This window comes from Ranitomeya variabilis, chromosome 1 (genome assembly GCF_051348905.1).
Source record: "Ranitomeya variabilis isolate aRanVar5 chromosome 1, aRanVar5.hap1, whole genome shotgun sequence".
NCBI classification, from domain to species: domain Eukaryota; kingdom Metazoa; phylum Chordata; class Amphibia; order Anura; family Dendrobatidae; genus Ranitomeya; species Ranitomeya variabilis.
In genome coordinates, this window is record NC_135232.1 from 616,472,985 (window position 1) to 616,594,560 (window position 121,576).

A 121,576-nucleotide genomic window follows, 5' to 3' on the forward strand; every position below is an offset into this window, starting at 1 on the left:
AATCAGGTGGCCTTTATATAAGGGTGAAGCCAGGACATGTTGTACATGCATTTCCACTGGAAAGCCTGAGAAATATGGGTCGTTTGAGACTTTGTTCAGAAGAACAGCGTACTTTGATTAAAAAGTTGATTGGAGAGGATAAAACTTATAAAGAAGTGAAGACAATGATGGGCTGTTCAGCTTAATGATCTCCATTGCTTTATAATGGAAAGCCAGAGAGACGTGGAAGAAAACGGAAGACTACCATTCAAATGGTGGAAGAATAGCCAGAATGGCAAAGGCTCAGCCAATGATCAGCTCCAGGATGATTAAAGACAGTCTCAAGTGACCTGTGAGGACTGTGACAGAAGACAACTGGAGAAACATTTTGTTGACTGATGAAAGTAAACTCGTTCTTTCTGAGTCCAATGGCCACAAACAGTTTGTCAGATGACCCCCAAACTCTGCATTCAAGCCACAGTAGTGGTATGATCTGGTGGCCTAAGAGCAGCATGAGACGTACTCTGGAGAAGGTGGTACCTGTACTGACCGCAGACCCTGAACTTAACACCGCAACTAGAAGTAGCCGTGGAATGTACCTAGCACTCCCTGGACATCTCGACACAGCCGGAGGACTAATTACCCCTAAAGATAGAAAGGGAAAACTATCTTGCCTCAGAGAAAATTCCCAAAGGATAGGCAGCCCCCCACAAATATTGACTGTGAGAGGAGAGGGAAAAAACATACACAGACTGAAATCAGAATTTAGCAAAGGAGGCCACTTCTAGCTAAATAGAAAGGATAGGACAGAGTACTATGCGGTCAGTATTAAAACACTAGAAAATATCCACCACAGAAAATACAAAAACTCCACAGCTAACTAAAGATATGGAGGGTATATCTGCATCTCCAGAGATACCAGCTTGGCTAAACAAATCCTGATACAGACCAAGCTGGACAAGACAAAAAACATGGAAAAGAACTGAACAATAAGGCCAAAACATGTGGACAGCAAAAAATCAAGGCCAGAACTTATCTTTGTTGAAAAGAACTGCAAAGCAGGAGAGACCAGGCAGAGATGTGAATCCTCCAGGAACAATGGACAACTGGCACTGACTAAAGGGTGAAGCAAGACTAAATAGCCCAGTCAGATTTGCAAAAAGTGAACACACCTGATAAATGCTGCGATTCAGAGACAGCAGCGCTACCACTTACAACCACCGGAGGGAGCCCGAGAGAAGAATTCACAACAGTACCCCCCCCCTTGAGGAGGGGTCACCGAACCCTCACCAGAGCCCCCAGGCTGATCCGGACGAGCCAAATGAAAGGCACGAACCAAATCATCAGCATGAACATCGGAGGCAACAACCCAAGAATTATCCTCCTGGCCATAACCCTCCCATTTGACAAGATACTGAAGCTTCCGCCTCGAAAAACGAGAATCCAAAATCTTCTCAACCACATACTCCAACTCCCCATCAATCAACACCGGGGCAGGAGGATCAACAGAGGGAACAACGGGCACCACATATTTCCGCAACAAAGATCTATGAAAAACATTATGGATGGAAAAAGAGGCTGGAAGGGCCAAACGAAAAGACACTGGATTGATAATCTCAGAAATCCTATAAGGGCCAATAAAGCGAGGCTTAAACTTAGGGGAAGAAACCTTCATAGGGACATGACGGGAAGACAACCAGACCAAATCCCCAACCCGAAGCCAGGAACCAACACACTGACGACTGTTAGCAAAACGCTGAGCCCCTTCCTGAGACAACACCAAATTGTCAACAACTTGAGCCCAAATTTGCTGCAACCTGTCAACCACAGAGTCCACCCCAGGACAATCAGAAGGCTCAACCTGCCCCGAAGAAAAACGAGGATGAAAACCAGAGTTACAAAAGAAGGGTGAAACCAAGGTAGCAGAACTAGCCCGATTATTAAGGGCGAACTCGGCCAATGGCAAGAAAGCCACCCAATCATCCTGATCAGCAGACACAAAGCATCTCAAATAAGTTTCCAAAGTCTGATTAGTTCGCTCGGTTTGGCCATTTGTCTGAGGATGAAATGCGGAAGAAAAAGACAAATCAATGCCCAGCCTAGCACAAAAGGCCCGCCAAAACCTAGAAACAAACTGGGAACCTCTATCGGACACAATATTCTCCGGAATGCCATGCAAACGAACCACATGCTGAAAAAACAACGGAACCAAATCAGAAGAGGAAGGCAACTTAGGCAAAGGTACCAAATGAACCATCTTAGAAAACCGGTCACAAACCACCCAGATAACTGACATCCTCTGGGAAACCGGAAGATCCGAAATAAAATCCATAGAAATATGCGTCCAAGGCCTCTCAGGGACCAGTAAAGGCAAAAGCAACCCACTAGCGCGGGAACAGCAAGGCTTGGCCCGCGCACAAGTCCCACAGGACTGCACAAAAGAACGCACATCCCGTGACAAAGAAGGCCACCAAAAGGACCTACCAACCAAATCTCTGGTACCAAAAATCCCCGGATGACCAGCTAACACAGAACAATGAACCTCCGAAATCACTTTACTAGTCCATCTGTCAGGAACAAACAATGTCCCCACTGGACAGCGGTCAGGTTTATCAGCCTGAAATTCCTGAAGAACCCATCGTAAATCAGGGGAGATGGCAGAAAGAATCACCCCTTCCTTCAGAATACCGACCAGCTCAAGGACCCCAGGAGAATCAGGCAAAAAGCTCCTAGAGAGGGCATCAGCCTTAACATTCTTAGAACCCGGAAGATACAAGACCACAAAATCAAAACGGGAGAAAAACAGGGACCATCGGGCCTGTCTAGGATTCAGCCGTTTGGCAGACTCGAGATAAATCAGATTCTTATGATCGGTCAAGACCACAATACGGTGCTTGGCCCCCTCAAGCCAATGTCACCACTCCTCAAATGCCCACTTCATAGCCAACAACTCAGGATTGCCGACATCATAATTGCGTTCCGCAGGCGAAAACTTTCAGAATTCAGAACCATCAGAATTCCTCTGAGACAAAACGGCCCCTGCCCCAATCTCAGAAGCGTCAACCTCAACCTGAAAAGGAAGAGAAACATCCGGCTGACGCAACACAGGGGCAGAAGTAAATCGGCGTTTAAGCTCCTGAAAGGCAGAAACAGCCGCAGAGGACCAATTCATCACATCAGCGCCTTTCTTCGTCAAATCGGTCAGGGGTTTAACCACACTGGAGAAGTTGGCAATGAAACGGCGATAAAAATTAGCAAAGCCCAAAAATTTCTGAAGGCTCTTCACGGACGTGGGCTGGATCCAATCATGAATGGCCTGAACCTTAACCGGATCCATTTCTATAGATGAGGGAGAAAAAATGAAGCCCAAAAAAGAAATCTTCTGTACTCCAAAGAGGCACTTAGACCCCTTCACAAACAAGGCATTATCACGAAGGATCTGAAATACCATCCTGACTTGTTTCACATGAGACTCCCAATCATCTGAAAAAATAAAAATATCATCCAAATATACAATCATGAATTTATCAAGATAATTCCGAAATATATCATGCATGAAGGACTGAAACACAGATGGAGCATTAGAGAGTCCGAATGGCATCACAAGGTATTCAAAATGGTCTTCAGGCGTATTAAATGCAGTTTTCCATTCGTCACCCTGCTTTATACGAACAAGATTATATGCCCCTCGAAGGTCAATCTTAGTAAACCAACTAGCCCCCTTAATCCTAGCAAACAGATCAGAAAGCAAAGGCAAAGGGTATTGGAATTTGACCGTGGTCTTATTCAAGAGGCGATAATCAATACAGGGTCTCAAGGAGCCATCTTTTTTGGCAACAAAAAAAAAACCTGCTCCCAATGGTGAAGAAGATGGCCGAATATGCCCCTTCTCCAAGGACTCCTTAACATAGCTCCGCATGGTGGTATGTTCTGGCACAGACAGGTTGAAAAGTCAGCCCTTAGGGAACTTACAGCCTGGAATCAAGTCAATAGCACAATCACAGTCCCTATGCGGTGGAAGGAAACTGGACTTGGGCTCATTGAATACATCCTGGAAATCTGACAAAAACTCAGGAATTTCAGAAGAGGGGGAGGAGGCAATTGACATCAAAGGAACGTCACCATGAACCCCCTGACAACCCCAACTAGTCACAGACATAGATTTCCAATCTAATACCGGATTATGCACCTGTAACCATGGGAAACCCAGCACAATAGCATCATGCAAATTATGCAACACCAGAAAACGACAATCTTCCTGATGGGCTGGCGCCATGCACATGGTCAGCTGTGTCCAAAACTGAGGTTTATTTTTAGCCAACGGTGTAGCATCAATGCCCCTCAAAGGAATAGGACTCTGCAAAGGCTGCAAGGGGAAACCACAACGTCTGGCAAATTCTAAGTCCATTAAGTTTAGAGCGGCGCCTGAATCCACAAATGCCATGACAGAAAATGACGATAATGAGCAGATCAGGGTCACAGATAACAGAAATTTAGGTTGTACAGTACCAGTAACAGAACTAGCGATTCTCTTGGTACGCTTAGGGCAATCAGAAATAACATGAGCAGAATCGCCGCAGTAAAAACACAACCTATTCTGACGTCTGAATCCTTGTCGTTCAGCTCTAAACACAATCCTATCACACTGCATAGGCTCAGGACTCCGCTCGGAAGACAATGCCATAGTGTGCACAACTCTGCGCTCGCGCAAGCGCCGATCAATCTGAATGGCCAGAGACATAGAATCACTCAGACCAGCAGGCATGGGGAACCCCACCATAACATCTTTAACGGATTCAGAAAGACCCTTTCTGAAGATTGCCGCCAAGGCATCCTCATTCCATTTAGTCAGTACAGACCATTTTCTAAACTTCTGGCAATATGATTCTGCCGCTTCTTGACCCTGAGACAGGGCCAACAAGGTCTTCTCAGCATGATCCACTGAATTAGGTTCGTCATACAATAACCCAAGCGCCTGAAAAAAGGTGTCTACATTAAGCAACGCCGGATTCCCAGGTTCCAGGGCAAATGCCCAATCCTGGGGGTCACCACGCAGCAGAGATATAACAATTTTAACCTGCTGGATGGGATCACCAGAGGAACGGGGTTTCAGAGCAAAAAACAGTTTACAGTTATTTTTAAAGCTCAGAAATTTGGACCTATCCCCAAAAAACAAATCAGGAGTTGGAATTCTAGGCTCTAAAACCGGAGTCTGAACGATATAATCGGAAATACCCTGTACTCTAGCAGCAAGTTGATCCACACGAGAAGCCAATCCCTGAACATCCATACCAGCGCCGAACTCCTGAGCCACCCAGAGGTAAAGAGGGAAGAAAAAAAACCACAACAGAATACAGAAAAGAAAATGGCTCAGAACTTTCCTTCCCTTCTTCTGAGATGCGGTTAACTCATTGTTGGCCAGTTGTACAGTTATGATCTGGTGGCCTAAGAGCAGCATGAGACGTACTCTGGAGAAGGTGGTACCTGTACTGACCGCAGACCCTGAACTTAACACCGCAAGTAGAAGTAGCCGTGGAATGTACCTAGCACTCCCTGGACATCTCAACACAGCCGGAGGACTAATTACCCCTAAAGATAGAAAAGGGAAAACTATCTTGCCTCAGAGAAAATTCCGAAAGGATAGGCAGCCCCCCACAAATATTGACTGTGAGAGGAGAGAGAAAAAACATACACAGACTGAAATCAGAATTTAGCAAAGGAGGCCACTTCTAGCTAAATAGAAAGGATAGGACAGAGTACTATGCGGTCAGTATTAAAACACTAGAAAATATCCACCACAGAAAATACAAAAACTCCACAGCTAACTAAAGATATGGAGGGTATATCTGCATCTCCAGAAATACCAGCTTGGCTAAACAAATCCTTATACAGACCAAGCTGGACAAGACAAAAACATGGAAAAGAACTGAACAATAAGGCCACAACATGTGGACAGCAAAAAATCAAGGCCAGAACTTATCTTTGTTGAAAAGAACTGCAAAGCAGGAGAGACCAGGCAGAGATGTGAATCCTCCAGGAACAATGGACAACTGGGACTGACTAAAGGGTGAAGCAAGATTAAATAGCCCAGTCAGATTTGCAAAAAGTGAACACACCTGATAAATGCTGCGATTCAGAGACAGCAGCGCTACCACTTACAACCACCGGAGGGAGCCCAAGAGCAGAATTCACAACACAGTACACTCTGAAGACAGTGAAGCATGGTGGCACAAGCATCATGATATGGGCATGTTTCTCTTACTATGGTGCCGGAACTGTTCACCACATACCAGGGATCATGAACAGTTTGCATATATTAAAATACTTGAAGAGGTCATGTTGCCTTACACTGAAGAGGATGTGCCCTTGAAATAGGTTTCAACAAGACAACGACCCTAAAAACACCAGTAAACAAGCAAAGTCTTGGTTCCAGTCCAACCAAATTGAGGTTATGGAGTGGCCAGTACAATCCCCGGACCTGAATCAGGTAGAACACAGGCAAAGCCAACAAATGCCAAATAATTGTGGGATGTAGTTGTAATGACACTGACGGTGTCACTGGTGCAGCCTAGGGGGCGCTATTAGGGGGCACGGGAAAGAGCGCAGGAAGTAGAGGAACAAGGCACACAGTGCTCAAGGACCTGAGACTAAGCAGTAAGTGCAGGACCTGGAACTAAGTAGTCACGTGATAATAGTGGGCGGAGTCACCGTGCGTGCGGCCGAGGAAGGCAGCTGGGAGCGCAGAGTACAGGGCACAGAATGTAAACATAGTCAAAGGATAGCCGAGGGTCAAAAGCCAGATGAGAGTGTAGTACTTAGGGATAAGACAAAGAGTAAACAGAGACAAGCCAACAAAAACATATTGTGAGTTTGTAAAGACAAATGAAGACACTGCTATTTTTCAGAAATGACAGAAAAACGACTGGCACATCCAAACTAGTGTGAATAGGTGCATACCAGGAGCAGCTACCTCCATACACAAATATACAAAAAAGGTTGCACTCTATCGTGCCAAAGCATGTCTAATATGAAATACATGAAATATGAATAGCAAAATGGATTTTTGAATATTAGGAAAAATATTTGTGAGACGCTTTGCACAGAATTTGGCCAAATAGTGTGAGCCCATCAACCATCGTCAAGGTGGTCTCATTAACCTGATGGGTCCCTGACCTCCCTGTCCAAATGTGAACACTTACCGAAGGCTAATGTCTGTATGCTTGTGTAGCGCCCCCACTGCCGCAGGGCCGAGGGGTACCCGGTACCGGGCCTCTGAGTCTCTGCTCTGGGGTTGTCACGGTGGCTAGACCCGGTCCGTGACCCTGCTGAGGGGCGTACAATAATAGATGTGGATGGTGGTGGAGGTGCGGTGCAGTAAATAACGAAGACACCAGGTTGCAGTCTCTTTACCTCTTTACTGAAGGCTTCTGAGTCCTCAATCCGGAATACGGTTAACAGGGCTGCGCAAGTCCGGCCGGTCCGATGGCACCTCCAGAGTTCCCTTTGCAGGTGGAAATCTGTGCCTACCTTCCTGCGCTTGTGTTGTGGTCCTCCCCTGCTGTGCTTACGGGATAGTACCCCACAACTGTTGTGTCTGTTTCTCGTGTTCCCTCACAACCCGATTCTGATGTTCTCCCTCTACGTCCCCCTGATCTTACGGTTAGGACGCACCCGTATGACGGGAGACTCGGAGCTCTTCCGGGACTCTTGCGTCGCCCCACTCCTGTTGTTACCCCCCTGTGTCTTCCTGGGTCTGGGTGAGACAGCCCGCCTGTAACTGACTGTCCTGCCATGGGTTTGAAGTTTGGCTTGGAGCACTATACTTCCTCGGCGTTCCGGCCACCGGTTATGCGCCTCAATAGGATGTTGCCTCGTCTTACAGCATGACTCCTACTGGTATTCTCCTTGTTGCGTTGATCTCGTTTCTCACTCAGCACAATAAATCTCGCTTCTTATCCTTTCTTGGGGTACCGCCGCTATATCGTGCAGGCGCGGTCCCGTAACGTTCTCTCTGTTCGCTAGGCCTCTGTCAGGATCCCACCCCTGACAGGGACCCCTCTGAATCTTCCCCTACAACACCCTCTGCCACAAGGTGTTGCCTGGTTCCAACCCAGCCAGCTTTCTGTCTAACTTCCTGCCTAACCCCCAGTTTTACCAGACTGTGAGGAGTGGCCTAATAAATAGAACCCTTAGCTCCCCCTGGAGGCCAGACTGTGAAATGTATTGGTGTCTGTGATACCTGGTCAGATGAACTCCTTCAGTGCCATCAGACGTACCATAGCCCCCCTTAGCGGCGGAGCCACAGTACTGCAATGACCAGGACTCTGGGGCGCTGCACTCCCCCCCGGTTAAATCCAGTACTCCTGGACTGGGAAGAAAACAACAATACATGTCAGCAAAAAGACATCCAATTTTGAAAATGCAAGTACAAGTAAACTTTTTAACAGAGCTTCCCTTTATGGGAGGTGAGGACACTTGAACGTTACAAACATGGTTAAATACTTTAAATAACTTTTCTTACCCAACCGGGTATTCTACTAAGTGCAAAATCTATGAACAATAATTTAACATTGCCTTTAAGGACGTACTCGCTAAATCCACTAAAGACCTTCTTATATCACATATAAGGCTAATTAACTTTTATGCATTCTCCTTCTTTAAATCTGCAGGACCGCCTGTCCTAACTGCTCCAGACCTACTGCCTCTCCTTTCTATACAGGACCGCCCCTTTCCGCCCGGGCCTACTGTCCTTCCACTACTATACACAGTATAGAACATATCATTTTTCTTTCAGTTCAAGATCACTGAGCCATCTCTATATGGCTCCTAAGAGGACTCACCACTAACCCCTACGGGTTCACTTCCTGTCCTCATTCTTCTATTAACATTATTAAACATTTCTTACAATCAACCAGTTAGCTACATATAACTTTTGCATATCAGCATTATCAGTACTTTCTTTCAAAACATCATCATTCTTTAAGTGCTTTTGATGAACATCCCCTTTAAGAGGGGACCAAGTCTCTATGAGGTAGTGCAACTTCTCAAGCTGCAAGTCTGTTTGCAGTAAGGACTCCGATGCTGGTTCTGCGACCAGTGTCTTTCGCTTATAAAACCAGTAGAGAGCACCTTTAAGAAGGTGCAAACTATTTACAAGATCAGTTTTTGAATCATTCACCGTCCATGATTCGGCAGTCTTTGATAACGGAGCAAAAATAGAAAACAAACAAAAGGCAATAGGGATCCCGGGTCAACAAAGGGATCCCTTTAAGAGTTAACCCTGGACGGGTTTTAGCAGCAAAACAGTGAAAACAATTAACTATGTACAATCAATAAAGCATTCTTGCTTACTTAGTCTTCTTGTAATGTAGGGGGTGGTCTCCGATCCACGGCCGATGCGGTGTCAGTACCAGTGGTTGATCTCTCAGGTGCTGTCAGATCACTCGGTGTCTGGATCTGAAGGCTAACCCTGTTTGCAAGTTCGGTAGCCGCCACAAGGCGGACGGTGGTGAGAGTAACAAGATCTGTCAAGCCCGGATCAGTCATGGTCGGGGCAACAGGTGACACCCCTTCTGGCTCACAGCGTCGGATATTCCGAGCGCACCACCCTTGCGCACTCCGGTGGCGGGTGTAGGTCACCTGATCCCCCTTCTGCAATGGGTCACCATATTGGTTACAGCAGGGAGTTTTCACGTCGTAACTAGTAACGAAGATGTCAGTCGGTAGTCCCGGTTCCTGTATGGAGCCCCAACGCCGCTTTGGGTGAAAGGCCAGCACAGTCCCCCGCTTTACCGCGTCTTTCCTGCCGTGCGCAGGCTTTGGGCGTCGTACCGCTATTGGATCAGTCTGTTCGGTCTCTTCTCGGTTTTTCCAATGTAGGATCAGACATTGTTTATACTGTTCCCAAGTGAGCACAGCGAGGGTGAGGCCCTCCTCCCGGGCTCCATCCGGCCCGGTCCAGGTGGTGTCCCACCGGAGGACCACCCCATCTGGGCCCACGTCCATGGGTTCTCCCATCTTGGTCGGTAGTGGAGGTACCAGCTTCCCCATCGCGTCGGGGGTGAGGATCACCCGTTCCACCGAGAGGAAACAGTTATTGCTGGGGCGAGGAGCGGTCACAGGAGCGGGATCGGTCAGGGGAGCCGGATCGGTCGGGGGAGCAGAATCGGCCGGGGGAGTAGGGGTGCCGTCCATACCTGCGCCTGATGTGATTCCACCGATGTCGATCTGTTCCGTTGACGAGGACACTGGAATCGGCTGCAGCCCGGACCGCGGCTCTTCCGGAGTGGCCTCTTGATGTGGCTCCGCCCTCCATGGTTCCGTGGCTGGGATAGGTAGGCTCAGCTCCTCCACTGGCGGCTCCAAGGAGTTCAGGTCCTTCACCGGCGGTGGATGCGAGTCCGCCTCTGATGGGTGTGGGTAAGCCGGGATCACTTCGCCGTTGCTCGGGAACTTGCTGCTCCTCATCGCTGTCTGGCATTCGGCGGCAACGCATGCACCTGGCTCCGCCATTTCTCCGAGGTCGAACTCCCTCTTCACCTTGTTCCCGCCGTTGCAAATCAGGGGGCGGTTCTCCTCTGCTGCTGGGCAAGTCGTCATCTCGCAGCAGAAGTCGGAGGGGGCGGTCGCTACTTCTTGCGCCGCTTTGGTAGTCTCCTCCCATGGCATGCCCTCCTTCTTCCTCTGCGCTCCCTGTGGCGCTGCAATGGCGGCGGGTTTTGGCAGGAACTTTTGGCGGCCAGTAGCACTACACAGTCTTTGCAATAAGTCACAGTCCAAGTACAATAAAGCACAGTTCCAAGGCACACATGACCTGATTCTTCAGGCTTAAGTAGATCCTGTTCGTGATGCCAAGTTGTAGCGCCCCCACTGCCGCAGGGCCGAGGGGTACCTGGTACCGGGCCTCTGAGTCTCTGCTCTGGGGTTGTCACGGTGGCTAGACCCGGTCCGTGACCCTGCTGAGGGGCGTACAATAATAGATGTGGATGGTGGTGGAGGTGCGGTGCAGTAAATAACGAAGACACCAGGTTGCAGTCTCTTTACCTCTTTACTGAAGGCTTCTGAGTCCTCAATCCGGAATACGGTTAACAGGGCTGCGCAAGTCCGGCCGGTCCGATGGCACCTCCAGAGTTCCCTTTGCAGGTGGAAATCTGTGCCTACCTTCCTGCGCTTGTGTTGTGGTCCTCCCCTGCTGTGCTTACGGGATAGTACCCCACAACTGTTGTGTCTGTTTCTCGTGTTCCCTCACAACTCGATTCTGATGTTCTCCCTCTACGTCCCCCTGATCTTACGGCTAGGACGCACCCGTATGACGGGAGGCTCGGAGCTCTTCCGGGACTCTTGCGTCGCCCCACTCCTGTTGTTACCCCCCTGTGTCTTCCTGGGTCTGGGTGAGACAGCCCGCCTGTAACTGACTGTCCTGCCGTTGGTTTGAAGTTTGGCTTGGAGCACTATACTTCCTCGGCGTTCCGGCCACCGGTTATGCGCCTCAATAGGATGTTGCCTCGTCTTACAGCACGACTCCTACTGGTATTCTCCTTGTTGCGTTGATCTCGTTTCTCACTCAGCACAATAAATCTCGCTTCTTATCCTTTCTTGGGGTACCGCCGCTATATCGTGCAGGCGCGGTCCCGTAACGTTCTCTCTGTTCGCTAGGCCTCTGTCAGGATCCCACCCCTGACAGGGACCCCTCTGAATCTTCCCCTACAACACCCTCTGCCACAAGGTGTTGCCTGGTTCCAACCCAGCCAGCTTTCTGTCTAACTTCCTGCCTAACCCCCAGTTTTACCAGACTGTGAGGAGTGGCCTAATAAATAGAACCCTTAGCTTCCCCTGGAGGCCAGACTGTGAAATGTATTGGTGTCTGTGATACCTGGTCAGATGAACTCCTTCAGTGCCATCAGACGTACCATAGCCCCCCTTAGCGGCGGAGCCACAGTACTGCAATGACCAGGACTCTGGGGCGCTGCACTTGGGTGAATGTGGACACCTCTCTCAGTAAAGCCTACATATGGGTTGGCCGGAACCACAAACAAAAAGAAAAAGAAAAGGCCATATATAATGGGGATCAACCAGACAGCATGGATTTGTGCAACAAACACAACTTTATTAAGGTGTAACACAGGACATAACCATTAAAAACATCTAAAAACAATTAGAAACAATGCCTGAAATGAGGCATATGCCTGTATACAAATAAGAGGGGAAATGGATGAAATAAAGGTACAGATAATCCTCAGACTCCTATATGGACAGTATATTAAACAGTACATATACCATATACACACACACATGGAACCTGTATAAGTCACATATTAAGAAAATAGTGGGTACTGAGGTACACAAGTAGGGGGTGCATGCAGTATAACAACTATAAATAGGTCACACAAAGGCCTGAATAAGGCCAAAGAGTATGGCAAACAGTAAATGCACATAGGTTGATAGTACTCATATATATTACATGAAAAATAACCCTGAATATTTCAATGCTAAAACAAGCAGATACAAACTTAAAGTACTGCACTCCAGGTGGACCAGCCATCTAGGTACAAAGCATGCACACCCATCATTTCCCCAAAGAAACAACAAAAGGGTATAATAACCCGGTATAAGTAACAGGCATAGAGCAAGAGCGAACACCCTACGCGTGTCGCCACTGCGGTGGCTTCATCAGGGGTGTAGTTTTCGCTACAAATGCCCATGTATAAATACCTTAAATTGCAGTGTGTAAGTTGACACAGCTGTGTTACTCCTCCTAAGCATGGCGGAGCGATAGTGGATAAACAGCATGAATCATTAGCCAGCATTACTCACTGCGCAGGCGCCAGCATGTCAGTGCCAGAGCCAATCGGCACTTAGTGTCAGAGAACACGTGCAGGCTGTGTCCGCACAATAGCATAAGTGGCATGCGATGGGATCCTACTCACAGCGGCGGGATATGCGCAGACGCCAATGTCCTAATACCCAACGACTTCCATTATTGACCGGCTATAGCCACTGCGCAGGCGCCGGCGTATTGATGCCGGAAAAGACCGGCGCATACCAACAATAGACGTATATAAGCCGCGTCCGCACATAGACATAGGCGGCAAATAGTAACGTCATATTCACAGCAGCTAGGTCTGCGCAGGCGCCGAGATGATAAAACCGGAAGTAACCGGTGCTAGGCAACAAAGAATCTATACAGACACATAAACGCAGCGCCTGCACAATAGCAACCAGAAGGTAGATGCCAGCAAAATGGTACATAAAGATACACACACATAGGACTATGTTGCGGTGCCAACATAGACGCACCTAGCAACATGTCTTGTACCCAATACAATACATAAAAATGCAGATGCCTGTGTATGGTAAAGGCTCTGGTGAACAGCAAACAAAGACGTTTTTAGAGATTAAAGCTATATAGTGATTTTAATGTAGTCACACAACTGTTATGTTACAGAATTCTCCAGCCATCCCAAAGTCACACAGAACCTGAGTGCCAAAGTATCAAACCCGCATGTATCCGTGTACTCCCCGAAGGTGGGCCAGACCCAGGGGAGACACATAATGTCAGAGTGGCAGCACTGATAGACGAGTGCAACATGCATAGCATTTTACTGATATAAAAACCTGCACCAGAATACATGTTAGCATGCACTGCGTGAGAATAGCTAGTACACATAGATTGCATGAGACACTCGCCCCCAAGTAGTTATAACATATTGATTAACGATTACAAAAAAAGGAACCATAGACCTGGGAGAGGGGAAGAACATATATCTCGCCATACCACTTAGCACACAAAAATCGCCAATGTATAGAAAGGCGAGTATATGTTACCGACGAGCATGGTTTCTAAAGAGCAAAATAACCTACCAGGGAGCTACATATGCTGTCCATATAGTTCAATTAAGTAATGAGGACCACAGGGTAGAAATGAAGGCACAATGTCTGAACATAACAGATATCAACTTTAAGCATTTAGATACCCCTAGGAAAGACTATATGGGGGCTTGACTGGAATAGCTGTACATAATCAAACCATCACACAGAATCATATGCATTTATAGAAGCCAGTGAACAGCAAGTCCTCATTTAGGCCCATCGGGGCCACACAGTTCAGGTCAAAAATCCACTTTGATTCACGTCTGAGTAATTCTGAGGTAATGTTACCACCTCTGATGTTTATGGGGACCTTATCCAGGCCCAAGATCCTAGTTCCATTCCAAAGCGAGTTGTGCTCCATCAGATAATGTGAAGCAACAGACGTAAGGGTCTTTCCTTTCGTTTTGTCTCTCTTTGCCATTGTGATATTCGAGAAATGTTGCTGGATTCTTTTCCTCAGTTCTTGCGTAGTTTGCTCCACGTAAACCTTTGGGCACGGACACACCAAGGCATAGACAATTTTTGGTCTTACAGTTAAAGTATGCTCTGGGGGCAATCTGCAAAGGTAAAGAGGGTAACAAAGCATTAGTGTCTCCAGCTGTGAAAGGGCAGATGTTACAATTACCGCACGGGAAGGTGCCACGAAAGCGAAATCCACTATTTGTGCTCACAGTGGGACGTTGAAAATGGCGAACCAAGTGTGATTAGATGTAATTAAAAACCACATGGTGAAGGGAGGAGTGCTCAGTCAGTAAGCTAACATAGAAATGACAGAAAACGACTGGCACATCCAAACTAGTGTGAATAGGTGCATACCAGGAGCAGCTATCTCCATATATAATATACAAAAAAAGGTTGCACTCTATCGTGCCAAAGCATGTCGAATATGAAATACATGAAATATGAATAGCAAAATGGATTTTTGAACATTAGGAAAAATATTTGTGAGACGCTTTGCACAGAATTTGGCCAAATAGTGTGAGCCCATCAACTATCATCAAGGTGGTCTCATTAACCTGATGGGTCCCTGACCTCCCTGTCCAAATGTGAACACTTACCGAAGGCTAATGTCTGTATGCTTGGGTGAATATGGACACCTCTCTCAGTAAAGCCTGCATATGGGTTGGCCGGAACCAAGTGTGATTAGATGTAATTAAAAACCACATGGTGAAGGGAGGAGTGCTCAGTCAGTAAGCGGCCAAATTCTGTGCAAAGCGTCTCAAATATTTTTCCTAATGTTCAAAAAGCCATTTTGCTATTCATATTTCATGTATTTCATATTCGACATGCTTTGGCACGATAGAGAGCAACCTTTTTTTGTATACTGCTATTTTTCAGACTAGCCCAATGGTCATTCTTTGTTATTTTCTGTAAAGTAGTTAAAAATGATCTACATTTCTCTTCATGTTTTGAATTAGAAAACAGTGTGCAATGTTCCCAATGCTGGAAATAAAAACTAGTAGAAAGATTTTGTGAATAACTCATGTTTTTGATCACACTGCTATTATTTTTACTGTATATGACTACTGGAGGCAGACATCCAGACGTAGTGGACTGTGTCTGAGTGTCCACCTCCAGAAGTCATATATGCCCGAAAATGATGCAAGACAGAGCACACATTTGCTCTACCGGCACCATTATAGTCAAAGGCGCATATGTCCAAATCCCGTTTTGCGTTGGGGTTCGGACACAATCCCCAACGGGACCCACGAACTTAAAGATAAGCTCAGTGTGGAAGCACCCTAAGGTAGAGCAGGGAGACATGGTCTGCGGCTTGCAGAACAACAGCTCCCGGGCGGAGTGATGTGATGACGACATTGCACCAGGGCTCTGATGTCCTATGTTTGTCCCGGCCCGATGATATTACAATGTCAGTCTACTTAGGACCTGCCGCTGAACTGGACCGGGTCACGTGGGTACATATATCATACAGAGTGGGGGCTGCTGTGGAGGCCATCATACAGTTTGAGGACTACTGTGGGGGTCATCATACAGTGAGGTGGCAATCTGTGTGGGGGCTAATGTAGGGCTACTAAGGGGCCATTGTACAGTGTGGGGGAAAATAAAGGGCTGTTAGACAGTGTGGAGGCTACTGTGGGGCCATCATACAGGTTGGGGGCATTATAATTTGTATAGGTGAGCTGTGGGGACACCATACTGTATATAGGAGAGCTTTGGAGACATCATATTGTATATAAGGTAGCTGTGAACTCATTATACTCTGTATAGGGGAGCTGTGATGACATCATTCTGTATAGAGGGGAGCTGAAAGTCAATCATACTATATATAAGGGAGCTGTCAGCAAACCATACTGTGTATAGGGGAGCTGTGCTGGCATTATACTGTGTATAGGGGAGCTATGGGGACATCATACTGTGCAGAGGAGAGCTGCGGGCTAACCATGCTGTGTATATGGGAGCTGTGAAGACATCATACTGTGTATACTGTGCACATATTGTTATAGGAACACTCAAGGTATGTGACTAGCAAACTGGCACACTGGGGACTTTATTAATTTCTAAAGGGCAAAATGTGGACATTTTTCTAGGGCACTAGCACAGGGCATTAACCCCTTTCTGTCATTGGACGTACTATTCCGTCCATGTGGGGTGGGCCCTACTTCCCAAGGACAGAATAGTACGTCCAGCGCGATCAGCCGCGCTCACGGGGGGAGCGCGGACATTCGCCGGGACTATCGCAGCTGACATCCGGCACTATGTGCCAGGAGCGGTCACGGACCGCCCCTGGCACATTAACCCCCGGCACACTCCGATCAAACATGATCGCAGTGTTCCGGCGGTATAGGGAAGCATCGCGCAAGGAGGGGGCTCCCTGCGGGCTTCCCTGAGACGATCGGTACAAGGCAATATGCTCACCTTGTACCGAGCGTCTCCTCCTTGCAGGCCCCGGATCCAAAATGGCCGCGGGGCTGCATCCGGGTCCTGCAGGGAGGTGGCTTCACAGCGCCTGCTCAGAGCAGGCGCCGGGAAGCCTGGAGCTGTGCACGTCAGATCGCTGATCTGACACAGTGCACAGCAAAGTGTCAGATCAGCGATCTGTCACTTTACTGTGATGCCCCCCTGGGGCAAAGTAAAAATGTAAAAAAAAAAAAAATTACATGTGTAAAAAAAAAAAATCCTAAATAAATAATAATAAAAAAAAAAATATTGTTCCAATAAATACATTCCTTTAGCTAAATAAAGAAACCAAAACAATAAAAGTACACATATTTAGTATCGCCGCGTCTGTAACGACCCAACCTATAAAACTGTTCCACGAGTTAACCCCTTCAGTGAACACCGTAAAAAAAACAAAAAAAAAAACGAGGCAAAAAACAACGCTTTATTATCATACCGCCGAACAAAAAGTGGAATAACACGTGATCAAAAAGACAGAAATAAATAACCATGGTACCGCTGAAAACGTCATCTTGTCCCGCAAAAGACGAGCTGCCATACAGCATCATCAGCAAAAAAATAAAAAAGTTATATTCCTCAGAATAAAGCGATGCAAAAATAATTATTTTTTCTATAAAATAGTTTATATTGTATAAAAGCGCCAAAACATAAAAAAAGATATAAATGAGGTATCGCTGTAATCGTACTGACCCGAACAATAAAACTGCTTTATCCATTTTACCAAACACGGAACGGTATAAACGCCCCCCAAAAAGAAATTCATGAATAGCTGGTTTTTGGTCATTCTGCCTCACAAAAATCGGAATAAAAAGCGATCAAAAAATGTCACGTGCCCGAAAATGTTACCAATAAAAATGTTAACTCGTCCCGCAAAAAACAAAACCTCACATGACTCTGTGGACCAAAATATGGAAAAATTATAGCACTCAAAAAGTGGTAACGCAAAAAAACATTTTTTGCAATAAAAAGCATCTGTTAGTGTGTGACGGCTGCCAATCAAAAATCCCCTAGAAAACGCGCTATAAATAGTAAATCATCACCCCCTTAGTTATGAAAAATTAAAAAAATGTATTTATTTCCATTTTCCCATTAGGGCTAGGGTTAGGGTTAGGGCTAGAGTTAGGGCTAGGGATAGGGTTAGGGCTAGGGTTAGGGCTAGGGTTAGGGCTACGGTTAGGGCTAGGGTTAGTGGATAGCCCCCAGAGTAGGGGCAATGGGTACTCGGTACCGGGTCCTTCTCAGTTCTGGGGATGTCGCGGTGGCCCGACCCGGTCCGTGGCCCCTTGAGGGGTGTCCAAAGATGTAAAGTTTGTCTGGTGTTCGTGACGCCACCTGTGGTATTCGGTCAGGGTGATCGATGCTGCTGAGGGGTCCACTGGGGTGATGTTATGGCAGCTAGATGGTATACCTTCCCACAGGTGAAGTGTATCCCCAGGGCTTCCCAGATGTGTAGGTGGTGATGGTGGACGATGTAAGGCGCAATGAATAATGAGGACACAAAGGTTGCAGTCTCTTTACCTTTTACTGAAGACTTCAGCGTCCACAGTCCAGAGTACCATTCACAGGGCAGGCAGAGTCCAGCTGGTCCGAAGGCATATCCAGAGTTCTCTTAACCAGGTGGAAATCAGTAGCCTTCCTACTAGCGCCTGTGTGTTGTAGTACTTCCCTGCTGAGCACCATGGGATAGTCCTCACAACTTTCGTGGATGTTTCTGATGTTCTCTCTCTCTCTGTCCCCCAGATGTTATGGATAGGACTGGGATAGCCTGGGGCTTGTTTGTAGGGACCCTAGAGATGCCCTGACCCCCACAATTTGCCACCGTGTCTTCTTAGGTATTAAGGTCGGGCAGCCAACTTGGAATTGACTGTCCTGCCGGTCTCTGAAGTAATGCGTAGAGTCAATTACTCCCTCGGTGTTCCAGCCACCGGCTATGCGCCTCAGATGGAGGCTGCCGATCTTGGGGCAGGACTCCTCCCGGTATTATCTCCTTGTGCTGTGACTTCGTTTCTCACTCTCCACAATACAATTCCTTTCTTGTCCTTTCTTAGAATGCTGCCGCACGTGGGGCAGGCGCAGCTCCGTAGCTTTCTATCCCGTGCTAGGCCTCTGTCAGGATCCCACCCCTGACAGGGACCCTCTGTCTGCAGCTCAGATGTTCCTCCTTTCCCCCCCCTGTCTGCCTGACAGGTCCTCTCTTGGTCAAACACAGGCAGCTTCTGACTCACTTTCTATCCAACCCACCAGTTTTACCCATATGTGAGGAGTGCCCTAATAGATAGAAGCAAGGCTCCCCCTGGTGGACTGGAGTGTGAAGTGTAGTGTGTGACTTGTGATACCTGGAAAGATGAACTCCTTTAGTACCATCAGACGTAATTCCTGGTGGAAGAGCAACATCACTGCAAAGACCAGGACTCTGGGGCGCTGCATTAGGGCTAGGGTTAGGGCTATGGCTAGGGTTAGGGTTGGGGCTAGGGCTAGGGCTACAGTTACGGTTAGGGTTGGGGCTAAAGTTAGGGTTGGGGCTAAAGTTAGGATTAGGGTTTGGATTACATTTACGGTTGGGAATAGGGTTGGGATTAGGGTTAGGGGTGTGTCAGGGTTAGGGGTGTTGTTAGGGTTACAGTTGAGATTAGGGTTAGGGGTGTGTTTGGATTAGGGTTTGTTATAATTGGGGGGTTTCCACTGTTTAGGCACAGCAGTGGCTCTCCAAACGCGACATTGCGTCCGATCTCAATTCCAGTCAATTTTGCATTGAAAAGTCAAACGGCGCTCCTTCCCTTCCGAGCTCTCCCTTGCGCCCAAACAGTGGTTTACCCCCACATATGGGGTATCAGCGTACTCAGGACAAATTGTACAACAACTTTTGGAGTCCAATTTCTTCTCTTACCCTTGGGAAAATAAAAAATTGGGGGCAAAAAATCATTTTTGTGAAAAAATATGATTTTTTATTTTTATGGCTCTGCATTATAGACTTCTGTGAATCACTTAATGGGTCAAAGTGCTCACCACACATCTAGATAAGTTCCTTAGGGGGGTCTAATTTCCAAAATGGTGTCACTTGTGGGGGGTTTCAATGTTTAGGCACATCAGGGGCTCTCCAAACGCAACATGGCGTCCCATCTGAATTCCAGTCAATTTTGCATTGAAAAGTCAAATGGCACTCCTTCGCTTCCGAGCTCTGCCATGCTCCCAAACAGTGATTTACCCCCACATATGGGGTATCGGCATACTCAAGACAAATTGTACAACAACTTTTGGGGTCCATTCTCTCCTATTACCCTTGGTAAAATAAAACAAATTGGAGCTGAAGTAAAATTTTTTTGCTTTTAAAAGTTAAATGTTCATTTTTATTTAAACATTCCAAAAATTCCTGTGAAACACCTGAAGGGTTAATAAACTTCTTGAATGTGGTTTTGAGCAACTTGAGGGGTGCAGTTTTTAGAATGGTGTCACACTTGGGTATTTTCCATCATATAGACCCCTCAAAATGACTTCAAATGAGATGTGGTCCCTAAAAAAAAATGGTTTTGTAAAAATGAGAAATTGCTGGTCAACTTTTAACCCTTATAAATCCCTAATAAAAAAAAAATTTTGGTTCCAAAATTGTGCTGATATAAAGTAGACATATGGGAAATGTTAATTATTAAGTATTTGTGTGACATATCTCTGTGATTTAATTGTATAAAAATTGAAAGTTGGAAAATTGCGAAATTTTCAAAATTTTCGCCAAATTTCCATTTTTTTCACAAATAAACGCAGGTAATATCAAAGAAATTTTACCACTATCATGAAGTACAATATGTCACGAGAAAACAATGTCAGAATCACCAGGATCCGTGGAAGCGTTCCAGAGTTATAACCTCATAAAGGGACAGTGGTCAGAATTGTAAAAATTGGCCCGGTCATTAACGTGTAAACCACGTAAAGGGGTAAAGGGGTTAATACATACTATGGGTCAGTTTTACCATCTAGAGGGCAAAAATGAGGCATTTCACTTTGTAACAGGCAAGGTACGGTATGTTCTGCAGGACTGATATTCACCACTATGTGGTCACCATATGGCAGTGATATCAGTCCTGGTCTTTGTATAGAGATATATTTTCAGTAACAGTGCGGTGATGTGCTGAGGTTCTCCTACATCCTCTATTAGGTTGCGCCAATGTAACATGATTACCTGGTTAGGGGCCCACTCAGAGGTTTTGTCTCCCCTGAGCTGGCTGAACCCGTCTACGCTCTGATTCACTGTCAGGATTCGGCTCAGCTTGTCGGTTCCAGCAGTCCCCACATAACCATTCATATATATTCATACTTACAGTCACAGGATAACTACTCAAACTACTTAACCTGTGTATATGATGGGCCGCTAAACAGGATTTTTGCAGGAAAACCTAGATTTGCTGCTAAATAGATAAATAGATGATCGATGATAGATAATAGATAGATATAGGGTAGAGTGATAATAGATAGATGATAGATAGATCTAAGAAAATAGATAGATAATAGTAAAAAAAAAAAAAGAGAAAGGTTGGTACAGCCGAAATGTTGCCACACCTTATGGGCTAATAAAGTCCACTTTTTTCATTATTTATTGGACTGCTGCCTCTTTTTTTCTTTTTTGTTATTTATATTTTTATTATATTTTTATTATTTATACAAATGGACATTTGTTTGGAGGGCCTAGCACCCCGAGTTCATCTATACCATGCTGTTCCATTTTTTCTTCTAGATAATAGATAGACAGAGATAGATAATAGATATATAATAGATAAATAGATAATAGATATATAATAGATAGATAGATAGATAGATAGATAGATAGATAGATAATAGATAGATTATTATTATTATTTATTATTATTGTGCCATTTATTCCATGGCGCTTTACATGTGAAGAGGGGTATAAATAATAAAAACAAGTACAATAATCTTGAACAATACAAGTCACAACTGGTACAGGAGGAGAGAGGACCCTGCCCGCGAGGGCTCACAATCTACAAGGGATGGGTGAGGACACAGTAGGTGAGGATAGAGCTGGTCATGCAGCGGTTTGGTCGATCGGTGGTTACTGCAGGTTGTAGGCTTGTCCGAAGAGGTGGGTCTCAGGCTCTTTTTGAAGATTTCGATGGTAGGCGAGAGTCTGATGTGTTGTGGTAGAGAGTTCCAGAGTAGGGGTGATACGCGAGAGAAATCTTGTATGTGATTGTGGGAAGAGGAGATGAGAGGGGAGTAGAGAAGGAGATCTTGTGAGGACCGGAGGTTGCGTGCAGGAAAGTACCGGGAGACGAGGTCACAGATGTATGGAGGAGACATTTTGTGGATGGCTTTGTACGTCATGGTTAGGCTTTTGTACTGGAGTCTCTGGGTAATGGGGAGCCAGTGAAGGGATTGACAGAGGGGAGAGGCCGAGGAATAGCGGGAGACAGGTGGATTAGTCGGGCAGCAGAGTTTAGAATAGATTGGAGGGGTGGGAGAGTGTTCGAGGGGAGGCCACAGAGCAGGAGGTTACAGTAGTTGAGGAGGGAGATGATGAGGGCATGGACTAGGGTTTTTGCAGATTCTTGGTTTAGGAATGTACGGATCCGTGAAATATTTTTGAGTTGAAGGCGGCAGGAAGTGGAAAGTGCTTGGATATGCTGTTTGAAGGCGAGATCAGTGTCAAGGATTACCCCGAGGCAGCGAGCTTGTGGGACTGGGGAGAGTGGGCAGCCATTTACTGTAATGGATAGGTTCATTGGGGGAGTCGCGTGAGATGGGGGAAAGACAATGAATTCTGTTTTGTCCATGTTAAGTTTCAGAAATCTAGCGGAGAAGAAGGATGAAATAGTGGACAGACATTGTGGGATTCTGGTTAGTAGGGTGGTGATATCTGGTCCAGAGATGTAGATCTGTGTGTCATCAGCATAGAGATGATACTGAAAAACGTGAGATTCTATGAGGTGTTCCAGGCCAAGAGTGTAAATGGAGAAGAGCAAGGGCCCAAGGACTGAACCTTGTGGGACTCGGACAGATAGGGGGCTAGGTGAGGAGGTGGTGTGTGAGTGGGAGACGCTAAATGTCCGGTCTGTTAGGTATGACGAGATCCTGCATAGGGCCAAGTCTGTGATGCCAAGGAATGAGAGGGTCTGTAGTAATAGGGAATGGTCCACTGTGTCAAAGGCAGAGGACAGGTCCAGGAGGAGGAGGACAGAGTAGTGTCGCTTGGCCTTGGCAGGTAATAGGTCATTGGTGACCCTAGTTTGGGCAATTTCAGTGGAGTGGTGTGACCGGAAGCCTGAGTGTAAGCGGTCAAAGAGGGAGCAAGAAGTAGATGGGAGGACAGTTCAAGATGGACGTGTTGCTCCAGTAGTTTTGAGGCATAAGGGAGAAGTGATATAGGGCGATAGCTAGATACAGAGAATGGATCAAGAGAAGGCTTTTTGAGGATAGGTGTGATTGAGGCATGTTTAAAGCTTGAGGGGAAAACACCATAGATAAATGATAGATAAATAATAGATAGATAATAGTTACAGACAGATAATAGATAGATAATAGTTATAGATAATAGATGATAGATAGATAATATATAGATAATAGTTATAGACAGATAATAGATGGATAATAGATATATAGATAGATATAGATAGATAATACTTATAGATAGATAATAGATGATAGATAATAGATAGATGATAGATTGATAGATGATAGATAGCTTGATAGATGATAGATAATAGATGATAGATAGATATATAATATATATAATAAATAGATATATAATAGATAGATAAATGATACATAGATAAATAATAGACAGATAATAGATAGATAGATATAGATAGATAATAGTTATAGATAGATAATAGATTGATAGATGCTAGATAGATAGATTGATAGATGATAGATAATAGATAGATAGATGGATGATAGATAGAATAGATGATAGATAGATAACTAGATAATAGATATATAATATATAATAGATACAGTTAGGTCCATATATATTTGGACAGAGACAACATTTTTCTAATTTTGGTTATAGACATTACCAGAATGAATTTTAAACAATTCAGATGCAGTTGAAGGTCAGACTTTCTGCTTTCATTTGAGGGTATCCACATTAAAATTGGATGAAGGGTTTAGGAGTTTCAGCTCCTTAACATGTGCCACCCTGTTTTTAAAGGGACCAGAAGTAATTGGACAATTGACTCCAAGGTTATTTCATGGACAGAGGTGGGCAATCCCTTCGTTATGTCATTCTCAATTAAGCAGATAAAAGGCCTGGAGTTGATTTGAGGTGTGGTGCTTGCATTTGGAAGGTTTTGCTGTGAAGTAAACATGCGGTCAAAGGAGCTCTCCATGCAGGTGAAACAAGCCATCCTTAAGCTGTGAAAACAGAAAAAACCCATCCGAGAAATTGCTACAATGTTAGGAGTGACAAAATCTACAGTTTTGGTACATCCTGAGAAAGAAAGAAAGCACTGGTGAACTCATCAATGCAAAAAAGACCTGGGTGCCCACGGAAGACAACAGTGGTGGATCATCGCAGAATAATCTCCATGGTGAAGAGAAACCCCTTCACAACAGCCAACCAAGTGAACAAAACTCTCCAGGAGGTCGGCGTATCAATATCCAAATCTACCATAAAGAGAAGACTGCATGAAAGTAACTACAGAGGGTTCACTGCACGGTGCAAGCCACTCATAAGCATCAAGAATAAAAAGGCTAGACTGGACTTTGCTAAAAAACATCTAAAAAAGCCAGTACAGTTCTGGAATAACATTCTTTGGACAGATGAAACCAAGATCAACCTCTACCAGAATGATGGAAAGAGAAAAGTATGGCGAAGGCGTGGTACAGCTCATGATCCAAAGCATACCACATCATCTGTAAAACACGGCGGAGGCAGTGTGGTGGCTTGGGCATGCATGGCTGCCAGTGGCACTGGGTCACTAGTGTTTATTGATGATGTGACACAGGACAGAAGCTGCCAAATGAATTCTGAGGTATTCAGAGCCATACTGTATGCTCAGATCCAGCCAAATGCAGCCAAACTGATTGGTCGTTGTTTCTTACTACAGATGGACAATGACCCAAAACAAAGCCAAAGCAACCCAGGAGTTTATTAAAGCAAAGAAGTGGGATATTCTTGAATTGGCAAGTCAGTCACCTGATCTCAACCCAATTGAGCATGCATTTCACTTGTTAAAGACTAAACTTCAGACAGAAAGGCCCACAAACAAACAGCAACTGAAAACCACCACAGTGAAGGCCTGGCAGAGAATCAAACAGGAGGAAACACAGCATCTGGTGATGTCCATGAGTTCAAGACTTCAGGCAGTCATTGCCAACAAAGGGTTTTCAACCAAGTACTAAAAATGAACATTTTATTTAAAATTATTTAATCTGTCCAATTACTTTTGGTCCCTTTAAAAACAGGGTGGCACAAGTTAAGGAGCTGAAACTCCTAAACCCTTCATCCAATTTTAATGTGGATACCCTCAAATAAAAGCTGAAAGTCTGAACTTCAACTGCATCTGAATCGTTTTGTTTACAATTCATTGTGGTAATGTCTATAACCAAAATTAGAAAAATGTTGTCTCTGTCCAAATATATATGGACCTAACTGTATATAATAGATAGATAAATGATAGATAGAAAAATAATAGATAGATAATAGTTATAGACAGATAATAGATAGATAATAGATACATAGATAGATAATAGATAGATATAGATAGATGATAGATAATACTTATAGATAGATAATAGATGATAGATAATAGATAGATGATAGATTGATGATAGATAATAAGAATTGAAAGACAGACAGACATGGGCCAATCCCATCCGGCTTTTCCTTAGTATATCCCTTTGCACCCTAGCACTTTGAGGCCAGGAGCTGCCTCTCTTTTCTATAGCCTCTCTCTAGCTGACTCCTGTGAGATGGCTCTCCTCTCCTCTCCGTGCAGGCGCACAGGTGTCTGATTAGCTATGATACCTACATGTGTCAGACTATGCTAGTAGGGTATAAGCATTGTTACCGCCATCCCCCCGCCAGAGCCTGCTGTGCCCACCTCCCTGCTCCCTGATCCTGGGGGTGACCTTGCTGAGCAGCACTCCCTCTGCCTGATAGGCTGGATCTGTCTGCTGCCCCCAGATGGCTTCTCCTCCTTCCCCCCGTCCATGTAGGAGCTGTGTGGAGGGCCTGCAGCACGCATGCACATGATAGGAGGCAGTACACACCATACTGGCCCGTGCAAGGCTGAGGAGCAGTTCAGCAGCGCGGATCCTGGACAGCAGCCTTTGGAAAGCAATCAGGATTATTCTAGGAGACGGCTGCTGATCCGCAGAAGCTCTGACATTCCCCTGTAGCCTGGGATTTGGGAACACTATGGACAGACGCCATTGCCAGGAGGAACATGCTGGTGGCAGCAGTGATGGCCAAAGGGAGGAACCCAGGTAGCAAGAGCCATATCCCCAGCATCATGCATGAGACCCCTGTCATCTCCCACCAACCATTCCTGCTTTCCTCTTCTCTCCATTTCCTGGGCTGTCACTGCTCAGTGATCTCTGCCATCACTATCTCTTTCCATAAGTCATAATTCATGTCATATGCTATTATTATTATTATTATTATTATTATTGCAGCTTATTCCCCATTTCTGCCCCTTCTTACATCACATCTGCTCCCCCCAGTGTATGAAATGCATCATTAGCGCTTTCCTCTCCATGATGTGACATCTGCTCCCATGTTACGTGTCAATTAATGTAGTTAGTATCTGTGTGCTGTGTGGTGACATTGCTGCTGTCCTGGGACTGATACAGATCATTGTTTTCGTAAATATTTACAGTTAATAAGTAAAACAACAAAACAAACTGTTTCCATGTGATAATGTTAGTTTTCTTAGTTTCAAGCCATGCACAGAAATAGATTTAATTTGCCTTTCTATTTCTGCACTGTTAAGAAAGCAATAGCTACAGATGTAGCAGAGCTGATGTTTCACACAACTGGGGCTTTGTGCTACAAAACCTTTACAAAGTCATAAGACAGATAAGAATTAGTGACGTTGTGCCACATTACAAATTCAGCTCTTCTAGGTTTGGGTTTAATAGTGTTGTCATGAAACCAAACATATATGTCTACAGTACTGTGCAGGTGTGGAAAAATGCTGCTACGGAAGAATGATCTCATAAATAGAAATGTGAAGCGTTTATTGTTATCAGCAAAATGCAAAGTGAATGAAGAAAAGAGAAATCTAAATCTCATCAATCTTTAGTGGCCGCCCTTTGCCTTCTTCTAGATTCACTTATACACAGTATTTGAAGGAAGTTGGCAGAAGGTTGTTCCAGACATCTTGGGGAACTGACCACAGATCTGTGGATGTCACTTGTACAAAACCTTGTGTCTCTCCATGTGATCCCAGATGCTGAGATCAGGGCTCTGTGGGGCCAGATCATCACTTCCAGGACTCCTTGTTCATCTTAATCTGTTATATACGGTAGATATTAAAAGGTTATTCCCTTGTAGACAAGCTATCCACTATTAATCATTTGCTGATCACTGGCGCGCCAAACGCTGGGACCCCCAGCAACCCTTAGTTGAAGATTTGGAACCTGTAGAACCGGGCTCTGTATCCTTGTCCTGAATAGAGGAAAGTGAATGTGCTGCCTAAGCTCCATTCATTGTCTATTGGACTACAAAGCACAGTACTTGGCTATGTTCTGCAGTACCATAGACTATGAATGTAATGGAGATCAAGCTCCTCCAATCCTTTCAGGACAAAGCTGCAGAGCCCCATTCTCAAGTTTCCAAAGGATAATCTCAGGATTGCTGGAAGACAGAACCCCAGTTATCAGCAAGTTGTCCACCAGAACCCCAGTTATCAGCAAGTTGTCCACTATTCTATGTTCTATGGATAGGGAATAATTTGCTTATTTGGAAACAACCCTCACATTATGAGGAAGATTGTACTTTCCCATGATATAAAAGGCCTGCCTATCTACTGTAGGAGCAGCTGTTACCTGTAATTAGTCAGTGTAATGAGTACTGCATGTACACCACACATGTCAAACTCTGGCCCACAGGGTGAGTATATTTGGCCTGTGACACAAGGCAGCTTCCCTGAGTATATTTGGTCTGCAACTTTCAATATCGTACTTTCACCTGTCATCGCACTTTCAACTATATTGGCAGCCTAGATGCCGATACAGGTGAAAGCAGGGAGCGTCAGCTGATGCTCCCCCTCCCATGTCTGATGTATCAGTGCAGTGGGTGCAATGATCATTACAGTATGCTTGCTGCTACAAGGTATGCAGAGGATCTGAAGACACCATGAGGAGACCGGAGTAGTGGGAGAACGAGCAAACGTGAGTATTTGTTTAAATGTGAGGCACATTATACTGTATGGAGCACTTTCTGGGGAGCATTATACTGTGTAGAGGACTGTGTGGGGCCCTTTATACTCCATGGAGCACTATGTGAGGCCATTATACTACATGGAGCAGTATATGGGGCCATTATACTGTATGGAACACTATGTGCGGCCATAATACTGTATGGAGGACTATGTGGAGCTATTATACTGTTAGGAGCACTATGTGGGGCATATGCAGTATAGAGCACTATGTTGGGCCATTACACTGTATGAAGCGCTATGTTGGGCCATTATACTATATGGAGTACTATGTGGGGCTATTATACTGTAAAGAGCACTCTGTGGAGCCTTTATACTGTATGGATGACAATGTGGGGCCTATTATACTGTATGAAGTACTATGTGGAGCCCATTATACTGTATGCAGCACTATGTGGGGCCCATTATACTGTATAGAGCACTATGTGAGGCCATTATAATGCATGGCGCAAAATGTGGGGCAATTATACTGTATGGAGTACGTGTTATTGGCTGTTGGGCACACATGAATTGGACAATTTATGAGCTCAGTATCTTAATTTTTAACTTATTTTCTACAGCGCTAATGCAATTCCAATTTCATATATTCAATGTTTGCATTCTGTAGGGTTACAGAGTGCAGATTTAATTTGTTACTTATATATGGAAGTGGCTCTCTCAGCTTGCTGTTCACACTTGTCTTTCTGTTTAGAAGTGACGGTCAGTCTTTTGACCTTTGTCAGTTGAGGCACAGGTTTGGGGAGCTGAGTTTCTTTAGGTTGCAGCCTGTCCTGACGGACTGTCTTTTGAATTATGCGATGGTTCATTTTCTTACATTGTTGGAGAATCTCTATAAAGGAGCTGTTTGGTGTAAACAAGTTGTCTCCCATTCACGAGAAAAGTGATAACGTATTGATTGGTGGGGTCTGACGACTGGGTCTTGCACCGATAACCAAATGGTGACATTTTTCCATGAAGGGGCACTCTTATCCCTGTTACAAAATGGGGCAACAGGGAAGATGTCTGAGCACTGCTCCAATCAATCTTTATGGGGCTGCCAGAAAAAGCAGAAATCAGCCCTGTAGGGAAGGAATGGAGCGGCGGTCGGGCATGTGAACTGCTGCTCCATTCTATAATGGGAATAGAAGTGTCTTATTCTGCCGATCAGTGCAGGTCCCAAGGTCGGACCCCCATTGATCAACATATTATCACCATGGATAATTAGTAATGACAAGATGCTAAAAAATGGCAAAAATATGGATCCTGTGCCACCTTTGTGCACATGCTCTCCTTGGCACTGCATCTCTGTTCCAACGCAGGTCTGTTAGCTTGAATAGGGACAAGATCCGGGAAATAATATTGATCTTCTCCTCTCGATTTATACAGAAGATGTCTATGCTGACCTGCACATATAGGGTATGTCACTGAGTGGAAGAATTTGGTTATTTGGGAATTAACCCATAACTGCATTAGAGCATGTGCCAATCAATGGTTGCAGGATTGCTGCGGGTTGCCATGTCAGCCAGGAGCCTGCTGAAGGTTCGGATGTCTGCCATGTTGATACACCTGTGAAGCCTAGCCATAGGCTTGGCTTCAAAGAAGACCATGATATGCCCTACATACTGAAATATGTAAAAAAAAAAAGCAACCAATCAGGTTCAAGTCCCCTAAGTGAAAACAAAGTTTTACAATTATTTTTAAAAAATAAAAACATACCGTAAATATTAATTCTTTCTCCCCACATTCCTGACCCATATTTAAAAATAAAGAAATTAAGGAAAAAAATATTTGAGATATCTGGTGCTATCCATAAGTCTTATCTATGAAAATATAGAATTGTTAAAACTGTATGTCAAATAGTATCTAAGATAAGAACACAATGAGCAAATACCCTGTAATAAGTAAATAAATAGTAATAGTGCATTTAAAAAACATAGGATCCATCCCGATTGGGTACACCTTGTCGCTGTGAGATGGCTTTTAGGCTTTTTTGATCACAATGGTGTCACATAAGTACCCTACATAATTTGCATGCACTATTACTATTTATTCTTTTACTACTGCAGGTTATTTGCTCATTTTGTTTTTATCTTAGGTTCTGTCTATTAAGTAGCCACAGTGTGAACGTGTACCTACATATTGCCCTTATATCAAGATACCGTATTGGGCGGTTTATAAGATGCACTCGAGTATAACACTCACCCCAAATTTTGAGGCGAAAAATAGGAAAACTTTTGTAATAAAATGGTGCTTCTCATAATCCATGCGTCTTATTGCTTACCGGGGGTGGTGGCTGTGGTGAAGTGGGGTCCCAGGGTTGCTGCTGGTGTTCAGTGGTGCAGGCCGCAGTGGAGCAGGGTCCCAGGTTCGCTGCTGGAGGAGGCAAGAGTGGCGCTGCGGGTGTCCGGAGGTGTGGGGGCTCCGCTGACATTTTGTGAAGGCCTAGAACCCCCGCACTGTTTACTATGCTGTGGTGGACGCCGGGAAAATGGCTGCTGGGCCGGCGCATGCGCAGATGGAGATCTTGGTGCCGAGACCTGCACCTGCGCCACATCTGTGGCAATTTTTCTGGAGACATCGCGTAGAAGGCAGGCACGGATGGAGATCTCGGCTTTCCTCCATCTACGCCTGTGCCAAGTTAGAAGCCAGACTCCGGAAGAAGAATGGTGGCCACCATATGCCACTGCTACAGGGCTACCGCTCGCCACCGTTCCACCACTGCACACCGTAGGACTACTGCATCACCACCGCAACACCCCAGCTCTAGGGCCGCAGCATTGACCCCTCGGTAAGAACAGTGTTTGATTTATAAGACGCACCCCTATTTTCCCCCTAATTTTGGGGATCATAAACGTGTGTCTTATAATCCGAAAAATATACGTATATTCTGGCTCATTCCTTTAGTTTTACCATATGGCAAATGTTGTCAAGAAAAAAAAACATCGAACAGCCAAAATTGGTATATTTTGGCAGGCACACCACCCCCAAAATGCAATAAATAGAGCTCTAAGGGTTGTATGTACCCCAAAATAGTACAATTAAAAATAACAGCTCGGCATGTAAAACTAGCAAGCTACCATATAGCTCCACTGATTAAAAAGTTATGTGTGACATAAACCAATTTTGTTAGCAGTTCAGGAATCAGGACCAGGATATTTTGCTTCCCCCAGACCATTGATATGTTCGGGTTTTATCATGCATGTGCTTTCAACTCTAAAAAATGATCATTAGGATAGTCATATAGTGTTTGACTAATTTCTTTCATGGTAGAAGAGGATTAATTTTTATGTTATTTTTATAAACAAGTTTTTTTTTTACAGATTTTATAGAAAAATGTAAAGAAAAATAGAAAATAACATAAGTGCCTATTTTTATTTGCTTATTTTTTTTACAACCATAAGGAACCATTTGAATAACATTTTAAATTATGTACTCATTTACATAGAGTTATATATATATATATATATATATATATATATATATACATACACTGCTCAAAAAAATAAAGGGAACACTAAAATCCCACATCCTAGATACCGCTGAATGAAATATTCCAGTTGTAAATCTTTATTCCTTACATAGTGGAATGTGTTGAGAACAAAACCTAAAAATGATCAACGTAAATCACAACTAATATCCCACGGAGGTCTGGAGTTGGAATGATGCTCAAAATCAAAGTGGAAAATGAAGTTACAGGCTGATCGAACTTCAGTGGAAATGCCTCAAGACAAGGAAATGATGCTCAGTAGTGTGTGCGGCCTCCACGTGCCTGTATGACCTCCCTATCACGCCTGGACACGCTCCTGATGAGGCGGCGGATGGTCTCCTGAGGGATCTCCTCCCAGACCTGGATTAAAGCATCCGCCAAGTCCTGGACAGTCTGTGGTGCAACGTGACGCTGGTGGATGGTGCGAGATATGATGTCCCAGATGTGTTCAATCGGATTCACGTCTGCGGAACGGGCAGGCCAGTCCATAGCTTAAATGCCTTCATCTTGCAGGAACTGCTGACACACTCCAGCCACATGAAGTCTGGCATTGTCCTACATTAGGAGGAACCCAGGGCCAACCACAACAGCATATGGTCTCACAAGGGGTCTGAAGATCTCATCTTGGTACCTAATGGCAGTCAGGCTACCTCTGGCGAGCACATGGAGGGCTGTGTGGCCCTCCAAAGAAATGCCAACCCACACCATTACTGACCCACTGCCAAACCGGTCATGCTGAAGGATGTTGCAGGCAGCAGATCACTCTCCACGGCGTCTCCAGACTCTGTCACATCTGTCACATGTGCTCAGTGTGAACCTGCTTTCATCTGTGAAGAGCACAGGGTGCCAGTGGCGAATTTGCCAATCCTGGTGTCCTGTGGCAAATGCCAAGCGTCCTGCACGGTGTTGGGCTGTGAGCACAACCCCCATCTGTGGAAGTCGGGCACTCAGTCCATCCTCATGGAGACAGTTTCTAACCATTTGTGCAGACGCATGCACATTTGTGGCCTGCTGGAGGTCATTTTGCAGGGCTCTGGCAGTGCTCCTCCTGTTCCTCCTTGCACAAAGGCTGAGGTAACGGTCCTGCTGCTGGGTTGTTGCCCTCCTACGGCCCCCTCCATGTCTCCTGATGTACTGACCTGTCTCCTGGTAGCACCTCCAGCCTCTGGACACTACGTTGACAGACACAGCAAACCTTCTAACCACAGCTCGCATTGATGTGCCATCCTGGATGAGCTGCACTACCTGAGCCACTTGTGTGGGTTGTAGAGTCCGTCTCATGATACCACGAGTGTGAAAGCACAAATGACATTCAAAAGTGACCAAAACATCAGCCAGAAAGCATTGGTACTGAGATGTGGTCCGCGGTCCCCACCTGCAGAACCACTCCTTTATTCAATGTGTCTTGATAATTGCCAATAATTTCCATCTGTTGTCTATTCCATTTGCACAACAACATGTGAAATTGATTGTCAAACAGTGTTGCTTCCTAAGTGGACAGTTTGATTTCACAGAAATTTTATTTACTTGGATTTATATTCTGTTGTTTAAGTGTTCCCTTTATTTTTTGAGCAGTGTATATAGCCAAGACCCCTGAGATTCTCCAGCGCTATAACTTTATTTCTCTGCGCCGTTAAAAAGTGACGCTGAGGAATAAGTACCCTTAACTGCCGTGGTTAAAAGGCGTATTGGCGGTCATTAAGGGGTTATTATATTAGCAAATTATTTTTATTGCTGATTTCCCCTGTTATTGGGGCTGATATATTGGTCCTAGTTACAGGGAACTTCAGCATAATAGCGCTGAATGAGTCTCCTGCTCCCTCTCTATACCCAGTGACCACATGACCGATGGTTCATCTGAGGAAAGACTGTAGGCGATTCCTATACTGAATACACAGAGCTTGTTCAGTGCTGTGAATACAGCAATCAGGAATGCAGAGATGGTAATAAACCATCGCTGCCTTCTCCAGCAGTTCACTCTGCACTTACAGCGCAAACCGCACGAATGTTTCAACCAAGCACAGGCACTGGGTGCACCCTTGGTATGTCTGAGCAGTTCATGGCACCTCTCCATCTACTTGTTTTCTATATGTCCACCCCCTCTTGTGCCTGTAAAAGCAGAGCTATCAATCAAAGTAAAGAAGTAGGCGAAATGGTAATCTAAACTGTTTGGGCACATCAAAAGTGCACCGAGCATCATTGCTTGGTTTGAACAGTCTTCTTGTGCTGACAGACTCCCTTTAAGATTAACTAATAGAAAAGAATTAATTTATTTAAAGAGAAACCTGAAGTCCCGATAAGATTTTTCATACAAATGATGTGATAAAACCTGAGCAATGGATTAAAGGGATATTCTCAAGTTTGGAAGTCTATTGGATAAAGAATAAAGCTGTGATCACTAGGGGTCCGAACACTAGGATCCTGATCGATTCTGAGAACTGATGCTCTGAACAGTCCTGTGTGAATGGAGCAGTGGTCAACCATGTGCATCTCCGCCATATTCATTTTTAAAAGAGTGCTGAAGACCAGCTGAACACTGTGCTGGATGGAGCGGTTGTGCGCCTCATTGACCACTGCTTCATTTGCACCTGCTCTCGGCATAGATGGGCATCCCAGGGGGTAGGACCCCCCCGGGATCAGGGAGGATGGGATAAGGAATACACAATAATACTAGTAGTCTGACTATAAAATAACTTTTCTCATCATGAAGTGTATAACTTACTAATGAAGTTACGTTAGACCAATGGATGGTTGTTTCTCCATCCCTGGTCCTTTGCTTCCATTTCTGCTCTCGTATAAGAAAAAAAAACAATGACAATTTTAACAAAATGTCTAAATCAGGTCCAAAGATCTTCCCTGAAATGTGGGTTATTTTTATCCTTGTACAGAGGAAGAATCACATCTTAATTACCGTTTTCAAGCACATCCAAGTAAATGAACCATGTCTGGATGTGGTTGCCAGGCACTTTAAATAAATATGGCTGTGCGGGTTCAGAATCTCATCCAGAGTGTTCAAAGCATCTTTGCTTAATACAACGCTGATGAAAAAAAATCTTTTTGGTGTTAGAAAAGATCAGATCTCTATGGCAGTGGTGTTTGGCTTCCAAACTTTGCAAATCACTTTGTTAGGGAAATTGTCTTCACTCCTCTAAATAAGTTGCATGTAAGTGACTTCCCTTGCTTTTTCACAGTTTATTTCCAGGTCTTCAGCTGAATTAATATTATTATTATTATTATTATTATTATTATTATTTATTGTTATAGCGCCATTTATTCCATGCGCTTTACATGTGAGGAGGGGTATACATAATAAAAACAAGTACAATAATCTTAAACAATACAAGTCATAACTGGTACAGGAGGAGAGAGGACCCTGCCAGCGAAGGCTCACAATCTACAAGGGATGGGTGAGAATACAGTAGGTGAGGGTAGAGCTGGTCATGCAGCGGTTTGGTTGATCGGTGGTTACTGCAGGTTATAGGCTTGTCGGAAGAGGTGGGTCTTCAGGCTCTTTTTGAAGATTTCGATGGTAGGCGAGAGTCTGATGTGTTGTGGTAGAGGGTTCCAGAGTAGGGGTGATACGCGAGAGAAATCTTGTATACGATTGTGGGAAGAGGAGATAAGAGGGGAGTAGAGAAGGAGATCTTGTGAGGATCGGAGGTTGCGTGTAGGTAAGTACCAGGAGACGAGGTCACAGATGTATGGAGGAGACAGGTTGTGGATGGCTTTGTATGTCATGGTTAGGCTTTTGTACTGGAGTCTCTGGGCAATGGGGAGCCAGTGGAGGGATTGACAGAGGGGAGAGGCCGGGGAATAGCGGGGGGACAGGTGGATTAGTCGGGCAGCAGAGTTTAGAATAGATTGGAGGGGTGCGAGAGTGTTCGAGGGGAGGCCACAGAGCAGGAGGTTGCAGTAGTCAAGGCAAGAGATGATGAGGGCATGGACTAGGGTTTTTGCAGATTCTTGGTTGAGGAATGAACGGATTCGTGAAATATTTTTGAGTTGAAGTCGGCAGGAAGTGGAAAGGGCTTGGATATGTGGTTTGAAGGAGAGATCAGCGTCAAGGATTACCCCGAGGCAGCGAGCTTGTGGGACTGGGGAGAGTGGGCAGCCATATCAGAATATCAGAATGTACTAATTTGGAGTACAGATGATGGCAGTGATGGGCCAGCTCAGTTCAGCACTGGGACTAACCCATCTCTGCCATCATCTGTACTTCAAATCAGTATGTTCTGATATTAACGCAGCTGAAGACTGGGAAAGAAGGGGAAGTCACTTACATGCAACTTATTTCCAGGATTGAAGACAAATCCCATAATAAAGTGATTTGTAAAATTTCATAACTTTCCATGCTGGACAATTTAATTACAAAAAAGAAACTTTAGTTACTCTTTACTACAAAAAGGGTAAAACCTAAGATTAAATCAAAATAAGCAAATACCCTGCAGTAAATAAATATCAATAGTGCATGAAAATAATATCAGGTGCTTAGTTAACATAAACCACATCCAATCACATCAAGGTGATCATATTCGGGATGGTCCTAACCTCTAGTATTAAAACCTTACCATGTGTCAAGTGACATAATGTGACTAATGGCTGAGAAGGCCCTAGGAACTAAAAAGAGTAACCCTGATGATTATTATTATTATTATTTATCATTATAGCGCCATTTATTTCATGGAGCTTTACATGTGAAGACGGTACTTTTGTTGAAACACGTTGTGGCTTAACCCCATTCTGCTGTCAGAGTTTCCTTTCGGCGCTCCTTAGACCGAGTTCTATCATTTTCCCTGTTTTTGTCCTCCATTGGAGGTGTTCGGCTGGAGCTGCGGGGGAACTCTGCACCTTTCCCTCACTGGGGCTACCCTCTCAGCGCTCCTAAGTAAACCGCATGCTACTGACTTTATAATGTGACTAATGGCTGAGAAGGCCCTAGGAACTAAAAACTAAAAAGAGTAACCCTGATGATTATTATTATTATAGCACCATTTATTCCATGGCACTTTACGTGTGAGGAGGGGTATACATAATAAAAACAAGTCACAACTGGTTCATGAGGAGAGAGGACCCTGCCCGCGAGGGCTCAAAATCTACAAGGGATGGATGAGAATACAGTAGGCGAAGGTAGAGCTGGTCATGCAGTGGTTTGGTCTGTAGGCTTGTCGGAAGAGGTAGGTCTTCAGGTTCTTTTTGAAGGTTTCGATGGTAGGCAAGAGTCTAATATGTTGTGGTAGAGAGTAGGGGTAATCCGCGGGAGAAATCTTGTATGCGATTGTGGGAAGAGATGAGAGGGGAGTATAGAAGAAGATCTTGTGAGGATCGGAGGTTGCGTGCAGGTAAGTACCAGGAGACGAGATCGGAGATGTATGGAGGAGACAGGTTGTGGATGGCTTTCTATGTCATGGTTAGGGTTTTGAACTGGAGTCTCTGGGTAATGGGGAGCCAGTGCAGGAATTGAGAGGGAAGAGGCTGTTAGGGCTAGCGGAACGCACCAAATGGATATAGAGACTTTATTATAATATATGCGTTCGCAGCCCAGGGTCCACCGTGCAGGAGAACCTGCTGCTAGCAAATGGCGGAACTAAATTGCGGTATGAGCTACCTCTGTTACTTCACAGAGTAGCCGTGAACTCAAAGCAATGCGCCCTGTTAACCTTCACAGTGGCACAGGCTAACTACCCAAACGAGAGCAGTCAGTGGTCATGCATGCACACAAAACTCCTCGCCGGAGATGCCAGCATGCTAGGGCCTATTTCAGCCAGGTCCCTGAATACTCAAACACACAAACTCCTCGCCGGAGGTGCCAGCATTCTAGGGGCTTATTTCAGCCGGGTCCTTAAACACAATCATACGTGACCACACTGGCGCAAAGTACAACATAGAACAATACTAGCGCATGGCCGTGCGGCCATGCGAGCCTTAAATAGTTGCAGCACGTACAGGACCTTCCTAGAAGGACCAATGAGAGGCTGCCACAGAGCGTGAGCACCTATAGGACCTTCCTGAAGGACCAATGGCCTTAGCTGCAGTGTCTGATCATGTGACCCTCGATCTCCACTGAGAGATCTTACTCTGGGCATGCTCAGAACGAGAAAAGCAGGACTTAGTCCCAGAAGTGTCTGCTCGCCGCTGCCCAGCACTGACTCCAATGGCAGAAGCAGGAAAAGCAGCAGTAACTCTCTGTACAGAGTCAGAGTTAGCGAGACGCTGGGACCGACGTCTCCGCTTAGCAGGCTCCACTGCGGCAGGAGAAGAATGGGAGACCGCAGCGGAGATGGCCCGAGATTCCCCCTGTGCAGAGGTGGGAACTCGACCCCTAACATTACCCCCCTCCCCAGGACCCCCCCTCCTTGGGCCTCGCTACGGTTCGAAGGCAGCAATGAGCTGCGGAGCCCGAATGTGCTCAGCAGGCTCTCAGGACCGCAACCCTTCCAGTCCACCAAAATTTTTTGCCACGAACCACCTTGCACCCCAAAATAGCGTTCACCTCGTAATCGTCCGTAGATGAACCCGATGTCCCGGCAGATGACTCAGAAAACCGGGACATGTATACGGGCTTAAGGAGGGACACATGAAAGGTGTCGGTGATACCTAGGCGTGGAGGAAGGGCTAGACGGTAGACCACAGGGTTAACCTGTTCGAGGACCTTGAAGGGACCTAAGTAGCGAGGTGCAAACTTAGTGGACTCAACACGCAGCCTGATGTTACGGGCGGAGAGCCACACTAAGTCGCCAGGAGCAAAGGTCGGGGCAGGGCGCCGATGTTCATCGGCAGAGGACCTCATTCTCTCCTTAGAGGCCTAGATAGCATAATGAGTGCGGTCCCAAATGTCTCGTGCCTCCACTGCCCAGTCTGCCACCCTGGAATCAGCAGAGGACATGAGCATAGGCACAGGAACCCGCGGATGTGGGCCGTAATTAAGGAGGAAAGGAGTCTGACCGGTGGAGTCGGCTACAGCGTTGTTAAGGGCAAACTCAGCCCACGGTAACAAGGATGCCCAGTCATCCTGCCTGGCAGAAACAAAATGTCACAAATAAGTGACCAGAGTCTGATTGGCCCTCTCAACCAACCCATTCGTCTCGGGATGATAAGCCGAGGAGAGATTTAACTCAATACTGAGTAGACGACAAAGCTCCCTCCAGAATCGAGACGCAAACTGGGGACCCCGGTCACTGACAATCTTGTCTGGCATACCGTGTAAACGAAAGATATGCTTGATGAACAAGGCTGCCAGAGCCCGTGCAGACGGTAGCCGTGGAAGAGGCACCAAATGAACCATTCTGGAAAATGGTTGGTGATCACCCAGATAATGGTGCAGTTACGAGACTTGGGTAAGCCCACCACAAAGTCCATCCCGACCATCTCCCAGGACCTGTCCGCCACCGGCAGAGGATAAAGCAACCCAGCTGGCCGTTGCCGAGGGGACTTGTTCTTGGCGCAAGAGACACACGCCCGAACATAGTCTGCGACATCACGAGCCATATGCGGCCACCAGTATGTCCTCACCAGTAACTCAGATGTCCTTTTGGAACCAAAATGTCCACCCACCCTGGACGAGTGTGCCCAAGAGAGAACCTCCGGTCACAAACTGGATGGTACAAAAGTCTTGCCCGGAGGCACAGACTAGCGAAACCGGGGCCACGGTTCTCAGGCTCTCAGTGGGGACAATAAGCCGAGGCTCCTCTTCCTCCTCCACAGATGACACAACGGAGCGAGAGAGAGCATCGGCACGAATGTTCTTCTCCCCAGAAAGAAAATGAAGGGTGAAATGAAAGCGGGAGAAGAAAAAGGACCATCTGGCCTGGCGAGAATTTAACCGCTGGGCTGTCTGCAGGTACACCAAATTTTTATGATCTGTGAAGACTTGGAATGGAAAACGAGCTCCCTCCAAGAGATGTCTCCACTCCGAGAAGACCAACTTCATGGCTAGCAACTTCCTGTCCCCGATGGAATAATTCCTCTCTGCTCGTGAGAAGGTCTTTGAAAAGAAGAAGCAAGGATGCTTCTGACCTTGAGCATCCTTTTGGAAGAGGACTGCTCCAGCACCAACAGATGAGGCATCCACCTCCATGATAAATGGCTTATCTACATCGGGGCGATGTAGGATGGGAGCACTAGCGAAGTGTGACTTTATGGAGTTAAAGGCCTTGGAGACCTCCTCAGACCACAATTTGGGATTTGCCCCCTTCTTGGTGAGGGCAACCAAGGGAGCTACCAAAGTTGAGAAGTGGGGAATGAACTGGCGATAATAATTAATGAACCCCATAAAGCGCTGCACCGCTTTAAGAGAATGGGGTTCCTGCCAGTCCATGACAGCCTGTAGTTTGGCAGGATCCATAGCCAATCCCTGGGCAGAGATGATATAGCCTAGGAAAGGTAAGGACTCCTGCTCAAACATACACTTCTCCAACTTGGCATAGAGGGAGTTTGCCCGTAGGAGGTCGAAGACTTTGCAAACATCTCTCCGGTGGGAGTCAATATCTGGAGAGTAGATGAGAATATCATCCAGATAGACTACGACCGAGGTGGTGAGCATATCCCGGAAGATGACGTTCACAAAGTCTTGGAAAACGGCTGGGGCATTACAGAGCCCGAAGGGCATCACCAGATATTCATAGTGCCCATCCCTGGTGTTAAAAGCCATCTTCCATTCGTCCTCCTCACGGATGCGAATCAGGTTGTAAGCACCCCGCTGTCACGGGGAGACTAGGTGGGCAAGAGCTAATAACCTGGGCCCCTGCAATTTCCCTCAGACTAGGGAAATCCTGACTGACCCTCTACCTAGAGTTTACACTGATGGTGTGCATGTCTAGGCCTCGACCCTCACCCTGTCTCCTGTTTCAACCCTAGGCTGAAATATAGGAAGGAGTAAATAAGACAAAGGGAAATACACCACCAGCGATGATGAGTGCATGGACTAGGGTTTTTGCAGATTCTTGGTTGAGGAATGTATGGATCTGGGAAATATTTTTGAGTTGAAGTCGGCAGAAAGTGGAAAGGGCTTGGATATGTTGTTTGAAGGAGAAATCCGTGTCAAGCCAAGTGCGCTTCAGCTTGAGGTCGTGAATAGATGGCCGGACATTCACCTTGAGGATTTTTTGGTAGACAGCAGAATTCATCTTTTCATTTACCACATCAAGTCTTCCAGGTTCTGAAGCAAAACAGCCCCAGACCATCACACTAACACCACCATATTATACTGTTGGTATGATGTTGCTTTTCTGAAATGTTGTGTTACTTCTACACCAGATGTAATGGGACATACACCTTCCAAAAATTTCATCTTTTGTGTTACCAGTCTACAGTGTATTCTTCCAAAATTCTTGGGGATCAATCAATATGTTTTCTGGAAAAACTGACATGAGCTTTTATGTTCTTAATGCTCTGCAATGATTTTTAAAGTGGAACTTTGCCAGGCAGGCCATTCTTTCCCAGTCACTTTCTTACGGTGGAGTCATGAACACTGACCTTAACTGAGGTAAACGAGGTCTTTAATTCTTTCGATATTGTTGTGGGGTCTTTTGTGACCTCTTGGATGAATCGTCGCTGCACTCTTGGGGTAATTTTGGTCGACCGAACACACCTGGGAAGTATTTAAAAATAATAATTAAAAAAACAGCACCTATTTCATATACAAAACATCCACTAATGGAAGATCCTGTAGACTTAAACTACTAATTGAAGAAAGAGGGCTAAGAAAATCGTAAATTTCATCTAATGCCAACTCTCCATTTTATATTGATGGTCTAAAACATCACATGGCAAATTTTAGTGCTATTGTTGTCCAAGGAAACTAGGAAGCCAAGAAAGCAAACAGTGGGGTCACTGAGCAGAAAAAAATTGACCATTTGATTCCAGATTTCTTTTGCCCCTTACTTATAGCAGGGTCATAACTTGAAGCATGCAAAATAAATTGATGTCAGCAGTTTAGGCTGATGGAGGTGGAGTAATGGTGGAGAATATGCTTCTTTTTTTAGCACACACTGGGTTCTCTGATATTTCCGGTTCAATTGGCAGCTGTGTTCCCCCTGACCACCTGCTTCCTTGCATGATAGCAACAGACATATCTGCTATGATGATTACCAAGAGACCATAGGGAGCAGATTACAGTTTTGAGATTGTTGATTTCCCTTAAAAATCCCCTTCATTCAGTTCATTATCTGACAGACATAGATTCCCCAGCACTGAGCTATCTCATTACATAATGCCAGGAAGGCAGCGGATTAGTAGTTAAAACAAGCTCTGTCCTGCCGAAAAACAATCATTTCCCTCTGGTGAAAGGTTTAATTACAAGGAGTACTTCAATTAATACAGATGATAATTAAAGCAGTGCAAAAACATGAAATGACGTATCCCAGAGCTGCAACAGCCTTGGCTTGGGTTAGTGAAGGAAGACACTTCTCTCCAAATCCTGCATTGTAAGAAACAGAGCAAACACTGTGTAATGATTGTGTGATCAAGCCTGAAATAGACACATTGTTATCATCTTTCCAAGCACGTGATGCTCGTTCAAACTCACCCGTGGCAAGTAACAGCTGTGGGCAATATGAAAATCACACCTGAAATCAGATAAAAAAGGGAGAATTTGCCTCAATCTTTGCATTGTGAGTCTGCGTGTGCCACACTAAGCATGAAGAATAGAAAGAGGAGAAGAAAACTGTCTGAGGACTTGAGAACCAAAATTGTTGAAAAGCATCAACAATGTAAAGGTTACAAGTCCATCTCCAAAGGTGTTAATGTCCACAGTGCGCAACATAATCAAGATGTTTACAACCCATGGCACTGTAGTGAATCTCCCTGGGTATGGACAGCAGAGAAAAGTTGATAAAAGGTTGCAAGGCAGGATAGTCTAAATGGTGGATAAGCAGCCCCAATCGAATCGAAGGTGAGCTAAGCCCACCAGCATCAGGGGCTTATCTACAGCATTCCGGAATGCTGTAGATAAGCCCCCGATGTAACCTGAAAGATGAGAAAAAGAGGTTAGATTATACTCACCTGGGTGGGCGGTCCGATCCGATTTGCGTCGCGGTCCGGTGCGGGGCCTCCCATCTTCTTACGATGACGTCCTCTTCTTGTCATCACGCTGCGGCTCCGGCGCAGGCGTACTTTGTCTGCCCTGTTGATTGCAGAGCAAAGTACTACAGTGCGCAGGCGCCGGGAAAGGACAAAGAGGCCTTCGCACTGCAGTACTTTGCTCTGCCCTCAACAGGGCAGACAAAGTACACTTGCGCCGGAGCCGCAGTGTGAAGACAAGAAGAGGACGTCATCGTAAGAAGATGGGAGGTGCTGGACTGGACCGCGACACCCATGGGACCGGACAGCAGCGGGAACGCCCCTGGATGAGTATAATCTAACCTCTTTTTCTCATCTTTCAGGATACATCAGGGGCTTATCTACAGCATTACAGAATGCTGAGTAGTACTGTACTGTTATCTCTCCACAGGGTCAGTGAATAATGTTGTTTGCTAATATGCTAATGATGTATTGAACTAGCTTGTTGAAACAATGAGCCCCTGCGACCCATCCCCCTAACCTGTGAATGAGGAGAGGGACTTGTAAAGATCAAGGAGGTGAGACACAGATCAGTCCTGTGTGGAATGATGGTGTGTTTAGGGCATCTCAGAGAGAAAGAAGAGTATATGGACTATGCTATCCTCTGTCTGCTGGATTGTTATCCTGTTACTGAACTGCATTCGTGTTCTGGTCTATTTTATCCTTGTGGTCGTATATGGACCTTTCATATTTTTGCCTAAATAAAGGTCTTGGAATTGTTTACTATTGTCAGGACTCTGAACATTTTTATTACCTTTTGTGCATTACTGCCCTTTTCCAAGATGGCGTCTTTGGTCTCATGTGCACTGTGTCTTCCTGCTATAAAACTCCACCCCGGCCTTCAGTCTGTGCTAGAGTATTTTGCCTTGCATCCAGCTCCTGACCTCTGAATACTCCATGGCTATATACCTGCTCCTCTGAACCTGTGTGGAGATCCTGCTACTCTGCTCTGAGTTTCTGCTGCATACACCAGTTCCTGTAATCCTCCTTCATCTGCTCCTCGTGTTTACTTCCATCTGCATTTGCTGGACATGTAAGCGTTTGCTGCTCTGCAAAAACCTGAGACTATTAACCAGGCCTCCCTGGTTGAGCTAAAATATTATTTGAACTGCCTTATAAGCATATCTATCTGTGTTTTGGACTAAGCAAGGACTTATTCGTGTCAAGTATCCTCAAGAATAATTGTGCTTCATAGACTTTCTGCTTGATTGCATTTTCCTCTGTAGTTTCCTATAGACTGCTGAGCTGCATTTGATATTTGCACCAAGTGTTGTGGACTTGAGTTTCTCTCTGCACCTGTTTGAATCACAGTGTGATAATATAGACTTTACCACTTATAAAACTGTCCTGTAGTTGTCTTGTTCCACGCAAAGAGCCTCCTGAGTTATCCCTATAATTATTACAACTATACTCTTGCTCTGTTGATTGTGTGGTACCGGAGAAGGACCCCCGTGACAACTGATGGCAAGCAGTGGGATCAACAGAGCGCAACCTAATGGAGAACCACCCACAGAGTGAGTACATATATTGGACTGTATCCAGTTTACAGGAGAGAGCCAGAGACCTGGGCCTGAACTACCAGGAACTGACTAAATAGGCCTTAATTGACCTACTGGTGGGTGTCAGCCCGGCCACCTCCTGCCACATGTCTGAAGGACGAGCACTGGAGACGAGGACCCCCACCCCAAAAAGCCAGTGGGTGGTGTGGTACAAAGAAGAGATGGCGGTTCTGGGCCCAGGCGTCTCTCAGGAGTACAAGGAGGAGGCTGCCCGCCGGGCACAGTGGAGACAAGAAGCAATGGAGCTTGAAAGAGGGAGTAACGCAATGTGGAATTTAAACCCAACAATCCTGGAGCCTGTACGGATCACCCGGACAGAGTTTAAGCCATTTGATGAGGCTTCTGGAGATGTGGAGGGGTTCTTCAAGGGCTTTGAGCAGCAGTGTGCTGTGATGGAGGTGCCCCACTCTGGCTGGATGCGTTTGTTGGTGGTACTCCTGAACGGTAGCCTGGCGGAGGCTTATCGAACCATTGACTCACAGCGGAATCAGGATTATAACATTGTAAAGCAGACAATCCTGGATTACCATGCTATCACCCCAGACTCATATAGGGCCAAGTTCCGAGACCTCCCATGCACTACGGGTGGATCGTTTAGAATGTATGCACATAAGATGTTCCAGGCATGTCGGAGATGGCTGGAAGCAGAAAACACCTTTACTGTGGAAGATGTTATACAGGCATTCCTTATAGAACAATTTCTTGCCAAGTGCCCCCCAGAGGTATGGGAATGGGTCCAGGAGCGCACGCCGTGCACCGTGGATAGAGCTGCAGCCCTGGCTGATGAAGCCCTTACTATCTGACCGCAATGGAGGAGGCTTCTGGACAATGAACCACAGCCTTCTCCTGCACCCCGTCCTCCTCCGATTATATCTGCCCTTCCACCTAGTCGCAAGCCGATGACAATCACTCCTCACAATCCTGGGCCCCAACAGTTACGATCATGACCTGGGGGTATCACAGAGAGGAGATGTTATGGCTGTGGGCAACCTGGACATTTGCAGGTTGGCTGTCCCTCAAGGATTCGGAGGGAGCCCCACGCAGCCCCACCTCGTCCAGTACATCTTGTGCACTCCATCCCGCCTGAGGAAGAGCTACCACCCCCCCCACCAGAGTGGACCACCGACCACGGCACCATAGATACCCCTCCTGGAGTGTACGGACTCCGGCCTTTGTCCATCAGAAATACAGAGCAACGGCATTGCCTCCTGCAGGATGTCTTAATTGATGGATACAAAGTGTCGGGATTTAGAGACACGGGGGCATTCCTGACTATCGCTGACTCCCTTGTGGTTTGACCCGAGGCAATTCACCAGGGCCCAGGAATTCCCATTGTCCTGGCGGAGGGTGTCCGCAAATATATACGAGCGAGCTTTGGTACGTTTGGATTATGGTTTTAGAGAAATACTGTGTTGGGTTGGAGTTGATCCCAACATGATCATGTGAGGGATGGATTTCAGCCGAACGAGTTGTTGTTTCAAACAACAACCATGTACCATGGGCTGGGAAAAAAATTACACTTGGGGTGAAATGGCAAAATATATCACAATTCTGCCATTGTTCTTTGGGTTTTGTTTTAGCAGCGTGGATTGTCCAGTAAAAATACCCTTGACACTTTTAAGGTTTTTTATTTTTAAAGGGTGAAAAAAAAATCTGAAATTTGTAAAATAAAAAATGCAAAAAACAAAATACATTTGGTTCTTGTTCCCATTTTCTGAGACTTATGGCTTTTTAATATTTAGATATATTTATTTAAAAATGTAAACTTGTTTATTGATAAAAACAACAACAACAATAAAAAGCAACTTTATTTATTTTGATTTTTTGGGAGCTGTATTTTTGTATGGTGAGCTGACGTTTTTATGATTCCAGTGTGAGGTACCTTTATTGGTGGAGGTGCGGTGGCCAAAAAAACCAATTCTGATTTCTGGCATTTCGTTTAGTTTTTGCTTTAGGCCGGGGTCACACTAGACCGTAATACGGACGAGTGCTATGCGATAAAAAATCGCATAGCACTCGGCCCAATGTTAATCTATGGTGCAGCTCCCATCATCCGATATTTTCTCCACCGTATTTCGGATCCGAGGGAACTCGCAGCAGGCTGCGATTGTCAGCGTATCTCGGCCGAGATTCGCCAATGCAAGTCTATGGGTGCGAGAAAAAAAATTGGATTATACACGGACCATGCGTGTGCATTGCGAGAAATACGCAGCGGTGTTCTATAGAAAAGCCGGTAATTCAATTGCCGGCTTTGCATTTCTCCTTCACAAACCCGACAGGATATGAGACATGGTTTTCACACAGTAAACCATCTCATATCCCCCTTTTTTTTGCATATTCCACACTGCTAATGTTAGTAGTGTTTATGTGCAAAATTTGGCCGCTGTAGCTGCTCAAATAAAGGGTTAAATGGCGGAAAAAATTGGCGTGGGCTCCCGCGCAATTTTCTCTGCCAGAATGGTAAAGCCAGTGACTGAGGGCAGATATTAATAGCCAGGAGAGGGTCCATGCTTATTGGCCCCCCCGTGGCTAAAAACATCTGCCCCCAGCCACCCCAGAAAAGGCACATCTGGAAGATGCGCCTATTCTGGCACTTGGCCACTCTCTTCCCACTCCCTGTAGTGGTGGGATATGGGGTAATGATGGGTTAATGCCACCTTGCTATTGTAAGGCGACATTAAGCCAGATTAATAATGGAGAGGCGTCAATTATGACACCTATCCATTATTAATCCAATTGTATGAAAGGGTTAAAAAACACACACACACATGATTTAAAAGTATTTTAATGAAATAAACACAGCGGTTGTTTTAATATTTTATTGCTCTCTCAATCCATTTGCAAACCCTCACTTGGCAAAATAATAAACACACAAGATACATACCCTCAGATGAACTGTCACGTCCAACGAGGTAATCCATCTGAAGGGGTTAATTATTTTACAGCCATGAGCTGTGCTAATGCACTCGCTCCGTGTCTGTAATCCCCGGGGAATGAAGGAAATCTGGGTGATCTGTACTTACATTGAGTTGCGGTGATGCGCCCCTGCTGGATGTTCTCATGAACTGCAGTCTGGGAACTTTTTCCCACGCTCCAGGTCATATGAGGACATCCACCAGGGGGCGCATCACCGCGACTGAAGGAAATGTATGTCAATGACCTACATTTCCTTCATTCGCCGGGGAATTACAAGCACGAGCACAGCTGCTTTTGCAGGGCTCCTGCTTGTGAATTATTTTAACCCCTTCAGATGGATTACCTCGTGGGACGTGACGGGTCAGCAGAAGGTATGTATCTTGTGCGTTTATTATTTTGCCAAGCGAGGGTCTGCAGCTGGATTGAGAGAACAATAAAATACTAAAACAACCTGTGTGTTTCTTTCATTAAAATAATTTTTAATAATGTGTGTGTGTGTGTTTTTTAACCCTTTCAGACAATTGGATTAATAATGGATAGGTGTCATCATTGACGCCTCTCCATTATTAATCTGGCTTAATGTCACCTTACAATAGCAAGGTGGCATTAACCCTTCATTACCCCATATCCCACCGCTACAGGGAGTGGGAAGAGAGTGGCCAAGTGCCAGAATAGGCGGATCTTCCAGATGTGCCTTTTCTGGGGTGGCTGGGGGCAGATGGTTTTAGCCACGGGGGGGCCAATAAGCATGGACCCTCTCCTGGCTATTAATATCTGCCCTCAGTCACTGGCTTTACCATTCTGGCGGAGAAAATTGCGCGGGAGCCCACGCCAATTTTTTCCGCCATTTAACCCTTTATTTGAGCAGCTACAGCGGCCAAATTTTGCACATAAACACTACTAACATTAGTAGTGTGGAATATGCAAAAAAAAGGGGGATATGAGATGGTTTACTGTATGTAAACCATGTCTCATATCCTGTCGGGTTTGTGAAGGAGAAATGCAAAGCCGGCAATTGAATTACCGGCTTTTCTATAGAACACCGCTGCGTATTTCTCGCAATGCACACGCATGGTCCGTGTGTAATCCGATTTTTTCTCGCACCCATAGACTTGCATTGGCGAGTCTCGGCCGAGATACGCTGACAATCGCAGCCTGCTGCGAGTTCCCTCGGATCCGAAATACGGTGGAGAAAATATCGGATGATGGGAGCTGCACCATAGATTAACATTGGGCCGAGTGCTATGCGATTTTTTATCGCATAGCACTCGTCCGTATTACGGTCTAGTGTGACCCCGGCCTTAAGCAGGGTAATTCTATATTTTGATAGATTGGAATTTTACATAAGCAGCAACACCAAATTTGCTCATATTTTAGGCGTTTTCTTTTTAAGGGTAAAAAAAAGCAATATCTGTCTCTAACAGCCGCAGCCATAACTGACTTCCGGATGCAGCTATTAACCATTTAAATAACCATGTCTGACAGCAGCATTAAATGGCCCACAACTCAAGCCCTCTCTCGGCAAAAAAAAATGTGCTTTATAATATTCAGAATAATTTTTTTTGTCACTTAAATACAAAAAAAATGGTTGCATATTTGGTATTACCATAATCGGACTGACGTGGCCAATCATATTTTTAGGTAATTTTTACCATACAGTGAACGCCGTAGACCCCACCCTCTAAAAAAGTTTTTAAACTATCTGATAATTCTTTAATCTCTTCCCAGAAATCTAAAAGATGTACAAAATTATGAAGGCAGTGGAAAAGAGAGAATAGGAGTGGATAACATCACCGCAAACACTTCAGGTCTACAGAAGGGCCACCATTGTTTTCTGAAGGAGTCACCAAACTGCACTAAAGACCGCCTGGCTACATCTAGCCACCACCTCCAACCTACAATGGGCAGATCCAATGGACAGTTGTCACCTCATGGAGATGATGCACATCAGCATCAAAAGTGCTGCCACTGCAGTCATCAAGAGCGCAAATTAAGTTACACCGTGCCCCAACTGCTGGGGCATGAGGATAGGAAAACGCTGTGCTCTCACCATTCCAGTGTTAATACCTCCACGGATGTCTTACATCAGACCACAGACTGTATCTGGAAGCAGTGGGCAAATGACCGGAGGGCAACACAGCCAGTGCAACATCATGTAGTAACTGTAAGGTAAATATTACCAATACGCCATATGTAATATGGAACAAAAAAATGGAACAGGGCGAGCAATGCATCATATGTAATATGGCCCCACAACTGCACGGGACGGGCAATGCATCATATGTAACACGACCCCACAACTGCACGGGACGGGCAATGCATCATATGTAATACGGCCCCACAACTGCGCGGGACAGGCAATGCATCATATGTAATACGGCCCCACAACTGCACGGGACGGGCAATGCATCATATGTAATACGGCCCCACAACTGCGCGGGACAGGCAATGCATCATATGTAATACGGCCCCACAACTGCACGGGACGGGCAATGCATCATATGTAATACGGCCCCACAACTGCACGGGACGGGCAATGCATCATATGTAATACGGCCCCACAACTGCGCGGGACGGGCAATGCATCATATGTAATATGGCCCCACAACTGCACACGACGGGCAATGTGTCATATGTAATACGGCCCTCCACAACTGCACGGGACGGGCAATGCATCATATGTAAGGTCGGTTTCACACGTCAGTGATTCCGGTACGTGAAGTGTCAGTTTTCTCACGTACCTGGAGACACTGACACACGTAGACACATTAAAATCAATTTGTCTCTGCACATGTCAGCATGTTTTCGTGGACCGTGTGTCCGCGTGCAAAACACGGAGACATATCAGTGTTCGTGGGAGCGCACGGATCACACGGACCCATTAAAGTCAATGGGTCCGTGTAAAACAGGTACCGCACATGGATGCTGTCCGTGTGCAGTCCGTGTGCCATGCAGGAGACAGCGCTACAGTAAGCGCTGCCCCCCCAGAAAATACTCACCGGCTCCCTCGAAGCGTCCTCTCCGCGCCACAGCTTCTCCTGTATGAGCGGTCACGTGGTGCCCCACATTACAGTCATGAATATGCGGCTCCACCCCTATGGGAGGTGGAGCCGCATATTCAACACTGTAATGGGGGGCACCATGTGACCGCTCATATAGGAGAAGCTGCGGCGCGGAGAGGATGCTTCGAGGGAGCCGGGTGAGTATTTTCTTTCCAGCGGTCGGGCGCACAGGGGGTGGGGGGGGAAACAAAGATCTTTATTTCTACCACAAAAAAAACCAAAATACAATGATTTTTCATTTCTGATCTCCAGCGAACGCTGCTGGAGAGAAGAAATGAATGGCGGCTTCAGCACCCAAAGCAGGGGACAGCGCTTACTGTAGCGCTGTCTCATACACGGTCCGTGTGGTACCCAGTCGGCACACGGGCGGCACACGGCTGCCGCACGTGTGCCACACTGATGTGCCACGTGAGCTCACGGACACACGGACACGTGTAACCGGTAACTCCGGTACCGATTTTTCCGGTACCGGAATTATCTGGACGTGTGGGACAGGCCTAATATGGCCCCACAACTGCACGGGACAGGCAATGCATCATATGTAATATGGCCCCACAACTGCACGGGACGGGCAATGCATCATATGTAATGCGGCCCCACAACTGCACGGGACGGGCAATGCATCATATGTAATATGGCCCCACAACTGCACGGTACGGACAATGCATCATATGTAATACGGCCCCACAACTGCACTGGACGGGCAATGCATCATATGTAATACGGCCCCACAACTGCATGGGACGGGCAATGCATCATATGTAATACGGCCCCACAACTGCACAGGACGGGCAATGCATCATATGTAATATGGCCCCACAACTGCACGGGACGGGCAATGCATCATATGTAATACGGCCCCACAACTGCACAGGACGGGCAATGCATCATATGTAATATGGCCCCTCAACTGCATGGGACGGGCAATGCATCATATGTAATACGGCCCCACAACTGCACAGGACGGGCATATGTAATACGGCCCCACAACTGCACGGGACGGGCAATGCATCATATGTAATACGGCCCCACAACTGCACAGGACGGGCAATGCATCATATGTAATACGGCTCCACAACTGCACAGGACAGACAATGCATCGTATGTAATACGGCCCCACAACTGCACGGGACGGGCAATGCATCATATGTAATACGGCCCCACAACTGCGCGGGACAGGCAATGCATCATATGTAATATGGCCCCACAACTGCACAGGACGGGCAATGTATCATATGTAATACGGCCCTCCACAACTGCACGGGACGGGCAATGCATCATATGTAAGGTCGGTTTCACACGTCAGTGATTCCGGTACGTGAGGTGTCAGTTTTCTCACGTACCTGGAGACACTGACACACGTAGACCCATTAAAATCAATGTGTCTCTGCACATGTCAGCGTGTTTTCGCGGACCGTGTGTCCGCGTGCAAAACACAGAGACATGTCAGTGTTCGTGGGAGCGCACGGATCACACGGACCCATTAAAGTAAATGGGTCCGTGTAAAACAGGTACCGCACATGGATGCTGTCCGTGTGCAGTCCGTGTGCCATGCAGGAGACAGCGCTACAGTAAGCGCTGCCCCACCAGAAAATACTCACCGGCTCCCTCGAAGCGTCCTCTCCGCGCCACAGCTTCTCCTGTATGAGCGGTCACGTGGTGCCCCACATTACAGTCATGAATATGCGGCTCCACCCCTATGGGAGGTGGAGCCGCATATTCAACACTGTAATGGGGGGCACCATGTGACCGCTCATATAGGAGAAGCTGCGGCGCGGAGAGGACGCTTCGAGGGAGCCGGGTGAGTATTTTCTTTCCAGCGGTCGGGCGCACAGGGGGTGGGGGGGGGGAAAACAAAGATCTTTATTTCTACCACAAAAAAAACAAAATACAATGATTTTTCATTTCTTCTCTCCAGCGAACGCTGCTGGAGAGAAGAAATGAATGGCGGCTTCAGCACCCAAAGCAGGGGACAGCGCTTACTGTAGCGCTGTCTCATGCACGGTCCGTGTGGTACCCAGTCGGCACACGGGCGGCACACGGCTGCTGCACGTGTGCCACACTGATGTGCCACGTGAGCTCACGGACACACGGACACGTGTAACCGGTAACTCCGGTACCGATTTTTCCGGTACCGGAATTATCTGGACGTGTGGGACAGGCCTGATATGGCCCCACAACTGCACGGGACAGGCAATGCATCATATGTAATATGGCCCCACAACTGCACGGGACGGGCAATGCATCATATGTAATACGGCCCCACAACTGCGCGGGACGGGCAATGCATCATATGTAATACGGCCCCACAACTGCACAGGACGGGCAATGCATCATATGTAATATGGCCCCACAACTGCACGGGACGGACAATGCATCATATGTAATACGGCCCCACAACTGCACTGGACGGGCAATGCATCATATGTAATACGGCCCCACAACTGCATGGGACGGGCAATGCATCATATGTAATACGGCCCCACAACTGCACAGGACGGGCAATGCATCATATGTAATACGGCCCCACAACTGCGCGGGACAGGCAATGCATCATATGTAATATGGCCCCACAACTGCATGGGACGGGCAATGCATCATATGTAATACGGCCCCACAACTGCACAGGACGGGCAATGCATCATATGTAATACGGCCCCACAACTGCGCGGGACGGGCAATGCATCATATATAATACGGCCCCACAACTGCACAGGACAGACAATGCATCATATGTAATACGGCCCCACAACTGCACGGGACGGGCAATGCATCATATGTAATATGGCCCCTCAACTGCATGGGACGGGCAATGCATCATATGTAATACGGCCCCACAACTGCACAGGTCGGGCAATGCATCATATGTAATACGGCCCCACAACTGCGCGGGACGGGCAATGCATCATATGTAATACGGCCCCACAACTGCACGGGACGGGCAATGCCTCATATATAATACGGCCCCACAACTGCGCGGGACGGGCAATGCATCATATGTAATACGGCCCCACAACTGCACGGGACGGGCAATGCATCATATGTAATACGGCCCCACAACTGCACAGGACGGGCAATGTGTCATATGTAATACGGCCCTCCACAACTGCACGGGACGGGCAATGCATCACATGTAAGGCCGGTTTCACACGTCAGTGATTCCGGTACGTGAGGTGTCAGTTTTCTCACGTACCTGGAGACACTGACACACGTAGACACATTAAAATCAATGTGTCTCTGCACATGTCAGCGTGTTTTCGCGGACCGTGTGTCCCCGTGCAAAACACGGAGACATGTCAGTGTTCATGGGAGCGCACGGATCACACGGACCCATTAAAGTCAATGGGTCCGTGTAAAACAGGTACCGCACATGGATGCTGTCCGTGTGCAGTCCGTGTGCCATGCAGGAGACAGCGCTACAGTAAGCGCTGCCCCCCCAGAAAATACTCACCGGCTCCCTCGAAGCGTCCTCTCCGCGCCGCAGCTTCTCCTGTATGAGCGGTCACGTTGTGCCCCACATTACAGTCATGAATATGCGGCTCCACCCCTATGGGAGGTGGAGCCGCATATTCAACACTGTAATGGGGGGCACCATGTGACCGCTCATATAGGAGAAGCTGCGGCGCGGAGAGGACGCTTCGAGGGAGCCGGGTGAGTATTTTCTTTCCAGCGGTCGGGCGCACAGGGGGTGGGAGGGGGATGGGAACAAAGATCTTTATTTCTACCACAAAAAAAACAATATACAATGATTTTTCATTTCTTCTCTCCAGCGAACGCTGCTGGAGAGAAGAAATGAATGGCGGCTTCAGCACCCAAAGCAGGGGACAGCGCTTACTGTAGCGCTGTCTCCTGCACGGTCCGTGTGGTACCCAGTCGGCACACAGGCGGCACACGGCTGCCGCACGTGTGCCACACTGATGTGCCACGTGAGCTCACGGACACACGGACACGTGTAACCGGTAACTCCGGAACCGATTTTTCCGGTACCGGAATTTTCTGGACGTGTGGGACAGGCCTAATATAGCCCCACAACTGCACGGGACAGGCAATGCATCATATGTAATATGGCCCCACAACTGCACGGGACGGGCAGTGCATCATATGTAATACGGCCCCACAACTGCGCGGGACGGGCAATGCATCATATGTAATACGGCCCCACAACTGCACGGGACGGGCAATGCATCATATGTAATATGGCCCCACGACTGCACGCGACGGACAATGCATCATATGTAATACGGCCCCACAACTGCACTGGATGGGCAATGCATCATATGTAATACGGCCCCTTAACTGCATGGGACGGGCAATGCATCATATGTAATACGGCCCCACAACTGCACAGGACGGGCAATGCATCATATGTAATACGGCCCCACAACTGTGCGGGACAGGCAATGCATCATATGTAATATGGCCTCACAACGGCATGGGACGGGCAATGCATCATATGTAATACGGCCCCACAACTGCACAGGACGGGCAATGCATCATATGTAATATGGCCCCACAACTGCGCGGGACGGGCAATGCATCATATGTAATACGGCCCCACAACTGCACGGGACCGGCAATGCATCATATGTAATATGGCCCCACAACTGCACGGGACGGGAAATGCATCATATGTAATACGGCCCCACAACTGCACAGGACAGACAATGCATCATATGTAATACGGCCCCACAACTGCACGGGACGGGCAATGCATCATATGTAATATGGCCCCACAACTGCACGGGATGGGCAATGCATCATATGTAATATGGCCCCACAACTGCACGGGATGGGCAATGCGTCATATGTAATACAGACCCACAACTGCACGGGATGGGCAATGTGTCATATGTAATACAGACCCACAACTGCACGGGACGGACAATATGTCATATGTAATACAGACCCACAACTGCACGGGACGGACAATATGTCATATGTAATACAGACCCACAACTGCACGGGACGGGCAATGCGTCATATGTAATACAGACCCACAACTGCACGGGACGGGCAATATGTCATATGTAATACAGACCCACAACTGCACGGGACGGGCAATGTGTCATATGTAATGCAGACCCACAACTGCACGGGACGGGCAATATGTCATATGTAATACAGACCCACAACTGCACGGGACGGGCAACGCATCATATGTAATACGGCCCCACAACTGCGAGGGACGGGCATTGTGTCATATTTAATCTGGCCCCACAACTGCATGGGACAGGCGATGTGTCATATGTATTGCGGCCCCACAACTGCACGGGATGGAAAATATGTCATATGTAATACGGCCCCACAACTGCACAGGAAGGGCAATGCATTATATGTAATACGGCCCCACAACTGCACGGGACGGGCAATATGTCATATGTAATACGGCCCCACAACTGCACTTTACGGGCAATGCATCATATGTAATACAGCCCCACAACTGCACATGACGAGCAATGCATCAATATGTAATATGGCCCCATAACTGCACGGGACGGGCGATGTGTCATATATAATACGGCCCCACAACTACACGGGACAGGCAATGCATCATATGTAATACGGCCCCACAACTACACGGGACGGGCAATATGTTATATGTAATACAGACCCACAACTGCACGGGACGGGCAATGCATCATATGTAATATGGCCCCACAACTGCACGGGACGGGCAATGCATCATATGTAATACGGCCCCACAACTGCACAGGACGGGCAATGTGTCATATGTAATACGGCCCTCCACAACTGCACGGGACGGGCAATGCATCACATGTAAGGCCGGTTTCACACGTCAGTGATTCCGGTACGTGAGGTGTCAGTTTTCTCACGTACCTGGAGACACTGACACACGTAGACACATTAAAATCAATGTGTCTCTGCACATGTCAGCGTGTTTTCACGGACTGTGTGTCCCCGTGCAAAACACGGAGACATGTCAGTGTTCATGGGAGCGCACGGATCACACGGACCCATTAAAGTAAATGGGTCCGTGTAAAACAGGTACCGCACATGGATGCTGTCCGTGTGCAGTCCGTGTGCCATGCAGGAGACAGCGCTACAGTAAGCGCTGTCCCCCCAGAAAATACTCACCGGCTCCCTCGAAGCGTCCTCTCCGCGCCGCAGCTTCTCCTGTATGAGCGGTCACGTGGTGCCCCATATTAGTCATGAATATGCGGCTCCACCCCTATGGGAGGTGGAGCCGCATATTCAACACTGTAATGGGGGGCACCATGTGACCGCTCATATAGGAGAAGCTGCGGCGCGGAGAGGACGCTTCGAGGGAGCCGGGTGAGTATTTTCTTTCCAGCGGTCGGGCGCACAGGGGGTGGGAGGGGGATGGGAACAAAGATCTTTATTTCTACCACAAAAAAAACAATATACAATGATTTTTCATTTCTTCTCTCCAGCGAACGCTGCTGGAGAGAAGAAATGAATGGCGGCTTCAGCACCCAAAGCAGGGGACAGCGCTTACTGTAGCGCTGTCTCCTGCACGGTCCGTGTGGTACCCAGTCGGCACACAGGCGGCACACGGCTGCCGCACGTGTGCCACACTGATGTGCCACGTGAGCTCACGGACACACGGACACGTGTAACCGGTAACTCCGGAACCGATTTTTCCGGTACCGGAATTTTCTGGACGTGTGGAACAGGCCTAATATGGCCCCACAACTGCACGGGACAGGCAATGCATCATATGTAATATGGCCCCACAACTGCACGGGACGGGCAGTGCATCATATGTAATACGGCCCCACAACTGCGCGGGACGGGCAATGCATCATATGTAATACGGCCCCACAACTGCACGGGACGGGCAATGCATCATATGTAATATGGCCCCACGACTGCACGCGACGGACAATGCATCATATGTAATACGGCCCCACAACTGCACTGGATGGGCAATGCATCATATGTAATACGGCCCCTTAACTGCATGGGACGGGCAATGCATCATATGTAATACAGCCCCACAACTGCACAGGACGGGCAATGCATCATATGTAATACGGCCCCACAACTGTGCGGGACAGGCAATGCATCATATGTAATATGGCCCCACAACGGCATGGGACGGGCAATGCATCATATGTAATACGGCCCCACAACTGCACAGGACGGGCAATGCATCATATGTAATATGGCCCCACAACTGCGCGGGATGGGTAATGCATCATATGTAATATGGCCCCACAACTGCACGGGACGGGCAATGCATCATATGTAATACGGCCCCACAACTGCACAGGACAGACAATGCATCATATGTAATACGGCCCCACAACTGCACGGGACGGGCAATGCATCATATGTAATATGGCCCCACAACTGCACGGGATGGGCAATGCATCATATGTAATATGGCCCCACAACTGCACGGGATGGGCAATGCGTCATATGTAATACAGACCCACAACTGCACGGGATGGGCAATGTGTCATATGTAATACAGACCCACAACTGCACGGGACGGACAATATGTCATATGTAATACAGACCCACAACTGCACGGGACGGGCAATGCGTCATATGTAATACAGACCCACAACTGCACGGGACGGGCAATATGTCATATGTAATACAGACCCACAACTGCACGGGACGGGCAATGTGTCATATGTAATGCAGACCCACAACTGCACGGGACGGGCAATATGTCATATGTAATACAGACCCACAACTGCACGGGACGGGCAACGCATCATATGTAATACGGCCCCACAACTGCGAGGGACGGGCATTGTGTCATATTTAATCTGGCCCCACAACTGCATGGGACAGGCGATGTGTCATATGTATTGCGGCCCCACAACTGCACGGGATGGAAAATATGTCATATGTAATACGGCCCCACAACTGCACAGGAAGGGCAATGCATTATATGTAATACGGCCCCACAACTGCACGGGACGGGCAATATGTCATATGTAATACGGCCCCACAACTGCACTTTACGGGCAATGCATCATATGTAATACAGCCCCACAACTGCACATGACGAGCAATGCATCAATATGTAATATGGCCCCATAACTGCACGGGACGGGCGATGTGTCATATATAATACGGCCCCACAACTACACGGGACAGGCAATGCATCATATGTAATACGGCCCCACAACTACACGGGACGGGCAATATGTTATATGTAATACAGACCCACAACTGCACGGGACGGGCAATGCATCATATGTAATATGGCCCCACAACTGCACGGGACGGGCAATGCATCATATGTAATACGGCCCCACAACTGCACAGGACGGGCAATGTGTCATATGTAATACGGCCCTCCACAACTGCACGGGACGGGCAATGCATCACATGTAAGGCCGGTTTCACACGTCAGTGATTCCGGTACGTGAGGTGTCAGTTTTCTCACGTACCTGGAGACACTGACACACATAGACACATTAAAATCAATGTGTCTCTGCACATGTCAGCGTGTTTTCACGGACTGTGTGTCCCCGTGCAAAACACGGAGACATGTCAGTGTTCATGGGAGCGCACGGATCACACGGACCCATTAAAGTAAATGGGTCCGTGTAAAACAGGTACCGCACATGGATGCTGTCCGTGTGCAGTCCGTGTGCCATGCAGGAGACAGCGCTACAGTAAGCGCTGTCCCCCCAGAAAATACTCACCGGCTCCCTCGAAGCGTCCTCTCCGCGCCGCAGCTTCTCCTGTATGAGCGGTCACGTGGTGCCCCATATTACAGTCATGAATATGCGGCTCCACCCCTATGGGAGGTGGAGCCGCATATTCAACACTGTAATGGGGGGCACCATGTGACCGCTCATATAGGAGAAGCTGCGGCGCGGAGAGGACGCTTCGAGGGAGCCGGGTGAGTATTTTCTTTCCAGCGGTCGGGCGCACAGGGGGTGGGAGGGGGATGGGAACAAAGATCTTTATTTCTACCACAAAAAAAACAATATACAATGATTTTTCATTTCTTCTCTCCAGCGAACGCTGCTGGAGAGAAGAAATGAATGGCGGCTTCAGCACCCAAAGCAGGGGACAGCGCTTACTGTAGCGCTGTCTCCTGCACGGTCCGTGTGGTACCCAGTCGGCACACAGGCGGCACACGGCTGCCGCACGTGTGCCACACTGATGTGCCACGTGAGCTCACGGACACACGGACACGTGTAACCGGTAACTCCGGAACCGATTTTTCCGGTACCGGAATTTTCTGGACGTGTGGAACAGGCCTAATATGGCCCCACAACTGCACGGGACAGGCAATGCATCATATGTAATATGGCCCCACAACTGCACGGGACGGGCAGTGCATCATATGTAATACGGCCCCACAACTGCGCGGGACGGGCAATGCATCATATGTAATACGGCCCCACAACTGCACGGGACGGGCAATGCATCATATGTAATATGGCCCCACGACTGCACGCGACGGACAATGCATCATATGTAATACGGCCCCACAACTGCACTGGATGGGCAATGCATCATATGTAATACGGCCCCTTAACTGCATGGGACGGGCAATGCATCATATGTAATACAGCCCCACAACTGCACAGGACGGGCAATGCATCATATGTAATACGGCCCCACAACTGTGCGGGACAGGCAATGCATCATATGTAATATGGCCCCACAACGGCATGGGACGGGCAATGCATCATATGTAATACGGCCCCACAACTGCACAGGACGAGCAATGCATCATATGTAATATGGCCCCACAACTGCGTGGGATGGGTAATGCATCATATGTAATATGGCCCCACAACTGCACGGGACGGGCAATGCATCATATGTAATACGGCCCCACAACTGCACAGGACAGACAATGCATCATATGTAATACGGCCCCACAACTGCACGGGACGGGCAATGCATCATATGTAATATGGCCCCACAACTGCACGGGATGGGCAATGCATCATATGTAATATGGCCCCACAACTGCACGGGATGGGCAATGCGTCATATGTAATACAGACCCACAACTGCACGGGACGGGCAATGTGTCATATGTAATACAGACCCACAACTGCACGGGACGGACAATATGTCATATGTAATACAGACCCACAACTGCACGGGACGGGCAATGCGTCATATGTAATACAGACCCACAACTGCACGGGACGGGCAATATGTCATATGTAATACAGACCCACAACTGCACGGGACGGGCAATGTGTCATATGTAATGCAGATCCACAACTGCACGGGACGGGCAATATGTCATATGTAATACAGACCCACAACTGCACGGGACGGGCAACGCATCATATGTAATACGGCCCCACAACTGCGCGGGACGGGCAACGCATCATATGTAATACAGCCCCACAACTGCACGGGACGGGCAATGCATCATGTGTAATACGGCCCCACAACTGCACGGGACGGGCAATGCATCATATGTAATACGACCCCACAACTGCACAGGACAGACAATGCATCATATGTAATACGGCCCCACAACTGCACGGGACGGGCAATGCATCATATGTAATACGGCCCCACAACTGCACGGGACGGGCAATGCATCATATGTAATACGGCCCCACAACTGCACGGGACGGGCAATGCATCATATGTAATATGGCCCTACAACTGCACGGGACGGGCAATGCATCATATGTAATATGGCCCCACAACTGCACGGGACGGGCAATGCATCATATGTAATATGGCCCCACAACTGCACGGGACGGGCAATGCGTCATATGTAATACAGACCCACAACTGCACGGGACGGGCAATGTGTCATATGTAATACAGACCCACAACTGCACGGGACGGGCAATGCGTCATATGTAATACAGACCCACAACTGCACGGGACAGGCAATGCGTCATATGTAATACAGACCCACAATTGCACGGGACGGGCAATGCGTCATATGTAATACAGACCCACAACTGCACGGGACGGGCAATGCATCATATGTAATACGGCCCCACAACTGCGCGGGACGGGCAATGCATCATATGTAATACGGCCCCACAACTGCACGGGACGGGCAATGCATCATATGTAATATGGCCCCACAACTGCACAGGACAGACAATGCATCATATGTAATACGGCCCCACAACTGCACGGGACGGGCAACGCATCATATGTAATACGGCCCCACAACTGCACGGGACGGGCAATGCATCATATGTAATACGGCCCCACAACTGCACGGGACGGGCAATGCATCATATGAAATATGGCCCCACAACTGCACGGGATGGGCAATGCGTCATATGTAATATGGCCCCACAACTGCACGGGACGGGCAATGCGTCATATGTAATACAGACCCACAACTGCACGGGACAGGCAATGTGTCATATGTAATTCAGACCCACAACTGCACGGGACGGGCAATATGTCATATGTAATACAGACCCACAACTGCACGGGACTGGCAATGTGTCATATGTAATACAGACCCACAACTACACGGGACAGGCAATATGTCATATGTAATATGGCCTCACACCTACACGGGATGGGCAACGCATCATATGTATTACGGCCCCACAACTGCATGGGACGGGCATTGTGTCATATTTAATCTGGCCCCACAACTGCATGGGACAGGCGATGTGTCATATGTATTGCGGCCCCACAACTGCACGGGATGGAAAATATGTCATATGTAATACGGCCCCACAACTGCACAGGAAGGGCAATGCATTATATGTAATACGGCCCCACAACTGCACGGGACGGGCAATATGTCATATGTAATACGGCCCCACAACTGCACTTTACGGGCAATGCATCATATGTAATACAGCCCCACAACTGCACGTGACGAGCAATGCATCAATATGTAATATGGCCCCATAACTGCACGGGACGGGCGATGTGTCATATATAATACGGCCCCACAACTACACGGGACGGGCAATATGTTATATGTAATACAGACCCACAACTGCACGGGACGGGCAATGCATCATATGTAATATGGCCCCACAACTGCACGGGACGGGCAATGCATCATATGTAATACGGCCCCACAACTGCACAGGACGGGCAATGTGTCATATGTAATACGGCCCTCCACAACTGCACGGGACGGGCAATGTATCACATGTAAGGTCGGTTTCACACGTTAGTGATTCCGGTACGTGAGGTGTCAGTTTTCTCACGTACCTGGAGACACTGACACACGTAGACACATTAAAATCAATGTGTCTCTGCACATGTCAGCGTGTTTTCGCGGACCGTGTGTCCCCGTGCAAAACACGGAGACATGTCAGTGTTCATGGGAGCGCACGGATCACACGGACCCATTAAAGTAAATGGGTCCGTGTAAAACAGGTACCGCACATGGATGCTGTCCGTGTGCAGTCCGTGTGCCATGCAGGAGACAGCGCTACAGTAAGCGCTGCCCCCCCAGAAAATACTCACCGGCTCCCTCGAAGCGTCCTCTCCGCGCCGCAGCTTCTCCTGTATGAGGGGTCACGTGGTGCCCCACATTACAGTCATGAATATGCGGCTCCACCCCTATGGGAGGTGGAGCCGCATATTCAACACTGTAATGGGGGGCACCATGTGACCGCTCATATAGGAGAAGCTGCGGCGTGGAGAGGACGCTTCGAGGGAGCCGGGTGAGTATTTTCTTTCCAGCGGTCGGGCGCACAGGGGGTGGGAGGGGGATGGGAACAAAGATCTTTATTTCTACCGCAAAAAAAACAATATACAATGATTTTTCATTTCTTCTCTCCAGCGAACGCTGCTGGAGAGAAGAAATGAATGGCGGCTTCAGCACCCAAAGCAGGGGACAGCGCTTACTGTAGCGCTGTCTCCTGCACGGTCCGTGTGGTACCCAGTCGGCACACAGGCGGCACACGGCTGCCGCACGTGTGCCACACTGATGTGCCACGTGAGCTCACGGACACACGGACACGTGTAACCGGTAACTCCGGAACCGATTTTTCCGGTACCGGAATTTTCTGGACGTGTGGGACAGGCCTAATATGGCCCCACAACTGCACGGGACAGGCAATGCATCATATGTAATATGGCCCCACAACTGCACGGGACGGGCAGTGCATCATATGTAATACGGCCCCACAACTGCGCGGGACGGGCAATGCATCATATGTAATACGGCCCCACAACTGCACGGGACGGGCAATGCATCATATGTAATATGGCCCCACGACTGCACGCGACGGACAATGCATCATATGTAATACGGCCCCACAACTGCACTGGATGGGCAATGCATCATATGTAATACGGCCCCTTAACTGCATGGGACGGGCAATGCATCATATGTAATACGGCCCCACAACTGCACAGGACGGGCAATGCATCATATGTAATACGGCCCCACAACTGTGCGGGACAGGCAATGCATCATATGTAATATGGCCCCACAACGGCATGGGACGGGCAATGCATCATATGTAATACGGCCCCACAACTGCACAGGATGGGCAATGCATCATATGTAATATGGCCCCACAACTGCGCGGGACGGGCAATGCATCATATGTAATACGGCCCCACAACTGCACGGGACGGGCAATGCATCATATGTAATATGGCCCCACAACTGCACGGGACGGGCAATGCATCATATGTAATACGGCCCCACAACTGCACAGGACAGACAATGCATCATATGTAATACGGCCCCACAACTGCACGGGACGGGCAATGCATCATATGTAATATGGCCCCACAACTGCACGGGATGGGCAATGCATCATATGTAATATGGCCCCACAACTGCACGGGATGGGCAATGCGTCATATGTAATACAGACCCACAACTGCACGGGATGGGCAATGTGTCATATGTAATACAGACCCACAACTGCACGGGACGGACAATATGTCATATGTAATACAGACCCACAACTGCACGGGACGGGCAATGCGTCATATGTAATACAGACCCACAACTGCACGGGACGGGCAATATGTCATATGTAATACAGACCCACAACTGCACGGGACGGGCAATGTGTCATATGTAATGCAGATCCACAACTGCACGGGACGGGCAATATGTCATATGTAATACAGACCCACAACTGCACGGGACGGGCAACGCATCATATGTAATATGGCCCCACAACTGCGCGGGACGGGCAACGCATCATATGTAATACAGCCCCACAACTGCACGGGACGGGCAACGCATCATATGTAATACAGCCCCACAACTGCACGGGACGGGCAATGCATCATATGTAATACGGCCCCACAACTGCACGGGACGGGCAATATGTTATATGTAATACAGACCCACAACTGCACGGGACGGGCAATGCGTCATATGTAATACAGACCCACAACTGCACGGGACGGGCAATATGTCATATGTAATACAGACCCACAACTGCACGGGACGGGCAATGTGTCATATGTAATGCAGATCCACAACTGCACGGGACGGGCAATATGTCATATGTAATACAGACCCACAACTGCACGGGACGGGCAACGCATCATATGTAATATGGCCCCACAACTGCGCGGGACGGGCAACGCATCATATGTAATACAGCCCCACAACTGCACGGGACGGGCAACGCATCATATGTAATACAGCCCCACAACTGCACGGGACGGGCAATGCATCATATGTAATACGGCCCCACAACTGCACGGGACGGGCAATATGTTATATGTAATACAGACCCACAACTGCACGGGACGGGCAATATGTCATATATAATATGGCTCCACAACTGCACTGGACAAGCAATGCATCATATGTAATACGACCCCACAACTACATGAAAGATTGCTTGAAAAATGTTTTCACAATAGGGTAATACTTCACTTAGAAGATCCAGGAATCCAGTGGGTCCTCTAAATTTCAGTCAGGTTACTTTTTATTTCTATGGCAATATTCACAGGACATAAATGTATGAATTTGACTAGGCATGTTGTCAAAAAGAACTTCATGGTCGGTCCTCCAACAATACACAACCTACATGTCACACAGGTTGGAGGACTACATTCATATGGTAAAAATACTACATTTATTTTTGCTGCAATTCCTTGGATTTTCTTGTGTCTTTATTTTGGCAAACCTCTTTAGTTTCTTGCTCGCATTGTTGTTATTATTAATTACATTAATAAAATGTTGAATTTTTACCATATGAATGCAGTATTCCTGTCTATGTGACACATGTAGGTTACATTTATATTTGTTGCACTTCTTAAAGGGAAATAATATCAGCCTTGCTTTCTCATAGTAAAAAAAAGCTCTTTAAAACCATCCCAACTCAAGTTTCGCCAGCTTCAGCTTCTTCCAGGGTGTATAGTAAAGGAAAAACTTAACAGTGTACTTCACCTTAGAAGGTAGGTTTGTTTTTCCTTTATAGTTGGGTGCAATAGATCTCTTGCTGGCTCCAAGATACAACGATAAGGGTATGTGCACACGTTGCGGATTCTGCTGTGGATTTTTCCGCAGCGGATTTGGAAAATCCGCAGTGCAAAACCGCTGCGGTTTTCACTGTGGATTTTCTCGCGGTTTCTTCTGCGGATTCCTCTGCGGGTTTTCAACTGCACTTTCCTATTGGTGCATGTTGAAAACCGCGGCGGAATCCGCAGAAAGAATTGACATGCTGCGGAAAATAATCCGCTGCGTTTCCGCGCGGATTTTTCCACAGCATGTGCACAGCGGTTTTTCTTTCCCATAGGTTTACATGGTACTGTGAACTTTGGGAAAATTGCTGCAGATCCGCAGCGTCAAATCCGCTGCGGATCCACAGCAAAATCCGCAGCGTGTGCACATACCCTTATTCCTCCCATAATCCAGCACTCCATAAAATAAACTTCATCCAGGGCATGGCTAAATAATCACCCCTCCTGCCATTCATATCAATAATCTAATAATCTGGAACCATCCAAAATAAAAAAAACACACATGAAAATTTTTTGGAAAACTGCATTTTTATTACATTGCCACTGTTCTGCATGTATGTTTACTCTGTAACAATCACCTAAACTACTGGCTTACTGCCATCTTATCCAATAGTTTAGATTTTTATTTTTTGCTGATTGCGTTCAGAGTAAAGTACGTGCAAAAAAAAAGTGGTAATGTAATGAAAATGCAATTTTGAAAATTTGTTTATGTCCATATTTAAATTATTTTGGGTGGCCAGAGATGATTGGTATAAATGGTAAAATGGATGCCCCAGATGAAGTCAAAGTTGGCGAAACTTGAGTTGGGCTTGGTCTGATGTATATTTTAAAGCTGTTTCAATTGATTTTTTGACAATGAGAAGGTGAGTTTGAAACTATTCCCCTATAAGGAAATAAAATGGAATTGGGAACCTCAAGAAGTGGACCCACTAGATTGCTGGCTGCTCTAAGTTCCTTGTTTGCACATTACGCTACGATATTGAGTCGTTTATATTTCAAGTGTAAAGAGCTCTGTTTGCATTAAGTGCTGTAACTTGGAAAGCTGATTTTAAGTGACTTTTATCTAGGACTTTGTTTTATTCAGATATGTCTGTTCTGTTAATATTATTTCTTTATTACATACTAATACTGTGTTTTATTTTGAAGACATGATAAAGCATTCAGGATGCCAAAAAGGTATGTATGAAATACCCATCTATACCGCTATAGCAGGTCTCATTAAAGGGGTTGGTCATTTTAAACAACACTTTTCTTTGAAGAGTCCACTGTTCACACCTCTGAGGCCCTCAGCAACTAGCTGTAATTTGTGTTGGGGAGCAGCAAAATGTTTTCTACCCTATGGTGACTCAGTGGCTAGCACTGATGCTTTGCAGCACTGGAGTCCTGGGTTCAAATCCCACCAAGGACAACATCTGCAAGGAGTTTGTATGTATGTGTTTGTGTGAGTTTCATTTGGGTTCTCCAGTTTCCTTCCACACTCCAAAGACATACTGATAGGGATTCTAGATTGTGAGCCCCAATGGGGACAGCGATGACAGTGGCCCCAATTCATTAACTCCTTTCCGACATTGGGCGTACATTTACGCCGATGTCGGACTCCCTCCCGTTGATGTAGGCTCTGGCGGTGAGCCCACATCTTTCCGGGGACATGTCAGCTGTAAACATGGGTTTGCAATAGCCACGGGTGGAATCACGATCCACCTGCTGCTATTAACCAGTTAAATGCCGCCGTCAAACTCTGACAGCAGCATTTAAATCGTGCTTCTGGCCATCGGGACGGAAATATGCACACTGGTGACCCCCGTCACGTGATCGCAGGTCACCGGTGTGTTGACATGACAACCTGAGGTCTCATGAAGACCTCTATGGTTGTCAGTGCCAGCTTGCTGTGAGCGCCACCCAGTGGTCGGCGCTCATAGCAAGTCACTAAATCTGCTATATAGAGGCTCTGAAAATCGCCTCTACAGTATGTAGCAGACCCGATCGGGTTGTGGCAGCTTCTAGTCTCCTATGGAGACTATTGAATCATGTCAAAAGTAAAAAAAAAAAAAATGTTTTTAACCCCTTCCCGACCTCCGCCGTACTATTACTGCGGAGGTCGGGTCCCCTGCTTTGATGTGGGCTCCAGCGCTGAGCCCACCTCAAAGCCGCGACATATCAGCTGTTTTGAACAGCTGATATGTGCCCGCAATAGCGGCGGGTGAAATCGCGATTCACCCGCCGCTATTAACCAGTTAAATGCCGCTGTCAAATGCTGACACCGACGCTTCCGGCCGGAAATGATCGCATCGCCGACCCCCGTCACATGATCGGGGGTCGGCGATGCGTCAGGATGGTAATCAAACAGGTCCTTGAGACCTCTATGGTTACTGATGTCGGCCTGCTGTGAGCGCCACCCTGTGGTCGGCGCTCATAGCAAGCCTGCAATTCAGCTACATAGCAGCGATCTGATGATCGCTGCCGATCCAGTTGTGCCAGCTTCTAGCCTCCCATGGAGGCTATTGAAGCATGGCAAAAGTACAAAAAAAATATTTTGAAAAAAATAAAAAAAATATAAAAGTTTAAATCACCCCCCTTTCGCCCCATTCAAAATAAAACAATAAAAATAAAATCAAACCTACACATATTTGGTATCGCCGCCTTCAGAATTGCCCGATCTATCAATAAAAAAAGGATTAACCTGATCACTAAACAGCGTAGCGAGAAAAAAAAAGTCAAAACGCCAGAATTACGGGCGAGAATTACAGGTGCGAGAATTACGGGCGATCAAAAGAACATATCTGCACCAAAATGGTATCATTAAAAATGACAGCTTGGAACGCAAAAAATAAGCCCTCATCCAACCTGAGATCACGAAAAGTGGAGATGCTACGGGTATCGGAAAATGGCACAAAATTTTTTTTTAACAAAGTTTGGACTTTTTTTCACCACTTACTGTAGATAAAAAATAACCTAGACATGTTTGGTGTCTATGAACTTGGAATGACCTGGAGAATCATAATGGCAGGTCAGTTTTAGCATTTAGTGAACCTAGTAAAAAAGCCCAAAAAAGTACACAAAATAGTACACGACATAGTAAAATCAATGGTGTTGTTCAAAAGTACAACTCGTCCCGCAAAAAACAAGCCCCCACATGGAGATATTGATGGAAAAATAAAAAAGTTATGGCTTCGCAAAACCGAAAAAAGCTCATGGGGTTAAGACTGGTTTTTCCCACTCCTGTCCTAATGGTGGGCGTGCAGGAATAAAATGTGCCTAGTTCATTGAGAGACATTCACCACTTAATTTATTCAGCTCGTCTTATCACCGTTGTATGCGTTGCCAGAAGTATTACTCCAGTCAGGAGATGGAGTAAGATTCCTGGCATAAGGTACTCTGCAACTAGTAATGGATTCGTTGGGCGGACATTGCCACACCTCGTCCCTGCTCAACCCATTTTGAAGGAGCTGTCCAAAACTGATGCCAAAGTTGCAACATTTTTGCTCAACCTCGTTTTATGGTCTAAACACTAATGTAAATACATTTCCTTGCACCACCACTTTACAAATTAGAAGCATTATAAGGATCTTAATGAAATCAATGCTTGATTTGTATACTGCTAAAAATGCCATGTCTCTTGGAGCGCCAGGCACAATATGAAAGTGCTCTTCACTCTCGTTAATTAAATGAGTGCTTAAACACAGGACCCCCACAATATGCAAAATTATATAATAGAGTCACTGAAATAGTTTTTTTTAATCTAGAAAAAAAGTACCTATAAAAAAATACAATTTCCAGAATTTGTTTATGTCCATATTTTAATTATTTCAGGTAGACACAGATGATTGGTATAAATGGTAAGAGGGATGCCCCAGATGAAGACAAAGTTGGCGAAACTTGAGTTGTGCTTGGTCTCATGTACATTTTAAAGCTGTTTTTAATGAATTGAACGTGCATCTAAATGGTTAATAGCCGAGGCCGGAACTCAGCTAAAAGAGTTACAAAATCAGATTGTCAGAATGAGTTCACTGAGAGATTATCAGATAAAATCATTCTTCACCACGCAAAAGATAGGACAACACAGAGGCTACAAAATGCAAAATTTTAAAACAAATCCAATTGCATAAATGAGTTTTATCCCCAAATACATACATTTAAGTAAATAAAAAGTTCCTGAAAGTGGACAACCCCTTTAAATGATAAAATATATACTTTACATGTCTTCTACAAACTGTATCATATCAAATATTGATGTCATCTGTCATAGCTAGCATTGTATTAACGGGTCATGTCATTGTGATTTGCTTACAGTTATTCTCAGCTGATAACAGACTGGCCTCTACCCATCTTGGCAGTCGGTTTGCTTCTCATACTGGTGTGTACTTTGGCAGGCCTTCTGGTTGACCAAATGCCAGACTTTTCCAACCCTTTCATGGTGAGTGTTTTCCAGTTGAAAACTACACATTAAAGAGGACTTGTCACTTGCTCACAAAATTGACATGAATCCCTCAGCTTCCCTGCTTCTTCTTTTTTTTTGTTTTGCAGCGTTTCAGTCCATTGCAGAGATATTGACATTTGTTGCTTTTGGAGAGAAGTATGTACAAAAAAAAAAAACAATCCCTAAGCTCTCCTAATTCTGTTGCTCTTTTACGTTTTGCGCTGCGTCACTCCATTACAGAGATATTCACATTTGTTGCTTTTGGAGAGCAGTATGTGAAATCTCTGCTTGCAGACCAACTAGGCATTTATTCAGAGTCTTCTCTGAGGGTTTGCACTTTCACACCTCCTTCCCAGACTCTGTTAGTCACAATTAGCTGGTGTCTGAGGCTGCTAGAGCAGCTGCTGAGCTGTGATTGCTAGAGGGGTGAAAACGCATATCGCCAAAGAAGACTCTGAAGAAATGCCCAGTAGTACTACAAGTAGAGATTTCCCATACTGTGCTCCAAAGCAACAAATGTGAATATCTCTGCAATGGAGCAACGTAGTGCAAAAAGGAAAACAGCAGCAAAATCAGTGGATCGCAGGGATTTCTACAACTCTTTTTTAGTAAGTCACAGACCCTGTCTAAAAGCTTAGTAGAAAGACACATTTAAGATTCTATTTATTATGCATTAATTCAATTTCCAGGTGTATAAAATGGACTTAATCTAAAAAGAGTGTCCAAAATCATTGGCTGAGATCCATATGAAGACCATAAAGATACATTTTCATTAACCCTAAGGCTATGTGCACATGATGCAGATTCAGTGCAGATTTAGTGCAGATCTGCAGCGTTTTTTTCTGCTAAAAAAGAAAATAATGTCCAGATTAAGTCATGATTAAGGGAGCTTAGTCTCCAGAAACGCGTTGAGATTTCTTACCCATGTGGTTCGTGCTGAAGTCTGTATCCTCCATGTTTAAAAGTTTGTGAATAAAGAAAACTCTTTTTTACGGACTCGGTGAAGCTGGACATTATTTTCTTTTTTGGACTTTATACGCCTGGACACAGCGGGTCCGTGCTCCCGAGGTTTGGTTCTTGCATCACGGGTGAGCTGGATTATATTCCTTCTTTCAAAGTTTTTTTCTGCTGCAGAAACGCTGCAGATCTGCACTGTGATGTACAGTACAATGTAAATCAATGTGAAAAAAAAAGCTGTGCACATGGTGCAGAAAAATCCGCGCAGAAACGCTGCAGATTTCAAAGAAGTGCATGTCACTTCTTTTGTGCGTTTCTGCACCCCTCCATTAATAGAAATCCGCAGTGGTAAAAACTGCAGAAAATCCGCTCAAAAAATGCATCAAAACCACGCAAAAAACGCATCAAAAACACACCTGCGTTTTCTGCCAGGAGATGCAGATTTTGTGCAGAAAATTCTGCACCCAAATCTGCAACATGTGCACACAGCCTAGAAAAGTGCCACCTGGATAATTAAACGTATCGCCAATAAATAATTAGAAAAGTTACATACCGTAATTGGCTGAAGAAAAAAAAACAGGTCCATCAACTCCAAACCTTGAATCATATTTAGGCATGATGCTACTTGAACCATATTTGGGGAAACACTTTCCGCATCCACTCATGGCAATGACGGAGCAATACCTTATGTCCTGAAATATAACTTTATTCGGACTCCCATGACAGCACCACGAGAGAGGGGATCCGCCCCTTTAGGAACAGGAAACCCACAGATACAAAAGGGCGGCACCTCTCCCACGCATCAGTTGGTTTCCTGTTCCTAATGGGACGGGATCCTGCAGAACTTACAAAAGGATCCCAGGCCGGCCGGCCGACTCAGGTAGCGAGGGGGTCTCCTACCTCGGCCGGTGCGGAGTTCCTGGAAGATGTCACGATGGTCCTGGCAGGGCTGCATGTCAGTGGCATTCCAGCAGGGAGCGGTCACCGGTGGTGTCCTGTCTCCAAGCCAGCGCTAGGTATGTATGTCCCCTGGGTCTCCTCCTTCTGGGGTGGCTGGGGTCTCTGTATGCGGCGGCGCTTGGGGGCGCCACCCGGGGTGCTGCGGCTCTGTCCGGCGTCCCTCGCCGCTCTGTGCGCTGATGAAGGAAGCGCTGGGAGCACGGGTGACGTCGGGGGAGGAGTCGGCAGTCACTTCCGGGTTTCCGGGGTCCTGCGCATGCGCAGTGTATCCAAGATGGCGGCGCCCACCGGTATAGCGTCGCTGGCGTTCTGAGCCCCAGAGACAACCGCCTGCACCTGGGGGAGGCCGGGAAAATCAATCAGGGGAGCGCTAGGCACAGCTGCTGACCGGAGGAGGGGTAATAAAAAGAACTCCGGATCGTGGTCCCTTGCTTCTGGCCTCATATTGTGTGGAGATGGAGGACGAGCACGTGCAGTTGCAGCTGCTGGAAGAGGTATCCCAGAAGCCTAAAGGAAAGGATCGCGACAAAAGGAGTAGTGAGTCTGGCCACAAAAGCTCCTCCAGGCAGGGGTCTGGAGCGTCAGCCAGAGGAAATCCCCCTCGTATTCCGGTACTTTTCTTTGGGCAGCCGCTGGTAAGTGATCTTCGTGAAAGTTCACCCAGTGACATGATTCCCCTCATATGTTCTATTATAGGGGAAGAAATGTGCCGGAAAGGCGAAACACAGGGAATGTGGCATCTGCGGGGTTCCCCTACCTGATTCGTGCCCTAAAAAATTATGTGGCCCCTGTATCCAGCAGACGGTGAGGTCTCAGGAAAGGGGAGGGGGTGAGAGCATTATATCTACAGGGATTAGATTGCTTTACTTACCCCCTCAGGTAGCGGAGGAATCCCTTACTATGACCACCAGCTTGAAAGAGATGATCAGAATGGAGGTCAGACAATCCTTAAAGGGTCTTTCTCAAGGAGGAAGTTCTAAATCTAAAGCTCCATTACACTCCGATTCTTCAATAGAGGAGGATAAGGAGGAAGTTTTCTCCGGTTCAGCTGCATCGTCCTCTTCCTCGGATGAGGACACCGCCCGCTTCTGTCTACCCCTTGAACGAGTGGATAAGCTGGTTAAAGCGGTCAGAGGAACGATGGGCATAACAGAATCGAGACCCCAACTTTCCAAGGAGGTAATTATGTTTAGTGGATTGGAGCAGAAAAAACGTAGGGTCTTTCCGCTTAATGAGAAAATCCAGGATCTTATCAATAGAGAGTGGAAGAAACCCGAGAGAAAGGGTTCCTTACCTCCAGCGCAAAAGCGCAGATATCCATTTGATGATCCAGCAGTCACCAATTGGGAAAAAGCCCCTAAGTTGGATGCGGCAATAGCCAAGGTGGCAAAACGAGCCTCTCTCCCCTTTGAGGACATGGGGACCCTTAAAGACCCCCTTGATAGAAAAGCGGACACCTTTCTAAAGAGTACCTGGGAGATGGCAGCCGGTTCCTTAAGGCCTGCGGTGGCTTCAACCTGTACAGCCAGATCAATGATGGTTTGGCTGGAACAATTAGAGACCCAGTTTAAAGAAGGTGCATCAAGGGATTCTATTCTGACTGCCTTACCAATGATTCAAGAAGCAGCTGACTTCTTATCAGATGCATCCATTGACTCCGTTAAAATGGCTGCTAGAGCAGCAGGTCTCTCAAACGCAGCCAGGAGGGCTCTGTGGCTGAAATGTTGGCCAGGTGATATACAATCAAGATCAAAACTTTGTACCATTCCATGTAAAGGGGAGTATCTATTTGGGCCCACCTTGGATGAACTCCTAGCGAAAGCGGGAGATGACAAAAAGAAATTCCCCAATCTGCTTGGGTCCTATCGTCGTCCCTTTAATAAGAGAAGGTTTGGTCGCGGAGGGAAGCGTACCTTTTCACCTTCAAGGGATCGGTCTAGATGGGAAGACAGACGTAGACGAGGTACGGGATTTATGTTCCGTCGTTCCTCAAAAGAAAGAAAGAAAGAAGACAAATGACTAGGAACCCCGGTGGGGGGTAGACTATTACATTTCTGTTCGGAATGGTCAGAGATCACGAATAGTGTCTGGGTGCAAGATACTATTTCTCGGGGTCTTACACTTGAGTTTTGCCATACCCCACGGGATAAATTTATGTTAACTCCCTTGCGTTCTAATCCCCTAGAACAATCTGCTCTAGAAGAAGAGGTGTGGTCTCTTTGCTCTAAGAATGTACTTACACAGGTTCCAGAGTCTGATAGAGGGAAAGGATTTTATTCTCCCTTGTTTCTTATTCAGAAACCTGATAAAACGTATAGAACCATCATAAATCTCAGGTATCACAGTTTCATAGATCGCAGGAAATAGTTTTACCTTCATTTATCCCTAATCCTTCTAACCCTAAAGAGAGTGAGCTCCATACCTTAGGGTACCGTCACACAGTACCATTTTGATCGCTACGACGGTACGATTCGTGACGTTCTAGCGATATCGTTACGATATCGCAGTGTCTGACACGCAGCAGCGATCAGGGATCCTGCTGAGAATCGTACGTCGTAGCAGATCGTATGGAACTTTCTTTCGTCGCTTGATCACCCGCTGACATCGCTGGATCGTTGTGTGTGACAGCGATCCAGCGATGTGTTCGCTTGTAACCAGGGTAAACATCGGGTAACTAAGCGCAGGGCCGCGCTTAGTAACCCGATGTTTACCGTGGTTACCAGCGTAAACGTAAAAAAACCAAACAGTACATACTCACATTCCGGTGTCTGTCCTCCGGCTTCTCAGCTTCTCTGCACTGTGAGCGCCGGCCAGCCAGAAAGCGAGCACAGCAGTGACGTCACCGCTCTGCTTTCCGGCCGCTGTGCTTACACAGTGGAGAGAAGCAGAACGCCGGGGACAGACACCGGAATGTAAGTATGTACTGTTTGTTTTTTTTACGTTTACGCTGGTAACCACGGTAAACATCGGGTTACTAAGCGCGGCCCTGCGCTTAGTTACCCGATGTTTACCCTGGTTACCGGGGACTTCGGCATCGCTCCAGCGCCGTGATTGCAACGTGTGACCGCAGTCTACGAGGCTGGAGCGATAATCATACGATCACTGCGACGTCACGGATCGTGCCGTCGTAGCGATTAAAATGGTACTGTGTGACTTGGGCCTTAGATGTCAGGAGATGCCTTCTACAATATATCTCGGTCACTAATGATTGGAAGAAGGATAATGCACTATTCCTATCCTTCCAAGGTCCAAGGAAAGGGGCTAGAGCATCGAAATACATACTAGCTAAATGGATTAGGGAGGCTATCTCTCTTGCTTACACAACAGGTGGGGGTCCAGCTCCGCAGAATCTGAGGGCACATTCCACCCGAGCCATGGCGTCATCCTGGGCAGAAAGGTCTGGAGTATCGGTCGACCAGATATGTAAGGCGGCCACATGGTCATCCCCTTCCACCTTTTTTAAACACTATAGGTTGGACTTGGGGTTCTCCTCAGATCTCACCTTCGGGTTAAGGGTGCTGCAGGCTGTGGTCCCTCCCTAAAATGGCTTACATCTCTGTAAATCTCTCGTGGTGCTGTCATGGGAGTCCGAATAAAGCATTAAGCTACTTACGGGTAGCGGCATTTTTCGGAGGCCCATGACAGCACCCTTAGTTCCCTCCCTTTTCACATGGGGGTTGCACATCCTGGGTTTATAAAGAACTAAATAATTTAAAGAAGAAAGGTTTTTTTTCTTCTCACGTGTGTTATCTTAATTGTTACTTTATTAAAGTCATTGTGTTTAATTGTATGCAATATTGTGTTTGCTTGTCATTAACTGCGGTAGTCCTCTCAGGCTCTGTAATCCAACTGATGCGTGGGAGAGGTGCCGCCCTTTTGTATCTGTGGGTTTCCTGTTCCTAAAGGGGCGGATCCCCTCTCTCTCGTGGTGCTGTCATGGGCCTCCGAAAAATGCCGCTACCCGTAAGTAGCTTAATGCTTTTATATAGCGTTTTTAACCATTTGTTTTATTGTGGGTTTTTTATTCCAGTATCCGTACATGATCATGAGGACAGTTTCCTGGATTTTGTTAATAGAAGATAAAATATTTTACAGTATCCACATGGTCTATATAAATCTGGTGTTTGGAGTTGTTCATAGACTTCTATGGGAAAGTATTGCAACGAGGTTGCTGTAGCATAGCAGATAAGGTTGCATGGTGCTGCGTCTATGTATGTGGCAGACTACACAAATGCTTTTGGAAATAAACTTTGCTTTAAGAAAATATTTTAAAAAATAAAAATATATATATATACATGTGAAAAAAGTAACCTCTCAATCGCAAGATTGAAAAAAGTAATATTTATAAGACATGAATGAAACAAAAATGTCTATTTTTAAATGTAATTTATTTATACAATTTTACAGGGTTTTGAGCCCAGAGACACTGACATAGGAAGAAAATTAACAACCTGGAAAAATATTCAAAGCAGCAGTGGTTACAAAAAGGTTTTGTCTGGCTATCCACATGGTGATAAAAGCAGGTACAGAAAAATTAGCGTGTTAATATTGCAATCTAGCTGGAAATGCTTGTTATGTAATATATAACTTAAAGGGAAAAATAATCCCCCCGCCCCCAACTGTTCATATGGTCATGTTTCTCTCTGAAATACAATGTTATCCGTCCCTTTAGTAATGCAATGTGTTTCTCCTTGACTGAAAAATTGCTCTTTTAATGCATATGTAAATGACTTAAGTGCTCTGGGTTGGGTTGGAGCAGAGCACTTCCTTGCCCAGCTCCACATTACATTTGACTGTCAGCTCACTGGCTGTGTAGTCAATACTTACAAAGTTAAAATGAAAAAGAAAAAAATACAGGTATCCAATTTGGTCACTGAGACCTGTCTGTAAGTAGACTGTTATGGTTCTCAATGGCAAGAGAACATAGCCCAGCAAACATACGAACTAGCTCTTGGAAGGATGGAAACTAAACTGACCATGAACTAAACCTGCCGCACAACTAACAGTAGCCGGGTAGCGTAGCCTGCGTTTTATCCCTAGACGCCCAGCGCCGGCCGGAGGACTAACTAATCCTGGCAGAGGAAAATATAGTCCTGGCTCACCTCTAGAGAAATTTCCCCGAAAGGCAGACAGAGGCCCCCACAAATATTGGCGGTGATTTTAGATGAAATGACAAACGTAGTATGAAAATAGGTTTAGCAAAATTGAGGTCCGCTTACTAGATAGCAGGAAGACAGAAAGGGCACTTTCATGGTCAGCTGAAAACCCTATCAAAATACCATCCTGAAATTACTTTAAGACTCTAGTATTAACTCATAACATCAGAGTGGCAATTTCAGATCACAAGAGCTTTCCAGACACAGAAACGAAACTACAGCTGTGAACTGGAACAAAATGCAAAAACAAACAAGGACTAAGTCCAACTTAGCTGGGAGTTGTCTAGCAGCAGGAACATGCACAGAAAGGCTTCTGATTACAATGTTGACCGGCATGGAAGTGACAGAGGAGCAAGGCTAAATAGCGACTCCCACATCCTGATGGAAACAGGTGAACAGAGAGGATGATGCACACCAGTTCAATTCCACCAGTGGCCACCGGGGGAGCCCAAAATCCAATTTCACAACAGTAGACCCTAGGATCTACTGTCAAAAATGGCTAGCCTTTGCTCTTATTTTATTCCCGCTGTTTCCCTGAGTATTCCATTTTTTCTTTGTTAAGGCCATCATATGCTTCCAGACATATGGGCCTTCTTATTTATTGCTAATTTTTATGGCCTTTACAAATAGGCATGTCTCACAGGATCCTCATGGGTGGGTCTTTAGGCTCCTCTGCATTATTATTCTGTGATCTATGCCCCCTGTGAAAAACACCATAAAAATTAGCACTACATAAAAAGCCCCATATCCCTAAAAGAATATGGCGGATTTAAAAAGAAAAAAGCGGAATACTGTGGGAATAAAATAAGAGCACAGACTGGACACTTTTCACCTGTGACTGGCCCTCTTTAAGCAGCCATTCAAGCCCAGTCAGTTGCTCTGTTCTTGTAGATCTTACTCCAGACATCCTAATGTAATACACAATACTGTTATTATGTTACTGTTACGTTATTTATATGCACTAGTGCTTTTACTGACAGCAGGGCATAAGTTCATTTTGTTTCTGTCTTAGATTTTGTCTGTTTAATGGCCAGTGTGAACATGTCCCTATATTTTGCATGTATACCAACTTATACTCCAGTTCATTTTTTTCAGTTGAAAATCATTGTTGGGGGAGGTCGAACACCTAGGACTCCCATCAATCTGGTGTTACAAGCTCCCATTTATTAGAATAGGTGCTGATGTGTACCCAGGAGTGGCCCCTAAATATTGTGCTGTCCCACTCTTTACATCTGGGCACTTTCTTAGCTGGTAACAGCTGATCCCAAGGATGGGTCATCAGTGTCTTACTAATGGAAAAGCCCTTTAATACCAAAGGATTATTCCAATCTCAGCTGAGACGGGTGTTATTCTACCCACATCCAACCACTAGAGGAAGAGCTACAGAATCATCTGAGTTACTACACTCTTTCTAACCCGAATTCATTTCTACAGGAGTGTTAGACTGACCTTCACTCCAAATTAGACGTTTCTGGCTTTCAGTTTACGGTCGGTGATAACAAAGAAATAAAAATTAAAAATACAGAACTCTCATATGCTCTTTCCTTTTAATTTTTTAGAGTCGAGCGTGATTATAAAGAATACATAAATCCCAAAAATTCATCCATGTAAATTGTGAATTCAGCTGTGTCTTTGGGGTTTTTCCTTGGAATATTTTTCCCATTGATCACTGTGACTATATGTGAACAAGGCGCGGGATGAGTCGAAACGTTATAGTTGGAAATGTGACAGCTGAATATTCTTGAGAATTCACGATTTACATGGATGATTTTGGGGGTATTTCTGTATTCTTTATAATCACGTTTGACTCTAAAAATTTCTAGGAAAAATTTCCTGGATTCAATAAAAAGCCAAGAACATATGTTTTGTTACTCATAACAAAATGAAATACGCAGGCATGTAATTTCTAACAATCTCCGAGGGCTTCCAGGAGTGTTCGTATATTTATACTCTTCATGAATGTTAGTGTTACTTACATAAATGTAGGTGGTTTATACATAACAGCAAATATCAGAATTCATAGCTGCATAATAAATAAAAGACCCTATCTGCGTCCACCCAGCTTTGTCACACACCTCATCAGTCTTTTGTTCTGGTAGTGAAAACTACTACACAAAGTGAGATTTGTCAGGCCTGAAGCCATAAACCTGTTCCTTACTCTAACAGAGAGCTATATAACCAGCGTAGCACAGCAACTCTTGCCTTATTCCATAGCTCCATCCTCGGCAATATATATAGTTGGTTATTTTATTACTGTATATACAATGATCAGATCCAGTGTCGGACTGGTGTGCCAAGCGCCCACCAGTAACATCAATTCCAGGGCCCCACTTTTCAGCTACTTGCAAATATGACTTTCTCCTCATTCACAAAATTCTATAGCAATAAACTGGGCTGATTGTGAAATGAACAAGATGCTGATTTTATCTGTATATGGTGAATGGAGTGTATTGTGCCAAGTACTGCTCATATAGGAGGGTGGTGAGCTACTACTGCACAGGGGACCACCGGAGGATTCTCCTTTTCTCTTGCAGGCCAGTCCGAGCCAGAACATATCATTATACTTTGAATATGATTATATGTGTTCGCCTTCACAGAAGTCTGACCATTTGGAAATGCTGAGAACACAGTCTGTAGCTGTTAATTTATAAAGAAATGATGTGTGTATAATGTCTACTTCTGTGTATTTTTGCCAGCTTGGATGACCTTGATTTTAGCAGAAGAAATGAGAAACTGTTTCAAATAACTAAAAGAGACACTCGTCATCGGAGAATGGTGGAGCAGAAAGACGGTGTGGATGGCTTTTTCTGTGGACACCCTTGTAAGTGCCAATAAGATGATGATTAGATCTGAGGCATAAATGTAATAGGTCACAAAAATATTGTGAATTGATTTTCTGCATTATAGATTTTTAACCTATAATCACCCAAAGCCCAAATGAGCAGTGGTGCACAAACCCGTAGACTTTCTATTGAGCCCGTACACTTGTCTGTGCAAGCACGAGCACAAATTAGGCACTTATGCCCCTTGGCTAGTAAAACTACTATCAATTATTCCAATGACCTTTTATGTTTAAAAGTGCTTATCTTTATTCTTAAGAACGGAGGGATCTTAAATGTTATTGTTTATGGCTCATGGCTAAGGTTAGCAGCCACCTCCTCTGCAATTTAGCTGTGGTGGCCAAACATGTGCAGTGCTTACAAACTCGATCCAACAGAGCTTGTAAGCGCTCTCTGAAGCTGACTGGGATTGCTGGAGAACCTTCTAAGCTCCTGATCCCGTCTAACCTCAGTGCCCTTATAATCAGAAGCAAAGATGCCCCATATAGCAACATTGGAAAGCGGGTGAATAGTGCAACAATGTCGCTGTTCCGAACTGTCAATCATGTTCATGTCTGCCCTCCAGATAGCTTGAAGCCTAGAGGCTGGGGAGCAGTGTGCTTCTGCTGAAGATCACTAGAATAACTCTTGTTTAAAAGTTTGGGCTCAAACTTTAAGCCTTATTTAATGGGTTGCCATCTCTTTCCAAGTGCAGTCTCTCACCCCAATATCCCATAAATGTGGTATCATTCACTGTCCAAAGTATATGTTAAAACACAATATTTCATAGAAATGTTTCTTTTCTAGCAAAGAGCTATTTGCAACTGGTATTCATGTCCAAAACGGCAGGAAGTTTATGGAACCTGCAAGCAATTCAATCCATGTGCCGTATTGAAAAAGAGAAGGTCAGTAGCAATCTCTGTACCACCTTGCTCCTTCAAGCGGATCTGTCAATGGACTTCACAATACAATCTGCATATAATATGAAATAGATCTCTTAGACCTGATAAAGATGGTGTCTTTACTTGGACAATCTGTGTTAGAAAGTCAGAATATCTTTTTTGCAGTTTTAAACACATTCTGTGCTCATTGAGTCCAGCCGCATAGGTTGCTTTATTCCCCAACTACAGTGCAGCATAATGCAGATGAGTTAGTTCGGATGGCGAGCTGAAAGGTCCATCATGAGCAACGAGAAAAAGTCAGAATCACTTAGATTCTTTGCAGTCAGAATTGTGTCTTGGCCAAAGTCGCCATCTAGCCCTATCCTTAGCCAGGTTGCTCAACTTAAAGAAAGCACTGAGCTTCACATGCACGGCTCTATCTATTCATCTGTATGGGATGCGACCTTGTTTTTGATGTATGGATATGCCATTTTCATTATATAACTACAATGTTTATTCTGTTTTTCTTTCCTGCAGATCCGTTCACATCCCACTTTCTCGGAGCTTTGTGAACGCAATGAGAACAAAGAATGCTGTCCTAGCTGGTCCCTTGGAAACTACATATCCATATTGTACAACCGTTCTTCTTGCCTTGAAATCACCCAGAGCGACATTTCCCACACATTGGTCCTTCTGCGCTCCTGTGCACCAGATTACCACAGAGGAGCTCTCACCCCTTCCTGCATGAGTTCACGTACAGAGAGGGAGAAACATTCCCAGTGTGCCAAAGTGCCTGAAAAGTGCACACGATCCAGCGCAGTTTACCAGCTGCTCCATTTTCTTGTTGACAGGGACTTTTTAAGCCCCCAAACCACAAATTACCAGGTCCCATCTCTGAAGTACAGCATGCTGTTTTCACCAGCCAAAAAAGGTTCATCAATGATGGACATTTACGTGGACAATTTGGAGTCTCGAGAACTTTTTGATAATTTTACAGCGATCAGTGGAATGGATTTGGGGCTAAAGCAGAAACTTTTCCAACACTACCTTGTCATGGATACTGTGTATCCCGTTCTGGCAATAGTTGCTGTTTTTCTAAGTATGTCTTTTTACCTACGTTCCTTTTTTATCACTTTTATGGTCCTGACGTCGGTTGTCGGCTCACTGATGATTTCCTTCTTTTTGTACAAACTGGTTTTTAGAATGACTTTCTTTCCCTTTGTCAACCTGATTGCAGTTATCGTCCTCAGTAGTATTTGTGCTAATCACACTTTTGTCTTTTTCGACCTTTGGAATCTCAGCAAGATACAACACGCAGCTGCCGGCATGCAACAATGGGTAAAACAAACTATGCACCATTTTGTATATCTTATGTTAGTATCTTGTTTGACCACCGGAGCTGCTTTCTATGCCAGTTACATGAGTAGCATTACCTCAATTCGATGCTTTTCCATTTACATGGGAACATCTGTACTAATCAACATGACATTAATGATTACATGGTTGCCTGCCACCATGGTCATTTATGAGCGATATGTCAGTGTTAATTGCATTTACAAATCTGAAGATTACTGGAACAGTAATGGACATAAAAGAATTTTTTTAAATTTTTACCAAAAACTTAGGAGTGTACACGGCACCTTGTCGGAAACATCAAAACTGCTTTTCGAGAAGCTCCTTCCATGTGGAGTGATAAAGTTCCGGTACATCTGGATTTGTTGGTTCGCTGCCCTGGCAGCTGGTGGTGCATATATTGCTTGTGTTAGCCCAAAATTAAAGTTGCCATCTTCAGATGTGTCTTCAGTTCAGGTGTTTCGGCTGAGCCACCCTTTTGAGAGATACGACGCTGAATACTGCCACCAGTTCATGTTTGAACGTCAAGAACATGGAGAAGGTCAACATATGCCAATTACACTTGTATGGGGTGTTAAGCCTTTGGATAATGGAGACCACCTTAATCCAGACATGAATGGGACTCTCATCAGGGACACTACCTTTAGCATCCAAAGTACTGATAGTCAGAGATGGCTTATGGATCTTTGTCAAAAGGTAAAAAACCAAAGCTTTTACTTCTCTGATCAGGATAAAAAGCCAAACATCTGCTTCATGGAAGATTTCCACAGATGGATGGAAAGTCGTCAGTGCTCACAGAGTGACCAAAACCGTAACCTGTGCTGTAACCAATTTTCCTTTCCTTATTCAAGTGATTTACTTCTCCACTGCATAAAAATGATGGTCACGGAACAAGGAGGCAGCGATCCAGAGACCTGTGATATTGGACCCAGATTTGATGCTGATGGTAACCTATCTGCTTTGGTTCTGGAGTTTCAGACGACATATCAGTACAGCTTCAATTATAGCAAAACCAAGAAATTCTTCAATACATTAAACACGTGGCTCATACGCGAGTTAAAGAACGCTCCTCAGGGGCTGCAGAACGGGTGGTTTACCAGTAACCTTTCTCTGTTTAACCTCCAGCACACGCTGAGTACTGAAGTCATGATGATAACAGGCTTTGCTGTAGCAATTTCATTCGTAATTCTTCTGTTGATGACATGGAACATCTTACTCAGTTTATTCTCAGTGGCTGCAATAGGCGGCTCAGTTCTGGTCACCGTTGGTCTCTTAGTTCTTTTGGAATGGCAACTAAATGTCGTAGAATCCCTGTTCGTTTCAGCTGCAGTTGGTCTCTCTGTCGACTTCACAGTCAATTATTGCATTTCCTATCATCTGTGTCCACATTCTGACCGCCTCAGTCGTGTGGCATTCTCCTTGAAGCAAATGAGCTGTGCAACAGCAATGGGAGCCTCCACCATGTTTTCTGCTGGGGTAATAATGTTGCCGGCCACGGTGTTGGCCTACCGGAAATTGGGAATATTCATAATGATGATTAAATGCATTAGCTGTGGCTTTGCCACCTTTTTTTTTCAGTCACTTTGCTGCTTCTTTGGCCCAGAAAAGAACTGTGGACAAATACTGTGGCCTTTTACCAATGTCTTAAAGGACTGTCCTAATGACCCAAGGCTAAATGGCACCTTTGCTTGTGGTGGGAACGAAAAACAGAGCAGGTTTAGGAAAGTTCAAGAATCAAACATAGAAAATGAACAATACGAGCTTCAGCCTTTAGCCAGGAACTTAAGTGATAGTTTTGACAACAGTACAACAACTAGTAGGCTGTCCAAACGTCCATCAATTCTATCGGAGGATATGCAGCTATCAGAGAATAAGTGTCACAGAATAGTATCTCAGCCACAAGAAGACGCTCAGGATTTCCAGGCTAATACAATTAGGGAAAAAGGTTTTAATCAATGCTCTGCTTTGCAAACCTCTTCTCCTTATAGGCAAAGTAGCTTTGAAGATAAGTCAGAAAGGTCCGACGAGTCATGTGCTCAATGCATTTATCAAAGGATGAACAGCAAGGCTTGGAATGGATCTGTGGTGGATCATGTCCATGTACATACCACTAAGCAATCTAGTAACTTGGAAAGCCCTAAAAGCACCAGTCCCGCACAATACTCCCCAGAGAGGAATACCCGTATGTTTGAATATTCCAGGTGCCTCTGTTCCATGGGTAGCTCCTTCGATGCCCTTGACTCGAATGAAACTTGTCTTAGTGATTTTGACCAGAGCTCTAAATTGGCAGACTCAACAAGCTGCTCGCCGGATTTTTTTGAGGTTCCTGATTCACCCTGTCACAGTGAAAGGGGGCATTTGAATGGGAAGAGAGAAATGTTAAAACTAGCTCTGAGAGAAACCGTCTTTGATTCCTCAACACCCTCAAAACAGGCTAATATGTTATGGAAAATCCAGTCAAACCAAGATAGTCATCCTCCAGTCGTTCTACCTAACAGCAAGCCAGATATGCCGGATGTCTGGATTAAAAGGACTACTGAGCATAGTTCTGATTGCGTTAGCTGAAAGGTTCATATAGTTTATAGAAAGGACGTTCATCGTCCTGTGGGTACTGGTAAGAATGGACACGTATGTGACCTACAAGAAGGCCATCTCTTCTCATGATCTTTTTGGAATTATTTTTACTTACATTATTCATATTGTGGTCATTTACATTAAAAATGGAAATACCAGAGAAATAATATAAAAAGCTATTATTGTACTCGACCATGGGGCCATTAGCAACAAGATTCTAAGAATAATCATACCAATAATCATAAAGCACATCGTTAAATTGTGGCCGAGAGCAGCAAAATAAAGCTCTCCTAGAGTTAATACCCAGAGTCACTGGGTTAACAGGACAACTCCAATAGACATAGAACAAGACATAGAAGCAGAGTATGATAGTCCCACAAAATATAATAATCATTAAAAAGACCTTTATTAATACAAATCACAAGATAAAAAACAATGTAGCCCATACAGTGAGGAAATATGGAGGAGACATGAAGGTAAGCTGGCCTAGGCAGGAAGAGCTAAGTACATCCTGAGCAAACAATCCATGAATGACAATGGTTACACAATACCACCCACATGGCAGAGGAGTTCCCCTTTTGAGAAAGCTGGACCGCGAAACGCGCGTCAAAGGGCTGCTGGGTTAAGTGGGACAGCCATCCATGCACTGATGGCTAAGCATGTTTGAATGACTAAACATATTGGGAGTGATTTGCGGGGTACTGCCTTCGGCACCCATTTATTCTGTTAGAATCCTCTGCCATGTGGGTGGTATTGTGTAACCATTGTCATTCATGGATTGTTTGCTCAGGATGTACTTAGCTCTTCCTGCCTAGGCCAGATTACCTTCATGTCTCCTCCATATTTGCTCACTGTATGGGCTACATTGTTTTTATCTTGTGATTTGTATTTGTATTAATAAAGGTCTTTTTAATAATTATTATGTTTTGTGGGACTTTCACACTCTGCTTCCATGTCTTGTTCCAAGATTCTAAGAATAGAGTGTACAGTGGAGGCCACTACCCAAAATCAAAGGGAAAAGAAGAACACTGTAAAGTTAGAGGCAATTTAGAAGAACAATTAGGTTAGGGACCTAGACACAAAAACATTCTCTAGGCTAAAATATTTACACATTGATGCAGGCAATTACCAAGATCAGACCGATGAAGTTCACTCCAATCGATAGTCAAAGGGTCAGGGAAGGTGGCAGACAGGTAACGAGGTCAAGAAACAAGCCAAGTCAATAATCGGAATGGGCAACTCAGAAGCACACGTTTTCACAGGCAAGAATTTAGAGAAACTTATTGCTCAGGCAAGGATCCCTTAAGTATCTTGGGTAGATTACAGAAGATAAATTTGGCGCACGCTGGCAATTTAGGAGCATTTGAGCATCGGGAGACAGCACTATTAAGTGAATGGCACTGAGTATGTGCCAGTGAACAGACTACAAGAGGAAAGCAGGGAGGCTGGTTCTCTCAATGGGCTGGCAAGAGTGGCCGAGGTGTTGAGCGATCATAAAAGTTATAACAATTTACTCCAAGTATACCAATCCAGGCATGCACATCTTCAAAGAATCAGTGTTCAGCCAACAGATATCGAACATGCATTTTTATCAACAACACCACTGATACCAGCAAGAAATTATGACTTGCTGTTGCAGGAAAAAAGGTTACTACTTCTTTCATGAAGTTAGTTGAGTAGATCAACCACTCCGTAGTGTCCCCCCTAGTTTACCGGTTCCTAAATCTAGCTGACAAAGGATGTGCTTTATATTCACACAGAGGGTTAGTTATAAACCACAGGCTGAGATCCTACAGCGGGAGGTCATGCATCTGCAGGAGAGCCATTCGGAAAAAGAAAAAGGGAAAAACACCAAGAGCTCACGAATTCTAATGAAATGTCCATGGATTCAGGAATTGTTCGATAAGCTGGTCCATAGAGCCGGCAAAAAGGGTGAGGTAGTTGAGATCCACTACCGGAACCATAAAAATTCAGTTCTTTATTGGATTAACATTAAAAAACAAATAAATAAAACAAGCCATGGATGGGACACGAAAAAGCTGTCGAGTTTCGGACAGTAATTTCCCTACTCAGGTATATCTATGAGGGGACACAAAACATCTGACACGATTCGGACAGTAATGTCTCTACTCAGGTATATCTATGAGGGGAGACAAAACATCTGACACGATTCGGACAGTAATGTCTCTGCTCAGGTATATCTATGAGGGGACATGAAACAGCTGACACGTTTCTAACAGTAATGTTCCTACTCAGGTATACCTATGAGGGGACACAAAACATCTGACACGATTCGGACAGTTACGTCTCTGCTCAGGTATATCTATGAGGGGACATGAAACGGCTGACACGTTTCTAACAGTAATGTTCCTAACTCAGGTATATCTATGAGGTAACATGAAACAGCTGACACATTTCTTACAGTAATGTCACTACTCAGGTATATCTATGAGGGAACATGAAACAGCTGACACGTTTCTAACAGTAATGTTCCTACTCAGGTATACCTATGAGGGGACACAAAACACTGATGCGGTTTGGACAGTAATGTCCCCACTCAGGTATATCTATGAGGGGACACAAAACAGCTGATGCATTTCTAACAGTAATGTCACTAATCAGGTATACCTATGAGGGGACACGAAACACTGACACATTTCAGACAGTATAAGGATCTTACTCATAGGTATACCAGAGTAGGGACATTACTGTCCCAAACGCATCAGATGTTTTGTGTCCTCTCATAGGTATACCTGACTAAGGACATTACTGTCTGAAACACGTCAGTGTTTTGTGTCCTCCCCATGGCTTGGTTTGTTTTTAATGTTGAGCCAATAAATAATTGATTTTTATGGTTAAGGTGCTGGATCTCAACTCCCTCACCATTCACCATTAGGAAAAAGGCTCATCCTACTCTTCTTGTTAGCCCTCTCCACCGTACCAGGAACATTACTGAAAAAGTGAGGAGGAAACAAGATTTGGTTCACGCCACCGTCTCAGTTTCTAGGGATGGGAAAAGTGTAGGAGAGCAATATGTGTGAGGCTGTCCTGCTCCAGGATGAAAGAAAGTGATGATACCACCCAGTGCCTGCTGGGGGCACCTTCTTGGTATTGATGCACCCTTTATGTTAATCTGCAAATCTTTTTGTACAATATAAAGAAATATCATATGCAAAAGACAGATGTATTAAACCTGCCCTGTATACTGAATCCCAACTGAGGCATTTTGCGGCTTCAAAGTTATTTGGCTTGTGCCTTCATGACTTTATTAAAGGGGTTTTCTAGTTTTGGAAAACCTCTTTCTCTCGGCTACAGTTTGTTTAAGCACATTTAAAAACAATAAACTGCATCAGGGGGACAGGGTCTTTCCAAAACCAGAAAACCACTTTAGTTTGAAAACAGAGCTGGATAATAGAGTATCCCAGTTATCCCTTTCAGCTGACTGAGGGGAGTGTGTTGACTACAGATTTTTAATAGAGTTCAATGCATAAATCTGGCTACAGTGAGCTCCCCCTAGTGGCAGCTACAGGCAGGCAGAATTTTTGTTCTATGATGGGATGAGCAGGTCCAGTATCTGGAGCTCGTAACAAAAAGACATCTTTAATCAGTACAGAACTTTGGACATATTTTTAGACCTTTTTTTTACATATTTTTGGGCCTACTTTGTGATGCCATATCCATTAAAAGTGTTTTACTAGTATCAACTGCAGCCAACTAGAGAACTGGGGCATTATAAAGTATATACAAGAGAGTGTTGCAACATATAAACATTACAAGGTTGAAATATTTTTTGTCCGGAGTATTAAACAGTATTTTTCATGATTTTTTTTTCCTTTTTTTTTTTAGAACATCTCCATTTATTTTTTCTCTTTTTTATGTCATTTTAGATTAAACAACTACAAACATGAAAGAATGTGGTTAAAAAAGTGTCAATGGTATATATCAAAACCTCTTTTTTTCCATAGCACTCCATGTTAGGTTCTTCAGTTATTTCTTTTGTAAACTTTATGTGAACAATTATACATTGAGAATATTGTGATAAATTGCTTAAAAGATGAGAAAATGTGCTGAGTAAGAGTATAAAATAATTTAAAGTTTGTAAACTTAGTAAAAACAATGTATTTGTACATTTCAACAAAGTCTCTTGTAAACTTGTTCTCCATTTTTATGGTACCTACTTATATATGTAATGTTAATCATATTTCCTAGAAATCTGTGATGTGTTCCATAAATATAATTTATTTCAGAAGTAACTCTTACCTGTGTCCTTGGAAGTCACTGGATGAATGTTTTAGGAAATGTGTGTTGTGACACACTAACTAGCATGTGGAGGAGTAACTGTAGTCACCCTGGGGTTGGTCATTATGGGCGCCGGTGTTTAAGGATCCTTGGCGCTGACCCTTTAACTCCTATAAAGGGATCTGATCATCACATCTAGGAATCACTAGATCACATATCACTGACTAGCAGTAAATGGCTGATAGAGAAAGAGCCAAGTCATTTATGAAAGTCAGACAGAAAGGAGAGGAACCAACTGAAGGCCACGAGAAGATCATGGGTTCAATCATAAAAAGTTCAAATGGCACGAGAATGGTCAGGAACAGTAACTCACCTGTCTCAGCTCCAGGTCTTGCTCCCTTGCACTATAGTCACTACCCTGTGCTGTGGTTCATGCCATGAAGACTTCTGTGACTTCATCACCTAAGGTCTTATAAGGTTTCCCTTGGAAGTTTTGCCCCACTGTTCTGTTCTCTCAGATGCCAATCATCTTTTTAGCAAACTCCTGTTTGTTTTGCTATCATCTGCATCTACTTCCTAGCTCAGACCTGCTGATTAGCTCTTCATCTGCTGTAAGCATAAGGAACTCTTCTCAGGTCCTGTTCCCACTACAAATGCTGTTGCACTTAGTGTATCTTTTCCAGAAGCAAGTATTAACTCTTCCTGTTCATCTTTACTGCCTTTATCCCTGCGAAGGACCACTGATCTTCTGATAGCATACAACTCCATCTTTAACAATGTATTTGCCACAAGTCCAGTACTTACTATACATCTACAGTTCCTGTGTATGTAACTGTGTCTTCTAGTGTTTCCTTCGCCACTGATATGCCTGCTACACTGCATAACTAGCTATCCTGGTCATCACTGATCCACATGCCATCTGACAAGACCTACCCCACTGTGCCCTCGCCATCAGTCCATATTGCTTACATTGACCTCTGGGTTAGAGAATCCACCTCCCCAGGTAAGACCATAATAAAAAACTTACCTTGTGGTCTAAACGCATATTAGTATTCTGGATAAATTGCATACTGCTATTCTGGATAAAATGCCCATTGCCTTTGTTTGTCAGCTATCCTGATTAGCCAACGAGTAAAGCACCGATTAGCCGGGCAGTCGGAACACCAACATAACAATGAATGTGATACCTCAACATTTTCACAGTTTATTGAAAAACTGATGTGACCTGCTTTGGTTGTGTAGATATCAGCTGAGCTCATGTAATGCAATCCTAAATGCTACTGACAATTCAGCAGAATTTTCAAAAAAAGCTGTAGCCATAAACGGTGAGGAACAGTGTCATGGTTCTCAATGGCAAGAGACCGTAGTAAAGCATACAAAAGGACTAGCTCTTGGAAGATGGGAACTCGAGCTGACTGTGAGCTAAACCTACCGCACAACTAACAGTGGCCGGGTAGCGTGCCTACGTTTTATCCCTAGACGCCCAGCGCCAGCCGGAGGACTGACTGACCCTAGCAGAGGAAAATACAGACCTGGCTTACCTCTAGAGAAATTTTCCCCAAAAGGCAGACAGTAGCCCCCACATATATTGTCGGTGATTTTAGAGGAAAATGACATACGAAGTATGAAGATAGGTTTAGCAAATAGAGGTCCGCTTACTAGATAGTAGGAAGACAGAAAAGGGAACTTCACAGTCAGCTGAAAACCCTTTCAAAACACCATCCTGAAATTACTTTAAGACTCTAATATCAACTCATGACACCAGAGTGGCAATTTCAGCTCACAAGAGCTTCCAGCCTCAGAAATATTCAAAAACAGAGAACTGGAACAAAAATGCAAAACAATCTTAGGACTACAAGTCCAACTTAGCTGATAGTAGTCTAGGAGCAGGAACATGCAACAGAAAGGCTTCTGGTAACATTGTTGGCCGGCATAGAAATGACTGAGGAGCAAGGCTAAATAGAAACTCCCACATCCTGATGGAAACAGGTGAACAGAGGAGATGAAGCACACAAGTTCAGTACCACCAGTAACCACCGGGGGAGCCCAGAAACCAAATTCACAACAGTACCCCCCCCTCAAGGAGGGGGCACCGAACCCTCACCAGAACCACCAGGGCGATCAGGATGAGCCCTATGAAAGGCACGGACCAAATCGGAGGCATGAACATCAGAGGCTGTCACCCAAGAATTATCCTCCTGACCGTAGCCCTTCCACTTGACCAAATACTGAAGTCTCCGTCTGGAAACACGGGAGTCCAAGATCTTCTCGACAACGTACTCCAACTCACCCTCAACCAACACCGGAGCAGGAGGCTCAACGGAAGGCACAACCGGTACCTCATACCTGCGCAACAATGACCGATGGAAGACATTATGAATAGAAAAAGATGCAGGGAGGTCCAAACGAAAGGACACAGGGTTAAGAATCTCCAAAATCTTGTACGGGCCAATGAACCGAGGCTTAAACTTAGGAGAAGAAACCTTCATAGGGACAAAACGAGAAGACAACCACACCAAGTCCCCAACACAAAGACGAGGACCAGCACGACGACGGCGGTTGGCAAACTGCTGAGTCTTCTCCTGGGACAACTTCAAATTGTCCACCACATGCCCCCAAATCTGATGCAACCTCTCCACCACAGCATCCACTCCAGGACAATCCGAAGACTCCACCTGACCGGAAGAGAAACGAGGATGAAACCCCGAATTACAGAAGAAAGGAGAAACCAAGGTGGCAGAACTAGCCCGGTTATTGAGGGCAAACTCCGCCAAGGGCAAAAAGGCAACCCAATCATCCTGATCCGCAGACACAAAACACCTCAAATAAGTCTCCAAGGTCTGATTAGTTCGCTCGGTCTGGCCATTAGTCTGAGGATGGAAAGCAGACGAAAAAGACAAATCAATGCCCATCCTAGCACAGAACGCTCGCCAAAATCTAGACACGAATTGGGTTCCCCTGTCAGAAACGATATTCTCCGGAATACCATGCAAGCGAACCACATTTTGAAAAAACAGAGGAACCAGCTCGGATGAGGAAGGCAATTTAGGCAAGGGGACCAAATGGACCATCTTAGAGAAACGGTCACACACCACCCAGATGACAGACATCTTCTGAGAAACAGGGAGATCAGAAATAAAATCCATGGAGATGTGAGTCCAAGGCCTCTTCGGAATAGGCAAAGATAACAACAATCCACTAGCCCGAGAACAACAAGGCTTGGCCCGAGCACAAACATCACAAGACTGCACAAAACCTCGCACATCTCGCGACAGGGAAGGCCACCAGAAGGACCTAGCCACCAAATCCCTGGTACCAAAGATTCCAGGATGACCAGCTAACGCAGAAGAATGGACCTCCGAGATGACTCTACTGGTCCAATCATCCGGAACAAACAGTCTACCAGGCGGGCAACGATCAGGTCTATCCGCCTGAAACTCCTGCAAGACCCGTCGCAAGTCTGGGTAAACAGCAGATAATATCACTCCATCCTTAAGGATACCTGTAGGTTCAGAATTACCAGGGGAATCAGGCTCAAAACTCCTAGAAAGGGCATCCGCCTTCACATTTTTAGAACCCGGTAGGTAAGAAACCACAAAATTAAACCGAGAGAAAAATAACGACCAGCGCGTCTGTCTAGGATTCAGGCGCCTGGCAGACTCAAGATAAATCAAATTCTTGTGGTCGGTCAATACCACCACCTGATGTCTAGCCCCCTCAAGCCAATGACGCCACTCCTCAAAAGCCCACTTCATAGCCAAGAGCTCCCGATTACCAATATCATAATTTCGCTCAGCGGGCGAAAATTTACGAGAAAAGAACGCGCAAGGTCTCATCACGGAGCAGTCGGAACTTTTCTGCGACAAAACCGCCCCAGCTCCGATTTCTGAAGCGTCGACCTCAACCTGAAAAGGAAGAGTAACATCAGGCTGACGCAATACAGGGGCGGAAGAAAAGCGGCGCTTAAGCTCCCGAAAGGCCTCCACAGCAGCAGGGGACCAATCAGCAACATCAGCACCCTTCTTAGTCAAATCAGTCAACGGCTTAGCAACATCAGAAAAACCAGTTATAAATCGATGATAAAAATTAGCAAAGCCCAAAAACTTCTGAAGGCTCTTAAGAGAAGGGGGTTGCGTCCAATCACAAATAGCCTGAACCTTGACAGGGTCCATCTCAATGGAAGAGGGGGAAAAAATGTACCCCAAAAACGAAATCTTTTGAACCCCAAAAACACACTTAGAACCCTTTACACACAAGGAATTAGAGCGCAAAACCTGAAAAACCCTCCTGACCTGTTGGACATGAGAGTGCCAGTCATCCGAAAAAATCAAAATATCATCCAGATACACAATCATAAATTTATCCAAATATTCACGGAAAATGTCATGCATAAAAGACTGAAAGACTGAAGGGGCATTTGAAAGACCAAAAGGCATTACTAAATACTCAAAATGGCCCTCAGGCGTATTAAATGCGGTTTTCCACTCATCCCCCTGCTTAATTCGCACTAAATTATACGCCCCACGAAGATCAATCTTAGAGAACCACTTGGCCCCCTTTATTCGAGCAAACAAATCAGTAAGCAGTGGCAAAGGATACTGATATTTAACCGTGATTTTATTCAAAAGCCGATAATCAATACACGGCCTCAAAGAGCCATCTTTTTTAGATACAAAGAAAAAAACGGCTCCTAAGGGAGATGACGAAGGACGAATATGTCCCTTTTCCAAGGACTCCTTAATATATTCCCGCATAGCAGCATGTTCAGGCACAGATAGATTAAATAAACGACCCTTTGGAAACTTACTGCCCGGAATCAGATCTATAGTACAATCGCAATCTCTGTGCGGAGGTAGTGAACCAAGTTTAGGCTCCTCAAAAACGTCACGATAATCAGATAAAAATTCCGGAATCTCAGAGGGAATAGATGACGAAATGGAAACCAAAGGTACGTCCCCATGAGTCCCCTGACATCCCCAGCTTAACACAGACATTGCTTTCCAGTCGAGGACTGGGTTATGAGATTGCAGCCATGGCAATCCAAGCACCAACACATCATGTAGATTATACAACACAAGGAAGCGAATAATCTCCTGGTGATCCGGATTAATACGCATAGTTACTTGTGTCCAGTATTGTGGTTTATTACTAGCCAATGGCGTGGAGTCAATACCCTTCAGAGGTATAGGAACTTCCAGAGGCTCTAAATTAAACCCACAGCGTTTGGCAAAGGACCAATCCATAAGACTCAAAGCGGCGCCAGAGTCGACATAGGCGTCCGCGGTAATAGACGATAAAGAGCAAATCAGGGTCACAGATAGAATAAACTTAGACTGTAAAGTGCCAATTGAAACAGACGTATCAACCTTCTTAGTACGTTTAGAGCATGCTGATATAACATGAGTTGAATCACCACAATAGAAGCATAACCCATTTTTTCGCCTAAAATTCTGTCGTTCGCTTCTGGACAGAATTCTATCACATTGCATAATCTCTGGCGCCTTCTCAGTAGACACCGCCAAATGGTGCACAGGTTTGCGCTCCCGCAAACGCCGATCAATCTGAATAGCCATTGTCATGGACTCATTCAGACCTGCAGGCACAGGGAACCCCACCATAACATCTTTAATGGCATCAGAGAGACCCTCTCTGAAATTCGCCGCCAGGGCGCACTCATTCCACTGAGTAAGCACAGACCACTTGCGAAATTTTTGGCAGTATATTTCAACCTCATCTTGCCCTTGAGACAGGGCCATCAAGGCTTTTTCAGCCTGAATCTCTAAATGAGGTTCCTCATAAAGCAACCCCAAAGCCAGGAAAAACGCATCCACATTGAGCAACGCAGGATCCCCTGGTGCCAAAGCAAATGCCCAATCCTGAGGGTCGCCCCGGAGCAAGGAAATTACAATCCTGACCTGCTGTGCAGGATCTCCAGCGGAGCGAGATCTCAGAGACAAAAATAATTTACAATTATGTTTGAAATTCTGGAAGCGAGATCTATCCCCGGAGAAAAATTCAGGTAAAGGAATTCTAGGTTCAGATATAGGAGCATGAATTACAAAATCCTGTAAACTTTGAACCTTCATAGCGAGATTATCCAAACCAATAGCTAAACTCTGAGGATCCATTTTAATCAGGTGAAATCAGAACCATTCAAGGATTAGAAGGAGAGAGAGACGAAGGCTGCAGTAAGCAGAGATGCAAGTGAATCAACTAATGAGCAAACTCAGAAAAAAAAAAAAAAATTCTCTGCAGACTTCTTTTCTCTCCTTTCTTCTGCCAATTATTTTAACTCTTGGCCGGCCAAACTGTCATGGTTCTCAATGGCAAGAGACCGTAGTAAAGCATACAAAAGGACTAGCTCTTGGAAGATGGGAACTCGAGCTGACTGTGAGCTAAACCTACCGCACAACTAACAGTGGCCGGGTAGCGTGCCTACGTTTTATCCCTAGACGCCCAGCGCCAGCCGGAGGACTGACTGACCCTAGCAGAGGAAAATACAGACCTGGCTTACCTCTAGAGAAATTTTCCCCAAAAGGCAGACAGTAGCCCCCACATATATTGTCGGTGATTTTAGAGGAAAATGACATACGAAGTATGAAGATAGGTTTAGCAAATAGAGGTCCGCTTACTAGATAGTAGGAAGACAGAAAAGGGAACTTCACAGTCAGCTGAAAACCCTTTCAAAACACCATCCTGAAATTACTTTAAGACTCTAATATCAACTCATGACACCAGAGTGGCAATTTCAGCTCACAAGAGCTTCCAGCCTCAGAAATATTCAAAAACAGAGAACTGGAACAAAAATGCAAAACAATCTTAGGACTACAAGTCCAACTTAGCTGATAGTAGTCTAGGAGCAGGAACATGCAACAGAAAGGCTTCTGGTAACATTGTTGGCCGGCATAGAAATGACTGAGGAGCAAGGCTAAATAGAAACTCCCACATCCTGATGGAAACAGGTGAACAGAGGAGATGAAGCACACAAGTTCAGTACCACCAGTAACCACCGGGGGAGCCCAGAAACCAAATTCACAACAGAACAGACTGTGTAATATAGATAGATAAATGAGTACATGAAAAGTCATTTTTCCAACGTTTTGTTAAAGTTTTTTTTTTATTATTATGAAGATGGTATTTCCCTCAAATAAGGTAATGAAGCGTGAAATGAGGAGCTATATTCCAGTATTTCATCGCCTAATGCCTCATATATATGGAAATGTTGCTCGGTAATATGGAGTCATGGTTGCTTTTGGGATTGATGTTACTGTTAGTATAGTTACATAGTTCGGTTGAAGAAAGACACATGTCCAAGTTCAACTGAGGGATAGGAGAGGCTAAATGGAAGGTACAGCCACAGTCCATGAGCCATCTGCAGGTGCAGGCTAGGCAGTAGGGCAGAGGGTCATGCATCGGATTGGTCCCTCTTAGTGGCGGAATATCAGACATAATACGGTTGGTATGGGCGCCCGGACTCAATAATACCAGCAGACATATAGCTGCCCAAACCCTCCACATTTGCTTAACACTCAGGACTGTCATGATCCAGGCCAGAGTTTGTTTTCTGCTATTCCCTCTCTTAACACCCTCTGCCTCGTTTTGGAGCTGGCTGGGCTTTTTCAGTCCTCTGCAGTCTGCTGGCCAGCATCAGTGATGGTTCATGCTTCTAGGCTAGAGCAGCAGCTGACCAGTATACCCTGGTGATCCTTCTGCCTCTGACTTCCCGTATTTGTGTGAGACCCGTTCCCTATCCTAACTTAGTGTTTGTCTGGTGGTTTTCGTTATGGTGTATGACTCGGCCTGATCTCTGAACCAGGCCTCTTGCTAATTAATAACTAATTTCAGCTCTCCTGATGCTGCCGCATTTTCTATTCTGCTGTTCCACACATTGGGCTCTGCTGCATCTGGTGCTTCCAGCTTTACTTATCCCTTATACAGTTTCCATCCTGCATATCAGCTGTACTGGTCTTCGCTGTTCAAGGTGCTGTTTGTAATGTGTAGCTCTGCTGTATCATCGCCTCCGGTCCGTGCTGCTCATGCTGTCCTGCAGCTATAACAGCTTGGAGATGTCAGTTGGAACTTTTCCCGCTTCATCCGAAAGAGCATTTGTGAGGTCTGACACTGTTGGAGAAGAGGTCGGCCACACAGTCCCTATTTTATTTAATTCCAAAGACGTTGGATGGGGTTGAGGTCCGTTCTCTGGGTGGCCAGTCATGTTCTTCTACACCAAACTCCCACAACCATGTCTGTACATTGTGCACTGGGGACAGTCATAGGCAAAAGAAAACAGCCTTCCCCAAACTGTTCACGCAAAGTTGTAACCACACAATTGCCCAAAATGTTTTGGTATGCTGAGGTAACTATATGAAGAGGGTGAAAATTTACAGGCACCATTAATCCCACAGGAATAAATTCACTGATGAAAGGAAGTGCAATCAGGTAAGGTTGTCTCTATATTTGTAAACTCAGTTACATGTTTCACTGACTAGATTCCTTCATCAAACTGAGAGTCTGCAGATGCATTAAGATTTCCCTTCAGTGGAAATAAGACACTTAGGCCGACGCTTGAAAAACATCCCATAGCATTAACCTCCTCCACCAAACTGTACAGTGGGCACAATGCAGTCAGGGGGTAGTGTTCTCCTGGAATTCAACAAACCCAGACTCCTACATCAGATACAAGATAGAAGTGTGATCCATCACTGCAGAACACGTTTCCTCCAGAGTCCACTGGAGGCGGCTTTACACCACTCCATCCGACGCTCGGCATTGTGCTTGGTGATGTATGACTGCATGTAGCTGCCCGGCCATGAAGCTCCCGGCGGGGGTGCACTGTTTGTACTGATGTTAAGACCACAGGAGATTTTGACTCTGCAGTTATGGGCCAGCAGAGCGTTGGTGGTCTCTACTACGTGGCTGAGTTGCTTTGGTTTGGTTTGGTCAATAATATCACACAGGTGATGGGGAAGATTTAGGAAGAAGAAATGTCATTAATGGACTTGTTACCCTGGTTGCTCCTATACAGGACCGCGCTGGTGTCAGTGAGCTCTTCATCATCAGTCGTTCTGTCACATGTTAGTAAAGGCAAACGGCATGGCGGGGGGGGGGGGCGCAGGTTATGTTTTTGCCATGGTGCTGGATGTTATATGCTGGGAGAAATGGGGCTGGATGTTGTATGCTGGGAGAAATGGTGCTGGATGTTGTATGCTGGGAGAAATGGGGCTGGATGTTGTATGCTGGGAGAAATGGGGCTGGATGTTATATGCTGGGAGAAATGGGGCTGGATGTTGTATACTGGGAGAAATGGGGCTGGATGTTGTATGCTGGGAGAAATGGTGCTGGATGTTGTATGCTGGGAGAAATGGGGCTGGATGTTATATGCTGGGAGAAATGGGGCTGGATGTTATATGCTGGGAGAAATGGGGCTGGATGTTGTATACTGGGAGAAATGGGGCTGGATGTTATATGCTGGGAGAAATGGGGCTGGATGTTGTATGCTGGGAGAAATGGGGCTGGATGTTATATGCTGGGAGAAATGGGTCTGGAATTATATTATATGCTGGGAGAAATGGGGCTGGATGTTATATGCTGGGAGAAATGGGGCTGGATGTTATATGCTGGGAGAAATGGGGCTGGATGTTGTATACTGGGAGAAATGGGGCTGGATGTTGTATACTGGGAGAAATGGGGCTGGATGTTGTATGCTGGGAGAAATTGGGCTGGATGATATACACCTGGGGAAATGGAGTCGGATGGTATACACTGGGGAAATGAGGCTGGAAGGTATACACTGGGGGAAATGGAGTGGGATGGTATACACTGGGGGAAATGAGGCTAGATATTATACACCGGGAGGGGCCCGGGGTGGGAAGGGAAATGGGACTGAATAAAAAATTTGTAGTCAATCATGAAGATGTGTGAGCCAATACTTCTGTTCATATACTGAATATTCAACCCAAGCGGGTCAGTATAGAAGGTAAATGTATAAGTATCTGACTGCTGCTACTACCAACATTTGTTGGAATAGGGTGGTAAAGCTGCCAGTATAAGTGGAATGGCGGTGCACGTGTGAATATGACTCCGGTCACACAGGGAACATTGCGACCACATATCTAGTGATCCGTCAGGGTCCCAGCATTTCAACGCCACATTGATAATACATTTAGTGCTCTTAATTTGCACCTACTATAAAGTGCATTTTATGTGTTCATCGTTTTATGTTCGCCATTGTAGACAGGGTTTACAGCTAATTCATCAATTGTTACTTTTTAAAACGTTGCAAAATTTGATGCAAATGTACCCCAGTCCCCCCATCCTGGAGTCATTTCATGTACGCTAGTTATTTTGACACACATTTTGCGCTGTTTTGTGAAAGGTGGGACTTTTTGTGTTTAAAAGTCGCAATACAAGTCAAGCACAAAATTAAAGGTAACCTGTCGTTTAATTCATGCAGCCCAAACCACGGGCAGCATGGACCACAGCCTGCCTGTATGACTGCAGCCACGTATGTCATTCTCTGAAACTCTCCAGTATTTCAGGGAAAAGTTCCGGCAGGGGATCATGGAGACCAGACTAGTCCGGCTCCACCTCCAGCCGTCTCTTCCCAGCCTGCTTAAGATGATTGACAGGTCTTTCCTTGCATACACAAAAAGAGAGCCCTGTCAATCACCTCCAGAAGCGCTGGGAAGAGCCGGCTGAACGAAGGGCCGGACTAGTCTGGTCTCTGGCTTATCTCTGGATCGTTATAGTACATTTTTTCTGTAGTGATGGAGCGTTTCAGGGGATATTACCTGGCTGCAATCGTATAGCCTGGCTCTGATTCACGCTGCTCGCGATTTGGGCAGTATGAATCAGGTGACAGGTTCCCTTTAATGAGCATTTTTTGATTTTGCCCTAAATTCATGAACTACCTTTTGCCAGTTTAAAGAATTTGGCGAACAAAGTATCAAGGAATGCCTCAAGATGAAAAAGTGACATGAAACAAAGAAAAAACGCAAATAATGGATCGGGCCCCTAAGGGCGATCCTGTTCCTTATGCTGGCAGTAAATGGGGTAAAGTACAAATTATCACTGGAGAGATGAGAGAACTTAAAAGTCCATGGTTCGTACCCGACAGTTAGTGTGCGGTGTTAAATGCTGAACACGGAGACCGCTGCAATGTGCGGAGTTCTGGGGTAAGCCCGCTGCAGAGAGAAAGTTTACAGCTCAAAAGTTGTCGCCATTGTTTTCAATGGGGTTCGGGTTCTGGTTCAAGTTTAGGTACAGTTCTGGTATCCGAACCGGACTTTGGAATCTAGTTTGGGTGGTGTACCAGAACCAGAACTTCCACGGGTCTGCTCACCCCTAATTATCACCTATCCCTGGGGTAAGTGATAACCTATGGATCAGTGGGGGTCCAACTGCTGGGGTCCGCACTGATCGACTGCACAGAAAATGTCCAAATGGCCCGAGAGTGATCATATGTGAGCGCCGCTCCATTCATTCTCTATGGGACCGCTGGAAAAAACTGAGCGCAGCGCTAAGCAGCCCCATAGGGAATGAATGGAGCGTCTGATAGCGTGCATTCGCTCTGCTGCTTCATTCTAACAGATCCCAGCGATCGCACTCCCACCGATCCACAAGGTACTTGTGTTAAGAGAAGAATCCCTTTAATAAAAGCACAGCAACTTATGAGGACACACTAGCTAACTATTATGGAGGAAATTTTCATAGTGGAAGAAAAATTCCCACAAATCTGCATCTGTGTTGGAGGGGCCACAGTTGAAGGTTATTTCTTTCTATCATGCATTAGATGCAAAAGTCAGTCTGGCATTGCTCCACTGTGCTCATACCCACGTGCTGCCTATAGATGGCGCTTTCCGGGAGATCTCTGCTTCTACAGGCATCTTTGCGTTCCACCTTGCGTTTCACATTGCTTATCACAAAGATCTGTCTCTGCGCATGTTCGGAAGTGACGTCACAAAATTTTGAAAAACTGCACCCGGGGAAAAAACAAACATTGGCGAGCGCGAGCGACCTGCTGTGAGTATGACAGCGCGTTATGGGGCATGTTACCGCAGACTTGGTGCCACATTGCCCAGGGAGCAAGGTGTGCTGGGAGTTGTAGTGCTACAGCGGGCGGCTGACTCCTGTCATGTGTGTTATCAGGTGTAGCTGAGGTACCCTGACCGTGCTAGGACAATGGAGAAGTCTATGCTGCCTGTTCTCCGAGCCAAGAGCTCCAGCATTGCAGGTGAGTGCACACCATCAGTATAAGGACACGTCTGCAGTTGCCCTGATACAGCGCTGTTCCTACCCTCGTGGCTGGGAAATGTGGGCGAGTGCTGGTCATTAGGAGCAGTGTAGTCATTTACTGCTTATTATCCTCCCATTCCTCTCAGTTTGTTATTGTGTTCAGCTTGTGGCCTCGGAGACCAGCTCCCGGGCTTCCAGGCTTCACTGCTACTATGCTGCAGACAATCTTTCAGGGCTTCCCTATGTCCATCATTACTTCCCCAGAGTTCCTATCTATGATCACAGACTGATTTGAAGGAGGAGTATGTATATATGGCATTATGTGTTGCTGAGCATATACAGTATATTGTGTGACAGCTGCAAATAAAATATCTAGGGCATTTATAACATTTGTATTTATATGTATATATTTATTATATATGCCCTAGATATATTCTTCACAGCTGTCACCCACACAATATATATGTGTGTGTGATAAAATATATAAACTGCATTACTTATCTATCCAGACTTAGGGTATGTGCACACGTTGCAGATTTTGCTGCGGATCCGCAGCGTTTCTGCAGCTGCGGGTCCGCAGCAGTTTCCCATGAGTTTACAGTTCATTGTAAACCTATGGGAAACAGAAAACGCGGGAACGCAGCGGGTTACATTCCGCAGCATGTCAATTCGTTGTGTGGAATCGCGGCGATTCTGCACACATAGGAATGCATTGATCCGCTTACTTTCCGCATGGGGCTATGCCCACCATGCGGGAAGTAAGCGAATCATGTGCGGATGGTACCCGGGGTGGAGGAGAGGAGACTCTCCTCCAGGCCCTGGGAGCCATACTTGTGTAAAAAAAAAAAAAAAGAGTTATAATAAAAAATAATGATATACTCACCTTCTGATGGCCCCTGAAGTCCTCCCGCCTCTCGGCGCTGCACGCGGCCGTCCAGTCGCAGGGTTGCTATGCGAGCAGGACCTACGATGACGCCGCGGTCACATGACCGTGCCATCACAAAGGTCCTTCTCACATAGCATCTTTGGAACCGGACCACCGCGTGCAGCGCCGAGGAGATCGGGACGTCTGCCGGGTGAGTATAATCATTTTTTTAAATTATGTTTACCATTAGATCTTTTTACTATTGATGGTGCATATGCAGCATCAATAGTAAAACAAGTGCAGGAGTAAACCCGCAGCTGAAACCGCAAGACAAACCGCGATAAATCTGCAGGGATAACAGCTGCGGTTTTGCCCTGCAGATTTATCAAATCCACTGCGGGAGAACCCGCAGAGGACCCTTCCTACGTGTACACATAGCCTTACAGCCTGAATTCTGTAGGGTGATTTGCATTCAGATGATATGTCTGTCTCTACCAGGCACTGTATCTATTCCTGTGACCTTACTGCATGATGTATGGATAAATGATATTCCTTCTGTCTTTTTCTGGAGACTTGACTTTACCCTGTGCCAAGAAGCCTTGTCCTCTGAAGCCCATGGATCCGCTGTGTATTAAGGACCCCAATATTGTCTCCTTTTCTGCTGCTCCAAATCCTGTTGTGTTTAAGGCTGGCGGTAATGGGTAAGTACTTTATCTCTAGCCCATGAATCCCTGCTACCTGTCAGCAGGTCGGGCTGAGGATGAATGAGCCTATACCATGGTCTGCAGCCCCTTAGTGTCTCTTTTTCTGCATGCCCTAGCGCATCTGTATTACGTGGACAGGCCACTGATTTCAGTGGCAGTCTTTCCTTACTCTACTCTCCTGGTGTATTTGCTGTGGGTCTTCCCTCCATCCTGGCATTATGTCATCAATGTGGTGTGACGCACGTGTGCCAGGCTGACTAATCAAATGTAGAGCTGCAGATACTGGAGGTAAGAGGCGGTCACAGGTTACTGATGTTGCTGCTTGACTGGGTCTTGTGCAATATTACCCACTAACTCTACAGTTCACATAATCTATTGGCAAACTGCATAGTTTTTTGACTCGTGTTGCTCTTTTGATGATTGTCATTACAGTCTGTCAATTACTGAATCTTGGAAGCCGTATAATAGTCGGCAAAAATAAAGAATCAAAAAGATGCTGGCGTGTCATGAAGCATCTTCCTTTGCCAGAATGTACGCATATGCCTTTTTACTAGTCTTTTTTTTTTTTTTTTTTGCTATATAGTTGATTGAATCACAGTTTTATCTGCTGCAGCTCTGCTAGTCCTCTCACTGATGAGCTCTGTCCAAATTCGCCTCCGCAATTGATTGACTGCTTTCTGCCTACACTTTGTATCATGTCATTCAATGATTCAGTGTTTGGTGCAAAGATAGACTGAGCTCATGAACAACGAGGACTACATAGCAGGAGCTCATCATTGAGAGGACTAGAAGAGATGCAGCAGATAACACCTTGATTTATCAAAACTACAGCAAGCTGCCCAGTAAGTGAGGCATCCCAGAGTTACTTTTTGTACCATCATGCCAGTGACAGACTCACTTTTAATAGTTTATGCCATCCTTAGACTCTGCATATGCAAGAAGTCATGATTTCTGTGAATGCATCACTATGGAAGTTATGAGGACTGGGGAGTCTGCAGTACGGCTCTGGGGCGGGTGGAAGGCCTGCAGATACGCTAGACATGTGTAAGATGGAGAACCTTTTACCTGTAGGGATGGGAGGCAGGCATTCACTTCTCTCTTATTTTATAACAGAAAGAAGCCTGTCCTATCGAAGAAAATGGGGCCTCCGGCACGAGGGTGAGTCGCTAGCCTCACTAATGTATTGGTCAAATACTGCAATAAAGGAGACCAATGTATTTTCACCCATTTTCTGGCAGTTTGGCCTTCAGGATGATTACAATATTTATGTAGCCCTGTGTCTGTAAGTGTGGGGCTCTTCCTGCAGACCCGGCGTTGTACACCACGTTGTTTATCAGGTCATGTACTAGTGTAATGGACCGGCACTCCATTTGTATTGAACTTCTTTTTTCTTTTCTTTTTTTTTGTAGCCCCATTAATCGGTACAGGATGGAATCTGAACTGAAGGACAAGAATCAATTATTGGAGGCAGCGAACATCACGTTACATAACAGGCTGATGGCTGCAGAGGTGAGATTGGCTGCAGTTTTCTGCTTTGGCCGCCCCATGCTGAACGTGTGTGGTCTCTGCTGACCCTGGATTGTAAATGGTCACTTACAGACTCCCATCATCCTACAGACTTTTCTGTGGCTACTCCATCTGTGTCCTTACTACACTATCCATCGCATTATTCTGCAGCCAAGATTCATGTCACTACTACCCCATCATCCAGTGATGTGTCTTTTCTGGTTGTATCCTCTCACGGCAAAGGAAAATGCTCAATATCTACGTGTCACTACAACCTCCATCCTCTTGCGTCGGTCTATGTCAGTATTGCATCATTGTTCCCTTCTTTCTGCAGTCCTTCCCGTTATCACTGTACAACCACAACCGTTCTCATCAGGCCCATTGGTGACGTCAGTGATCTGTGGTCACTGATAAACCGGCCTGTTAATTCCCAGCATCTGTGGCTCTTTGTCTTGGCCGGCATGATACGACTACATTCAACGTTGTGCAAGGCCGGCTAATCAACAGAAGAGCCATGGATGCTGGGGGTTAGAGGTGGTTTATTCAGCAACCACAAATTGTTGATGTGGATGATTGATCAATTAGCACCAACTCTAGTCGTGACCGATAAAACATTTGTGAACCCTCTGTATTCATTTTCCCAATTGGCCATATATAAAGTGTATTATTGTACTGACCTCTAGTGGACAATAATGAAGGCTGCAATGTTGTCATCATTTCTTTTTATATAATCAGAATACAACTTGCCATATATATATATTTTTTTTTTTTTATATAAAGCACAATTGCAGTTTCATGTGACTTTTCAGATGTAACTGTGTGTGTCTCTGAGGAATAACAGTTATTTCTGCCATTATATGACCTGTATCCTGCATTTTCACTTAGTTTTTTTCCCTCTGCTTTACAAGTTTCAGCAATATATACAGTCATGGCCAAAAGTGTTGGCACCCTTGGAGTTGTTCCAGAAAATGCAGTATTTCTCCCGAAAAGTATTACACTCACACGACAACATAACACTTTTTGCCATGATTGTATAATTTGTCTAGCCCGCTGCTTTTTCTACTTTTCTATGTGTCCATTTGATTTCTCCCTATAGACAGATTTGTAGACGGATTTGATCAGTGTTTGAAGTGACTGATATTGGGAGAGGGGGGGGGAAAGATGCATTTTTCTCTAATAAGATATATTACAAAGTTTCTTCAGTGGGATTCTAAAACAAAAAAGAAAGTGCTGCTATATAACCCTTGTTTTCACCTGGAATATGTTACTATCAGATGAAAGGATTTTTGCTCATATTTCAATGGAAAATTTGAAATAGATCTTAGCAAAGAAATGTTTTCACTTATGAACCTTTCCAAAAATGCATTATTCACTTTGGGGAAAAATAATTAAAATATATATTGGTCAAAAAGATACAATTACTAATAAACTATGGAGAGCTGAAGGGGAGGACAAGTGAGATGGAGGCATGGTGTACTTTTATATTGATGGGCAAAAATACCAGATCAGTGGAGGAGTGACACCCGGCACCCCCCCAGGGCCAGCAGTTCCTTGTGCTGCCAGGCGAAATGCTATTAATTGGGGCTTTGCACAGCTTGGTCAGCTGCATTGTGGCCCCAACTGGTGCTGCACATACACCCCTACTCAAGTGAATGTGAGTGGATGGGCAGTGTCCTGCTGCCGCTACTATGCAACTAAGCACGAGGAACCGCTGATCTGCGGGGATACCGGGTGTCGCACCCCCAGCAACCTGGGATTGGTGACCTATCCTAAGGATAAGCAATCAATGATAAAAATACCACATGACCCCCTTTATGCATATAGGAGGGAAAAGCCCCTACTTAAATCTTACCATAAAGTATGCTACCATACTGGAGCACCCAGTAATGTTAGTTCTGTAGACGGGTCTTTAGGGAAATGAGTTCACCCCAGGTGCCAACATACAGTGCTGGACAATTTTGGAAGGTAAAAAACTTTCCTTTTTTTTAATTAACTCTTAATTTTGAGAAAACCAAGTCTATCCTCCTCTCGGCACTTCTCTCCTGACTGTCTCTGTATTTTCAGTAATGGCCACATGTAATTATTGCAGCCGTCATGTGTTAATTTACCGTTATAGCAATAGAGCGGATTTGAGGCAGTGCAAATGTAGAAATCCATCAAATAGATCAGTCCAAAATGGAACAATAGTAGGACATCAACAATAGCAATAATCCATCATGTCCCGGCTCGCAGTCGTGGAGCGTCACCTCCTGCCTGAGTATAGCGGATTGTTGGTTTGCTGACATCCGACTCCACTTGCAGAACCTCGGTCCATTAAAGATGGATAGTTACAGACCCAGAAATGCTCATTCATTCATATGGACGATTTTCCATTCTAACTTCTCTCTGACGCTTTTATCATCCAGAACACGATTCAAGAGATGTCTGGGCAGCAAGAGACATTGAAGGAAGAGCTGAAAGAATTACAGAGGCATCTGGATAAAAATCTGACTATTCTAGTGAGCCGAAACATTGACCCAGGTAATCCGAAGTGGTGACCATACTGCAGCAGGCCGGCTACATGGCACATAAAAGGGGGATCAATGGCTGAAGACATTCAGGGCACAATGTGATGGCTCTGTCCCCTCGACAGTCACAAGATGTTGGTTTATAAAGCAGCAACACGGGCAGTTTATAGCTTAAGGGGATTTCAGATATTTTGTTTGTCAAGCTGACTGTAGGCACAATGAAATGATTAGTTAACCTGCGAACTAAGAATCCAGAAAATCCTGGTCCCCGTTGGGGGGCAAAAAAGATAAAACCTGCTTACACACCACACTCAGATCCCACCGCAGCCTGGGAATCTGGATTTTCTGAAAGGACACAACCTCTTTAAGGCTATGTGCACACGTTGCGGATTCGGCTTAGGAATTTCTGGTGCGGATTCTGTCTCTCCTGGCAGAAAACGCACCTGCGGTTTTTTGTGCGGTTCCGCAGCGTTTTTTGTGCGTTTTTGCTGCGGTTTTCTTGCAGATTTGCTGCATTTTTTACCCCTGCGGTTTTCTATAATGGAATGGGTACAAAACCGCTGCAGATTCACAAAAAATAATTGACATGCTATTTCTTTAAAACCGCAGCGTTTCCGCAGCGGATTTTCCGCAAAGTGTGCACAGCATTTTTTTTTTATCATTGATTTACATTGTACTGTAAATCAATTGTGGATCTGCAGCGTTTCTGCACTGCAAAAAACGCTGCGGATCCTCAGAGAATCTGCAACGTGTGCACATACCCTCGCAAAAAAAAATCTTGCAGAATTTTCTAAAATATAGATATGAATGGATCGATTCATGGGACTCCTTACAGGTCTGTTGCACTTGGCAGCTAGACGGGAGGCCTGTGAATTTCTTACCTACCAGCATCCCCGCTGCAGCATTTGATTTTTCGTCCCTGGTGCCACGTGACCCACCAATGACATTGTCGGTCCTAGCTAATCAATTGCCACGCCAGAAGGTAAACAATCTGCAGGCCTCCCATCTAGCTGCCAGGTACTACTGACCTGGACACTGGACCCAAATATTCCAAATTAATCCACTCCTCTAGTAAAATAGCACTCGTCTTACTCATCTTCACAGAACGGGGCACTTTTATCCCCGTTAGTATGGAGCGGCAGAGCATACCCCCGACTATCTCTCCATTTATTCCTAATGAGACTGCTGAGCACTGCCAGACCCCCACTTATCAGCACGTTATCACCCAGATGATTTGTTTCACTGGACAACCCCTTTAAATGTTGTTCCTCAAAATTTCCCCTTTCCTCATGCATGTGCACTTTATTTGGTGGACAGAAGTAAGCTACTCCTCACAGTTAGCAGTGGAATTACCTCCAAAGGACTGGATTAAAACATGAAAAGGAAAAATTTTAAAAATATGATAACGGTCGTTATCATGATCATGATTAAGAGCTAGTGTAGCTCAAAGCGTGTCGACCGTTATCATGTTTTTTTTTAATTTTTCCTTTTCATGTTTTAATGTGCTAATAAATGTGATATTTTATGACTTTTGCGGTTGCTGGATTTTCCCATAATTTATTTATTTATTTTTTTTCACCGCCACGGTGGCCTCTGCTGTACGGCTCCGCCACGGTGGCCTCTGCTGTACGGCTCCGCCACGGTGGCCTCTGCTGTACTGCTCCGCCACGGTGGCCTCTGCTGTACTGCTCCGCCACGGTGGCCTCTGCTGTACGGCTCCGCCACGGTGGCCTCTGCTGTACGGCTCCGCCACGGTGGCCTCTGCTGTACGGCTCCGCCACGGTGGCCTCTGCTGTACGGCTCCGCCACGGTGGCCTCTGCTGTACGGCTCCGCCACGGTGGCCTCTGCTGTACGGCTCCGCCACGGTGGCCTCTGCTGTACGGCTCCGCCACGGTGGCCTCTGCTGTACGGCTCCGCCACGGTGGCCTCTGCTGTACGGCTCCGCCACGGTGGCCTCTGCTGTACGGCTCCGCCACGGTGGCCTCTGCTGTACGGCTCCGCCACGGTGGCCTCTGCTGTACGGCTCCGCCACGGTGGCCTCTGCTGTACGGCTCCGCCACGGTGGCCTCTGCTGTACGGCTCCGCCACGGTGGCCTCTGCTGTACGGCTCTGCCACGGTGACCTCTGCTAGGTCTGCAAATACCACTGATTCCAGCCTTTTCGCCCCCTTAGGTCAGCAGTGATTGTAGCATCTTTGAAGATAGACAAAGCTCTTATAGTTCACATAGGGAACATTGCGGTCTGTCCATAGATTGTATAATTTGCTCGTGTGATCCCAGCTTTAATCTTCTAGGATAACGTGCTGTCTCTATTAGTTTCAGGAGAGCGTATAATTGCTGCTGCTGAGAAGTCCAGCCAAGTGAAAAAGGAGACGAAGGTGAGTAAAAATTAGGCTAAGGGTATGTGCACACGTCCAGATTTCTTGCAGAAATTTCCTGAAGAAAACCGGAAATTTTCTGCTAGAAATCCGCATTTTTTTTTTTCCCGTTTTTTTTTCGCGGTTTTTTTTTATAGCATTCTGCAAGTGTAATTAGCTTGCAGAATGCTAAAGTTTTCCAAGCGATCTGTAGCATCGCTTGGAAAACTGACTGACAAGTTGGTCACACTTGTCAAACATAGTGTTTGACAAGTGTGACCAACTTTTTACTATAGATGCTGCTTATGCAGCATCTATAGTAAAAGATAGTTTAAAAATAATTAAAAAAAAAATGGTTATACTCACCCTCTGCAGACAGCCAATCTCCTCAGCGGCATCCGTTCCTATAGATGCCGGTGTGGTTCAGGACCTTCGATGACGTCGCGGCTTGTGATTGGTCGCGTGAGTCACATGAGCGGTCACACGACCAATCACAAGACAGCGACGTCATCACAGGTCCTGAACCACACCATCTATAGGAACGGAAGAGAAAGCATGCACCGGAGAGGCGGGAACACTTCGGGGGCCATCAGAGGGTGAGTATATCACTATTTTTTATTTTAATTCTTTTTTTTTTACCAATTATATGGTGCCCAGTCCGTGGAGGAGAGTCTCCTCTCCTCCACCCTGGGTACCAACCGCACATAATCTGCTTACTTCCCGCATGGTGGGCATAGCCCCGTGCGGGAAGTAAGCAGATCAATGCACTCCTAGGTGTGCGGAATCCCCGCAATTCTGCATTTTTAGGCCATGTGCACACGTTCAGGATTTTTCGCGTTTTTTCGCTATTAAAACGTGATAAAAACGCTTACATATGCCTCCTATTATTTACAGGGTATTCTGCATTTTTTGTGCAAATGTTGCATTTTTTTCCGCGAAAAAATCGCATCGCGGAAAAAAAAGAAACATGTTCATTAAAAATGCGGAATTGCGGGGATTCCGCACACCTAGGAGTGCATTGATCTGCTTACTTCCCGCACGGTTTTCTTCAGGAAATTTCTGCAAGAAATCCGGACGTGTGCACATACCCTTAATGAACATGTTTCTTTTTTTTCCGCGATGCGATTTTTTTCGCAGGAAAAAATGCAACATTTGCACAAAAAATGCGGAATACCCTGTAAATAATGGGAGGCATATGTAAGGGTTTTTTTCGCGTTTTTATAGCAAAAAAACGCGGAAAAATCCTGAACGTGTGCACATGGCCTAAGATCACACTATGCGTTTTTTCAGCATTTTTTTTTTTCTTCTGCAGCAAAACCTGATCCCTAGGCAGAAAAAAAGCATGGTTTTTCTAGTGTTTTTTTTTTTTTTTTTGTGTGGTGGTTTTGGCATGCTAGATTTGTCTCTTGTGCATGCTGATAAAGTTCAATGTTTGACAAAAAAAAGTCGTATTCTATAGAATCAAGTTTTGGCACAAAAAAATGCAGGTATTAGGTTTTGCTGCTTTTTTTGTGCCCAGACCTGATTCTATAAAATAGAACGTTTTTCATCAGGTTTTTTTCACTACTCGTTCATCTTCAGTGGATGAAAAAGGCTGAAAAAAGTTACATGCTCCATTGTGCAACAAAAAACATGCAAAGCTCAAAATCCAGGCTGTGTTCATGAGATTTCTGAAATCTCATAGACTTTGCTGGTACTGTAAAACGCATCTGAAAATTTGCATTAAAACAACTCGCCCAAAAAAGCTGCAAAAATCCCTTGTGTGAACTTACACCCCAAAAACCTTAAGGCTTTCCAATCACTACAAAATTGTTAACCCTCCCGTTTTCTCCGATTTAGATGCTGCAGTTACTATTAGTTGAGGCATTTCAGGAGTTAAATATCCTGCAACTTTTTCCAGTGGTCAAAATTTTTTTATTTTTTTCTCTCCCAAGCAGAAAATGCTTCAGGAAATTCACATTCCCACTGGAGTGTTTGTAATCCTGAAGAATTCTTTTTTACAGTTCTAAAATCTTCCCAATTCATTTTTTCCTTGCTGGTTCTTTTTTACATTTCTAGAACGTTTTTTGTTTTTTCTCATATTTTCATAACCAATGTAACATCCATGAAACAATGAATAAAATGCTCACATTCCTTTGTCAAATATTGAGCGTCTAACCAGCGGAAAAATACCTGAAGCGTTCACATGTTAAAAGGATGCTTAAAAGCCTGGACATATGAACAGCGAGTCGTTTTCCCATACACATTAATTAGGGCCATTCTGTTTTTTTGCATGGACCCACTGAAAAAATAAATGGTGGAAAAAGACGCAGTGTGAACACGCCCTAACTTGAGAAGCTGTCACCTGCAGAGTATGGAGCAGACTGGCCTAAGCCTGCACCACAAACCCTGCAGAAAGGATGGGGGATTTTTTTTATGTGGGATCTGTTTGTTATAATTATCAGTGGGTGCACAAAGGAGGATGAGGATGGATGATGAGGATTTTTATCATTTAGGCTTTTGCAGAGAACCTGTTAACAGAACTGAAGATTTTTACTCTAGCAACCAAAGAACAAAAGGAACTCATTCAGGTGTGTACTATGAGTTGTAAGTACCCATATGGTGTATATAAACACATAGGGCCGGAGTCATCATTTGCATTTATTTATTTTGTGCCAAATTCTTCAAAAATGACATTATATTTTGCCCAAATTCTAAAATATTCTTCACATTAAGTCACAATTGATTGAATTGGCTGAAAATATCTGGAAACTCCAAACCCTGGATACATAAAATTGAGTTTAACCCCTTCACCCCCGGAGCTTTTTCCATTTTTTAGTTTTCGTTTTTTGCTCCCCTCCTTCCAAGAGCCATAACTTTTTTATTTTTCCATGGCCATGTGAGGGCTTATTTTTTGCGGGACGAGATGTACTTTTGAACGATACCATTGGTTTTACCATGCCCTGTAACAGAAAACGGGAAAAAAAATTCCAAGTGTGATGAAATTGCAAAAAAGTGCAATCTCACACTTGTTTTTTGTTTGGCTTTTTTGCTAGGTTCACCAAATGCTAAAACGAACCAGCCATTATGATTCTCCAGGTCATTACGAGTTCATAGACACCTAACATGGCTAGGTTATTTTTTATCCAAGTGGTGAAAACAAATTCCAAAGTTTGCTAAAAAAAAATAAATTGCGCAATTTTCCGATACCCGTAGCGTCTCCAATTTTCGTGATCTGGGGTCAGGTGAGGGCTTATTTTTTGCGTACCAAGCTGGCGTTTTTAATGATACCATTTTTGGTGTAGATACGTTCTTTTGATCGCCCGTTATTGCATTTTAATGCAATGTTGTGGCGACCAAAAAAAACGTAATTTTGGCGTTTTGATTTTTTTTCTCGCTACGCCATTTAGCGGTCAGGTTAATCCTTTGTTTTTATTGATAGATCGGGCGATTCTGAACGCGGCGATACCAAATATGTGTATGTTTGATTTTTTTTTTTTTTTTATTATTGTTTTATTTTGATTGGGGTGAAAGGGGGGTGATTTGAACTTTTATATATTTTTTATTTTTTTTATATTTTTAAATACTTTTTTTTTTTTTTTTTTTTTTAATTTTGGCATGCTTCATTAGCCTCCATAGGAGGCTAGAAGCATGCACTACATGATCGCCTCTGCTACATAGAGGTGAAGTACAGATCACCTCTATGTAGCAGAAATGCAGGTGTACTTTGAACGCCGATCACACGGTGGCGCTCAAAGCAATCGGCCATCAACAACCATAGAGGTCTCAAGGAGACCTCTGGTTGTTATGGCAATGTACCGATGACCCCCGATCATGTGACCGGGTCAGCGGTGCGAGGACCTCTGGCCGCGCGGCCGGGAGCGCTAGTTAAATGTCGCTGTCAGCGCTTGACGCTCATTGCGCGCACATGTCAGCTCGCGGCTTTGAGGTGGGCTCACCGCCGGAGCCCACCTCAAAGCAGGGGATCTGCCAGCTGACGTACTATTCCGTCAGCTGGCAGAAAGGGGTTAAAATAAATTTAAATGAAAAAAAAATCCAAGAAAGGCATGGTGTACAAGATGATAAAAGGCTGTGCCCGTCTCATCCCCGGGGACACTGCGGAAAAATGAAATCTTTTTGGCGTGGACTTGGAGGACGTGGCTCGTTCTCGCGCCCCTTGCTCCTGGTTGTCTTTCCTTCTCCATTCATTCTGCCTTTCGCCCGGCCAGGTCATTGAGTTTTGTGTCTTCGTGTATGATGATGTGATATTGTTCATTCGCAAATAATGAAATAGTTTCTTCCTCCAGATGGTGAAGGCAAAGTGGAAGGAGGCAGAAGATAGCCAGAATCTGTTTCTCCAGGAGCAGGAAGCTTTTCAGAGGGATCTAGAACGGTTTCAGTTATCCCTGGAGCGCACAGAGAAATGGCTGGACTTATGAAGAATAAGCCAAATATAGGAAAAAAATAATGGGAATCTGTCAGCAGGTTTTTGCTGTGTAATCTGAGAGCAGCATAATGGGGCAGAGGCACTCATTCCAGTGATGTCACTTACTGGGCTGCTTGCTGCAGATTTGATAGAATCCATGTTTTTTCTGCTGACAATCACTGGCGAGGTCACGGCTACACAGAGCAGTTAGACTGATAAAACACTGATAATTATAATAAGTGGCACATCGCTGGAATCTGGGTCTCAGACCTTACATCAGGCTGCTTGCAGATGGGGTAGCAAAAAAAACTGCTGACAGATTCCCTTTAAATGGCTAGAAAGTTCCTATCCTTGTAAATGGTTCTTCCATGTTGGATATTTCCAGTGCTGTCTTGACTCTCGGTGTATTTATTTCTGTATAGATGCTTTGCTTTAATAAATGTTCAGTTAACGCTTAATCGATGCTCAGTTTGTAACAACTTCTGTATACAATACTATGAAATAAGTGTCCAGCTGCTCTTCCTATATTATCTACGTGTGTTGGGAACGGTGGCGGTCCCAAAATCGTAAAACCCACCCCTGAAACGTTGATGGCCTTATCCTTAAAATGTTTTTGTGTCGTCTACATAGACTGAAGCGGCATCATCACAGCAGCACATCAACAGGCAAGTAAAGTTCAGATTATTATACTGGATATAACTAAGCCTAAAACAAACATTTCAAAGGGAATGGAGTAGTGATGAGCGAGGGGAAGAGGTCACTTAGGCTTCTTTCACATTTCCGTCTTCTGGGGGCCGTCGCAATCCGTGGTTTTGGCAAAAAAACGGATCCTGCAAATGTGCCCGCAGGATCCGTTTTTTGCCATTGACTTGAACTAAAGACGGATTGCGAGGAATGGACACACGTCGCTTCTGTCGTGCGACAGATGCGTCGTGTTTCTGCGGTCTGTCGAGACGAAAAACGTTCAATGTAAAGTTTTTCATCTGACAAATCCGCCAGTTCCGACCGCGCATGCGCGGCCGGAACTCCGTCACCTCCTCCCCGGAACTCACAATGGGCAGCGGATGCGTCGTAAGACTGCATCCGCTGCCCACGTTGTGCACAACGTCCGTCGGTACGTTGGGCTGACTGACGGCCCCGTACCGACGGAAATGTGAAAGAAGCCTTACTAGTAGTGTTGAGCATTCCGATACCGCAAATATCGGGTATCGGCCGATATTTGCTGTATCGGAATTCCGATACAGAGTTCCGATATTTTTGTGATCGGAAGTTCCCAGTGTATGGTTCCCAGGGTCTGGAGGAGAGGAGACTCTCCTTCAGGCCCTGGGATCCATATTCATGTAAAAAATAATATGGATGTACTCACCCCTCCGGCGGCCCCTGGACCATACCGATGTAACCGGCAGCCTCCGTTCCTAAGAATGCAGTGAGTTTAGGACCTGCGATGACGTCGCGGCTTGTGATTGGTCGCGTGAGCGGTCACATGAGCGGTCACGCGACCAATCACAAGCCGCGACGTCATCGCAGGTCCTTCACTCGCTCATTCTTAGGAACGGAGGCTGCCGGTTGCAGCGGTTACTACCAGGGCGCGTCAGAGGGTGAGTATATCCCTATTTTTTATTTTTATTCTTTATTTTACACATGAATATGGATCCCAGGGCCTGAAGGAGAGTTTCCTCTCCTTCAGACCCTGGGAACCATCCAGGATACCTTCCGATATTTGTGTCCCATTGACTTGTATTGGTATCGGTATCGGCGATATCCGATATTTTTCGGATATCGGCCGATACCATCCGATACCTTTGAGTATCGGAAGGTATCGCTCAACGCTACTTACTAGGCTGACTTTTACAGTTTCAATACAATCAGTGTTTTCTCTTCGCCACGACAGCACCCACTGAGAGGGGATCCGCCCCTAGGAACAGGAAACCCTACGGAGAGATAAAAGGGGCGGTCCCCCTCGCTCCCACAGTTTGGTTTCCTGTTCCTACGGGAATCCACGGAGAGAAGAGGATACCCAGCCTGGATGCCGCTTGCGCAGTTTACCTTTGAGGACGGCAAGGGCTCCAGAGCTGGAAGCAGCGTCGAGGGTTCTGGCTCAGTTTCCCCCCTCTGCTGGCAGACGCCGTGAGGCCAGGACGGGTGGTTGCTGGCTCACGAGGTGCCATCCGGAATCGTCTGCGGGAGCAAGCGCTGTGGTACGGTCAGCGTCGCGCCGTCCTCGGGCGCATAGACAGCGTGGAGCCCCAGTATATTCCCCGGAAGTACAGGTAAGCTTCCGGGGTTATGGAGGAGGAGGATGGCGCCTGCGCTAATACCGGTGGCAGCGCAGGCGCATAGAGTATGGCCGCGACCCGGAAGTGATTAGCACTTCCGGGTACAACCGGAAGAAGATGGCGGCCCCCATGTGAAAAGACGCCGGCAATATCGCTCCGGCGTCCACTATGGATTCTGCGCAGGACCCTGTGATGTCTTCTATTGAAGCCACCGCATCCACTCCACGCAGCCATGCCAGCACCAGCCGCTCTAAACAGAGCGGATCTTCTAGGAAGAGCAAGTCGGATCGAGCTATTCCTCAACCTGTGCCTCAGTCTCCTCCTCATCAGCCGGTACCTCCACAGACAGCTTCACTGGGGTGAGTGTATATCTACCCTATTAGGCTGATTATTGTTCCCTCTCCCTCTATACACCCTAGGCCAAAAGGACTGAAAAAACGAAACACAGGCAGTGTGCGTTATGTCTCCAGCCCCTTCCGGATAGTCCCAAAAAGAGGCTTTGTAAACCGTGTATTGACTCTACCTTACGGGAAGAAGCCTCGGTTAAATCAGAAGACATTAGTCATGATCAGGGAGGAATTACGAGCCCTATGTGGTTCTGACAAAGAGCCGCGTACTAAGGGAAGAAAGGGGTATGTTTCCCCTATGTCTGACCAGTCGTCTGATAGAGAAAATGCAGACTCTGACATCTCCCGCGAATACGTTTCCTCAGATGAGGATCAAGATACATGCTTTCCCACCGATAGCATCGATAACCTGGTAAAATCCGTTTGCAACACCATGGGCATTGAAGATTCTAAGGTCCCTAGAACGCAGCAAGATATTCTGTTCGCTGGTCTGTCAGAAAGGAAAAGGCCCTCCTTTCCTGTAATAGCAGCGGTAAAAGATCTAATCAAAAAAGAGTGGGAAAGCCAGGGGCAAAGGGGTTTACCACCAACCTCAAAAAGGCGTTATCCCTTCAATGATGAAGAATTCTCATCATGGTCAAAAGCCCCGAAGGTGGATGCAGCAGTGGCATCCACATCCAAAAAATCCTCACTGCCTGTGGAGGATTCGGGCTCATTGCAAGACCCACTGGACCGTAAAACCGACTCTCTTTTAAAAAGAGCCTGGGAGTCATGTACGGGAGCCTTTAGGCCGGCAATATCGGCTACATGCACCGCCAGGTCCATGCTAGTCTGGCTGAATGACTTGGAGGAAGGACTAAAAAGCGGTCTCTCTAGAGACAAGTTAATGTCCTCTATACCCCTGATCAGAGGGGCTACAGCCTTCCTGGCGGACTCATCTGCTGACTCCATACGCTTGGCAGCCAAGTCAGCGGGCCTCACGAACGCAGCACGTAGAGCCCTGTGGCTTAAAGGATGGAAGGGTGATCCCCAGACAAAATCCAAATTGTGTGGCCTCCCATGTCAGGGTGAGTACCTGTTTGGTACTAAACTGGACGAGATCTTAACCAAAGCGGGAGAGAGAAAGAAGGGCTTCCCTAATGTTAATTACCTTCCGTCCTATAGGAGAGCGTTCCGGAAGCCCGTGTTTAATAGGAGGAAAGATTTTAAGAACCAAGACCGCTGGGCCACTAGAGACACCAAACAAAGAGGTGCATTCTTTGGGAAGCGCCCTTTCAAACCTGAGGACAAACCCCGTTAGAGCGGATCTACCTGTGGGAGGTAGATTGTCCTCCTTCTCAGATAAATGGCGGCAGATAACATCAAATAGTTGGGCAAATAATCTCGTCACCTCTGGCTTAAAATTAAAATTTTCCCGAGTCCCTCCGGACTCATTTCTATTGACTTCATTAAAATCACAATCGCAACAGGAGGCGTTGGAGCAAGAAGTGATGAATCTTCTATCCAAGGGGGTTTTGGTGGAAGTTCCATTTCTTCAGGAGGGTAAAGGGTTTTATTCCCCTTTATTTTTAATACCAAAACCGGATGGATCATTCAGAACCGTTAAACACCTTCTTAGAAAATCAAACCTTTAAAATGGAGTCTATCCGATCCACCATAAAACTCCTGTTTCCCCATTGCTTTATGACGGTTCTTGACCTTAAAGATGCGTATTATCATCTACCAATCTTTATGGAACACCAACAATATCTCCGCGTGGCAATTGTATTGAAGGGATGTATTCGGCACTTTCAGTATACAGCAATGCCCTTTGGACTATCAATAGCCCCAAGAGTATTCACTAAACTAATGTCGGAGGTAATGTCATATCTAAGATTAAAAGACACCCTAATAATCCCATACCTAGACGACCTTTTGGTAGTGGGAAATTCCACTTCTCAATGTCGGCAACGATTGAGTGATATGATTTCAACTCTACAGAGATTAGGGTGGCTAATAAATTGGGAAAAATCTAGGCTATTCCCAACAACTCGGCAAACATTTCTGGGGATTATATTAGACTCTATAAGCCAGAGATGTTTTCTCCCAGAAACTAAACAAATAACTGTTAGAAATAAGGTCCAGTCGGTAATAAATAAACCTTTAATTTCCTTGCGGTAAGGCATGTCCCTTCTTGGCTCCTTCACATCGTGTATCCCAGCTGTACCTTGGGCTCAGTTCCATTCGAGGCGTTTACAGTATGCAATTTTACATGAAGAGGTAAAATTACAAGGTCATTTGGACGGTAAAATCTCCCTTTCTAGTGAAGTAATCCAATCTCTAAACTGGTGGCTAGAACCAAATCATCTGGTTACCGGAGTTCCCTGGGTAATTAAACCCTCGAACACAATATTTACGGACGCCAGTCCTAGTGGTTGGGGAGCACACTTAGGAGACCAGTTAGTCCAAGGACTATGGTCAATTGCGGAGTCAGACGACTCGTCTAATAAAAGAGAGCTAAAAGCTATCTATCATGCCCTATGTGAATTCCTTCCGCAGCTACACGGAACACATACCAGAATTCTATCAGACAACATGACATCAGTAGCTTATATCAATCATCAAGGAGGAACAAGATCAGGCACTCTCATGTCTATAGCCGAAGACATCCTAACTATGGCCGAAGAACATCTTCCGTCCCTATCAGCGCTTCATGTCAGAGGAGTGGACAACTCAAAAGCAGACTTCCTCAGTCATACCCTCCACCAGGGCGAGTGGGTTCTAAATCATCGGATTTTCAAAATGATAGCCATGAAATGGGGCATACCCGAAATGGATCTCTTCGCTACGAGAGACAACAGGCAGTTAAAAAGATTCGCTTCAATGTTCCGAACCGACAATCCCGATATTCTCGATGGTTCCATGGACATTTCAGAAAGCATATGCCTTTCCTCCGCTGATACTTCCAACAGTGATCAGGAAGATAAGGGAGGACAGAGCGAATATAATCCTTATTGCTCCGTTTTGGCCGAAAAGACCATGGTTCTCCCTGCTCAGAGCCATGTCCATCTCAGATACATGGATTCTCCCAGAGGATCAGGATCTTCTCTTCCAGGGGCCCTTCAAACACCCTCAGGTGAAGGGTCTACGGTTGACAGCCTGGAATTTGAGAGGCAGCTGTTAAAATTAAGAGGCTTCTCTGATAACGTGATCAATACCTTATTATTAAGTAGGAAAAAATCCACTACATCTATCTATGTAAGAGTGTGGAGAAAATTCCTAAGCCTCTATCCATCGGCCCTGTCGAATGAAATTCCAGTCTCTGCTATTTTAGAGTTTCTCCAGAAAGGACGTGATTTAGGCCTTTCAGTTAGTACCTTAAAGGTACAAATCTCTGCACTAGGGGCCCTGTATAGTCACAACGTTGCGGGTGATAGATGGATAGCCAGATTTATTTCAGCCTGCCAAAGATCAGAACCAATTCAAATTCCCCGCTTACCTCCTTGGGATGTTAATTTAGTCCTTGAAGCCTTGACAGATCACCCTTTCGAGCCTCTACACTCGGCTCACATTAAACACGTTTCCCTCAAGACTGCTCTTCTTGTCGCTTTAGTATCGGCAAGAAGAGTAAGTGACATGCAGGCACTATCAGTAGATCCTCCCTTTATGTCAATATTTCCAGACAGATTTGTCCTGAAAACAGACCCTTCCTACCTACCTAAAATGTGTACTAAATTCCATAGATCTCAAGAAATTCTTCTTCTTACCTTCTATAATAACCCTACAAATCAGGAAGAAGAAAAGTACCATACTTTAGATGTGAGAAGGGCTGTAATAACTTATCTAGACAGGACTAGTCCCTGGAGGAAGAGCAGGGCTCTCTTTGTTTCCTTCCAGGGTCAAAGGAAAGGAGCTGGTGTTACTAAAGGCACATTATCCCGATGGATTCGGGAAGCGATCTACCTGGCCTATTCGTCTAAAGGGGAGAATCCACCTGAGACTGTAAAGGCACATTCCACCCGGGCGATAGCATCATCTTGGGCTGAACGAGCAGAGGTTCCAATAGAACTCATATGTAAGGCCGCAACCTGGTCTTCTCCTACTACCTTCTATAGTCACTATAGACTAGATTTATCTGCCTCCACTGACCTGTGTTTCGGTAGATCAGTTCTTAACACGATAATCCCCCCCCAAATAACTATCTCTGAAAGTCTCTCAGTGGGTGCTGTCGTGGCGAAGAGAAAACACCGGATTACGTACCGGTAATGCTCTTTTATAGAGCCACGACAGCACCCCTTCACTTCCCTCCCTTATATATATTAATTTGCATATAAGCACTGTTAAGGGTGATTGGTTCTTGTAAATATACGTAATTACGTTAAGATAAATGATGGTATAAGAATTACCTACTAAAACTGTTGGGCGGTTCCTCGCAATCTCTGTAACCCAAACTGTGGGAGCGAGGGGGACCGCCCCTTTTATCTCTCCGTAGGGTTTCCTGTTCCTAGGGGCGGATCCCCTCTCTCAGTGGGTGCTGTCGTGGCTCTATAAAAGAGCATTACCGGTACGTAATCCGGTGTTTTAGCAGGCTGCTATCAGTAGAGGACTAGGTGTCTGTACCTCCTGATCCAACCAAATCCCCCACCCTGATTAGCAGGTTTTTGTATACACTGTATATTGACAAAGCTGCCAATCAGGGGTGTGGGCAGGGTTATGCACAGGAAGCTGGCATCTGGGGGCGGGGTTGGGCACAGGAAGCTGACATATGGGGATAGGGTTATGCACAAGAAGCTGCCATGTGGGGGTGGAGTTATGCACAGGAAGCTGCCATGTGTGGGTGGGGTTATACATAGGAAGCTGCCATTTGGGGTGGGGGCGGGGTTATGCACAGGAAACTGCCATTCAGGGGTGGGGTTATACACAGGACGCTGCCATTCAGGGGTGGAGGCGGGGTTATACACAGGAAGCTGACATTCAGGGTAGTGGGGGGGTTATGACACGAAGCTGCCAATCAGTGGCATGGGCGGGGTTATGCAGCTTAGCATTATAGAGCTCTGCTAGAGCTACAGCAGGGAAAACAGGAATTCTATCAAAACTGCAGTTTTCTTTCAAATAAAATCTGCCGGCTCATACCATACAGAGGGCCGCGTGCTGGCTCGTACCATATGTAGGGGGATGGCAGCATACTTAATATTGAGCTTAATTAAGTCATACAATTATTTTTTTTACATTATATTAATACTGAGCAGAATTTCAGATTGTTAGTTCAGTCTCCACAAGTTACGGTCTTAGGGCTCATACTGTATAGAGGAGGCTATATGTGGCTCATACTGTATATAGGAGGCTATATGTGGCTCATACTGTATACAGGAGGCTATATGGGGGCTCATACTGTATATAGGAGGCTATGCGGGGGCTCATACTGTATATAAGAGGCTATATGA

The 121,576-nt window shown here is 45.7% G+C and overlaps 2 protein-coding genes across 2 annotated transcripts; both read left to right on the forward strand.

The window, feature by feature from the left end:
- Positions 1 to 25,904: 25,904 nt before the first annotated feature.
- DISP2 (dispatched RND transporter family member 2) lies at positions 25,905 to 85,086 on the forward strand. Its single transcript, XM_077260664.1, has 8 exons — positions 25,905 to 26,205; positions 48,885 to 49,325; positions 66,743 to 66,772; positions 69,887 to 70,010; positions 76,338 to 76,453; positions 79,783 to 79,907; positions 80,713 to 80,810; positions 81,324 to 85,086. Exons 1-8 carry the CDS (start codon positions 26,138 to 26,140, stop codon positions 84,702 to 84,704), a joined length of 4,383 nt encoding a protein of 1,460 aa, XP_077116779.1. The 5' UTR covers positions 25,905 to 26,137; the 3' UTR covers positions 84,705 to 85,086.
- A 15,779-nt stretch (positions 85,087 to 100,865) lies between these two features.
- KNSTRN (kinetochore localized astrin (SPAG5) binding protein) lies at positions 100,866 to 113,988 on the forward strand. Its single transcript, XM_077260665.1, has 9 exons — positions 100,866 to 100,973; positions 101,100 to 101,184; positions 102,623 to 102,752; positions 103,869 to 103,913; positions 104,165 to 104,264; positions 106,667 to 106,781; positions 109,085 to 109,146; positions 111,621 to 111,695; positions 113,412 to 113,988. The coding sequence occupies exons 2-9, from the start codon at positions 101,133 to 101,135 to the stop codon at positions 113,541 to 113,543; spliced, it is 711 nt and encodes a 236-aa protein (XP_077116780.1). The 5' UTR covers positions 100,866 to 100,973; positions 101,100 to 101,132; the 3' UTR covers positions 113,544 to 113,988.
- Positions 113,989 to 121,576: the final 7,588 nt, after the last annotated feature.

Excerpts from the sequence above, each read along its gene's own strand:
- KNSTRN (XM_077260665.1), top strand. The coding sequence starts at position 101,133 with ATGGAGAAGTCTATGCTGCCTGTTCTCCGAGCCAAGAGCTCCAGCATT. Across the intron at positions 104,265-106,666 it reads ACAGGCTGATGGCTGCAGAG|AACACGATTCAAGAGATGTC; the intron begins GTGAGATTGGCT and ends TTTATCATCCAG. Across the intron at positions 106,782-109,084 it reads GAGCCGAAACATTGACCCAG|TTTCAGGAGAGCGTATAATT; the intron begins GTAATCCGAAGT and ends TGTCTCTATTAG.
- DISP2 (XM_077260664.1), top strand. The coding sequence starts at position 26,138 with ATGGACAGACGCCATTGCCAGGAGGAACATGCTGGTGGCAGCAGTGAT. Across the intron at positions 76,454-79,782 it reads CCACATGGTGATAAAAGCAG|CTTGGATGACCTTGATTTTA; the intron begins GTACAGAAAAAT and ends TATTTTTGCCAG. Across the intron at positions 79,908-80,712 it reads CTTTTTCTGTGGACACCCTT|CAAAGAGCTATTTGCAACTG; the intron begins GTAAGTGCCAAT and ends TTTCTTTTCTAG.